This window comes from Rana temporaria, chromosome 4 (genome assembly GCF_905171775.1).
Source record: "Rana temporaria chromosome 4, aRanTem1.1, whole genome shotgun sequence".
NCBI lineage: Eukaryota > Metazoa > Chordata > Amphibia > Anura > Ranidae > Rana > Rana temporaria.
The window spans coordinates 22,873,212-23,017,390 of record NC_053492.1 but is presented as its reverse complement, the minus strand read 5'-3'; the positions used below and the strand labels follow the sequence as shown (position 1 = coordinate 23,017,390).

Sequence of the window (144,179 nt, the reverse complement as noted above, 5' to 3'; positions counted from 1 at the left end):
GCAAAAAAAAAAAATATTAAAATTCGACGCGGGAACGACGGCCATACTTTAACATGGCAAGTCTAAAGATAGGCCAAGAAATAGCAGCTTTAAAGCGGGGGTTCACCCTATAAACCCAAAAAAAATTTTTTTTTCTTATACCATAAAATCAGGCATTGTAGCGCGAGCTACAGTATGCCTGTCCCGATTTTTTTATCCCCGTACTCACTGTGTACTCGTACATCGAAGATACCGACTCCCCTCGGGGAATGGGCGTTCCTATGGAGACGGAGGATGATTGACGGCCGGCTCTGGCGCGTCACGCTTCTCCGGAAACAGCCGAAATAGGCTTGGCTCTTCACGGCGCCTGCGCATAGCCTGTGCGCAGGCGCCGTGAAGAGCCGAGACCTACTCCGGCTGTCTTCGGGGAGAGTGACGTGCCAGAGCCGGCCTTCAATCATCCTCCCTCTCCATAGGCACGCCCATTCCCCGCGGGAGCCGAAATCTATAATGTACGAGTACACAGTGAGTACGGGGGTAAAAAAATCGGGACAGGCATACTGTAGCTCGCGCTACTATGCCTGTCTCGATGGTAAAATCGTGTCACTGAGGGTGAACCACCGCTTTAACTATACGCCGGGAAAAGCCGACTAGCGATGACGTAAGAGAATGCGACGGCCGCGCGTACCTTCGTGAATCGCCGTTAACAGCTAATTAGCATACCCGACGCGGAAAACAACGCAAACTCCACCCAGCGGGCGCCGAAGTATGACACCTACGATCTGAAGGCGTACGAAGCCTGTCGGATCGAAGACAAAAGCCGTCGTATCTTGGTTTGAGGATTCAAACTAAAGATACAACGCGGCAAATTTGAAAATACGCCGGAGTATCAGTAGATACGCCGGCGTACTTGTACTGTGAATCTGGCCCAGATATGCCTAAGATCCGACAGGTGTAAGTGACTTACACCGTCGGATCTTAGGCTGCAATTCCAGGCCGGCCGCTAGGTGGCGCTTCTGTGTCTTTTACGTGTCTAATATGCTAATGAGCATTTACGCCGATTCAGAAACGAACGACCGCCTGGCGCTTTTTTCTACGTCGTTTGCGTTTGGCTTTTTCCGGTGGAAAGTTACCCCTGCTATAGCAGGGGTAAGTGCGGCATATCTTATGTTAAGTATGGCCGTCGTTCCTGCGCCGAGTTTTGAATTTTTACGTAGATTGCGTAAGTCCATTCAGAAAAGCGCTGGACGCAAGTTTCGCTCACGCCGAAACCAATGACGTCCTAGCGACGTCATTGGGAGCAATGCACGCCGGGAAAATTCTCGAACGGCGCATGCGCAGTTAAATCGGCGTGGGGACGCGCCTGATTTTAATACTACACTCCCCCTAGCCGCGGAATTTGAATTCCTCCAGGGGATTTACGATACGCCGCCGCAAGTTTTGAGGTAAGTGCTTTCTGAATTAAGCACTCGCCTCAAAAACTTGCGACGGCGGATCGTAAATCAGATAGATTACGCGGATCTAAAGATCCGCTAACCTATCTGAATCCGGCCCACTATGTATAATAATATTTCATATTTATATAGTGGAACCTCGGTTTAAGAGTAACGTGGTTTGAGAGCGTTTTGATTTGCAAGCAACTTTTATTTTTTTAAATCCTGACTCGGTTTGCGAGTGTTGACTGGCAACACAAGCAGAATTCAAGCAAAATAGGCCTGCAGTACCTCATTTGGCCTCAGGCGCGGGGGGCGCAGGCGCTGAGAAAAGCCGAACATCGGCCTGCAGTACCTCATTTGGCCTAAGGGAAGGGGCGCAGGTAACGAGCCGAAGTGTCCTCGGCCATTTTGGCCTTTTTGGCGCTCTCTGGCACCCCCCCACCTCTGGCCGCATGCGGTATTGCATCCCATTGAAGTCAATGCGGAACAAAATATTTTCGTTTCCATTGACTTCAATGGGAACACTTGCTTTGCTATGCGAGTATTTTGGATTACGAGCATATATATATATATATATATACAGTGGCGGTCCGTCTATAGAGGGCGCTGGAGCGCCCCCCCCCCCCTCTGGCTCCGCACCGCCACTGAAATAACATACATTCATGCATTGCATGAATGTATATTATTGTTGGCAGCTGCCGCTGGTCTATTCAGAGATGGCCGGAACTTGAGCGCCGACCACCTGAATAACGGCAGCTGGTTGGCTGTGCGGAAGTGCCTATCAGAGCCAGACAGCCCTCGTCTCCCGGATGCTTATCCTCGGAACGTACGGGGGGTGCGTTCCTTGGATAAGACTGACGGCCGTCTCAGCCAATCAGGTTCACCGATTCTGGTTATTGGTAACCTGATTGGCTGAAGCGTCATCAAGGTGGGAGAAGACATCGAGGGACGTGGAAGGAGAAAGATAAGTGCATTTTACGGGGCACAGCGGCGACAATGGGCACAGAGGCGACAAAGGGCACAGTGGCATCAATGGGCACAGTGGCGACAAAGGGCACAGTGGCGACAATGGGCAAAGTGGTGACAATGGGCACAGTGGTGACAAAGGGCAAAGTGGTGACAATGGGCACAGTGGCAACAATTAAAGGGCACAGTGACATGCACAGTGGAAACGATGGGCACAGTGGCGACAATTAAAGGGCACAGTGGTGACAATTGGCACAGTGGCGACAATTGAGGGGCACAGTGGCTGCGTTTGATGGCATGGCACAGTGGTGACAATTGATGGCACAGTGGCTGTGTTTGATGGCATGGCACAGTGACTGCGTTTGATGGCATGGCACAGTGGCTGCGTTTGATGGCATGGCACAGTGGCTGCATTTGATGGCATGGCACAGTGGTGCGAATTGATGGCATAGTGACTGCATTTGATGGCATGGCACAGTGGTGACAATTGATGGCACAGTGGCTGCGTTTGATGGCATGGCACAGTGGTGCGAATTGATGGCACAGTGGCTGCGTTTGATGGCATGGCACAGTGACTGCGTTTGACGGCATGGCAGAGTGGTGCGAATTGATGGCATAGTGACTGCATTTGATGACATGGAACAGTGGTGACAATTGATGTGCACAGTGGCTAAGTTTGATGGCATGGCACAGTGACTGCGTTTGATGGCATGGCACAGTGGTGATAATTGATGGCACAGTGGCTGCGTTTGATGGCATGGCACAGTGGTGACAATTGATGGCACAGTGGCTGCATTTGATGGGCACAGTGAGGCTGCAATTTTTTTTCTTTTTTTTTTTTTCGTTTGCGCCCCCCCCCAAAAAAAATTGAGCACCAGCCGCCACTGTATATATATATGTACCTGTGTATATAATTCATTAGGTTCTAATGTTGTAACCACGCCCCCTTCCTTGCCTCATTTTCTCACTGACATTGGGGTGGATTCAGTAAGCAATTGCGTCTGCGTAACCATAGTTACGCAGCGCAATTGCTTAGTTGCGCCGGCGTAACGACTTTTCTGTATTCAGAAAGCTTGTTACGCCGACTGCAACCTAAGATATGCGTGGCATAAGGCTCTTATGCCGTCGTATCGTAGGCTGCATTCTTACGATGGCCGCTAGGTGGCGTTCCCGTAGTGGTCAGCGTAGAGTATGCAAATTGCATACTAACGCCGATTCACAACCGTACGCGCGCCCTACGTACGCATTTTACGTCGTTTGCGTTCGTCGGGTTCCACGTAAGGCTGCTCCTGCTATTAGCAGGGGCAGCCAATGCTAAGTATACCCGTCGTTCCCGCGTCGCAATGTTTGAAAATTATGTCGTTTGCGTAAGTGAATCGTGAATGGCGCTGGACGCCATTTACGTTAAAGCAAATGACGTCCTTGCGACGTCATTTGCCGCAATACACGTCGGGAAAGTTTCCCGACGGAGCATGCGCACTGCGTTCCGTGCGGGAACGCGCCTAATTTAAATGATCCACGCCCCCTACGGGATCATTTAAATTACACGCGCTTACGCCGGCCATTTTTAAGGAGCGCCCGCGCAAATTACGTAGCTACTGCTTCATGAATGAAGCGTAGCGCAGGTAAATTACGGAGGCGCAGCATTAATACGGTACGCTGCGCCTCCGTAAGAGGGCGCAAATCGTACTTGAATCCACCCCAGTGTTTGACAGTAGCGGGAGCCAATGGAGCCCGCTGCTGTGTCTCAGCCAATCAGGAGGGACAGTCTTGGATCTCGTGCGACATCGTTGGCTCGAGATTGGGGCTCAGATATGTATTAGGGTGACGCGTCACTGATCGCTGCTCCCGATGAGAGGGAACGGACGATCAGTGACAGTGTCACTAGGCAGAACGGGGAGATACTGTGTTTACACTGGCCCGTTCTGCAGCTCTGTGACCCGATCGCGGGACACCGGCGGACATTGGTCCCGCGGGCACGGAGCTTGCAGAAATAGATGTTACTCTACCCAGCCATGCCATCCTGCCGACGTATATGTGCAAGACCGGTTAACATGTGCAGCTCCTTTAATAAATCAACCCTTGTGGTGTCAAAGGGCGTCCCTCTTTCCCGATACAATTGGGATATATGGAGCTGACCTCATTAGTGACGGGTCATTTCTGGGAATCCCCAACCTGAATGGAGCCTTAATGGGGAAAGGACAGGTGTTGGCCACACCAAACCCATTTGTGGTGGAAGAGCTATTTAGTGTGTAAACATTGCCTTCCCTGAGCCGTGTCGTCATCAGCAGAGCACATAGCTTTACAGCTGGAGGTCTAATTATAGGAGACCCATCTGTGGTGACAGCTGACCTACACAGTGTGAGTTTTATACATAGACGCACAGCCGGATGGGGCTTCTAGGGCACCATCAGAAATAACACGTTAGCACGCTCAGGTGCATGGAAGCTGAGTTGCAATTGGTTGCTTCTTGTTCCTTCAACGGATTTGCTATAAATGAAAACAACTAATAAACGAATTGCCCACAAAATTCTCTTAACCACTTAAGCACCGGACCATATTGCTGGTCAAAGACCAGAGCACTTTTTGTCGTGCGACGTGGCTCCCAAACAAAATTGGCGTCCTTTTTTCCCCACAAATAGAGATTTCTTTTGGTGGTATTTGATCACCTCTGCGGTTTTTAGTTTTTGCGCTATAAACAAAAATAGAGCGACAATTTTGAAAAAAAATAATATTTTTTACTTTTTGCTATAATAAATATCCCCCAAAAATATATAAAAAAAAAGTTTTTTCCCTCAGTTTAGGCCGATACGTATTCTTCTACATATTTTTCGTAAAAAAAAATCGCAATAAGCGTTTATTGATTGGTTTGTGCAAAAGTTATAGCTTTTACAAAATAGGGGGTATTTTTATGGCATTTTTATTAATATTTATTTTTTACTAGTAATGGGGGCGATCAGCGATTTTTTTTCGGTACTGCGACATTATGGCGGACACTTCGGACACTTTTGACACATTTTTGGGACCAGTGGCATTTTTATAGCGATCAGTGCTATAAAAATGCATTGGATTACTATAAAAATGCCACTGGTAGTGAAGGGGTTAACACTAGGGGGCGGGGTTAAGTATGTTCCCTGGGTGTGTTCTAACTGTAGGGGGGGTGGCCTCTCTAGGGGAAATTACTGATCTTCTTTTCATACATTGTATGAACAGAAGATAATCATTTCTTTCTCTGACAGGACCGGGTCACACACACAGCTCCCGGTCCCCGCTCTTTAACGAGCGATCGCGTGTGCCTGGCGGTGATCGCGCCCGCCAGGCATGCGCACGGGAGTCGGGCCTGCGAGAGAGCTGACGTAGAGCTACTGGCTCTCGCGCAGAGGAGCCGACCTGCCACCGTAAAGCGACGGCAGCTGGTCGACAACTAGTTAAGTAAGTAATTATACTAGAAAGACAAGAAACGAGGGTGCGTATGCCCATGCACCAGTGGGCGCAGGAGCGCCACCCCCTCGCTCCTGCACCTGTCTATCACCAATAGATAGATTCATGCATGGCATGAATCTATCTATTGTTGCCGCTGCCTCCCCCTATTCAGGTGTCTGGCCCCTTGTCGAGCGCTGTCCATCTGAATTACAGCTTTGGGTGTGTTTTGGAAGTGCCTGATTAGAGCCATAGGCTTTAATAGGCTTCCTGATTAGAGCCTGTGGGCTCGAATAGGCATCCAAATTGGTAAGGAGCGGGTGCACTGCTGTGCGTTCGCTGCTTACGTAGTGCTGTGTTAGGGAGTCACTTCCCTAACACTGACCTGCCTCTCAGCCAATCAGGTGCACCGGGTCTGGTTACCGGTCACCTGATTGGCTGAAGCGACAGGAGCTGTGATTTCACGCCTATCAGGCGTCCAATCATAACAGAGATGAGATGAAGAGGATTGGAGAAGACATTGAGGACTCAGAGGGAGCGTATAGAACGGCGCTTATCTGAGAAAGGTAGGTGCCGGGCGGGGGGCGGCAAACTGGCATCATTTGATGGGGCAAACTGGCATCATTTGATGGGGCAAACTGGCATCATTTGATGGGGCAATCTGGTGGCATTTGATGGGGCAATCTGGTGGCATTTGATGGGGCAAACTGGCATAATTTGATGGGGCAAACTGGCGGCATTTGATGGGGCAAACTGTCAGCACTTGATGGGGCAAACTGGCGGAATTTGAGGGGGGAAACTGGCATCATTTGATGGGGCAAACTGGCATCATTTGATGGGGCAAACTGGCATCATTTGATGGGGCAAACTGGCGGCATTTGATGGGGCAAACTGGCGGCATTTGATGGGGCAAACTAGCATCATTTGATGGGGCAAATTGGTGGTATTTGATGGTGCAAACTGGCGTTTGATGGCACAGTGGCAGCAATTGATGGGCACAGTAGCTGCGTTTGATGGCACAGTGGCAGCAATTGATGGGCACAGTAGCTGTGTTTGATGGCACAGAGGCAGCAATTGATGGGCACAGTAGCTGCGTTTGATGGCACAGTGGCAGCAATTGATGGGCACAGTGGCTGCGTTTGATGGCACAGTGGCAGCAATTGATGGGCACAGTGGCAGCAATTGATGGGCACAGTGGCAGCAATTGATGGTCACAGTGGCTGCAATTGATGTTTTTTTTTCAGTTTGTTTGTGCCCCCTCAAAAAATTTGAGCACCAGCTGCCACTGCCATGCCCCCATGGCCAATGAGAGAGATTGAACCTCTGTTGGTTATAAAGTACCGGTATATCATGAAAAGAAAGAAGAAGCAAATGAGTGTATTAACATACTTGTAGGATGCGAAGCATATTGATTATGTAGGAGAGCAGAAGATATCCCAGTAATGCTAATCTGCTATTCTTTTTAAGCCTGTCCCTATAATATAGAAGTATCAGATAAATAGTCACTATCTATAGCGAGGCCTCCTCGAACAATCTGACTGGCCAATTTCCATGGGATGGTGACTTGCATCCAAGCCGCTCGTTGGTCTCAGTCAAAAAGAGCTCTCATAACTACATAATAAAATATAGCATATTCACCATCCCAATAGACCATGTCACCCATGTGACACCCCAAAGTATGAAAAAATAGGTTTAAGAAATATCTTAGCTCTACATGTTTCGCTCACTAAATGAGCTTCGTCAGGAGTACCAAATAATACACCAAAATCAAAGTAATGGGACAAACAAACATATAAGGTCCATGGTGGTGAAAGGAAAATGGCATCCAATGGTTTGGTCACCTTGTATTTATAACATTATGGGAAAAATGGACGCCATGCATCCACATGTAGTGACGTCATGACGCTTGTGACATCACCGCACATTGGCGTTCGCACATGAGTGATTCAAAAATCTATGGACCTTATGTTTGTTTGTCCCATTATTTTGATTTGGGTTTATTATTTGGTGCTCTGACGAAGCTGATTTAGTGAACGAAACATGTAGAGCTAAGGTATTAGCATTAGCATTACTGGGGTTTTTTTTTTTGGGGTTAAACTAGTTGGATTTGTGTCTTTTTTCAACCTTACTACCTATGTATCTTCTGCTCCCCTTATGCTTCCCATCCTATAAGTATACACATACATTCATTTGCTTCTTCCTTCTTGGCTATTTGATTGAGGTTGATTCTCTCTTATTGACTATTGATAAAGGAAAACAAAGATAAGACTAAATTGGCAAGTTTACACTTCTGTGTTTAAAAATGCATGTGTAGCACCCTCCTGATGTAGAGTAGGCTGCTAAATACATCTAGTCTGGTTTCACTGTAATTAGATGATCTGGGGTTGATTAATTAGGGCTGCTGTCAGGTCACCTGTGGCCAGGTGACAAGTGCATCCCGTAGGAGTCAGGGGTGCACCACAAGGTAGTGAACCCAATAGCAGACTGCTGCGGATGGACCACAGAGTGGATATGGAGGTGAGGTTCACTGGGGCACAAACAGGAATCCTACAGGAAGCTTGAGCCCAAGATTCCCCAGGGCGCAGAGTCTAAGATCCGGTTGGTATTCACCAGAGTCTCTAGTGGTGAGGATGGCCTTCACTTCAACTGGATCCAGGTCGCGGCCCCCGGAGTCCCCTAGGTCACGCTCCGTAGGGAGAGAGGGGAAGCGGCCACTCAGGACACAAGAGATAATGAAGAGTAAGCCAAGGTCGAGGCAACAAGCAGACGAGAATAACCAAGGGACAGGCCAAGGGTCAGGGTCACAGGCAAACAGGAGAAGTCGGAGACAAGCCAAAGTCAGGACACAGAGATAACGTAGCACAGGGCGAGCAGGAACACAATACTAACAAACAGGGGTGGACTGACAACTCATGGGGCCCCCGGGCAATAGAAGATTATGGGGCCCCCCGGGCTTACAGATTGCCACCACGCCAGGAGGCAGTGCAGAGGCAGGGCAGCTAAAATCTCAAGATTTTCACATCAAAAGCATGTCGGTTTCGGACATATCAGGGACAGATGTAAAAAAAACACAGATTTTTACATACTGTCCCTGGTTTTATTGAGCCTGGCAACCCTGATGGGGCCCCCTAGTGGCATGGGGCCCTCGGGCAGTGCCCGAGAGCCTCAATGGTCAGTCCGCCCCTGCTAACAAACAACGTTGATCAGCAAAGCCGACCAGCAGTGCAGTGGTTAATATAGAGTTCCTGGGATGGCCTGGGGTGGAGCCATACAGGGAGGAGAGATGATAAAGGCAGCCAGATAAGAGAGTCTGGCCTCTAATGAACACATGGAGAGACAGGTAAGCTGCCAGACATTATTGCATATCCATGACAGCTGCTCATTGTCTTACAGGCTACTGCTCTGTTACTTCCCCCTGTCTTCTAGAGGAATCTAAAATCATAGTGGGAGGAAGAACAGGGCATGCAGCCAATCCCTGGGGAGGTGTGCCCAGTAGGTGGTGAACAAGCCCATGAATAGTCTGAGGCCTAGACAGCAGGTGCAGAGTTCCTGGGTCCAGGCTTGCTGGAGGAGAACTCTGTGCAGTGGGCTCTGCCCCTGGGGCAGTCTCTAGATGAAGCCAATCCATCAGGAAGACACCAAGGTCTTAGCTGGGGAGGCCTATTCACAAGCTTAAGTCCAGGGATCAAGTTGGGTCCAGAGTAGCTCGCTGGAGAGAGCCAGGAGGAAGTTGGTGGGAAATAATACAGCTGTCCTATGATGGTGGGAGTCTACATCTCCCTTACTAGGTAGAGCCTGGTGGATATCAGCAGGAGGCAACCGATGATGACCGATGATGTGAGTAAATTACCCCAATGTTGAAGAGTTAGTGACTGTGGGCCAGATTCTCGTAGATCGGCGTATTGTTGTGCGGGCGTAACGTATCCTATTTACGTTACGCCTCCGCAACTTAGACGGGCAAGTGCTGTATTCTCAAAGCACTTGCTCCGTAAGTTGCGGCGGCGTAGCGTAAATAGGCCGGCGTAAGCCCGCCTAATTCAAATTTGGAACAGTGGGGCGTGTTTTATGTAAATAACTTGTGACCCGACGTGATTGACGTTTTTCACGAACGGCGCATGCGCCGTCCGTGGAATATTCCAGTGTGCATTGCTCTAAAGTACGCCGCAAGGACGTATTGGTTTCGACGTGAACGTAAATGGCGTCCAGCCCCATTCACGGACGACTTACTCAAACGACGTAAAATATTCAAAATTCGACGCGGGAACGACGTCCATACTTAACATTGGTACGCCGCATGTACGCCACCATATAGCAGGGGTAACTTTACGCCGGGAAAAGCCTAACGTAAACGGCGTATCTGTACTGCGTCGGCCGGGCGTACGTTCGTGAATTTGCGTATCTAGCTGATTTACATATTTCTAGGCGTAAATCAGCGTACACGCCCCTAGCGGCCAGCGTAAATATGCAGTTAAGATCCGACGGCGTAACAGACTTACGCCGGTCGGATCTAATAGAAATCTATGCGTAACTGATTCTAAGAATCAGGCGCATAGATACGACCGCCCAGACTCAGAGATACGACGGCGTATCTGGAGATACGCCGTCGTATGAGAATCAGGCCCTGTGTGTAGCTTTTAAACTCGGGAAGGAATACTAGTCACCATTAGCATAGAGATCCTGTAGGACATTCCTTTCTGTACAGTACAACCAGAAAGTTAAGGAGTCCTCAAGTTATTCAGTTCTACATTTTATTGGAGTTATCCCATGCTCCCTCATTCTATCCAAGTTCAATGTTCCCAATTAAAAAAAAGAAAAAGAAACCCCTAGACTGCTCCTTGGAGCCAGTGGAAGAGTGAAAAAAAATGCTGTGTGCTTGGCTGCGTGTGCCTTAACCACTTGCCGACCGCCGCACGCCGATATACGTCGGCAGAATGGCACGGGCAGGCAAAAGGGCGTACCTATCTGTACGTCCCTTTAAATTTGCCTCCCAGCAGGTGCACGCGTGCGTGCGCACGCTGCGTGTCACGTGAGTGCGGCTTCGCGATTTGCGGTCGGCAAAGGCAGAACAGGGGGGTGCCTTTGTAAACAAGGCATTCCCCTGTTCTGCCTAGTGACATGTCAGGGATCTACTGTTCCCTGTGATCGGGAACAGTGATCGCTGATGTGTCACTGGTAGCTCCTCCCCCTAACAGGTAGAATCACTCCCTAGGACACACTTAACCCCTTCAGCGCCCCCTAGTGGTTAACCCCTTCACTGCCAGTGTCATTTTTACAGTAATCAGTGCATTTTTTATGGCACTGATCGCCGTAAAAATGACAATGGTCCCAAAAATGTGTCAAAAGGGTCCGATGTGTCCTCCATAAAGTCGCAGTCACGATAAAAATTGCATATCGCCGCCATTACTAGTAAAAAAATAATAATAATAAAAATGCCATAAAACTATCCCCTATTTTGTAGACGCTATAACGAATCAATATACGCTTATTGCAATTTTTTTTACTAAAAATATGTAGACGAATACGTATCGGCCTAAACTGAGAAAAAAAATAGCTTTTTTTTAAAAAAAATAGGGATATTTATTTTAGCAAAACGTACAAAATATTGCTTTTTTTCAAACTTGTTGCTCTATTTTTGTATATAGCGCAAAAAATAAAAACCGCAGAGGTGATCAAATAGCACCAAAAGAAAGCTCTATTTGTGGGGAAAAATAGGACATCAATTTTGCTTGGGTGCCACATCGCACGACCGCGCAATTGTCAGTTAAAACGACGCAGTGCCGAATTGCAAAAAATGGCCCAGTCATTTAGCAGCCAATTCTTCCAGGGCTGAAGTGGGTAAAGGCTCAGTGTCATTCAGTGGTTTGGCGCAATACTAAAAAACAGACAAATATGTATATATGAATCCGGCTCCAAATAGTCCACTTTGAACAATAAGTACTCAATTAAAAAAAAAATCTTTACTGCCACCTGGTGGTCATTACAGGTGTTGCATGCCCATGCTTCTACCATTGCACCACCATAATCTATAATAAATACACTTAAAGGGTAATTCCACTTTCGTGTGGAAAAAAATTAAGAAAAAATAATATAGCGCATATAATTGCGACACTATACATATTGTAATTGAATGTTATTAAAAATGACCTTTCCTTTTTAATCTGCAGCCACTGTAATTTTTTGAGAATGCATTGCAATATGACTACCTGGAGGTGTTCTGTACACAGAGGGCCAGATTCATGAAGAGATACGACGGCGGATCTCCTGATCCGCCGCCGTATCTCTGAGATCCGACGGTCGGATCTATGCGACTGATTCATAAGAATCAGTTCCGCATAGATCTCCCTTAGATCCGACTGGTGTAAGTGCCTTACACCAGTCGGATCTTAGGCTGCAATCTACCGCCGGCCGCTGGGTGTCGTCGCGTTTTTTTACGCGTCGGATATACAAATGAGGAAAACCGCCGATTCAAGTCCGAACGCCCGCCCGTCGCTTTTTTTTAACGTCGTTTGCGTTCGGCTTTTTCCGGCGGATAGTTACCCCTGCTATATGAGGGGTAGCTAATGTTAAGTATGGCCGTCGTTCCCACGCCGAGATTCAAATTTTTACGTCGTTTGCGTAAGTCGATCGGGAATACGGATGTCCGGAATTTACATTGCCGCCGAAAACAATGACGTCCTAGCGATGTCATTTGGAGCAATGCGCACTGGGAAATGTCGCCGGCGGTGCATGCGCAGTTAAATCGGCGCGGGAACGCGCCTGATTTAAATTGTACACTCCCCCTAGATGCGGAATTTGAATTCCGCCGGGGGAGTTACGATCCGATGGTGCAATTTTCGAGGTAACTGCTTTGTGAATACTGCACTGGCCTCGCTAAATTGCACCGGGGGATCGGAAATCACATAGATTACGCGGATCTAAAGATCCGCTAATCTATGTGAATCTAGCCCAGAGTGTGTACTGACCACTCCCCAGAAACATAATTTCCTGCTTGTGTGATTGGCTCACCCATTTTCCCAGAAGTCTGCCTAAGATACAAGTCAGAATTTAGGCATCCCCTGCAACAAAAATGTCATTTTTGGAGAGATACTTCCAATAGGAACACATCTAAAGGGGTGTAGGCCCAGCAGATTTCCTTATTAGTGCTCTGCAGCTGCACACCTGACAGTTAATTATGAAACCACTCCCATTAGACCCACTCAGGACACAGTTACAGAGAAACACACAGGGATTTCTTCAGAATAACAAAAGGTAGGAATCTGCGAATCTGCAGCAAAGGTTGTTATAATCCTTGTAATGTACATAGATCACCCAGAGGGGAATGTTTTTTCTCAACAAAAGTGGAGTTACGCTTTAAAGTGGGGTTACACTCAAAAGTGGAACACCTGCTTATCCCCCCCCCCCGGTGCCACATTTGGCACCTTTTAGGGGGGGGGGGGGTGAATGGGTACCTGTTTTTGACAGGTACCTTTTCCCACTTCCAGGAGACTGGGCCGTGGCCTGGTCTCTTGGAAGTTCGGCCCCCTCCTCCGCCAGACCAAGACCCACCACCGCCAGACCAATTAGAAAGAGCGCGCATGTACAGTAGGGAACAGGCTGTGAAGCCCTGCTGATTTAAGGGGGAACACTGAGTACTCTGATTCACGGTGAGGACTCTGAAGTAAGGGGGAACACTGTGGCCTCTGATGTAAAGGGGAACTCTGATGTAAAGGGGTGCTCTGAGAACCCTGATTTATCTTAGTGTACTCACTCAGAGGCAGGAGAGAGAAGGGGGGAGAATTCAGTGAATCTCGGACAGGTGGCAACCAATGTGCACCCCTGGAGCCATACCAGGCCATACTTTGCCAAGGGGGACCCAACTGGTAAAGCACCTTGTCCCCATGTTAAGGACAAGGACCTCTTTCCTACAACCCTGGCTAGTGGTTGTGGGGGTCTGTGAGGACTTATCAAAACTGAGACTGAGCAAATGCTTCCTTCTACTTGTAGCAGTATCACCCAAGAATGCCACACTAGGGCAACACATCTACGTTACAGCATTCCAAAACACACAGAAATGCATTGCGATGCATGACGTTGCCAAAAATGGTGCATGTCTGATTTTTGGGATATTAGAGTGTATTAAAATGAATGGGTTGCCATGAAGCAACTCACGTTAACAAGTGACCTAATGCACCTTAAAGCACTGCAAAAATGCAAATGGGCCCTTATAGCTAGATTCAGAAAGATTTACGCCGTAACTGTGAATCTGCGCCGTCGTAAGTTTAAGTGTATTCTCAAACTGAGACAGCCTGCGCCGTCGTATCTTAGGGTGCAATATGTAGGCTGGCCGCTAGGTGGCGCTTCCGTTGAGTTCGGCGTAGAATATGTAAATGCCCATATACGCCGATTCATGAACGTGCGTGCGCCCGTCGCAGTAAAGATACGCCGTTTCCGTAAGAGATACGCCGCGTAAAGTTAAAGCTGCCCCCTAGGTGGCGTACCCAATGTTAAGTATGGCCGTCGTTCCCGCGTCGAAATTTGAAAATTTTACGTTGTTTGCGCAAGTCGTTCGTGAATGGGGCTGGACGTAATTTACATTCACGTCGAAACCAATACGTCCTTGCGGCGTACTTTGGAGCAATGCACACTGGGATGGGATGTACACGGACGGCGCAATCACGTCGGGTCACCCCCCATTGATATAAAACACGCCCCCTCATCCTAATTTGAATTAGGCGCGCTTACGCCGGCCCCATTTACGCTACGCCGCCGTAAGTTAGGAGGCAAGTACTTTGTGAATACAGCACTTGCCTCTCTGACTTAAGGCGGCGTAGCGTAAATACGATACGCTACGCCGCCTTAAAGATGCGGCGCCCTACTTGAATCTGGCTACTAGAGTCAACATGCGTCAGCGGACAGGGGCCACAGACACAAAGGATTGCAAGCTCTTCCAGACAAGATGGCATGGGGTCACTGACAGAAACAAATCCAGAGTAATAATTCCAGAACAGAGAAGTATGAATGAGCTGAATCATCTCAGAGTGTTGATTTCCTGGCCTCTCACGTACAGTAAGCCAGTCTGCTTGTACATTACGGTTGAAGCCGCACGTGTGTTTTCCTCCCCTCCCCCGTATAACATGTTTGCTAAGATTAGATTAATGAAATGTTGTAATCGCGGTTGGCTGTAACAAGAGCAAGAGAGTTATGCAAGTCAGCACAAAGTTGGCAGGTTTGGTAAGCTTATATGGCAGCTCTTTGCCACTACATGAACAAGGCAGCGAGTTCTTACAAGCCACTGTCAATACGGCTTCTGGCAGGTACGCGCTTTAAGAGAAACTAGAATATTTTTATATATATATTTTTTTAATTTGTATACATTCTTGGCTAGTAACCCATTAATACAGGATCCTTCCAAAATTGAGTGCTTGTAGACCATGCTGGGCTATCTCATAGAAAGCCCAGCACTAACTTGACACCTGACTGCTGGGGTATTGACAGTATTATATGTGGAGACTGTAGTCCAATAATCATGCAAGAGATGGCACAGTGAGCAGAGACTGTAGTCCAATAACGAGGCCATAGGTAGGACAGTGAGCAGAGACTGTAGTCCAATAACGAGGCCATAGGTAGGACAGTGAGCAGAGACTGTAGTCCAATAATGGGGCAGGAGGTGGGACAGTGAGCAGAGACTGTAGTCCAATAATGGGGCAGGAGGTGGGACAGTGAGCAGAGACTGTAGTCTAATAATGAGGCATGAGGTGGGACAGTGAGCAGAACATGTCCAATAATGAGGTAGGAGGTGGGACAATAAGCAGAAATAGGAGTGTATTAATGAGGCAGCAGGTGGGGCAGTGAGCAGAGACTGTAGTCTAATAATCAGGCAGGAGGTGGGACAGTGAGCAGAGACTGTAGTCTAATAATGAGGCAGGAGGTGGGACAGTGAGCAGAGAATGTAGTCTAATAATGAGGCAGGAGGTGGGACTGTGAGCAGAGACTGTAGTCTAATAATGAGGCAGGATGTGGGACAGTGAGCAAAAAATGTAGTCCAATAATGAGGCAGGAGGTGGGACAGTGAGCAGAAAATGTAGTCTAATAATGAGGCAGGAGGTGGGACAGTGAGCAGAGAATGTAGTCTAATAATGAGGCAGGAGGTGGGACAGTGAGCAGAGACTGTAGTCCAATAATGAGGCAGGAGGTGGGACAGTGAGTAGAGACTGTAGTCTAATAATGAGGCAGGAGGTGTGACAGTGAGAAGAGACTGTAGTCTAATAATGAGGCAGGAGGTGGGACAGTGAGCAGAGACTGTAGTCTAATAATGAGGCAGGAGGTGGAACAGTGAGCAGAGAATGTAGTATAATAATGAGGCAGGAGGTGGGACAGTGAGCAGAGACTGTAGTCCAATAATGAGGCAGGAGGTGGGACAGTGAGCAGAGAATGTAGTCCAATAATTAGGCCGGAGGTGGGACATTTAGTAGCTTAGCTAAAAAGTCAAACACTTCATATTACTAGTATTCTAAGGGTGAGGGTATATTTCCATGTGGGTTAAACCTTGCCCAATTTTCAATAAAAAAAATTGTTCAGTTTTAATTGGAGGTGATCTTTCTGTTGCCAGAGACCTAATCGTCTATATAATCTGGTGACCTGGGAAACAGACACGCACAGTTCTGCCTTCTGGTTTATGCTGCAGTGTCAGGAAAAGAGCTAGTTAGTGGCTTCAATAAATAACCTTTGAATCCCTCCAATCATTTACTCATATCCTGGCCGGGTTCCAGGTGAAAGGAAGCGGCAGCCCAGACAAGAATGGGGAATGTTTAATCATTACCGCTCTCGGCAGGTACGCCCGACAAGTAAACAGCCAAGAGAATAAACTTCACAACTATAACAATCTGCTGACCTACATAGCTTAGCCATGGGGAAAAAAATCCGATACTGACTGCCCCCAGAGCCCGACCTGTGTTCTCCGTGCCGGGATCAGTACATCGTACCATACTACTTATTGACTGCACCCGGAGCCCGACCTGTGTTCTCCATGCCAGGGTCAGTACACCGTACCTAGACTGCACCTATACCGAATTATTCCGAACATTTACCGCTTCTGAACCATATCCATCTTGCACATTTGCCAAGACTATATTGTATCTTTGCTGCATGCAGGTTAACTGGGACTGTCGTTAGGTGCAAAGATGCTCTTAAAGGGCCCCAATGATAGCCGGCAAAAGAACATAATAATTATTCTGCAAGCCCCCTTTGTTCCCCTGCCCCTTCCCCTACCATCCAGTACACTGTACCATACTACTTATTGACTGCACCCAGAGCCCCACCTGTGAAATCATACCCAATAGTAGTGCTACTGCTATAGCAAAGAAAACAGGCACCAAACCAAGTAAAAAGACAAATATGGTTAGTAACTAGGCAAGCATTAAAAAAACAATGATAGTAACACAATTTAGAATCCAAAGGAATTAACAGTGGGGCATAAAATGACATTTGGCATCCAGATCAGCATGAACAGTAGCAAGGTCACCTCAATTGAAGCAGAGAGCATTAGTAAAATTCAATCTACTGAGTACTGGAACTATACTGCCAGAGCGCATTTATAGTGGCAATGCTAGTCCTAGGCAGTCTAGGTATGCATTGTCTAAAACCAAAGAAGGATGGTAGGGGAAGGGGCAGGGGAACAAAGGGGGCTTGCAGAATAATTGTTATGGGAGGAGCAGTCCTTGAGATGTTCTTTTGCCGGCCATCATTGGGGCCCTTTAAGAGCATCTTTGCACCTAACGACAGTCCCAGTTAACTTGCATGCAGCATAGATACAATATACCGTATATACAGTACTCGAATATAAGACGAGTTTTCAGCACATTTTTGCCCCCCTCGGCTTATACTCAAGTCTGTGTCCATCTGCAGCTTTGTGCGCCTGATCTCTCGGTGCTGTGACGTCAGTCTAGTCGACGCACCGTGGAGTGTAACAAAGCCCCGCCTCCTCCTCGTCCTTGTCTGTGATAGGCGGAACACTGAACACTGACTCACTGCTGGAAAAACCGAGTGTTCCGTCTATCACGTACAAGGACGAGGAGGGATAGGGGGCTTTGTTGAACTGGACGGCCGCCGACTGACTGCATGACAGGTATGCAGATCGGCACAGTGAGACATGCAATGGGCACAGTGAGACATGCAATGGGCACAGTGAAGCTGCAAATGGCACAGTGAGACATGCAAATGGCACAGTGAGGCTGCAGATGGCACAGTGAGACATGCAATGGGCACAGTGAGACATGCAATGGGCACATTGAGGCTGCAGATGGCACAGTGAGACATGCAATGGGCACATTGAGGCTACAGATGGCACAGTGAGACATGCAATGGGCACAGTGAGACATGCAATGGGCACAGTGAGACATGCAATGGGCGCAGTGAGGCTGCAGATGTCACAGTGAGACATGCAATGGGCACAGTGAGACATGCAATGGGCACAGTGAGGCTGCAAATGGTCATTGTTGACCCTCTTTTCCACTTACAGTAGCGCTGCATTTTTCTACCCTAGGCTTATACTTGAGTTAATACGTTTTCAATTTTTTTTGTGGTAAAATTAGGTGCCTCGGCTTGTAATCGGCTCGGCTTATACTCGAGTATATACGGTAGTCTCTGCAAAGGTGCAAGATGGATGTGGTTCAGATGCGGTAAATGTTCGGAATAATGCGGTATAGGTGCAGTCTAGGTTTTGAATAAGTGTGGTATAGGGTGCAGTATCAGTGTGGTATGGATTGGGTACACGTGGTGTCCTGCTGCTCAGTGGCTGAGTCCCTGCTAGCAGTATCAGCAATGGGCGCATAGCCCTCTCACCAGTCCTCGGGATGCTGCATTGACCTTTTGCTGTAGAAGTGGAGCCCCCTTGTCTCTCTACCTAAAAGCATCCGGTGAGAAGCAGAGGGTGAGTGGTCGCTCAAGTCTCCTTGCTGCAGCGGTGCAGGTGCTGCAATGTGGGTGGAGGTGCGCTACCCCTGGGTGTCCTCACACCTAGTCTCAGACTAGGATCTCCACTGGTATGGTCTCCCGCTGGCAGGAAAATATCTAGAAGAACGTTCCCGGGAATTTTTATTAAAAATCATCTCTCCACGCCTCCTACTGCACAGCACATATTGGGATCTGTAGTGTAACTATTATCGTGTAGCCATTATATGGCTGCTGTTTCAAACTACAACTCCCAGCTTTCTTAGCACTCTGCATAGAAGTCTGTGGGCTTCCTTGGCTTTAGCTCTCCCCCTGCTGGACAGAAAAGAATGGTGCAGCATAACATTAATATCATAGTGTATGAAGTAGTGCAAATAGTGCAAATAAAGAGCAATGGGCCAGATTCAGGTAGGGGCGCGCAAAACTGCGGCGGCGTAACGTATGACATTTACGTTACGCGGCCGCAAGTTTTACAGGCAAGTGCTTGATTCACAAAGCACTTGCCTGTAAAGTTACGGCGGCGTAGCGTAAAAGGGGCCGGCGTAAGCGCGCGTAATTCAAATGATCCTGTAGGGGGCGTGGATCATTTTAATTAGGCGCGCTCCCTCACCGAACGTACTGCGCATGCGCCGTCCCTAAAATTTAATCCATCCCCCAATACCATCCCAGCTTCATCTATTCCCCTGATCCCATCCCAAATCCATCCATTCCCCCAATTCCATTCTGGCTCCATCCATTGCCCCAATCCCATCCTGGCTCCATCCATCCCCTGATCCTATGCCGGCTTCATTCATTCCCCAAATCCCATCCTGGCTCCATTCCCCAATCCCATCCCAAATCCATCCATTCCCCCAATCCCATCCCAGGTCCATCCATCCCCCGATCCATCCATTCTCCCCAAATCCATCCATTCTCCCCAATTCCATCCTGGCTCCATCCATTTCCCCTGATCTTATCCCGGCTCCATCCATCCCCCTGATCCCATCCTGGCTCCATCCATTCCCTACCATCCTGGCTACTTCCACCCCCCTGATCCCATCCCAACTCCATCCATCCCCCGATCCCATCCCAGCTCCATCCTCCCACGACCCTCTTCCCCATGCCTCCCTCCTCTGCAAGTCTCATGTACACAGAAATCATCACAGACCCCAGATCAGCCACGTTCTGGCAGAGTGGTATGCACGAAAATAAAGGAGGAGGAGGGGAGGGTTCAGTGCACTCCGCTCTGTACTGTGCGTCAGAGGCAGCCAGGAAAAGGTGCCAGCTGCCATGCAAAGACAGTGGCCCAGATTCAGGTAGCCTTGCGCTTTTTTTACGTAGGCGCAAGGCACCATTTTTGCCCTGCGCCCCCGCAAATTTTCTGCACTACCCGCGATTCACGGAGTAGTAGCTCCGTAAATTGCGTGGGCGCTCCGGCAAAATGCCCGGCGTAAGCGCGCGCAATTTAAATGATCCCGTAGGGGGCGGGAATCATTTAAATTAGACGCGTTCCCGCGCCGAGCGTAGGGCGCATGCTCCGTCGGGAAACTTTCCCGAAGTGCATTGCGGTAAATGACGTTGCTTCAAAGTGAACGTGAATGGCGTCCAGCGCCATTCACGATTCACTTACGCAAACGATGTAAATTTCAAATTTCGCGATGCGGGAACGACGGGTATACTTTAGCATTGGCTGCCCCTGCTATTAGAAGGGGCAGCCTTATGCAAAAACCGACGCACGCAAACTACGTAAACTGCGTACGCAGGGCTCGCGTAGGGTAGTGAATCGGCGTTAGTATGGAATTTGCATACTATACGCTGACCACTACCGGAACGCCACCTAGCGGCCTGCGTAAGAATGCAGCCTAAGATATGAGGGCATAAGAGCCTTATGCCACGCATATCTTAGGCTGCAGTCGGCGTAACAAGCTCTCTGAATCAGGAGAAGTCTTTACGCCTGCGCAAGTAAGCAATTGCGCTGCGTAACTATGGTTACGCAGACGAAATTGCTCTCTGAATCTGGGCCAGTGTAGCTCGCCGTGCGCGGGAACCGAAATGCCCCGGACACGCCGTGGGCGTTCCGGGACTCAACCCTGGTTCACCAGGACTCCGGGACATGGATCAAATTCTCGGACAGTCCCGGCAAATCAGGGATGGTTGGGAAGTATGCTACAACTACTAATATTAATAATATCAACAATAACTCAGCATAGCCTAATAAAACATTTCAGAGAGGGTTTGATACTTTTTTTATTCTTAGATTACAGCCCCCTTGGTGGGGTATTAGTGCTTATTTTGCACATAGTAAATCGCTGTACAGAAATATATAACTCTAAAAAGTAACACAGATTACAGGTAGATACAAATATACAGTACATATTGCTTAAAGCAATTCTTTGCGTTTCCTAATTTCTCCTGTAGACACAAAACAGAGTTCAGAAAATATAATCTGTTGTACAAAAATCTTTACATTTAAAAGTTTACTTCATTAAAAATTATAATTCAAGATAACGTTGTATTTTGCCTAATCCAGAAACCATATAAATCCACTTTGTGAGCAGCGGATGTGTTCATGTATTTTGTGCTACAACTACATGAGCCAGTAGATGGCAGTGTTCATACGTTTGTAGCTGCTCTATGGTAAACTCTATGCACCTTTTCTGTATAATAAAGTTTCCTGTCTGCAGTTAAGCAGCAAAGACCATGTGGACTGTGTAGGGCTATATACAGAATTTTTAACAGGGTGACTTTGCAACCCAGGATAATATATTGTAAAAGTAGCAGTGACATCTCCACTGTACTGTACACAGACCAGTGATGACTGGTGCTACATTTTTTAGGGCAGGGGGGCAGCAAACAAACTACCAACCCCACTTGTCAGCCCCGCTCGCCAACCCTGCTCACAAGCCTGGCAGCCCCGCACTTACCCATCCAGGTTGTGAGTGGCTTAGACAGCTTCCCTGGCTTCTCCTCCTGACCAATCCAGTCACTTCTCCTCCCAGCCAATCCCGTCTCAGGACCAGGGGCGTAACTAGAAATCACAGGGCCCCATAGCAAAATGTTGTATGGGGCCCCCCTCCAAAAAAAAATGAACTAATGCCATTGAACAACAGCTCAGGTCAGGTAATCAACACTCACCCCAGTGCAGCGGGCTCCTCTGGTCATCCTCATCCCCCTCCTCTTCATTGGTGCAGTCAGTGGCAGATTTCAGACTTGCCCGATCGCTCCTCCGCTGCCCTGATCTGAACTCTCCTGAGTCCCGCTTCAGCGCCGAGCGGGGATCTCAGTGTTGTGATGTGGCGGCGGCTGCGGGATTGGAAACTCCCGCCTTCTGGACCCGGCGACGCGTATGATGGACATCATATGTTCTGCAGGCTCCAGAAGGCGGGACCTGTGACTCGGCAGATCAGATCGCTTCCTGCTCGCCGGCGTTCGGGGCTAAATAGTGTATGGTGCCCTTTTTGAGACTCGGGGCTTTTCGGGGGCACATTCGGGGCTCCAGCCCCCCTAGCCTCTGCTCGGGACACGGCCGGGCTCGCGGGGCTGGGAGCCGGATTACATTCTTCATCCTCACCAGTGTTGCCAACCCCCTGAAGTGAAATTTACTGGCAAGGATGCCAAAATTTACGAACAACACCAATTTTTTACTGGCACTGCAAAAAACTACCTAAAATTACTGTTTTCAGTGCTAAACAGTGCAAGTAAAATGTTTGAACTATAAACATGTAGCTAGTACTATTAGCAATGTGTTTAAGTTAAACAAAAGTCAAAAAACATATTTCTCCATTTACATGAAGGTCAGGTCACTATAACCCTACCAGCACTGGGTTCCCCCCTTACATCAGAGCCTGCAGGATTCCCCCTTACAGTAAAAGGGAACTCTTATGTAAAGGGGAACGCTGCAGATCATGATCTAAGGGGGAACTCTGATGTGGTGGGAGGGGCGCTGGTGACCAGAGACCACCTTATATCAGAGTCCACTGCATTCCCTTTACATCAAAGTTCCCACTTACATCAGGGTCTGCAGGAACATTCTTCTGGTGACCACCAATGCAAGGAACATTATTCGCACAGACCACCAATGTAAGGAGCATTCTTTCTGCTGACCACCTATGTAAGGAACATTATTCGCACTGATCACCAATGCAAGGAACATTATTTCTGCTGACAACCAATGCAAGGAATATTCTTTCTGGTGACCCCCAATGTAAGGAACATTCTTTCTGGTGACCACCAATGCAAGGAACATTCTTTCTGGTGACCACCAATGCAAGGAACATTCTTTCTGGTGACCACCAATGCAAGGAACATTCTTTCTGGTGACCACCAATGCAAGGAACATTCTTTCTGGTGACCACCAACGTAAGGAACATTATTCGCACAGACCACCAATGTAAGGAGCATTCTTTCTGCTGACCACCAATGTAAGGAACATTATTCGCACAGACCACCAATGTAAGGAGCATTCTTTCTGCTGACCACCAATGCAAAGAACATTCTTTCTGGTGACCACCAACGTAAGGAACATTATTCGCACAGACCACCAATGTAAGGAGCATTCTTTCTGCTGACCACCAATGTAAGGAACATTATTCGCACAGACCACCAATGTAAGGAGCATTCTTTCTGCTGACCACCTATGTAAGGAACATTATTCGCACAGACCACCAATGCAAGGGACAATTTTTTCTGGTGACCACCAATGTAAGGAACATTCTTTCTGGGGATCACCAATGTAAGGGACATTCTTCCCACTGACCACCAATGTAAGGAACATTCTTCCCACTGACCACCAATGTAAGGAACATTCTTTCTGGGGACCACCAATGTAGGGAACATTCTTTCTGCTGACCACTAATGTAAGGGACATTCTTCCCACTGATGGTTCTTTTTGTCGAAGTGTACAGATATATCAGTGTCAGGGAAAACACTCAGTGTATAGATGTCAGTTATACACCAAGTGCTATTCCTTATGTGTTACACTGACATCTATACACTGAGTGTTTTCCCTGACACTGATATCTGTATATTGAGAGCTATTCCTTGTATACAACACTGATATATCTGTACTCTTGGACACTCAGTGTACAGATATCCGTGTGTCAGGGAATAGCTCCTGGTAGATGGGCACTGGGGAAGAAGGAACACTTAGCCTGGCTGATGATCACAGACATGCTGTGATTACACACTGACCTGCTGCCGCACACAACAAGGCAGGTCAGGTGACTGTCTCTGACATGATGACTCCACTGTGTCTTCCCTCTCCAGCCTCCAGCTCTCTCACTGGCTTTCCCCCGCGGCATGGATGTATACTGTGGCCCCGCCCCTCTGCTGAATTCCCTAGGAGGATAGGTGGCCAGAGCGCCTGTCATTGCAATAATCCTCATGGCTCCATGATCGCTCTGTAATCCTGGCCAGCACCTAGTCCTCTCATACAGCCTCATCATCTGCAGGCAGGGTTGACATCACTCACTACCTCTGCGGTGCACAAACGTTCCTAATTTTGCATAATAAACTGTGGGCACATCCAGGGGCAGACTGAGCAGCTCATGGGGCCTCCCTGACTCTGGGGTCCTCGGTTTCTGCCCGACTGATCAGTCCGCCCCTGTACCGGACTGTTTGTAAAAAAAAAAAAAAAACGGACGGTTAGCAACAAAGATCCTCACCGGGCCCCTCTCGGCTGCGGGCCCCATAGCGCCCGCGTGGGTCGCTATGGCGGTAGTTCCGCCACTGCTCAGGACCCTCTTCCTGTCCTGAGACGGGATTGGCTGGGAGGACCACTCACAGACCAGCAGTGAGTGGTCTTTACTACAGGAATGTTTCACACTGGATTATTGCACAGATGCGGAAGAAATATTCTTGTATCTAGAGCAGGGGTCTCCAAACTTTCTATGAAAGCAGACAGTTTACTGTCCTTCAGACTTTGGACTGTGGCCAGTGGGAGTAAAAAAGATTTTTATGTCAGGGTAAAGAATACCCCGTCTTTGGTGTCAGTGGGAGGAATTGTGGCCATCCTTGGTGTCAGTGGGAGAAATTGTCTCTTATCATTGGTGTCATTGGGCTTCATTGTGGGAGGAATAGTGTCCCATCCTTGGTGTCTGAGGTAGGACGTGTGCCCTATCGGTGTCAGTGGGAGGAATAGTGTCCCATCCTTGGTGTCTGAGGTAGGAGGTGTGCCCTATCAGTGTCAGTGTGAGGAATAGTGTCCCATCCTTGGTGTCTGTGGTAGGACGTGTGCCCTATCGGTGTCAGTGGGAGGAATAGTGCCCCACCCACCATTGGAGCACAGGTGTGTGAGGAGGAAGGTGTGTCGGAAGCTGCTGTGTGAGAAGGGAGTTGCCTGGAAATCTCTCCCAGCTCTCCTGGCCCCTTTCTGGGGAAGCCATGGAGGGCAGCGGGGCCTCCCCTGCTGGAGGCTCTCAGCCATCTCCTGGGCCATCTGCTGACATGTCTGCCCCTCTACAAGTCTCAGCTGGTGATCTCTCTGCCCCTGGTGTGGATGAAGGCTCGGAGGCCATTCGGGAGCGAGTGGTGGCCGGCATAAAAGTCCTAAACCGGGAGAGGGATAAGCTGTACAAGCTACGTGCGGAGCTGAAACGCCTGAGAAGGCAACGTGAAGGCTTGCATAGTCTGAAACGCGGATCCATGGATCCAGAGATCCAACTGGCCAAGGTCCGTGTGGACCACCAGGAGACCATCGTGGCCATAATGGAAGGAAGGGATGGTCCTTTTCAAGGAAAAGTTCTCCAACGACAGAAGGTTTTCAAAAGTGACAAAGATGGAGGTGGAGGAGACCCCCAGTTCTGACCCCCTGCCCCCCCAGGGAGAGGTAAGCACCCCAATGCCTTCCCAGGACTCAGGAGGCATGCTGAGGGTGATCCAGGTAATGGAGTCTCCTGTGCGGGGGAATCAGATGGTATTTAATAAGGAGGACATAACAGATGATGTGCCTGATAAGGTAAAGCCAGCTAAACCCCAAGTTGTGGACAGAACTGTGTTTGTACCATCTAACACCATGACTGATAATGTGCCTAATAATCAGACTGTATGCAGTAATAATGTGCCTGCTGAGGCTGCAATGCAGCAAGAGACACGTTCAGAAAATGACATTCCTGTGAAGGAACTGCAAGTCCCAGCAGAACCCATTAACCCTCCTGTTGCTGAGACCAGAGCTGATTGCCCCACTGCTGCTCAGGACTCCACAGCGCAGCATCAGGACACAGCTGGTACTGCAGCAGCAACAGTGACTGTTCCTGATGGGAATGTGTGTGTGACTGATAAAAATCATCCCAGTTCAGGTGTTATGAACAATGGTCCCAGTTCGGATATGATGGACAATAATACAAACTCTGTTCATGTAGACAATGTACAGCATAAAGTAACTTCAGTGTGGGGCCTTGGCCCGGATAAACCTACTTTTGCTCAGGTGTTGCGCTCTGCTGCTGGCAGCTCCGCCCCCAAGCAGGGTTTTCCCCTGCGAGCTACCACCTTGAGCCCCCCGGGATCTGGTCTTGGGTCTCTGGCTTCGGCTGGGGGTCCAAGACGCAATGTAGTCATCCTCAAATGGGAAGGTGGTGCAGTCCCCCCTGCAAGGCGTGCAGTGGTGGATTTAATCCTGGAAATGGGTTTTGGGGTAAATGACTTGTATGCTTTTATTCATGTGTCAGGGACGCGGGAGTATACAGTCAGTTTCACCAAGCCAGAGGGTCTTGACCTGTTCTGGGAGCGATATGAGGCCCGGTGCAGGTCAAGACCGGAATGGGAAAGTCTGGCCCCAGTTGCGATTTCGCAGCGGTCAACAGTAAAAAAGATCACTATCATCCTCACCAATGAGAGCGTCCCTGCCAGGGATCTGGAGGTCTGGTTGAGGAACTACGGGGAAGTTTTGACCAAACCAAATAAAATATTAGATGAGCGTAACATCTGGACTGGGGGATGGTCGGTAACAGTCAGGCTGGCCAGGGATGGAAATGTTGTCCGTCACCTGCCCTCCTCGGCTTTCATAGGGAGGGATAGGATGACCGTGTTCTACCCTGGTCAGCCGAAGCTGTGCCACCGCTGTGGAGAGAGGGGGCACCTTAGCTCCTCCTGTTCAGCCTTGATATGCTCAGTGTGTCGGGGTCAGGGTCATATGGCCAAGGACTGCACCCAGAAGATCAGGTGCAACCTGTGCCTGCGACTTGGCCACCCTTATAGCAGATGCCCTGAGGCCTGGCACAATATGGAGAAGGAGGTTGTGGATGAGATGTCAAGGCTGGACAGGATGGAGGGGGAGGCCCCTGGTGTACCATCCTCCGCTGCGGTGACCGACCCCCCTGGTCCTGCTCAGGATCCCTCCCCAGTTCCCTCCCCAGTTCCTGTGACCACCCCTCCTGTGTCTGTAAGTACTCCTTCTGTATCTGTCTCTGTGTCCCCCCAGCCTACTGTTCCCGCTCCTCTTGTGTCAGAACCTTCCAAGTCTGTGCCCCCTGAGTCAGTTACCCCCCAGGAGTCTATCCCTCCTAAGTCGGATTTACCCCCCCCCCATCAGGAGTGGTAGCGGGTACTAAAAAGGTTGCTTCAAAGAAAAAAACAAGGGATGAGGGCATCTCTGAGGCTGACCTGCGGTACCTGGAGGAGAGAAGGAAGGTTGGGCGGCGGAAGAAGCAGGCGGTGAGGACAGAACGGGGACGGGAAGCTCCGGTGCCTGTCTCCACCCGTCGTAGGTCCGCTAGGTGGGACATTTCCTCATCTGGCGCTTCTTCAGAGCTGAGCTCCGATTCAGAGATGGAGTTTGAGGCGGCCTCAAGAAAGAGGGAGGCTTCTGGTGATGAGCAGCAGAGGGGAGCTAAGAAGCAATCCACCCAATAACCCAAATGGCGGTTCCCCCTCCGTTAAAAGTGGCGACAATAAATGTCGCCAGCATTAAGTCAGTGAGAGCTCGTTCTATGGCCTTCTTTTTGTTCAGCCAATTAGATGCTGAAATTTTATTTTTGCAAGAGACTAGGCTCACCTCCTTGGCAGATATTCATATGGCCAAGAGAGAGTGGAGGTATGGTCCATCTTACTGGTCTCTTGCGGCCGAGCCTTACGGCGGTGTGGCGGTGTTGTTTAAAACCGGCATGGTAACTGTCCGGCGGGTTATTGAGGTGGAGATTGGGAGATGTATGGTCTTAGACGTCCTTGTGGGAGGGCAGGACCTGCGCCTAATTAATATCTATGGGCCGCACACAAAGTGGGACAGGAAATGCCATTTTACAAGGATCAAGCCATTTCTTTTTACATCCCGGCAAGTGGTCTTTGCAGGTGACTTTAATACAGTAACTAGGCCCAAGGACAGGAAGGACTTCAAGGACAGGCTGGGATATGATAGCGTTTTTTTAAATAGTATGGTTAGGGATGCTGGTCTTGTGGATGTGCACATTGCGCACCTCCCGGATGACACCGGGTTCACCTTTCATCGTGGTAATAGTCAGAGTAGGATAGACAGGTTTTTTTTTAAGGAGGCCTCTGCTTTCTCACCCCCAGTGGTGCAGGCAGTAGAGTTCTCTGATCACTGTATGCTATCTGTGGCCCTGAATGCTTCAGACGCCCCTCAGAGGGGAAAGGGCATCTGGAGATTGAATTCGACTCTCTAGGAAGAACATGTTAGACAATCCTTTGAGGAATTCTTTCAGGCACAGGTGACCCTCCTGGACTTTTGTAGCAGCAAGGCTGAGTGGTGGGAGCTGACCAAAAAGAGGATCGCTGGATTCTTCAGGGGCCTAGCCAATAGAACACAGTTTAATAAATACATGACCTACCAACGTTTGCGGAGGAAGCTGGATATTCTTGTCTCGAGAGGAGGAGATCCTGGGGCAATCTCCGAAGTGAAACTCCTTCTCAGGAAGTGTCAATATGACCGGCATGCCTCTTTGGTTCTGGAGAGGGACTATGGGAAGTACCACTCGCCTGACCCTTACCATAACTGCAAACAAGGTGTAGCTGTTAAAGCGGTCGTTGGCCTTAAGGACAGTACAGGTTCCGTGACAAAGTCCAGGTCAGGGATTCTGGAGGTCGTGAGGTCCTTTTATGCCGACCTTCTTGGAAGGAAAGAGCTTGACCGTGGCAAGATGGAAAGCTTTTTGGACTCTACTCCAGGTCTAAATGGTGGAGATGTTCCATTGATGAATTTGACAGAGGAGATCACAGTTGAAGAGGTGATGAGGGCAATTGAACAGCTTGCCATCAAAAAGTCACCCGGACCGGATGGCTTGACGGCTGAGTTTTACAAAGCCTTTAAGTCTATTCTGGCCCCACATTTGGTAGAGGTTTTTAACAGTTGTCTTGCTGAGGGGGTGCTTTCCCCTTCCATGAGGCACTCGGCTGTGATTCTTCTGTCAAAGGGTAAAGATCCTTCGATGATTGAGAATTGGCGCCCCATCAGCCTTCTTAATGTCGATAGAAAGATACTGGCGAAGATATTTTTCTGGCGCCTGTCGTCAGTAGCAGAGTCTTTGCTTTCTCGCCATCAGCACTGTTCGGTCCAGGGTAGGAGCACCTTCACAGCGGTGTTAGCTGTCCGGGAGGCCTTGGAGCGGTGCAGGGCTGCAGGCTGGGGAAAGTACTTGCTGACATTGGATCAGGCAAAGGCTTTTGATCGTGTTAACCATGAGTACCTGTGGTTGCTCCTTAGTAAGTACGGTCTGCCGGGTGGTTTTGTTGATTGGCTGAAAGTCTTGTATAAGGGGGCAGAAAGCTTCCCTCTTGTTAATGGTTGGGTTGGGCAGTCCTTTGAGGTTGGCTCCGGGGTGCGCCAGGGTTGTCCCCTGAGTCCCCTGCTCTATGTGTTTGCAATCGACCCCTTCATCAGGAGGCTAGAGAGCGGCATGTTGTGTGGGGTACCGGTGGGTCTCCCGGGTGAGCCGCCATTGAGGGTTGTTGCTTATGCGGACGATGTATCGGTGATTGTCACTGGGACGGATGAAGCGGAGGAGGTGGTCTCTCTGACATCACGGTATTCTGAAGCATCAGGCTCCAAGATCAATCAGGAAAAGAGTGACGTTTTCTGGATGGGAAAGGAAGGTGAGGGGTTTGATCTCCCGGACACCTTTCCAGTGCCCCGGGAAAGAATTAAGATACTAGGCATTGAATTTGGACCCGGCGATTATGGCCTCAAAAACTGGGAAGGCAGACTGGAAATTGCCAATGCTAAGGTGGTCAACTGGAAGAGATGGAAGTTATCTATGAGGGAAAGGGTTGATCTGATTAAGACTTACCTGATACCGATCTTCTTGTATGTCAGCTTTGTCTGCATCTTGCCAGTGTCTCTCTATGCTAGGGTCAGTAGTGTGTTCTTCCAGATGCTGTGGGGGAACAGACTGAACCCCATCAAGAGGAATGTCACCTACCTATCCAGGAGGGTGGGTGGCTTAGGTATGGTCAACCCAGTTCTTTTCTTTTCACTGCTATTTCTCAAGTTTAACATTGGTAGTATGCTTGCAGTGGAACCTCCTGGATGGGCAGGCATATTTAGATCTTGGTTTAGGCCTTTTCTGCGACTTTGGGAAGAAGGTGGCCAAGTGAAGAATCGCAGGGGTCATCGTGGTCAGCTACCAGCCTATGTAGCTCCGTGCCTGAAGTTACTGCGGCAGTGGCGATTGTCGGCTGAAGATCTCAGATCGGTTCCGAGGAAAGACCTTATGAGTCGAGTCTTGAGCGAAGTCTTTCATGACCCACTGGCCTTAAGGGATTGCCCAGGCCCAGTTTTGAGGGTGGGGTTGAGACTAATTAATTTGGATAGAATACCTCCTAAATTTAGGGATCTGGCCTGGTTGTGCTTCCACGGGAGGCTCTATGTTCGGGGCAATTTGAAATTCCGCAGTGGGGTGGATCGTAGCTGTCCTCGGGAGGAGTGTGCAGGTGAGGAGGAGACTATGGACCATTTTCTGCTTCGTTGCCCTTTTAACATAGAAGTGTACAAACAGGTGGGGCGGGCGCTCGGTGTTCCTTTCCTCTCCAGGCTGGGTTATGCCGAGTGGGTGTACGGAGCATTCAGTACCGGTGGAGGTTTTTGTTTGGATACACTTTTTTTAGTTAGCCTAGTGGTCCGTTATTTCACTTGGAACGCACGGTGTCAGGTCAGCATTCGGCAAAAAATCCTTCCTGTTGAGGTGGTGGTGTATGACATTGTGCATGAGGTGGGGAAGATTCGGGGGCTTGAGAGAGACAAGCGGGGTCAGGGGGCTTGGCTGAAGGCGTGGAGGGGTTTCAAGCCTCCCTGACTGCCAGGAGTCTCTTTCACGGGTGTGGCTGTCTGTCTCTTATCACCCTAGATTATTATTTTTGATACATTTTTGATAAATGGCTGCGTACATAGGTGACGGGTTGTGCCTCTTAGGCCCTCTCTGCTGCTTTGTGTAAATAGTTTTGTAGTAATGTTTTGGTAGTGGTGTATAGTGTATATAGTGTATATATTGTATATATTCTGAACCTGGATGTGTATTCCTTGGATTTATGTTTGAAGTTTTGTACTATAGTTTTGTTTTTTACTTTTGTATAAAATTGGTTGCTTGATTCTTTTCAATAAAAGATCAATAGTGTCCCATCCTTGGTGTCTGTGGTAGGACGTGTGCCCTATCGGTGTCAGTGGGAGGAATAGTGTCCCATCCTTGGTGTCTGTGGTAGGACGTGTGCCCTATCGGTGTCAGTGGGAGGAATAGTGTCTGTGATACATTTGCCTATATGTCTCAGTTTAATTCTCCCTGCTTGCCATTGTGATTACCATCCGGTTATTGAAGTGCTAATGTCCCCTCACTATTTCTAAAGGTTAATTGATCTATTATGTTGTGTGAAGGAGATCTGTGTTTAAGTGGCTTGTGTTAATTATTCTGATTGCTTGATTGTGGTAATTATCTCTCTATATGCGGGGTCGAGCGGCCTAGTTAATGTATTCAGTACAACTAGTACTCAGTGTCATTGATGTCATTGTCTAAAGAAAATGTGTTTTCAGCCTCGGCTCCGTCGTGTCTGCCTATAATCTGTATGGAAGCCCCAGTGTGAGGGGGCGGAGATTTGTCATTGTAACAGTTTTGAAAATGACATATAAGCTGTGTGATATAACATTAAACTCTGTCTTGTTCTAGCAGTAAGCCTGGACTAATGTGTGGCTTAATGGGCGATCTCAGGAATATTCCTCCTCGTGGAATATTGGGGTGATGTTCTTATGGAAGAAGGGAATCTTTGACGGGGATATCATACCGATACCGTCACAATTGGTGGCAGCGGTGGGATTTTCCCTTCTATTCCCCTTCACACCCGGATTCCAAGCAGACACTGGAAGAACTACTGGAAGTTCGTGGAAGGATTGCTAGCAACAAAACCGAACGGGTCATCATAGCAGAATCAATGGAGATAGACCAGGAGAACGGGATTGCAGCAACGCCAGCGGTACAAGAGATGGAGACACCAGTGATTCAGGAGGAGGAATCGCCAGCCAACAAGCTAATGAGAGAGAAGCTACAATGGTTCGGCCCGAACCCAACGGCAGATGTGGTGCTGAGAGTGATGGAGCTACAGGAGGCTAAAGAAATAAGGGACGCAGAACTACAGTTAAAACTTACAGCAGTCCAACAAGCAGCCGCACCTTCTCCGAACAGTGAGTACAGCACAGCAGACGCAAGGAAGATTCCGTTTAGCGCTTTTAAAGCTTTTGATGAAAAGGACTGTGAGATTGATAACTACCTGGCGGATTTTGAGCGACAATGTAACCTGCACCGAATAGCTAGAAGAGAGTGGGTTGCAATATTGTCAGGCAAACTGTCAGGCAAAGCTTCTGATGCTTTCCGGACCGTGCCAGATCAGGATATCCATAGCTACGCCAGGGTTAAAGAAGTGCTCCTGGCTCGTTATGCAGTAACCCCAGAGTCCCACCGACAGAAGTTCAGGGACTCGCGCAAAACCACGAAAGACTCTTACGCGGAATGGGCATGCCAGTTGTCCCTGTCGGCCTCTAACTGGGTTAACAGCAGCCAGGCCACCACCGCAGAGGACATTTTGCAACTAATGCTCCTGGAGCAATTTTACAATCACATCCAGACGGACGTCAAGGATTGGGTGAGAGATCGCAGGCCCATGACTCTACCAGAGGCCGCGAAGTTGGCGGATGAATATGCGGATACTCGCAAGACAAACCAGGTCACACCACGGGTACAACCTCCACGACCAACGGCGCCCTCACACCCACCAGCCGCTAGATACCAACCGCCTAACAGACCGATGACATCTAGCCCTCGCTACCCACGCCAGGAGGACAACGAACAACGCTGCTTCCGGTGCAAACAGTTGGGTCACTTCAAGCAGAATTGCCCCATGAATGACAACACCAGGTCAAATTGGTCTCAACCTGGGTACCGCCCACCAGCAGCCCATTGTGTAGACTCGGCTTGGGATCCCCAGGAGCTGGGTCAGGAAGAACCATTGGGCACCCCTTACGAAGCCCTCATGGTACAATCTGTTATTACGGACAACAGGGAACACCATTGTCAGCTGGTCATGGGCGACAGCCATGAGCCGGAGGGGCCTTGGAGGGAGCTGGGCAGAAAGAGGCACCGCCAGCTACCCCCCAAGAAGAAGAGGTCCTGGAAGTCATATAACCAGCGGACCTGGGAGGAGAAGAAGCGACTGGAGGAGATGGAATCGCAGCGGGCGCCCCAGATGCGGGCCGAGATATTCGCCAAGGGCCCACCGGTGGCCCCTTACACCACCACCCAGTTCCTGATGATGAAGGACCACGTGGAAAGCCTGCAGGACATGAGCAAGCAGGATCTGATCCGTGAGTACATAGAGCTGGAGGAGTGCATAAGCCGCATGGAGGAGGAGAACAACCACCTGAGGTCACAGCGGGCTGACCCCCCCAGGCTCCATGAACTGGAGATGGAGCTGGAGAAGCTCAAAGAGGAGAACCGGCGGCTGCGGAGGGAGCAGGGGGTGGCTGACCTTATGGGGCTCTGAGTCCCCTCCCCCCCCCGGACTCTGAGCACCGGTGCTACAGCATTTCAACAAATATAACTTTTTCTTTTTATGAATCTCCTGTGATTGTCACTTCAGAGCCATAACCTGCCCCTCCCATAGCGGGACACCTAGATGGCGGCGCACAGACCCATTCTCCGTCTTCACACTGACTTCTGGTGACTTTGCAGATCGCACAAAGACTTGAGGACTGACCGGCGTGTGATCTGACGACCCGGTGGCATACCTGAGTCTGAAGCAGTTGCCAAGGGAGGTCAGTCATGCCAAACGGAGTTAACCTCGGACTAAAAGCTCTAAACCCGTCAACCCTACTGGACCAGGGAAGGTCCAACTGGGTTTTCCGGAGCAGGGAGAAAAAGGGGGGCCATTGTGATACATTTGCCTATATGTCTCAGTTTAATTCTCCCTGCTTGCCATTGTGATTACCATCCGGTTATTGAAGTGCTAATGTCCCCTCACTATTTCTAAAGGTTAATTGATCTATTATGTTGTGTGAAGGAGATCTGTGTTTAAGTGGCTTGTGTTAATTATTCTGATTGCTTCATTGTGGTAATTATCTCTCTATATGCGGGGTCGAGCGGTCTAGTTAATGTATTCAGTACAACTAGTACTCAGTGTCATTGATGTCATTGTCTAAAGAAAATGTGTTTTCAGCCTCGGCTCCGTCGTGTCTGCCTATAATCTGTATGGAAGCCCCAGTGTGAGGGGGCGGAATTTTGTCATTGTAACAGTTTTGGAAATGACATATAAGCTGTGTGATATAACATTAAACTCTGTCTTGTTCTAGCAGTAAGCCTGGACTAATGTGTGGCTTAATGGGCGATCTCAGGAATATTCCTCCTCGTGGAATATTGGGGTGATGTTCTTATGGAAGAAGGGAATCTTTGACGGGGATATCATACCGATACCGTCACAGTGTCCCATCCTTGGTGCCTGTGGTAGGACGTGTGCCCTATCGGTCTCAGTGAGAGGAATAGTGTCCCATCCTTGGTGTGTGGTAGAACGTGTGCCCTATCGGTGTCAGTGGAAGGAATAGTGTCCCATCCTTGGTGTCTAAGGTAGGACGTGTGCCCTATCAGTGTCAGTGGGAGGAATAGCGTCCCGTCCTTGATGTCTGTGGTAGGACGTGTGCCCTATCGGTGTCAGTGGGAGGAATAGTGTCCCATCCTTGGTGTCTGTGGTAGGACATGTGCCCTATCGGAGTCAGTGGGAGGAATAGTGTCCCATCCTTGGTGTCTGTGGTAGGACGTGTGCCCTATTGGTGTCAGTTGGAGGAATAGTGTCCCATCCTTGGTGTCTGTGGTAGGACGTGTGCCCTATCAGTGTCAGTGGGAGGAACAGTGTCCCATCCTTGATGTCTGTGGTAGGACATGTGCCCTATCGGAGTCAGTGGGAGGAATAGTGTCCCATCCTTGGTGTCTGTGGTAGGACGTGTGCCCTATCGGTGTCAGTGGGAGGAATAGTGTCCCATCCTTGGTGTCTGTGGTAGGACATGTGCTCTATCGGTGTCAGTGGAAGGAATAGTGTCCCATCATTGGTGTCAGTGGGCCCCATTATTGTTGTCAATAGAAGAAATTGTGCCACATAGTTGGTGTCATTGGGGGAAATTGTGTCTTCTCATTGGTTGCATTGGGCCCCAGTGCTGGTGTCATTGGTAGAATTTGCATTGGGCCCCTTTATTGGTGTCAGTGGGGGAATTATGCCTCATTATTGGTATCAGTGGATGAAATGGTGCCCCAAGGGCAGGATAAAGCAAGCAAGGGTCTGCATCTGGCCCTGGGCCACAGTTAAGGTCGCCACCTTTTTTCAAGCCAAACCCGAACACTTTAGCTGAGCACATTTTATTTTTAAGGGGGAACACTGTGGTGTAAAGGGAAACTCTGATGTAAGAGGGTTTCTGCTCACCAAACCTCCCACTTACATCAGAGTTTCCAGAATCCCCCCTTATATCAGAGTCCACAGGGCACCCCATACATCTGAGTCCCCCTAACCTTAGTGTACTCACTGGCTTGGAGGCAGGAGAGAGAAGGGAGGGAGCAGTAGATGGTGAGCTCACTCACATGAGGATGGAGGCTCAGGCATCGACACCTTTCATCCACAATGTGTCAGTTTCTGTGCTTCAAACTATCAGCCCACACATCTCTTTCTTGAGGCACAGAACTCCAGGGATTGGAGTGTGGGTGGGCAGACAGAGGGGTAGAGGTGGGAGGAGGAGGAGCAGATCAAGCCCTCTCTCCTCTCCTGTCCGTGTATAGGCCCCATGAGCACACCTATGCACACGCCGGTTGTGGTACTTGATTACTTGGGAAGCCACAGTCCATTCTGAATAGTGGGGTAGATTCAGAAAGCAATTGCATCTGCGTATCCATAGATACGCAGCGCAATTGCTAATTTGCGCCGGCGTATCGACTTTTCTGTATTCAGAAAGCTCGATACGCCGACTGCAGCCTAAGATATGACTGGCATAAGGCTCTTATGCCGTCGTATCGCAGGCTGCATTCTTACGATGGCCGCTAGGTGGCGTTCCCGTAGTGGTCAGAGTAGAGTATGCAAATTGCATGCTCACGCCGATTCACAACCGTACGCGCGCCCTGCGTTCGCATTTTACGTCGTTTGCGTTCGTTGGTTTCTGCGTAAGGCTGCTCATGCTATTAGCAGGGGCAGCCAATGCTAAGTATACCTGTCGTTCCCGCGTCGCGATTTTTAAAAATTACGTTGTTTGCGTAAGTGAATCGTGAATGGCGCTGGACGCCATTTACGTTCACGTTGAAGCAAATGACGTCCTTGCGACGTCATTTACCGCAATGCACGTCGGGAAAGTTTCCAGACGGGGCATGCGCACTACGTTCGGCGCGGGAACGCGCCTAATTTAAATAATCCACGCCCCCTACGGGATCATTTAAATTACGCGCGCTTACGCCGGACAGTTTTACGGAGCGCCCGCGCAAATTACGGAGCTACTGCTTCGTGAATGAAGCGTAGCGCACGTAGTTTACGGAGGCGTAGCGTAAAAACGGTACGCTGCGCCTCCGTAGTAGTGCGCGCCCCTACCTGAATCCACCCCATTGTGTCTGGGTTTCAGGTGGTCTGAAACCAAGACACACGATTCAAAACCCGGACTGTCCGAGTCAATCCCGGACGGGTGGCAACCCTAGCCACAGTTTGCAGACCACTGATCTAGACAATATGCTTTCAGTTGTGGCTGGGCTTTAGTAAATCACTTACTTAACCACTTCCCGACCTCCTCATGTACATATACGTCAGCAGAATGGCACGGACAGGCACATGTACGTACCTGTACGTCCTCTGCTAGACGTGGGTGGGGGGTCCGATCGGGACCCCCCCCCCCGGTACATGCGGAGGTCGGGTCCGCTCGGGGAGCGATCCGGGACGACGGCGTGGCTATTTGTTTATAGCCGCTCCGTCGCGATCGCTCCCCGGAGCTGAAGAACGGGGAGAGCCGTGTGTAAACACGGCTTCCCAGTGCTTCACTGTGTCGGCGCATCGATCGCGTCATTCCCTTTATAGGGAAGACACGATCGATGACGTCATTCCTACAGCCACACCCCCCTACACTAGTAAACACACACAAAGTAAACCCTAACTCCTACAGCGCCCCCTGTGGTTAACTCCCAAACTGCAACTGTCATTTTCACAATAAACAATGCAATTTAAATGCATTTTTTGCTGTGAAAATGACAATGGTCCCAAAAATGTGTCAAAATTGTCCGAAATGTCCGCCATAATGTCGCAGTCACGGAAAAAATCGCTGATCGCCGCCATTAGTAGTAAAAAAAATAAAAAAAATAAAAATGCAAAAAAACTATCCCCTATTTTGTAAACGCTATAAATTTTGCGCAAACCAACCGATAAACGATTATTGCGATTTTTTTACCAAAAATAGGTAGAAGAATACGTATCGGCCTAAACTGAGGAAAATTTTTTTTTTTATATATGTTTTTGGGGGATATTTATTACAGCAAAAAGTAAAAAATATTGCATTTTTTTCAAAATTGTCGCTCTATTTTTGTTTATAGCGCAAAAAATAAAAACCGCAGAGGTGATAAAATACCACCAAAAGAAAGCTCTATTTGTGGGGAAAAAAGGACGCCAATTTTGTTTGGGAGCCACGTCGCACGACCGCGCAATTGTCTGTTAAAGCGACGCAGTCCCGAACTGTAAAAGCCCCTTGGGTCTTTAGGCAGCAATATGGTCCGGGGCTTAAGGCTGCATTCACATCTAGACGGACGAAATCGCGGCGACAAATCGCGGTAAAAATAGCGGCGTTTTGTACCGCGATTTGCGGCGACAAAACGCCGGTATTGTCCGCCTAGATGTGCCCCAAGATGACCCCCTCTATGGAGATGATTGCCATCTCCTAGCCGAACGCTCGAAGACGCCTGAAAAAAAGGTCCGGGACCTTTTTTCACGCGGCAGGCGACAGGCGTCCGGCGTTCGGCGTGGAGATGTGAACCATCTCCATAGAGGGACATCTGTTTTCAGCCCTCTGGCGGCAGCGGCGTAGCGCTACAGGCGTAAAAACGCCTAGGTGTGAATGAGGTCTATGTGGTTAAAACATCAGGTTGAGAGGGCCACCATAGACCGTTTGCCGCATTATGTTTGGGCAAAGAGGTGTGAGCAGGGCAGATCGGGTATAACCATGGATATGTACAGTATGTTCATGGAAATATGACACACGATGGAGTACAAATTTACAACAAAAACCTCAAAATGAATACAAAAATACTTCCCTTTCATTATATATAGGTTTATATTATGTTACATTTTTTCCTTTATTTTATTCACATTATCTTCATGGATATGTACAGTCAGAGCACCGTTCCAAGTTGCCGTGGTGAGGCCATCCCATGGCAGTATGTGCCAAGATCATGCTTTTCAGCCCCAGGCAAAATGTCTTTGAAACCATGGCCGTCTTTCCCCCTAGTGCTATACAGCAATTAGCGCCAAGCAGGAAGTCGTTCCTTTGAATGCGGTCCAGGGGCGGACTGACAACTCATGGGGCCCCTGGCCAATAGGAGATTATGGATCCCCTGGGACAATAGGAGATTATGGATCCCCTGTGACAATAGGAGATTATGGGATCCCCCGGACAATAGATTATGGGGCGACACAGTATAAACACACATGCATACAGTATACATACACAGTATACACACAGACGCACAATATACACAAGGGCCCGGATTCAGATAGGAGATACGACGGCGTATCTCCTGATACGCCGTCGTATCTCTGAGCGCGGGCCGTCGTATCTATGCGCCTGATTCAGAGAATCAGTTACGCATAGATTTCCCTAAGATCCGACCGGCGTAAGTGCCTTACACCGTCGTATCTTAGGCTGCATATTTCCGCTGGCCGCTAGGTGGCGCTTCCGTATAGTTACGCAAGGAATATGCTAATTAGGTATTTACGCCGATTCAGAAACGTACGCCCCGCCGGCTCATTTTTTTACGTTGTTTACGTTAGGCTTTTTTCGGCGTATAGTTACCCCTGCTATATGAGGCGTAGCTAATGTTAAGTATGGACGTCGTTCCCGCACCAAGTTTTGAAAATTTTACGTCGTTTGCGTAAGCCGTTCGCGAATAGGGCTGGACGTCATTTACGTTCACCTCGAATCCAATACGTCCTTGCGGCGTACTTTGGAGCAATGCACACTGGGATATTACACGGACGGCGAATGCACCGTTCAAAAAAAAAACGTCAAAAACGCGGGGTCATCTTAAATTTGAAATAAAACACGCCCACAACATCTCCATTTGAATTAGGCGGGCTTACGCCGCCACACATACGTTACGCCGCCGTAACTAAGGGCGCAAGTTCTTTCTGCATACGGAACTTGCGCCCAAAGTTACAGCGGCGTAACGTATCTAAGATACGTTACGCCCGCAGATAGATAGAGCATTCTATCTGAATCCGGGCCCCGCAGTATACATACACACACTGAAAAGGTACTGGATAGGTGGGGCAGCTATAATCTTGGGATTTACTGAGCCTGGCAACCCTGATGGGGGGCCCCCTAGTGGCATGGGGCCCTCGGCAGTGCCCGAGAGCCCGAATTGGTCAGTCCGCCCCTGATGCTGTCCCTTTATGTAGTGACATTTCTCCTGAAATCACTCCTCCGTCTTGATATCTGTTTCCGTATTGTCCTGCAAGAAGTAAGAGTACGGGTTACTTGGATATAGGTGCAATAAATACTTAGAGGGTCTATTCATCAAGATCCACACAACTTTTCATGCAAGTTTTACATACATTTACAAACATTATAGCCCTGGACAATGCTAACTCCCTCCCCACATGGTCCACTTTCCCCCACCCAGTTTCTGGGTGGGTGTGCCCAAATAAGGCCCACTTTCCAGGTTGGTATAGCCCAAACCCCACCTCCTAATATGGGGGGAACGTTCCACTCCACCAACTGCTCCTAACCAGTACCCATCTTCTAATAAGCATAGAACTGTCCACCCTGACAACTTTTTGGGTTGGTCCTGCCCAGACTCCACCTCCTAATATGCGGGAATCTTCCCACCCCACCAGCTTTACAGGTTGTTCCTGACCCGACCCCGTCTCCTGAAAAGCATGGAACTGCCCACCCTGCCAACTTTTTGGGTTGGTCCTGCCCAGAACTGCCCAGAACCTACTGCTGACACTCATCGCTGTACATTTTAGGAGTGCGCCCAGTCAAGTTGTTTTTTCCCGCCGGGCTAGTTAGCCATTGCTAAACTTCAACTATACAGGTCCATTCCCACAGTCAATGGGGCAGATTCATCAAGAGATACGACGGCGGATCTCCTGATCCGCCGTCGTATCTCTGAGATCCGCCGTCGTATCTGTGAGAGCCGACGATCGGATCTATGAGGCTGATTCATAGAATCAGATTCCTCATAGATCTCTCTTAGATCCGACTGGTGTAAGTGACTTACACCAATTGAATCTTAGGCTGTAATCTCCCGCCGGCCGCTAGGTGTCGTCGCTTTTTTTTACGCGTCGGATATGCAAATGAGTAGAACCGCCGATTCAAGTCCGTACGCCCGTCGCTTTTTTTTAACGTCGTTTGCGTTCGGCTTTTTCCGGCGGATAGCTACCCCTGCTATATGAGGGGTAGCTAATGTTAAGTATGGCCGTCGTTCACGCGCCGAGATTCAAATTTTTATGTCGTTTGCGTAAGTCGATCCGGAATACGGATGGCCGCAATTGACGTACCCGCCGCTAACAATGACGTCCTAGCGACGTCATTTGGAGCATGCGCACTGGGAAATTTCGCCGGCGGCACATGCGCAGTTAAATCGGCGCGGGAACGCGCCTGATTTAAATTGTACACTCCCCCTAGCCGTGGAATTTGCATTCCGCCGGGGGAGTTACAATCCGGCGATGCAATTTTCGAGGTAAGTGCTTGATGAATACTGCACTAGCCTCGCTAAATTGCACCGGCGGATCGTAAAACACGTAGATCGAGCGGATCTAAAGATCCGCTGATCTACATGAATCTGGCCCAACATGTTTTGCTAGACACGTAGCTTCTTCAGGACCATAATAAATGGGGTATCAATTTCTAGTAAACAAAAAACACTTTAGTATAGTAGTAGTGTAGTATTGTATTTTTTATTTTGTTTACTAGAATTTGATATACAATTTTTTATGGTCCTGATGAAGCTACGTATCTAGAGATACGAGTTGACCATGGGATTGGAACCTGTACACCTTGACCTACATTATATAGGCTACATTGTATATAGGTGATACTGTTGTGGTCCAATTGGGGTATACTCATATTTTAGACCCAGATATGATGTCTTGTAGTGTTGCTCACGAATATTCGCATTTCGAATATTCGTTACGAATATGGCATATTCGAATATTCGCGAATAACTCGAATTTCGCGGCCAAAATTCGCTATTCCGAATATTCGTATTTTTTCAAATTTATTTTTAAAACAGATCACATCCTATCGACGTCTAAAAGCATTGCTGGTATGATTAGAGACCCTGGGCCGAGTAGCTGAAGCGATCATTTTATGTTGCCAAATATTCGCAATCGTGAATATTCGATTTCCGAATATTCGCGAATACTTTCTCCGCCCTTCTTTTGCATCAGAGCCAATCAGAGTTCTCCTACCACAGTTGTCAAAATTTCGCAATCAATTTCGCATTTTTTTTTTTTTTTTATAAAATATCACGAATATATTCGATTTTAGCGAATATTTCACGAATATTCGTCTATATATTCGTGATATATCGCGAAATCGAATATGGCGTATTCCGCTCAACACTAATGTCTTGAGGATTGTATGGTTGCCATTTTTTTTATGAGAAATTGTAAATCATTTTTTTTTAATATCTAAAGCTGGATACGCACTATACAATTTTCTGTAGATTTTTTCCTTCAGATTTACCAAAACCATACAATATGAGGTCAAACATTCATGCCGCGTACACACGATAGGAAATTCTGACAACAAATGTTCGATGCAAGTTTTCGTCGTAATTTCCGACCGTGTGTACGCTCCATCGGAAATCTGCTGTCGGAATTTCCGACAACAAAAATTTGAGAGCTGGCTCTCAAATTTTCCAACAAGAAAAGTTGCAATTCCGACGCACAAAAAAAACACGCATGCTCAGAATCAAGCAGAAGAGCCAAACTGCTTATTGAACTTCATTGATCTCAGCTCGCCGTACGTCTTGTACGCCACCGCGTTCTTGACGTTCGGAATTTCCGACACGATTTGTGTGACCGTGTGTTGGCAACACAAGTTTGAGCGAACATTCTGTCGGGAAAAAAATCCACGGTTTTGTTGTCGGAATTTCCGATCGTGTGTACGCGGCATCAATTTGTATGCAATCAGGCAGGTCCTTGCACTACATTGTTTTGGTAAATTCAAAGGAAATCAGACAACAAAAGTTGTATAGTGTGTATGGGGTCTAAGGGCCAAATCCTCAAAAGAGATACGACGGAGTAACTGCTGTTACTCCGTCGTATCCCTGGTCCTAACTATGGAACTCATCCACAGAATCAGTTTTCCATAGTTAGGACGAAGATCCGACCTGTGTAATTGAATTACACTGCCGGATCTTAGGATGCAGTACCGCATCCGCCGCTGGGGGCATTTTGCGTCGAAATGCCGCCTCGGGTATGCAAATTAGGACTTACGGAGATCCACGAAGCTCTTCAGCTTCGTTTTTTCTCCGTAAGTTTTATTTTGCTAACGCAAAATTAGGGCTGCTTTTACAAGGTCTAAACTGTTTACACCTTGTAAAAACAGACCTTTCTTGCTCGCGACGCGATTTTTTTTAAATTGAATTTTTTTTTTTTGGTGCCGTATCTTTTTTTTTACCCGACGCAACTTTATTGTCCCGTCGCAATCCACAAAGCCTGACGTAACGTAATTTCGCGCTATGCACGTTGGGAAAATGACGTCACGAGCATGCGCAGTACGGCCGGCGTGGGAGCGCGCCTCATTTAAATTGTAATCGCCCCCTGGAGAAGAGGAACGCCTTGCGCCGGCCCGATTTAAGTTACACCGCTCAAAATTTCTAGGTAAGTGCTTTGTGGATCGGGCACTTAGTTAGAGATTGTGCGGCGGTGTAACTTAAATGGAAAAAGTTACGTTGCGCCAGGTATTTGAGGATTTGGCCCTAAGTGTCTGTCTCATGTGGGTGCCAATATTGTGGTAGGATATGTTCCTGCAACCCTTCTTTTTTGTCTTTATATACACTATGGGCCAAATCCTCAGCCAGCGAGCGTAACGTAATTTTTCCTATTTAAGTTACACCGCCGCAAAATTTCTACCTAAGTGCCCGATCCACAAAGCACTTACCTAGAAATTTTGAGCGGTGTAACTTAAATCCGGCCAGCGCAAGGCGTTTTCTTTTCTCCAGGGGGCGATTCCCATTTAAATGAGGCGCGCTCCCGCGCCGGCCGTACTGCGCATGCTCGTGACGTCATTTTCCCGACGTGCATAGCGCGAAATTACGTTACGTCGGGCTTTGTGGATTGCGACGGGACAATAAAGTTGCGTCGGGTAAAAAAAAAGATACGGCGCCAAAAAAAAAAATTTAAATTAAAAAAAAATCGCGTCGCGAGCAAGAAAGGTCTGTTTTTACAAGGTGTAAACAGTTTACACCTTGTAAAAGCAGCCCTAATTTTGCGTTTGCAAACTAAAAACTTACGGAGAAAAAAAGAAGCTGAAAAGCTTTGTGGATCTCCGTAAGTCCTAATTTGCATACCCGAGGCGGCATTTCGACGCGAAATGCCCCCAGCGGCGGATGCGGTACTGCATCCTAAGATCCGACAGTGTAATTCAATTACACATGTCGGATCTTCGTCCTAACTATGGAAAACTGATTCTGTGGATCAGTTCCATAGTTAGGACCAGGGATACGACGGAGTAACAGCAGTTACTCCGTCGTATCTCTTTTGAGGATTTGGCCCTATATTACCATATTGAATCCCGGGACAGATATATGTGACGGGAGTCACTTTGAGCAGGGGGCTCGTGGAACCCAGGTTACCTTAGAGAGGTCGGGAAATTCAATTAGCCAGATTCAGAAAGACTTACGCCGGCGTATCTACAGATACACCGCGTAAGTGTAAATATGCGCCGTACCCACAGAACTAGATACGCCTGAAAATAGGCTTCTTACGACCGACCTAACTTTCCTACGCCGGCGTATATTTACGCTGGACGCATCTGGCGCTCCCATTGATTTCCTATTCAAATATGCAAATGAGGTAGATACGGCGATTCTCCTTTAAAGGGGGCGTGGCAAGGGGGTGTGTCCTATGCCTGCATACTTTTGCGGATAGGTGTCCCTCATTCCCATCTCAGAAAGTTGGGAGGTGTGCATGCGGAGGTCTTTGTCATTTCCTTAGTGACGCGTGTCATGTGTGCCTCATGCCCAGGAGGAATTATATTTTTTTATCGAAGGCCCTGAATGCAGCACCAGAGCCATTTCAGCGTCGTGCCACCACATGCCACATTCTGTCACCACAGATGTTTGCAGACAAATAGTTTCCAACGCCTCAGGGGATATTATTAAATGTACCCTACGTGTTCTAAAAGGTTAATGTCTTAAAATATGTCTTTCAAGGTTTTCCAAAATGCAAGTATTTAAAGAAAAATTGTTGAAACGAAAGAACCCAAAATCACCTCCATCTTCCTGTAAATCCTCCCACGCCAATATCACCTTTCTGCCAAGCTGGCTTGGCAGCCCTTCATTGAGAAATGAACCCAAATTATTTTGTTGCTCAACTTTTCCCTCTTAAATGATATCAAGCAACAAGGGATGTATGCCGCAATATATGACATCAAAATAAAAGCCAGCATACAGACACAAGTGATTCAAGCAGATTTAAACCCAGTGGCGGCTGGTGCTCAAAATTTTGCAACCACTGTGCCCATCAAATGCAACCACTGTGCCCATCAAACGCAGCCACTGTCCCCATCAAACGCAGCCACTGTGCCCATCAATCGCAGCCACTGTGCCCATCAAACGCATCGACTGTGCCCATCAAATGCGGCTACTGTGCCCATCAATTGCTGACACTGTGCCCATCAATTGCTGACGCTGTGCCCATCAATTGCTGCCAGTGTGCCCATCAATTGCCACTACTGTGCCCCATCAATTGCTGACACTGTGCCCCATCAATTGCTGACACTGTGCCCATCAATTGCTGATGCTGTGCCCATCAATTGCTGATGCTGTGCCCATCAATTGCCACTACTGTGCCCCATCAAATGCCACCACTGTGCCCATCAAACGCAGCTACTGTGCCCATCAAGCGCAGCCAATGTGCTCATCAAACGCAGCCACTGTGCCCATCAAACGCAGCCACTGTGCCCATCAAACGCAGCCACTGTGCTCATCAAGCGCATTCACTGTGCCCATCAAACGCATTCACTGTGCCCATCAAACGCATTCACTGTGCCCATCAAACGCAACCACCATGCTATCAATTGTTGCCAGTGTGCACATCAATTGCTGACGCTGTGCCCCATCAATTGCCACCACTGTGCCCCATCAAATGCCACCACTGTGCCCATCAAACGCAGCTACTGTGCCCATCAAACACAGCCACTGTGCTCATCAAACGCAGTCACTGTGCCCATCAAACACAACCACTGTGCCCATCAAACGCAGCCACTGTGCCCATCAAATGCATCCACTGTGCCCATCAAACGCAACCACCGTGCCATAAATTGCTGCCAGTGTGCCCATTAATTGCTGACACTGTGCCCATCAAATGCTGCCAATGTGCATCGCCCAGCACTTACCTGTCTTGCAGTGGGTCAGCGGCGGTGTCCTGCACTTCCTCCATGTCTTCTTCCGTCCTCTCTATCAGGCATCCAATCACAGCGCGGTGACCGGTAACAGACCCAAGCACCTGATTGGCTGAGAGGCGGTTCAGTGTTAGCAAATCTAATTCCTTCGCTTTGCTAACACAACGCTGAGTGAACAGCGAATGCACAGCATGGCGCCCGCTGTTCACCTTTTTGGGCGCCTATTAGAGCCAACGGCTCTTATCAGGTGCTTCCAAAAAACACCCCCGTCGCTGTAATTCAGGTGCCCGGTGCCCAAAAAGGGGCCGGACACCTGAATAGAGGGTGCCAGAGGCGACCATAGATAGATTCATGCAATGCATGAATCGATCCATTAGTGATATAGTGGTGCCAGGAGAGAGGGGGTGGCGCCCATGCACCCCTTATGGACGCACCGCCACTGTGTAAAGCACACACCTTACAAAGACTAGGGGCAGAATTGCTGTACATACCGGAAACTTGATAGTGTCCTGCTGGTGGGATAGGTTACCAACATTTACCGTATACCACTGAATGCTGCACAGGTCTAAACATCTGCTCAGAAACTCCCAAGGCTTGTCATCTCATTGGCCGAGCTAGAACACCTTTTTCACGGCTCGAGAGTGACCATTTCCACCCACACGCCAATAGGTTTCACATTCAGTCGCCCATCTGGAACCAATTTGGGTATCCATGGTGATGACCACTAGTGTTGAGCGGAATACGCCATATTCGATTTCGCGATATATCACGAATATATAGACGAATATTCGTGAAATATTCGTTAAAATAATATTCGTGATATTTTATCAAAAAAATAATTTTTGCAAAGTTTCGCTAATGCGAAATTGATTGCGAAATTCTCGTCCGCGCATGCGCGCTAAGAACACGCGAGAACGGAGATCATTTCCTGGATCTTTGCCAGTCGATTTTCGGATCGCTATTTTGTGCTGCCCAGCGAAGCGAAGATGGTGGGGAGTAACTTTTCATCCAGTGAGGAAAAACTGCTGATTAGTGTAAGTAATTTCACCACTGTTATTTCATTATCTTTAACTGCATTTTAGACTAGTTTAAAAGTTAGTATATATGATCAGATATTAGTATTTCCCAAACAGTGTGTCAAACAGTGTGTCTCCAGCTGTTGCAAAACTACAACTCCCAGCATGCCTGGACAGCTTGCTGATGTGGGGGGGGGGGGGTAAACTTTATTGGGGGGGGGGGCATGGGAGAAAGGAGTGTTTTTTGTTTTTTTAGCAAGACAGGCACGCAGACAAAGACGCAGACAGCTACTAAACTAGAATAAAACTACTACACCTAAAACTTTTTTTTTTTTTTACACGGACAAAGACGTAGACTACGACACGGACAGCTACTAAACAGGAACTAAAATACTACACCTAAAACTTTTTTTGTTTTTTTTTGTTTTTTTTTAGACTGAAGGACGCAGACAAGGACGAGGACTACAAATACTAAACTAATATGCACTAAACACTAACTCTACTTACACAAACTTATATGACTAAACTAAAGCTAAATTTTTTTTTTTTACACTGACTGACAAGGACAAAGACGAGGGGCCCGATTCACGTAGATCAGCGGATCTATAGATCCGCTCGATCTACGTGAATTAAGATCCGCTCCCGCAAGTTTAGGAGGCAAGTGGCTAATTCACAAACCACTAACCTCCATACTTGCGACGGCGGATCCTAAATCCCCTGGCGGAATTCAAATTCCGCGGCTAGGGGAGTGTACTATTTAAATCAGGCGCGTTCCCGCGCCGATTTAAATGCGCATGCGCCGTCCGGGGAATTTCCCGGCGTGCATTGCTCCCACTGACATCACTAGGATGCAAACGACGTTGGAAAATTCAAATTCGACGCGGGAACGCCAGCTATACTTAACATTGGCTGCGCCTGCTAAAAACAGGGGTAAGTATACGACGGGAAAACCGCTACGGAAACGACGTAAGAACACTGCGACGGGTCCGCGTACGTTCGTGAATTTGCGTATCTCGCTGATTTACATATTATTTATCGTAAATCAGCGGGAACGCCCCCGGCGCCATTTTTAAATTGAAAAAAAGATCCGACAGTGTAACACAGTGTAACACTGTCAGATCTTCGCCCTATCTATGCGTATCTGATTCTATGAATCAGGCGCATAGATAGGACCAGTGTAAGTCAGAGATACGATGGTGTATCAGGAGATAATACACCGTCGTATCTCTTTGTGAATCTGGCCCGAGGACTACAAATACTAAACTAATATGCACTAAACACTAACTCTACTTACACAAACTTATATGACTAAACTAAAGCTAATTATTTTTTTTATTTTTTTTATACACAAAACACAGAGACTAAACACACACTAAACTAAGCTACCTTAAAGAAATGTACACTTACACTAACTACACAGAAATCTATCTAACACTAAGCTACACTAACCTGGACAAAACAACACAAATCTGAGCTTCTAGAAAAGCTGTTGGGTCTTTTGCTTTGAAAAAAGCAGTTGGTTATAGAAGCAGGAAACTCAGAACTGAAAGCACTATAGGAAGCACAATGCTCTAAGCTCTAAGATCGCAATACACTGGAAAAACGCACAGAAACACTCCACTCTCTCTAGCCACCTTGTGAATCTGCACTGAAATACTGCTGGGAGTGATCTTATATACTGGTCGTGCAGGCAGGTTCCTATTGGTTGCTATGGAGGTTGCTAACCTCTGACAACTGTGGTAGGAGAACTCTGATTGGCTCTGATGCAAAAGAAGGGCGGAGAAAGTATTCGCGAATATTCGTCAACATAAAAGGATCGCCTCAGCTACTCGGCCCAGGGTCTCTAATCATACCAGCAATGCTTTTAGACGTCAATGGAGATCACTAGGATGTGATCTGTTTTAAAAATAAATTTGAAAAAATACGAATATTCGTAATAGCGAATTTTGACCGCGATATTCGAGTTATTCGCGAATACTCGAATATGCAATATTCGTAACGAATATTCGCAATACGAATATTCTTGAGCAACACTAATGGGACAAATATGGTTAAAGGATTGTCAAGGCAGAGAGCTATAGCCTGTGCTAGGAGAACGGTAATGGTTGGAGGTGACTTTCTGGCATAGAACGGTCTCGAGAGGCTCGAGGGCTCCTCACATTTTTGTTACTAGGACAAAGCTTTAGAGATGTGCCCAAAAAGCAAAATTAGTTTAATTTAGTTTAGGATTTTAATTATTAGTATTATAGGGGATTTATATAGCGCAAACAGTTTATGCAGCGCTACAATGTAGAGGGTGGGGACGGAAAAATTACAATATAGTTCAATACAGATGTAGAGCCCTGCTCGCATTCAGGGCCGTCTTAGTAGCATCATGGGCCCCTGGGCAATGTAATGCTCTGGGGCCCCTACAATGGAGACAGCGCAGGCAAACAGACCAGATACCCCCCAGCACTCTGACCCCTCTACACCCCAAATATCCCCCCAACACTCTGACCCCTCTACACCCCAGATATCCCCCCAGCACTCTGACCCCTCTACATCCCAGATATCCCCCCAGCACTCTGACCCCTCTACACCCCAGATATCCCCCCAACACTCTGACCCCTCTACATCCCAGATATCCCCCCAGCACTCTGACCCCCTCTACACCCCAGATATCCCCCAGCACTCTGACCCCTCTACACCCCAGATATCCCCCCAGCACTCTGACCCCTCTACACCCCAGATATCCCCCCAGGCACTCTGACCCCTCTACACCCCAGATATCCCCCCAGCACTCTGACCCCTCTACATCCCAGATATCCTCCCAGCACTCTGTCCTCTCTACATCCCAGATATCCCCCCAGCACTCTGTCCTCTCTACATCCCAGATATCCCCCCAGCACTCTGACCCCTCTACACCCCAGATATCCCCCCAGAACTCTGACCCCTCTACACCCCAGATATCCCCCCAGCACTCTGACCCCTCTACACCCCAGATATCCCCCCAGAACTCTGACCCCTCTACACCCCAGATATCCCCCAGCACTCTGACACACTTTTCACCCCAGATATCCCCCCAGAACTCTGGCCCCTCTACACCCCAGATATCCCCCCAGCACTCTGACCCCTCTACACCCTAGATATCCCCCCAGCACTCTGACCCCTCTACACCCCAGATATCCCCCCAGCACTCTGACCCCTCTACACCCTGCTTTGGGGATAGTGCAGAGGCCCCCCATGCAGCTGGGGCCCCTGGGCAGTGCCCAGGTGTGCCCTCTCATTAAGACAGCCCTGCTCCCATTGAGTGGGCGCTATGTGTTAAATTATAGTTGCCTAAGAATTAGTTTTGGCTCAGAATGATTATTCTAAATTGTTGGCTCTGTTCAGTTCAGCTAGGCTGCACAGGTTTCCCCCTGATGGTGGGTGTCGCTGTCACTGCAGGTCACAGATGGAAAGGCAACAGGCTGGATGTATTGGGTATCTCTCTCAGAAGAGGCTCAAGGGGTGTGGTCAACCCGCTGTGCATTCTGGGGAGGGGTACGTTTAGCGGGGTTTGTCTTCCGATCCCGAGCTGAGGGCCCTCCTGGCCTCAGGGATGTTGACCTGCTTTGTAGCCTCGGGGCCGGCTGGCCCGAGGCCTAGAAACTGAGAGTAGGCCCAGGAGTTTCTGGGGCCTACGGATCTAGGGATGGTCCTTCGCTACCTTATCTATGGAAGGAAGCTAAACCAGTGGGATTCAATTGATGGACGTATCCTGGCGGATTTACCTCACTGTGCTGCCGGTCCGGCTGAAAGATTCTTGGCACCGTGAGTCGTGTAACTTTTGTTGGAACTATATCGAGTGTGCAGTCGGTTACATGATCTTGTGGCAGAAGATCGTGGGACGGCCTGACGATACTCATCAAGTCTGTGGCAGAGACTTTGTTGAGCTTCGCATCAGCTGCTAGACCGGTGAGAGTAGGCCTATCTGGTGGACGCTAAAATCCAGTGTGGAGCTGAGTTAATCCTCTGGATCTAAGTGGTATCCGTGATCCGCAAAGCGAAAGTTCCCAAGTCTTTCCCTGTCCCTCTACCCCTCTGTTGGAGAACTTTGTTAATAAAACCCTTGAAAGAGACTTTGTGTTGGTGCAAACATTTCATATGGACAATGCTTGAAGGACAACCCCTGAAACGAGCGTATGGAGCAGTAAGGTAACGGCAGCCCCAAATCTAAACCAGCAGCTCCTTCAGGGGTAGTGCTACATAGAAGTAATAGGAGGGCCCTGCTCATGGAGTTTACAATCTAAAGGGATTGCATTGGAGTCTGCCAGAATGAAGATTAGGGCAGGGATGGACTGGCCATTGGAACTACAGGGAGTTTCCCGGTGGGCCGATGGCTTAGTGGGCCGGCTTCAGTGACAGCAGACCGCCGCCCCTCTCCGCTCCTCTGTCTCTCCCTTCCCGCAGCACTCACCTCCTCTCCCTCCCCGCAGCGCTCACCTGGGGGTAACAGAGAAGCAGGGGGAGGACCAGAGGAGCAGGGGGGATGGCAGAGGAGCATGGGGGAAGGGACAGACAGCTGACTCAACAGCTATGGCCTGGGAATTTCTCACTTCTGCCTAATCTTGTCCCATAAGGAGGGGCACCGAACTGATTTTTTGCCACGGGTAAAATAATGTCTAGCTTCCCCTCTGGTACTGCCGAGCCGTTCTACTCCAATGAAGTAGAATGGCTAGTGGCTAGTGAAGGGGGAGAGGGGGCTTGGGTGGCTAGGGGGGGGGGGGGGCGGGAGTTGTCCGACCGCCATGGGAGAGACCTGTCAAAGTGGGCCAGTCTGGAGTCCAGGGCCAACTTTTTGTCCCAGTCCAACCCTGGATTAAGGGTAAATATTACATCTTAGTCCTCTACCCATAGACTTGAGGACCATTTACCTCTTGGGACTGGTATGGGCACTGCATGAGTATTTTTGTAACAATCCAGGAGGCAATACAATCACAGAGGCCCTCGGCATGTGCTAAGAGGACAGCAGGGGTTGGAGAGTATGTTCAGGTATAGTAGGTGCTTAGGATTCCTCAGAATTTTGCAGAAGTTGGATAGGGACGGAGTTGCTAGAACAAACCTTTTTACCCGTCCAACTCTGTCCACAAAAACAACATAAAAAAGAATATTTGGCTGAAGTTCTGCGTTAACATAAAATAGTTGGCCTACCTCATTTGGGTGGCGTTCTTCACTTTCAGCTTCATTTCCAATATCGAATGCTTTATCGGGAATGGGAGGAGGGTCCTCCAAGTCAACGTTTATGGAGACGGTTGGTTGGGGTGGGGAGGTTTTTAAATTTCTGGTCCTCCAATTTTTTATCATCGTGTTCAGTTTAAAGGAGGAGGTGGGTGGAACCTCAGGATTCACGGGAGCTGAACTGTGGTTGGTCTTCTCCTGTAAAACCTCAATTTTTACACTTAAGTCTATAGAAAGATTTTCCATTGGTTTTGTAGGTGGGTTCTTTACGGAGAGCTTGTCCTTACGAACGACGGAATAGATAGGTTCATTTATATTTGGGTTTGAATGCATTGGTTCCTTCATTGGTTCATCTCCTTGGTTGGGTCCGGGACTGGGAAGGTCAATCTCCGATTCTTGGTTTTCTGGTGTTTTATTCCTCGATCCTTCCTCTACTGAGACGTACAAAGGGTTTATGTTTTCCAGGGCATCACCGCCGCCGACTGCCATTGTGCGAATGCTCCCGGAGGTATCGCCCAGGTGTTTCCCATTTGGACCAGAGTCTGCAGAATAAAGGCAACATATATTACATATGAGTGAGCTTTAAGAAGAAGGTTGTGTCAAAAAGTTCCCTTAACCACTTAAGCCCCGGACCATTTTGCAGCTAAATGCCCAGGCCAGGTTTTGCGATTCGGCACTGCGTCGCTTTAACAGACAATTGCGCGGTCGTGCGACGTGGCTCCCAAACAAAATTGGCGTCCTTTTTTCCCCACAAATAGAGCTTTCTTTTGGTGGTATTTGATCACCTCTGCGGTTTTTATTTTTTTATTTTTTGCGCTATAAACAAAAATAGAGCGACAATTTTGAAAAAAAATCAATATTTTTTACTTTTTGCTATAATAAATATCCCCCAAAAACATATATAAAACATTTTTTTTTCCTCAGTTTAGGCCGATACGTATTCTTCTACCTATTTTTGGTAAAAAAAATCGCAATAAGCGTTTATCGATTGGTTTGCGCAAAATTTATAGCGTTTACAAAATAGGGGATAGTTTTATTGCATTTTTATCAATTATTTATTTTTTACTACTATTGGCGGCGATCAGCGTTTTTTTTTCGTGACTGCGACATTATGGCGGACACTTCGGACAATTTTGACACATTTTTGGAACCATTGTAATTTTCACAGCAAAAAATGCATTTAAATTGCATTGTGTATTGTGAAAATGACAGTTGCAGTTTGGGAGTTAAACACAGGGGGCGCTGTAGGAGTTAGTGTTCACCTAGTGTGTGTTTACAACTGTAGGGGGGTGTGGCTGTAGGACTGATGTCATCGATCGAGTCTCCCTATAAAAAGGATCACTCGATCGATGCAGCCGCCACAGTGAAGCACGGGGAAGCCGTGTTTACATACGGCTCTCCCCGTTCTTCAGCTCCGGGGAGCGATCGCGACGGAGCGGCTAGAAACGAATAGCCGTGCCGTCGCCCCGGATCGCTCCCCGAGGGAATCCGCCCGCCGCACGCAGCGGAGGGGGTCCCGATCGGACCCCCCACCCGCTAGAAGGCAAGGACGTATATATACGCCCATCTGCCTGTCCGTGCCATTTTGCGGACGTAAATAGTCGTGCGGCGGGCGTTAAGGGGTTAAATCACTTGCTTACTCGGCACTTAAACCCCCCCTAATGCCCAGACCAATTTTCAGCTTTCAGCGCTGATGCACTTTGAATGACAATTGCGCGGTCATACAACACTGTAACCAAATGACATTTTTATAATTTTTTCCCCCTCAAATAGAGCTTTCTTTTAGTGGTATTTGATCACCGTTGCGGTTTTTATTTTTTGTTAAAAAAAATTAAAAGTCAGATTTAAAAAAAAAATTATATTTTGTTATACAATTTTGCAAACAAGCAGTTTTTCTCCTTCGTTGATGAGGCTGTGCTGATGGACACCTATATAGCCAGATTCACGTAGACGTGCCTAACGTTAGGCAGGCGTAGCGTATCTCATATACGCTATGCCGCCGTATTCACTGTATGCTGTATTCACAAAGCACTTGCGTCCTAAGTTACGGCGGCGTAGCGTAAATGTGCCGGCGTAAGCGCGCCTAATTCAAATTGGGAAGAGGTGGGCGTGTTTTACGTTAATAAGGCATGACCCCACGTAATTGACGTTTTGAATGTACGGCGCATGCGCTGTCCGTGGACATAACCCAGTGCGCATGCTCCAAATTACGCCGCAAAGACTCATTGGTTTCGACGTGAGAGTAAATTACGGCCAGCCCCATTCACGGACGACTTACGCAAACGACGTAAAAATTTTAAAATTCGACGCGGTTCCGACGTCCATACTTAACATTAGCTGCGCCATCTGTTTGGTGGATTATCTTTACGCCTGAAAACGCCTTACGTAAACGGCGTATCTTTACTGCGACGGACAAGCGTACGTTCGTGAATAGGCGTATCTCGCTGATTCACGCACTCTAGGCGTAAATCAGCGTACACGCCCCTAGCGGCCAGCGTAAATAGTCAGCTAAGATACGACGGCGCAGGCGGTCGTATCTTAGCAACATTTAAGCGTATCTCAATTTGAGAATACGCTTAAATATACGATGGCGCCGGCGTAACTCTACCTGAATCTGGCTAATAGCCTGCAATGATGGGCACCTATGGGCTGCACTGATGGGCACTGAGAGGTGGCACTGGTGGGCACTGAGGTGACACTGAGAAGTGGCACTGAAGGGTATTGATAGGTGGCACTGGTGGGCACTAAGAAGTGGCACTAATAGGTGGTACTGATAGGTGCCACTGATAGCTGGCAGTGATGGGCACTGATAGGTGGCAGTGATGGGCACTGATGGATGGCAATGATGGGCACTGATCAGCACTGGTAGGTGAGACTGATAGGCAGCACTGCTAGGTGGCACTGATGAGTCACTGATTGGCACCACTGGTGGACATTGATAGGTGGCACTCATAGACATTTATAGGTGGCACTCGTGGGCATTGATAGGTGGCTCTTGTGGGCATTGATAAGTGGCACTGGTGGACACTGGCAGGTGGCACTGGCAGGTGGTAATTGTGGGCACATCTGCCTCCTTCCCCTCGGGACTGATGTCCCTTGCACATAAGCCGATGATCGGCTTTTTTTCTCCTATGAAGAACAGAATGTAATATATTTCTGCTTACTAGTCCATGGATGTGGTGGCTGCATTAGTTTTCCTTCAGGCTAGGAAAGTTTTCAACAAGTACAGAAAATACTTGTTGATTTTTGCCAGAAATGCAATGTCCTTGACACTTCCAGTGAAATAAACTTGAAAGTACAATGATTCTTCCTTTTGTAAACTACTAATCCTCCTACCCCCATGTAATAGAGATGAACAAAGTCAGGCATGCGCAAAGCCCAGCCTTAGTGACCATTATGTCTGCCTACATAGAAACATTTGGATAGTGAGCATAGACACCCAGGGACTGGAAGTATGCTACTGGCAGGATGACCAGCTTGCGGACCAGCCTTGTCAGTAATACTGCGGCAGGTTGGCTCCGCAGGGCAACCGCCGTAGCTGTACGTCGGCCGCTTTAAATGGTATTAGCAGGCGCATGCGCACTGCCGGAGGGGAGTGCCGATGCTCGTGACCAGGGGTCGCGGTGGCCACGATCTCCGGGGCACAACAGACAGAAAAGGGACGTGTGTGTATGTGAGCTGAGGACTGGGCCGGCCTTTGGGGTGTGCGAGCTGTGCGGCCGCACAGGGCACCATGGGCACGATTGTATTACACCCGCGGTGGCAGCGCTGTGGGTCTAGGCAGCAGCACACTGGCACGGGCAGGGAGAGGCGAGCTAGCTACAGTGGCGAGGGGGAGAGGGTGTGCGGGGGGGAGGGGTGCAGGGTGACACCGCTGCACCTACCATGCCCTCCTCTTGCAGCCACGGGCTGCCTGTCTGGGCAATCCAGGATGTCACACAGGCACAGCCAAGTGAAGCCGCCTCCCCCTCCTCTGTGTAAGCAGGGGGAGGGAACCTACTGTGCAGGTCCCGCCACGCTGATCTGAGGTGCTGAAGGGGGAGCTACACTGAAGGGGGTGCTACACTGAACGGGGGGGGCTACACTGAATGAGGGGGCTACACTGAATGAGGGGGCTACACTGAAGGGGGGCTGCACTGAAGGGGGGCTGCACTGAAGGGGGGGGGGGTTCACTGAAGGGGGGGCTGCATTTATGGATGTACCAGTAACCACCCCCAAACTGCCCTGTATCGCCCTAACCTGCCTTGTGCCACCCCAACCTGCTCTGTACCACCCCAAACTGCCCTGTACCAGTCCAACCTGACAATATACCAATCCAACCTACCCTATACCACTCCAACCTGCCCTGTACCACCCCCAACCCTGACCTGTACCACCCCAACCCTGACCTGTGCCACCCCAACCTCCTCTGTACCACCCCAAACTGCCTTGTACCACCCAACCCAACCGCCCAACCTGACAATATACCAATCCAACCTACCCTATACCACTCCAACCTGCCCTGTACCACCCCCAACCCTGACCTGTACCACCCCAACCCTGACCTGTGCCACCCCAACCTCCTCTGTACCACCCCAAACTGCCTTGTACCACCCAACCCAACCGCCCAACCTGACAATATACCAATCCAACCTACCCTATACCACTCCAACCTGCCCTGTACCACCCCCAACCCTGACCTGTACCACCCCAACCCTGACCTGTGCCACCCCAACCTCCTCTGTACCACCCCAAACTACCCTGTACCAGCCCAACCTGACAATATACCAATCCAACCTACCCCATACCACTCCAACCTGCCCTGTACCACCCCAATCTGCCCTGTGCCACCCCAACCTCCTCTGTACCACCCCAAACTGCCCTATACCAGCCCAACCTGACAATATACCCAATCAAACCTACCCCAATACCACCCCAATCTGCCACTATACCACTCTATAATACCCTAACCTGCCCTGTGCCACCCGAGCCTGCCCTATACCACTCTATACTACCCTAACCTGCCCTATACCATCCCAACCTACCACTTTACCACCCCAATCTACCCTAACCTGTCACTATACCACCCTATACTATCATTTACGGGGGCTAGTTTGGGGTTCGCCCCGTGACCGTGCGCTGCCTGCAGGGTGCTGGGCAGCCTAGACAGGAGGGGGGTGACACCATGTTTTACCAGCCCAAGTGACACCAGCCCTAGTGACGCCACTGCAACTGAACACAGACTTAAAGCTGACGTTATATATGGCCTTTTCTGGTTCATCCCTTCCTTTTCCATCCCCATTGAAGAGAAATCCGCAGTTCAGATTTCATATTGTCGCTTCCCTAAAGATGCTTACGGAGTTGAAGAAGAGACGGTTGCGCTGTTGGTGGATTTGGCGGTTCATCTTCTAGCGGTATAGATTCGTATCCCAGCTCTTCGTATTCCGAGTCTTCATTGTCTGGTGGTGGAGGTAATGGGAGAACTCTGTTCTTCAAATTAACAAGCACTTGGTCATCGTCTTTCACTACTGACCCGTTCCTCTCCGGTTCTGCATCCTTTTTCTTATCTTTTTTACTTTTTCTGTTTTTTTCAGCTCCTGGAATAAAAAAGAAAACCAAAAAAAAAGTCAAACCTTTAACCACGTCCATACCGGGCCTATTTTGGCACTCCTCTCCTACATTCAAAAATCGTCATTTTTTTTTCTAGAGAATTACTCAGAACCCCCAAACACTATGGGGCAGATCCAGGTACATCTGCGCCAGGCGCAGCGTATCTAAGATACGCTACGCCGCCATAACTTATATTTTTTAAATGGAATCCACAACGATTCCGCGCCATAAGTTACGGCGCGTAGTGTATCTAGTGTATTACGGCGTAAGGGCACGGAATTCAAAGTGCTGTGATGGGGGCGTGTTTTATGTTAATATCTTTTTGTATTTTATGTTAATACGTCGTGACCCGACGTAAACAAAGTTTTTTTGGAACTGCGCATGCGCCGTCCCTGGGGTATCCCAGTGCGCATGCTCGAAATTAAACCGGAACCCGCCAATGCTTACGACGGTGAAGTCATTCTACGACTTACGCAAACAATGTAAAAAATTAAAAATTGTACGCGGGAAGGACGGCCATACTTAACATTGAGTACGCCACCATATAGCAGCTTTAACTATACGCCGAAAAAAGCAGAACGCAAACAAAGGGAAAAAAAATGCGCCGGCCGACGTACGTACGACCGACGTACGTTCGTGGTTCGACGTAAATAGCTAATTTGCATACTCGACGCGGATTTTCGACGGAAACGCCACCTAGCGGAAATATTGCACCTAGGATCCGACGGCGTACGAAGATGTACGCCTGTCGGATCCATCCGAAATGCCGTCGTATCTTGTTTTGAGGATTCAAAACAAAGATACAACGCAGGAATTTTGAAATTACGCCGGCGTATCAGTAAATACGCCGGCGTAATTTCTTTGTGGATCTGCCCCTATATATATATGTTTTTTTAGCAGACACCCTAGGGAATAAAATGGCGGTCATTGCAACTCTCCGCTCCCTTCCTGTTGCACACTGCCTCTCTCCCATCCAGTGCCGGCCCAAGACATTGTGCTGCCTGGTACCAAGAATAAAATGCTGCCCCCCCCCGCCTAACAGTTGGAATCACTCCCTAGGACACACTTAACCCCTTCAGCGCCCTCTACAGGTTAACCCCTTCACTGCCAATGTCATTTTTACAGTAAACAGTGAATTTTTATAGCACTGATCGCTGTAAAAATGACAATGGTCGCAAAATGGTGTGAAAAGTATCCGATGTGTTCGCCATAATGTCGCAGTCATGATAAAAATTGCTGATCGCCACCATTACTAGTAAAAAATAATTATTAATAAAAATGCCATTAAACGATCCCCTATTTTGTAGGCGCAAACCAATCAATAAACGCTTATTAGAAGATTAGTAGAATACATATACATACATATAAACTGAGGGGAAAAAAACTATATATTTTTTAGGGATATTTATTATAGCAAAAAGTAAAAAATATATATATAAAAAAAAAAAATTGTCGCTCTATTTTTGTTTATAGTGCAAAAAATAAAAACCGCAGAAGTGATCAAATACCACCAAAAGAAAGCTCTATTTGTGGGAAAAAAAGGACGCCGATTTTGTTTGGGATCCACGTCGCGTGACCGCGCAATTGTCAGTTAAAGCGACCCAGTGCCGAATCGCAAAAAGTGGCGCCGGTCTTTGGCCAGCCAAATGGTCCGGGGCTGAAGTGGTTAAAGAGATAGCATGGCATATGTTTCCTTTTGCGGTCTCGGAGCGCAGCCTATAAACTCTTGCGTATTTACCGTAATTATTTGAGTTTACATAGTACTTGTATATACAGATCAATTTCCCTTTCAGCTCATCCTGCCTCTGCTTGTTCAGCCACAGGCGGCCAAATACAAAAAGAGAGTCTTTTGTCTCGGCAAAGTTTTCCAGGTTCTCATCACACCCACTGGAAAAATTGTTTTTTTCCCCAAGATTAATGATCGCCGGCGAGACGCGCGGTGAGTGCCAGCCTAATGAGCCTGTAATAAGATCACCTCGTCACTAGAGGGCACAGTGTCAGGTGATGTAAGGTTCCATTACATAGGTGGGCGGAATACATCAGAGCGATTTGATTCGTCACCTGCGCTCTCTCTATTCTCCCCGCTGACAGTGACAAATGAAGACGTCTGAGCCGCTATTCTTTTCTGCTGAATGGGATGACTTGCTGCCGCAATGAGCGCGGATATTGATTGGCATCCAAGGCTTGACTTCAATGCATGGTAAAGAGATGATAGATTAAATAGAGATACATTCCGGGGCGGTGAGTCAATTACTGTCATTGGCCCAGATTCAAGTAGAAATGCGCGATATTTGCGGGGGAGCAGGGCAACCATTTTGCCCTGCGCCCCCGCAAATATTTTGCGCTGCCCTCGATTCACGGAGCAGTAGCTCCGTGAATTGCGAGGGCGCGCCGGCAAATTTGCCCCGGCGTAAGCGCGCGCAAGTTAAATGATCCCGCCGGGGGCGGGAATCATTTAAATTAGGCGCGCTCCCGCGCCGAGCGTACAGCGCATGCTCCGTCGGGAAACTTTCCCGACGCGCATTGCGGCAAATGACGTCGCAAGGACGCCATTTGCTTCTAAGTGAATGTGAATGGCGTCCAGCGCCATTCACGTTTCACTTACGCAAACGCCGTGAAATTCAAATTTCACGGCGCGGGAAGGCCGGCTATACTTTAGCATTGGCTGCCCCTACTATTAGAAGGGGCAGCCTTGCGCTAAAACTCCGTACCTGGCTTGCGCGGTGCCCGCGCAAGTTTGTGAATCGGTGGTAGTATGCAATTTGCATACTACACGCTGATACACAATGGGAGCGCCCTCTAGCGGTCATCGCAAGAATGCAGCCTAAAGAGCCTTATGCCGCGCAGATTTTAGCCTGCAGTCGGTGTAACGAGGTTCCTGAATCAGGAGCACTCGTTACACCGGAGCAAGTAAGCACTTGCGCTGCGTAACCTATGGTTGCGCGGGCGCAAGTGCTTCTTGAATCTGGGCCATTTAAAACACATGCACCTGACATTTGGTGAATGTCAGATTCACTGCTTTATATACAGGGGGGTAGATTCAGCTAGGTGCGTGCACTGAAACGGCGGCGCAGCGTACCGTTTTTACGCTACGCCTCCGTAAATTACTGGAGCTACGCTTCATTCACGAAGCATTTGCTCCGTTTCGTAAAAGGGGCCGGCGTAAGCGCGCGTAATTTAAATCATCCCGTAGGGGCGTGGCTCATTTAAATTAGGCGCGTTCCTGCGCCGAACGTACTGCGCATGCTCCGTCGGGAAAATTTCCCGACGTGCATTGTGGTAAATGACGTCGCAAGGACGTCATTGGCTTCGACGTGAACGTAAATGGCGTCCAGCGCTATTCATGAACAAGTTACGCAAACGACGCAAATTTTGAAAATCGTGACGCGGGAACGACGTCCATACTTAACATTGGCTGCGCCTCCTAATAGCAGGAGCAGCCTTACGGCGAAAACGACGTACGCAAACGACGGGGTCACATAACATCATCAACACAACATATATCTGCCCTACCTGAAGGGATGACTCCATTATTTGTCACCTTGGCGTCTTGCGTCTCGGATTCCGTGAGGATTGTCTAGAATGAAAAAGAAAGAATCTCAAATCAGAGAATTTAGCAAAATCACAGCAAGTATAAGGACTTTGCTCAGGAATGTTGGACTTGCTTTGCCTGCATCATAACCAAATCCAGTGGCGGCTGGCGCTCAAATTTTTTTTGGGGGGGCGCAAACAAACTGAATAAAAAAAAACATCAATTGCTGCCACTGTGCCCATCAATTGCTGCCACTGTGCCCATCACACACAGCCACTGTGCCCATCAAACGTAGCCACTGTGCCTATCAATTGCTGCCACTGTGCCCATCACACGCAGCCACTGTGCCCATCAAACGTAGCCACTGTGCCCATCAATTGCTGCCACTGTGCCCATCACACGCAGCCACTGTGCCCATCAAACGTAGCCACTGTGCCTATCAATTGCTGCCACTGTGCCCATCACACACAGCCACTGTGCCCATCAAACGTAGCCACTGTGCCTATCAATTGCTGCCACTGTGCCCATCACACGCAGCCACTGTGCCCATCAAACGTAGCCACTGTGCCCATCAATTGCTGCCACTGTGCCCATCAAACGCAGCCACTGTGCCCATCAATTGCTGCCACTGTGCCCATCAAACGCAGCCACTGTGCCCATCAAACGCAGCCACTGTGCCCATCAAACGTAGCCACTGTGCCCATCACACGCAGCCACTGTGCCCATCACACGCAGCCACTGTGCCCATTAAACGTAGCCACTGTGTCCATCAATTGCTGCCACTGTGCCCACAAAACGCAGCCACTGTGCCCATCAATTGCTGCCACTGTGCCCATCAATAGCTGCCACTGTGCCCATCAGTAGCTGCCACTGTGCCCATCAGTAACTGTATTGCTTTGCCCGGCTGTTACTGACCTCGGCCTGCCCTCTGGACTTGTCTCTGCCTGCTGATTGTGTATTGCTTTGCCCGGCTGTTACTGACCTCGGCCTGCCCTCTGGACTTGTCTCTGCCTGCTGATTGTGTATTGCTTTGCCCGGCTGTTACTGACCTCGGCCTGCCCTCTGGACTTGTCTCTGCCTGCTGATTGTGTATTGCTTTGCCCGGCTGTTACTGACCTCGGCCTGCCCTCTGGACTTGTCTCTGCCTGCTGATTGTGTATTGCTTTGCCCGGCTGTTACTGACCTCGGCCTGCCGCCTGGATATACTTTGCTTGCTGATACCCGGTTGTTGATGACTACTGCCCCTCTCCTAGTCCTGCTTCCATCTCCTGCTCTGGTGCCAAGCTGCTCCTGCATCCTGTTTTGAGGACTGCGACTACCAGCTCTACCCACCTACGGGGTGGACATCACCAACCAGCTACTACGGCACTCGTGCCACTCCTTGCCCTCTGTCTCCACCATCAGGAGTGTTGGGCAGGAAGTGCAAGAGAGGTCTCCATAACGTTCCAGTCTTCACCAGGTATGTCATAGTAGCAGGAGATGCCACCTCTTTTGTCTAGTTCAGGGGTCTCCAAACTGTGGCCTGGGGGCCAGATGTGGCCCTTTGCTTGCTTTTATGCGGCCCTCAGGGGCACTGTTTCATCCACTGATACCAACAATGGGACATAACCCCCCCCCCCCCCACTCACACCAATGAAGGGACACAATTCCTCCCAATTACACCAATGATGGGGAACAATTCCTTCCAATTACATCAATGACGGGGCACAATTCCCCCCGATGATACCAATGATGGGCCACAATTTCTCCCAATGACACCAATAATGAGGCCCAATGACACCAATGACGGGGTACTATTCTCCCAATGACACCAATGATGGGGAACAATTTCATCCAATAACACCAATGATGGGGCACAATTCCTCCAATGACACCAATGATGGGGACCATTACTCCAATGACACCAACGATGGGAAACAATTTCTTCCAATGACACCAATAATGGGGACCAATGACACCAATGATGGGGCACAATTCCTCCTAATGACACCAATGATGGGGACCATTACTCCAATGACACCAACGATGGGAAACAATTTCTTCCAATGACACCAATAATGGGGACCAATGACACCAATGATAGGGGACAATTCCTCCCATTACACCAATGATGGGGCACAATTCCTCCTAATGACACCAACTATGGGGAACAATTTCTTCCAATGACACCAACGATGGGGAACAACTTTTTCCAATGACACCAATAATGGGGTCCAATGACACTAATGATAGGGGACAATTCCACCAATGATGGGGCACAATTTCTTCCAATGATACCAATAATGGGGACCAATGAAACCAATGATAGGGGACAATTCCTCCAATGACACCAACGATGGGAAACAATTTCTTCCAATGACACCAATAATGGGGTCCAATGACACCAATGATGGGGCACAATTCCCTCAATGATGGGGCACAATTCCTTCTAATGGCACCAACTATGGGGAACAATTTCTTCCAATGACACCAATAATGGGGTCCAATGACACGAATGATAGGGCACAATTCCTCCAATGACACCAATGATGGGGCACAATTCCTCCAATGATGGGGCACAATTCCTCCAATGATGGGGCACAATTCCTCCTAATGACACCAACTATGGGGAACAATTTCTTCCAATAACACCAATAATGGGGTCCAATGACACGAATGATAGGGCACAATTTCTCTCAATGAAACCAATGATGAGACACAATTCCCCCGATGACACCAACAATGGGCCACAATTTCTCCCAATGACACCAATAATGAGGCCCAATAACACCAGTGATGGGGCACAATTCCTCCAATGACACCAACGATGGTGCACAATTTCTTCCAATGATACCAATAATGGGGTCCAATGACACCAATGATAGGGGACAATTCCTCCAATTACACCAATGATGGGGCACAATTCCTCCAATGACACCAACAATGGTGCACAATTTCTTCCAATGACACCAATAATGGGGTCCAATGACACCAATGATGGGGCACAATTCCTCCAATGATGGGGCACAATTCCTCCTAATGACACCAACTATGGGGAACAATTTTTTCCAATGACACCAATAATGGGGTCCAATGACACCAATGATAGGGGACAATTCCTCCAATGACACCAATGATGTGGCACAACTTCTCTCAATGACACCAATGATGGGGTCCAATGACACCAATGATAGGGGACAATTCCTCCAATGACACCAATGATAGGGCACAATTCCCCCCGATGACACCAACAATGGGCTACAATTTCTTCCAATGACACCAATAACGAGGCCCAATGACAACAATGATGGGGTACTATTCCCTCAATGACACCAACGATGGGGAACAATTTCATCCAATGATAGGGGACAATTTCTCCAATGACACCAATGATGGGGCACCATTCCTGCAATGACACCAACGATGGGGAACCATGTTTTCCAATGACACCAATAATGGGGTCCAATGACACCAATGATAGGGGACAATTCCACCAATGATGGGGCACAATTTCTCTCAATGACACTAATAATGGGGCCCAGTGACACCAATGATGGGGCACAACTTCTCTCAATGACACCAATGATGGTGCACAATTTCTTCCAATGATACAAATAATGGGGTCCAATGACACCAATGATAGGGGACAATTCCTCCAATGACACCAATGATGGGGCACAATTTCTCCCAATGACACCAACGATGGGGAACAATTTCTTCCAACGATATCAATAATGGGGGTCCAATGAATAGGGGACAATTCCTAAAAGTGATTCCAACAATGGGGCACAATTTCTCCCACTGACACCAACGATGGGGCACAATTACCCCCACTGAGACAAACAATGGGGCATTATTTATCTCTCAATGTTATCGCAACGTTTTCTACTCCCAGTGGCCACAAGTCCCGCCCCCCTAAAATCTGAAGGACAGTAAACTGGCCCTTTGTTTGGAACGTTTGGAGACCCCTGGTCTAGTTGAAGCATGTATGGCCTACTATTTGCAAGGCGGGCCAATTTAAAGGGGCGTGTGCCATTTAAATTAGGCGCGCTCCCGCGCCGGACCTACTGCGCATGCTCCGTTTCTTAACTCCCGCCGTGCTTTGCGCGCCGTGACGTCATTTTTTCGAACGGCGACGCGCGTAGCGTAATTCCGTATTCCCGGACGGCTTACGCAAACTACGTTATTTTTTACATTTCGACGCGGGAACGACGGCCATACTTTATACAGCAATACGATTGTTGAAAGTTAAGGAACCAAAAAAACCGACTAACTTTGCGACGGGAAACTAGACTAGCGGCGACGTAGCGAACGCGAAAATCCGTCGGGAATCGCCGTAACTCCTAATTTGCATACCCGACGCTGGTTTACGACGCAAACTCCCCCCAGCGGCGGCCGCGGTACTGCATCCTAAGATCCGACAGTGTAAAACAATTACACCTGTCGGATCTTCTGGCTATCTATGCGTAACTGATTCTATGAATCAGTCGCATAGATAGAAACAGGGGCCCGGATTCAGGTAGATTTGCGCATTTTTTACGGAGGCGCAGGCAACGTTTTTGCCCTGCGCCCCCGCAAATTTACTGCGCTGCCCTTGATTCCGTAAATTGCGTGGGCGCGCCAGCAAAATGCCCGGCGTCAGCGCGGGCAATTTAAATGATCCCGTAGGGGGCGGGAATCATTTAAATTAGGCGCGTTCCCGCTCCGATCGTAGAGCGCATGCTCCGTCGGGAAACTTTCCCGACGTGCATTGCGGCAGATGACGTCGCAAGGACGTCATTTGCTTCAAAGTGAACGTGAATGGCGTCCAGCGCCATTCACGAATCACTTACGCAAACTACGTAAATTTGAAATTTTGCGACGCGGGAACGACGGGTATACGGAACATTGGCTGCCCCTGCTCATAGCAGGGGCAGCCTTACGCGAAAAACGTCGTACGCAAACGACGTAAACTGCGTACGCAGGGCTCGCGTAACGTTGTGAATCGGCGTTAGTATGCAATTTGCATACTATACGCTGAGCACAACGGGAACGCCACCTAGCGGCCATCGCAAGAATGCAGCCTAAGATATGCGGGCATAAGAGCCTTATGCCGCGCATATCTTAGGCTGCAGTCGGCGTAACGAGGTTCCTGAATCAGGAGCATTCGTTACGCCGGGGCAAGTAAGCAATTGCGCTGCGTAACCTATGGTTACACAGGCGCAATTGCTTCTTGAATCCGGGCCAGGGATACGACGGCGTATCTCTTTGGTGAATCTCACCCTTTATTTTTAGATCCTAAAGCACGGAGCCATGCTCGGCATATAGAGTTAAACTGCTTCTGGGACGCACAACACTCCACATGATAAATTCCTAGCGCATTTCGCTGCCACGATAATAAGGTGCTATTAGATTAGGGTTTAGCAGCCCAGGGCAGTAATGGATGCCTGTCTATGTGGCTTTCATTGTTTTCGCACAGTACATATGCATTAACTTATGGCAATTCAAACTGATGGATGACTGTGCTAAAACTCAGGCAGGGGAGTTCTTTTCTTCTCTTTTACTTCTTCAGAGGTTGGGCCTCCTCCCGGGAACATTTCGGCAATAAGAGGACGAGGTTTTGTGCCAGGCTGAGCGTTCTGGTTACACGCAATCAGCGCGGTTGGGGGGGGGGGGGGTTAGGTTAGCGGTCTTGGAATGGCAGCTTGTTTACCGGTGGGCCGCGAAGTCTGTGTTATCTGAGGTGCGGTGGCAGCGGGCGAGCAGAGACCGCCGCCATCACCGCACTTCCGCCCACACAGCCCCGCCGCTACATTGTTAGGGGTGAAGCAGGCAAGCAGAAAGATGACATCATCTTCCACTGCCCGCCCCACATCACCACTGTTCTCTCTCACGCGGAACTCACTGTGCTTAGTGACAATTTGCATCTAGTAGGCAGTGGCATGTGCAATCTGCATCTGGTGGCATGTGGCAAGTGACTGTGGTAATCTACATCTGGTGGCATGTGTCAAGTGACTGTGGCAATCTACATCTGGTGGCATGTGGCAAGGGACTGTGGCAAGTGACTGTGGCAATTGACTGTGGCAATCTACATCTGGTGGCATGTGGCAATCTGCATCTGGTGGCATGTGGCAAGTGATTTTGGCAATCTACATCTGGTGGCAAGTAACTGTGGCAATCTGCATCTGGTGGCATGTGGCAAGTGACTGTGGCAATCTACATCTGGTGGCATGTGTCAAGTGACTGTGGCAATCTACATCTGGTGGCATGTGGCAAGTGACTGTGACAATCTGCATCTGGTGGCATGTGGCAAGTGATTTTGGCAATCTACATCTGGTGGCATGTGGCAAGTAACTGTGGCAATTTGCATCTGGTGGCATGTGACAAGTAACTGTGACAATCTGCATCTGGTGGCATGTGGCAAGTGATTTTGGCAATCTACATCTGGTGGCATGTGGCAAGTAACTGTGGCAATTTGCATCTGGTGGCATGTGGCAAGTAACTGTGACAATCTGCATCTGGTGGCATGTGGCAAGTGACTGTGGCAATCTACATCTGGTGGCATGTGGCAAATGACTGTGGCAATCTACATCTGGTGGCAATCTGCATCTGGTGGCATGTGGCAAGTGATTTTGGCAATCTACATCTGGTGGAATGCGGCAAGTAACTGTGGCAATTTGCATCTGGTGGCATGTGGCAAGTAACTGTGACAATCTGCATCTGGTGGCATGTGGCAAGTGACTGTGGCAATCTACATCTGGTGGCAATCTGCATCTGGTGGCATGTGGCAAGTGACTGTGGCAATCTGCATCTAGTGGCATGTGGCAAGTGACTGTGGCAAGTGACTTTGGCAATCTACATCTGGTGGCAATCTGCATCTGGTGGCATGTGGCAATCTGCATCTGGTGGCATGTGGAATGTGACTGTGGCAATCTGCATCTGGTGGCATGTGGCAAGTGACTGTGGCAATCTGCATCTGGTGGCAATCTGCATCTGGTGGCATGTGGCAATCTGGATCTGGTGGCATGTGGAATGTGACTGTGGCAATCTGCATCTGGTGGCATGTGGCAATCTGCATCTGGTGGCATGTGGCAAGTGACTGTGGCAATCTACATCTGGTGGCATGTGGCAAGTGACTGTGGCAATCTGGATCTGGTGGCATGTGGCAAGTGACTGTGGCAATCTGGATCTGGTGGCATGTGGCTATCTGCATCTGGTGGCATGTGGCTATCTGCATCTGGTGGCATGTGGCTGTGGCAATCTTCATCTGGTGACAGACACTGTGGCAAGCTGCATCTGGTGGCAGATTCTGCATTATGGTGAGTTTAACTGTTTAATATATTACAATATAATAATAAAAATAATGCGCTTCAATCATCCTGACACCATATTAACCATGGTGTTGTGATGATTGAAGTGCTAACACCAGCCATTTCCTGACAAATTGGCCACAAAAAAACGCATCGTCACCCAGACACCCTGAACTTTACACTCTACATAGCACACCCCTAACCCCTGTAAACCACGCACCCCTAAACCCTGCACTCTGTACACAACGCACTGCTGAACGCTACACGCTGTACATAAAGCACTACTGACCACTGCACTCTGTACATGTAGCACTAACCCCTGGAGGAGCTGCTGGATTTTTGGGTGGCACATTTACCTCTTGGATCCTCCGAACTCCTAGTGGTGAATGATGCGTATTGCATATAGTAGAAGTAAAGGAATGTCCAGACAGGTGCTCTTTGTTGTGCTCTTTATTACCAAGTCGGGTAAAAACAGTAAACTTGTGGTGAGGAAAGTAAAGTTGAAGAAGAAAGGACCTCAGACCTCCCTCAGCGAGCCTCAGAAAGACACCTCTGCCACAGCCCCTCTCTGGATAAGTTACGCCTGGATCTTCTTCAACTTGCCGCCCAGGTACCGACTGACAGGGGATCAATCCCTCAGTGTGCGGCTACCTTGGTCCCCGGTGGTTTGTCCAGGCCCCCTTTTGGATTACCAGCCTCTTAATGGCGCTCCTCAGACCGACTCCCCACCGAACAGCAGTACAGCTTGGGATCTTCAGAAGTGGAAACCCATTCGCTCACTGGGTCCCCGCCACTGTTCAGATGCTCCTGGTCAGCATGGTCTCGGAACCAGGAACACCGCATGGCACGCACGTCCCGGACAGGTAGACCATAACGCCGGGGCGCCGTGATGATGCCACCCTAAAGGTGGGTGCCACACTGGACGAAGAAGACCCAGAACCAATGGCGTCTGCCTCATAAATACCCCTCCCCAGCATGCTCAGCGAGGACAAACCCTCCTGATTGGCTGCTGGGAAAGAGCACCCAAACCTTGACTCCACTGCTGCCACCTGCAGCACCGGGGTTGGAAGAACACCCCAGTACAACAGAATAAGCCCACAGCACAGCCAAGCTGAGACAGAGACCCTGTTTTACACATAACAATCTGGATCAGAGTTTAACTACACTCTGATCTACCCTTAAATTTAACTAGCACCAGTACTATAAAGTACACAGGCGCTACATACATAACACACTCCCTAACTCTGCACATTGTGCATAGCACAACTCTAAACCCTGCACTCTGTACTTAGCACATTCCTAAGCACTGCGCTCAGCACAGGGATGGTGAGGGGGGGGGGCAGACCTAGGAACTCAGCACAGGGATGGTGGGAACCCCTCACAATGGACTCAGCAGGTGTACATACCTAGGAACTCAGCACAGGGTTGGTGGGAATCCTTCAAAATGGGCACAGAGAGGGGGGCAGACCCAGGAACTCAGCACAGGGATGGTGGGGAGGGGGCAGACCTAGGAACTCAGCACAGGGAGGGGGGGGGCAGACCTAGGAACTCAGCACAGGGATGGTGGGAAACTGCCATTCCACTCCTTGTCAGTGAGGGTGTGGTTGCTAGCTCCTTTGCTCCAGAGACCAGGGGCTAGAGTAGCTTCTCTGCCCCAGGAGGGATGCTGGATCCTGGGGAGGAGCCGGGCGGGGCCCCCCTGGATAGGCCTGTGGAAGAATCTGGGCCTAGCCAAAGACGAGATGAGTCCCTGTCGGCCTTTAGACAGAGGACTGTCAGCAAGCTGAAGCGGATTGAGAAGGAGGAGGAGAAGTTGATGGGCATGGTGGCCGAGTTCAGAAAGAAAAAGCAGATTTGTGCGAAAATGTACAGCAAGAAAAGACCGGCTCTGAGACCTGAGCTGAAGGACCTGGAGCAAGCTGTGAGGAGGCAGAAGGATTTGCTGTATTCTCTGAAGGAGAATAGCGGAATTTTTAAAGAGAAATATAAAAATGAGGAGCGATTTAATCGCATGAGAAGAGGAGCCGCTTCATGCATGGAGGATGGGGAGACCAGCGAGGAGATGCAGGTACAGGCGGAGTCAGCAGTGAGTGAGACGGTGGGCCCGGAGTATGAGCCCATCAGTTCCACACCTCGGGAATCTGCTGAGCCCTCAATGGCGGAGGCCTCTGTCCCCTTCCCACCCCAGCAATGTGGAACATCTCAGGAGGGTGAAGGTTCTGCCATGATGGAGTTTATCACCAAGCTGGAATCCCCTCCTGATGCGACTTCCCCGGATGATGATAAGATGGACACCGTTCCTGGCCCTGTGGAAGACAAACCTGTGCCTAGAGTAAGATCCACCATAAAGTCTGCAACAACTGGGGAGAAATCTGACCCCACCATCAGCCATGACATCGCTGCGGTGACAACACAGCAAGCAGGTGCAGGTACAGTGTGTGTGCAAGATGGTATGAACTTTAATGACAATGCATCTGCTAATAACTGTCAGCATCAGTCTGCAGAGAGGTCCATGGACAATACAGGGACTTTGCCTGGACCAGGCACAGTGGCTGTAACTGTGAATGATGAAGGAGATGCTGGGTGCAGTAGTGCCACAACTCCCCAGGAGTGTGCAGTGGACAGGACTGGAGCTGTGTGTACAGAGCGGGGGGAGGGGGTGGGTCCTGACTCTGCTAATACAATCCCAGCTGAATCAGACTCTTTGCCAGCAAGTGTGACTGTGTCTAAGGACAAGACTGTGAATACTGGGGGTGGAAGGAAATCCTATGCTGGTGTTGCTGCTGCAGGATCTGGGAAGGGGGAACAAGCAGGGAAGGAGCATGGGAATGTTTTGTCTTCCTCCATGTTTAAAAGGAGGAATGTTGTGCAGCTGAGGTGGGAAGGCGGTGGAATCCCCCCACATAGGAGGGCGGTGGTGGATAAGATTCTACAGATGGGGTTCACGCCCGCAGATATCTTCGCCCTGATCAGTCCGGCAGGTTCCTATGAGTACGATTTGTCCTTTCTCCGTCCGGAGTCTTTGGACATATTTTGGGAGAAATATGAACGTGTGTGTAGGGGCCTGCCGGACTGGAAGGGGCTCATGCCCAAGCTTGTCTCCCGCCAGCCCCTCATTAAAGTGGTCACGATTTTGGTCCGCAATGAGTCCATACCACAGGGGGATTTATGTATATGGCTGAGGAGGTATGGAGACGTCCTGGGCCCCCTAAAAAAGATTCTGGATGACCGGGGAATATGGACGGGGGGGTGGTCTGCTCAGTTAAAACTAAAGATCATTGATAATGTCGTCCAGCATCTGCCATCCTCAGCTTTCCTGGGGAGGGACAGGCTGACCAAAAGCTCTGCAATAAGTGTGTAGACAAGAGTCACCTTGCATCCTCCTGTCCAGTGATGAAGTGCTCTCTGTGCCAGGGTATAGGACATCTGGCGAAGGATTGTAACCTCATAAGGTGCAATCTGTGCAATGCGGTGGGACATCCTTACAGCCAGTGTCCTGAGGCAATGCACAATAAGCCTGAGCTCATGAGAGAGTTCTTCCGCCTGGACATGGAGGATGCCCAGAGCTCAACAGCTGGAGGGCCTGTGAGTCCATCTGAGTCTGTGCCAATTCCCAATGTGTCAGTATCTCCCCAGTCTGTGGTGCCCCAGTCTGTGCCAATTCCCAATGTGTCAGTGTCTTCCCAGTCTGTAGGTAAGGTGTCAGTTGCAGAGAATGTGTCCAATCCTTCTGTGTCTTCTAAAATTGCAGAGGCAGCAAGAGGTGCTGAGACAGGTGCATCAAGTGCGGTGCCAGTCCCCCTCCCTCGACGCTGCAGGGTTCCTGTTAAGGATCGTGGGGTGCAGAGGAGTGGGGAGGATGGTGAAGAGGCTGGCCTGGTAGTGGACAAGGGAAGGGAGAGTGGAGGGGAGGGAGGTGAAGGGGAGGATAGGTGTGGGGAGGCTGCTGACTCCGGGTTGTCCAAGGATGATATGGAGTGGTTGGAGGATAAAAGGAGGAGAGGCAAAAGGAAGGGGAAAAAAGGAGGTACAGTTACCTTAAGTCCTGAGGTTTTGCCTTTGGCGAATAAATTTAAGGTACTGTCTGATGATGTTGATGTTGATGATGATGAATGGGGCTCGTTTAGTTCAGCATCCTCTATTGATGAAGAGTGCCAGGGTGCAACGAAGCGCGCTGGTTCTCCAGGGAGGGGGAGTAGTCAGGTTAGGAAACGGCCCCAACTACTTTAATGGCAGTTCCCACTCACTTTATATAAAAGGCTATATGCACGGTGATGCTCTTTAGTCTGACTCTCCCGTAGGGATTATGTTGTGCGCAATTTTGGTTTGCACCGTTTATTATGTTCTTGTGTGTTTTTTATTATTTGTTTTGTTCTGTATAGTCATATTCAATTATTTTGTAAATATGTTTTATTTATTATGGTTTTATTGTATATAAGTTGTTGTTTGTAAGATTTTTCAATAAACAAAATTAACCCCTCATAATGGGCACAGCAGGTGTATAGACCCCGGAACTCAGCACAGGGATGGTGGGAACCCCTTATAATGGGCACAGCAGGTGTACAGACCCAGGAACTCAGCACAGGGATGGTGGGAACCCCTTATAATGGGCACAGCAGGTGTACAGACCCAGGAACTCGGCACAGGGATGGTGGGAGCCCCTAATAATGGGCACAGGAGGTGTACAGACCTAAGAACTCAGTACAGAGATGGTAGGAACCCCTCATAATGGGCACAGCAGGTGTGCAAAGCCAGGAACTCCGTTCAGAGATCTCAGAGATAGATAAGACTGCTAGGTGGTCTAGCGCTCCATTATCGACTAAACATGGAAATATCAGTTGTGGGTTAAAACTTTCCTTTTGCCAAATAGCCTTCTTAAGACTTAGCTGCGAACACCCTACAGGAACATCATGCATGTACTCAACCTAAGACACTTACCACCTTTTTTAGCTCAGAATGTGACCTTTCTCTTTTTTCTCTGCTGTTGGTGATATCTGAAGATCTCCTGAAAAACAGAGAATGAAAGAAGTCACATCTCCGAGACACCATTGCAGATCACACACATGTATTAGGGTATCGGTGGCCTCTGCTGTCATGGACTTACCTTACTTACCTTCATTATTTAGTTCTGCAGGGTGGGCCATTTATATGGATACACCAAAAACAAAAGTTGGATTTAAAATGGCCGACTTCAAAATGGCCGCCATGGTCACTACCCATCTTGAAAAGTTTCCCCCCTTACATATACTAATGTGCCACAAACAAGAAGTTAATATCACCAACCATTCCCATTTTATTAAGGTGTATCCATATAAATGGCCCATTCCCAAACGGAATCACAGGCAGCTAAATACACGGATTAAGTACATTTTTGGGAGCTCTTTTACCTGCCACGTTTGTATTTCTGTCCATCCAGTCCTGAGATTTACACAGGATTTTTATTTGGGAGGTGAGGTCCTCTTTGACGCCCATACCGGACCCCCATCAAAGATAAGGATCTGGTATTAGACATGTGCAATTTGTTTAGTTACAAATTCGTTTTTTTTAAACGAATTTAGACAAATCCGTTAATTCGTAAATATCAGAATTTTCACATTTCCAAATTGTTACGAATATTAGAAAATTCGGAAATTAGAAAATTCAAATTTTCAGAAATTCAAAAATTCTAAAATTTCAGAAATTGGAAATCAGAAATTTCGGAAATTCGTAACCCGAAAATTCGGAAATCCAAAAATAAGCATTAAAATCCAAAAATTCGAAAGAACGAAAATGAGAAAATAAGAACAAAAATAAAAAAAAAGTTCAAAAACCCGAAAACTCGAAAATCTGAAATAATAACTAACTGATAATAACTTCAATATTACTAACTATTAAAGTATAAATTCGAAATTCGTAAAATCGTAAAGTTGAAAATTCGGAATTTCGTAAATCAGAAAATTTGGAAATAAGAAAGGAAAATCCCGAAATGAGAAAGAACGAAAATCCAAAAATTCTAAATGATAACTAACTAATAATAATTAACTAAATTCTAGGTATTGGATTTTTCTTTCAAATTTGGCTGTTAGTGAACGTAACAAATAAGAATTTATCCGAAGTTACGAATTATTGGTAATAACGAATACATAGCCAAACGAATGGAACGTAACAAATTAATAATAATAAACAACAATAATAATAACTTATTATTATTTTTTTTTTTTTCCATTTGTTTAGATACAGCATTGTTTATTTCGGATAATTCGTAACTTCAGATAAATTTGTATTCGTTAGAATTTGTATTCCAATACCTATAATTTAATAGTTAATTATTATTAGTTAGTTATTATTTTGAATTTTTGGATTTTTATTCTTTCTAATTTTCGGATTTTCCTTTCTTATTTTTGGATTTCCGAATTTCTGACTTTGGAATTATTGAATTATCGAATTTTCAAATTTCCGAATTTTCGAATTTGCGACTTTCAGAATTTTAGAATTTCCGAAAAAAAAAAAAAAAATGAAACGAAAACGATTTTTTTTTTCGGCAGTGCACATGTGTATCAGTGCACATGTGCACACTAAAGCTGTGCGGTAGCAGGACCGCTCCAAAAGTCCTGCTAGCCGCATCTTTGGAGCAGTATAGGAGCACCTATATACCGCGCCTTCCCATTGAAATCAATGGGAAACCGCGGTAATACTGCCCGCAATGCGGGCCGTATTAACCCTTTTTCGGCCGCTAGCGGGGGTTAAAACCTCACTGCTAGCGCCCGAATATCGCGGTAAATACGACGGTATAGCAGCGCTAAAAATAGCGCGGCTATACCGTCACCGCACCTCCGCTGCCCAATGAGAAAGCAGCCTTAAGGGCTTGTTTATACCGCAATCTCCATGTTCGGTGTGCAGTTCTGCATGCATAAGGGCGCAAGTTGTTTCTGAATACGGAACTTGCGCCCTAAATTACGGCGGCGTAACGTATCTGAGATACGTTACGCCGGGCGGATAGATACACCATTGTATCTGAATCCAGCCCTCAGTCTGTCCGGACAGTATGGTCACCTGCTGACTTGGCAACATCCACAGGCAGCTTAACTCTTAAAAAAAAACAAAAAACGCAGAAGTTGAATCCAACACAATTTTACTTCAGCTAATTGGCGTACAGCAGATGTTTTTCCAGTCTTCTGAAGTGTAAGAAGACAATAACTTTGCTGAGTCTTGTCTCTGCAAAGTACTAACGCCGCCGTATCTCTGAGTTGCGCCGTCGTATCTATGTGCCTGATTCTTAGAATCAGTTACGCATAGATATCCATTAGATCCGCATTTTATTTTTGGACCGCTAGGTGGCGCTTCCGTCAAATTCCGCGTTGAGTATGCAAATTAGCTAGATATGCGAATTCCCGAACGTACGCGCGTCCGACGCAGTAAAGTTACGACGTTTACGTTAGGCTTTTCCCGGCGTAAAGTTGCCCCTGCTATATGAGGCGCAGCCAATGTTAAGTATGGCCGTCGTTCCCGCGTCAAAATTTGAAAAAGTTACGTCGTTTGTGTTAGGCCCCATACTCACGACCAAACATGTCTGCTGAAACTGGCCCGCAGGCCAGTTTCAGCAGACATGTTTGGTCGTGTGTGGGCGCGAGCGGGCCGAATTCCAGCAAACATTTGCCCGCCGGGCCTTTTCCCAGCAGACAAATATTCCTGGACTTGTTTTAAAACAGCCCGCTGGAATTCAGCCCGCTCGGACATGTACAGACCTACCGTACATGTCCAGGCGCCCGCCGTCCCTCGCATGCGTCGAATGACTTCGACGCATGCGTGGAAGCATTTTAAAGGCGGGCCGCCCACGTCGCCGCGTCATTGTCGCGGCGACACCGCGTCATCGACGCGGCGACACCGCGGACACGCCCCGCGTATTGTTTACGCGCGGACTTCTGTACGATGGTGTGTACAACCATCGTACAGAAGCCCTCTGGCAGACATGTATGGTGAAAACGGTCCGACGGACCGCTTTCACCATACATGTTTGTCCGTGTGTACCCGGCCTAAGTCGTCTGTGAATGGGGCTGGACGTCTTTTACGTTCACGTCGAAACAATGCACGTGGAGCAATGCACACTGGGAAATTCCACGGACGGCGCATTCGCCGCTCCGAAAAAATTGTCAATCACGGCGGGTCACAGTAGTTTTGCATAAAACACGCCCCCCTGATCCAAATTTGAATTAGGCGGGCTTACGCCGGCCGATTTACGCTACGCCGTCGCAACTTACGGAGCAAGTGCTTTGAGAATACAGCACTTGCCCGTGTAAGTTGCGGAGGCGTAACGTAAATCAGATACATTACGCCCGCACAATTTTACGCGGCTCTACGTGAATCTGCCCCCTAATGTACAGAATATCGGCACCTGATATCGGCTATCGGCCCGAAAGGCAGGCGAAAAATCGCTATCGGTTCTGAAAAAAAACGATATTGATCGATCCCTACTCCAAACCACCACCAGATGTCAGCATACCATAGAATAATAATAAAAACCTGATGTACTTCAATACAGCACAGGGAAAACTACAAAAAAAAGTTGGGCAGACCAGACAGAATATAAAATAAACCTACCTGCCTGTTTGCAATCCTTACATTTCCGGCACAATGCCAGTGCGCTGGGATGAATGAACGCCATGGGCATGCGGGAGTGATGTCATCCCATGCCAGCCAATCAAGGCAGCCGAGGACTGTCATTCAGAAGAAGATATAAAGAAACCTGCGCTAGGATATCAAAGGTCTGAGGCTGCTGCCTTCCTAAAATGACTATCCCCTCGGGGACAGGATAAATAGGTATGAATGAGTAGGAATGGTGGCGCTGCCTAAGTATATGCCTGTATCTGTGTGGGCCTATTGTTGGTCCACCCAGAGCAGAGTCAACTGTGGAGTAGCCCAATATTCTCCGTTGGACTAAATGGATAATGCGCTGATAATAGTTCCAAGACTACACAGTAACTAAAGAGCAACCACTCTGAGGCTGTCAGTTACACTTAGAGTGCTCTATGGGTAAGTCCTGACGTTAGACGCCTACAGAGGTGTTAAGGTGGTAAGTTACTAGACAGTAAGATGCCTAAAGTGCCAGGGAACACCTGAGTTTGATCAAGAGGTGCTGTCTCTATGTAATAACAATACCAGGTATGGAGTTCCTAAATGTAAGCGTGTGCTTGCATGGGGAACATAAATATGGGACGGATATCATGTATATATATCGCTGGAAGATGTGTCAGGTTGTAAGTGGATATATGCCAAAAACCAACAATAATATGTACATCACATTAAGTATCAGCAAGATGTGTGAAAATTGTACAAATCCCAGTGTCATCAATCCAACCTGTGATCAGGTCGGGCAATTATACTCAATATTGTCCGTGACCCTAGAATGTAGGGGAAAACATTGATGGTGTATAGCAGCCTATAGGTGTCACATATATAGTCCATACATGTCCATAAATCATTAAGCATAGAAATACAGAAATCCTGGTGGTGCAATTGGAGTCCGATAGCAGAGTATAGATGTGGTAAAGGGGTGCTCCTACGACACACTGCGCCGTGATCCCGGTGCTCCCCTCAGGATTCCCCACTCACCAGATATATGCACGCCACCCCAAGAGGGGACTTCTATCTGGTGAGTGGGGAATCCTGAGGGGAGCACCGGGATCACGGCGCAGTGTGTCGTAGGAGCACCCCTTTACCACATCTATACTCTGCTATCGGACTCCAATTGCACCACCAGGATTTCTGTATTTCTATGCTTAATGATTTATGGACATGTATGGACTATATATGTGACACCTATAGGCTGCTATACACCATCAATGTTTTCCCCTACATTCTAGGGTCACGGACAATATTGAGTATAATTGCCCGACCTGATCACAGGTTGGATTGATGACACTGGGATTTGTACAATTTTCACACATCTTGCTGATACTTAATGTGATGTACATATTATTGTTGGTTTTTGGCATATATCCACTTACAACCTGACACATCTTCCAGCGATATATATACATGATATCCGTCCCATATTTATGTTCCCCATGCAAGCACACGCTTACATTTAGGAACTCCATACCTGGTATTGTTATTACATAGAGACAGCACCTCTTGATCAAACTCAGGTGTTCCCTGGCACTTTAGGCATCTTACTGTCTAGTAACTTACCACCTTAACACCTCTGTAGGCGTCTAACGTCAGGACTTACCCATAGAGCACTCTAAGTGTAACTGACAGCCTCAGAGTGGTTGCTCTTTAGTTACTGTGTAGTCTTGGAACTATTATCAGCGCATTATCCATTTAGTCCAACGGAGAATATTGGGCTACTCCACAGTTGACTCTGCTCTGGGTGGACCAACAATAGGCCCACACAGATACAGGCATATACTTAGGCAGCGCCACCATTCCTACTCATTCATACCTGTCATTCAGAAGAAGCCAGGGAAAAGATGGCAGTAAAAGCATCAGACAGTTGGGGTTCTGCTCCATCTAAGTCACAGATGCCAACTGTCCTGGATTTGTCCCACCAATGCCATGTCCCCAACTAAAAAGGCTTTATTGGCTGGCATAAAGGCTGTGCTTGAACATGTATATGTTGAGAGGGGGGACTGGGTGGGACCAACCCATAAAGTGGGTGTGATCAGTGGCGTTGCGTCCATAGAGGGCGCCGGAGCGCAGCCCCCTCTGGCTCTCGCACCGCCACTGTATACAATACATAGATTCATGCATTGCATGAATCTATGTATTGCCGCTGCCGTCGACTATTCAGATGGCTGGCCCCCTGGCGAGCGCCGGCCATCTGAATAACGGCAGCTGGTTGGCTGTGGAAGTGCCTATCGGAGCCAGCGGCTCTGATAGGCTTTTCGATTACAGCCCATCGGCTTCCAGATGCTTATCCAAGGTTTGGTGGGCACAGTGGTGACAATTGATGGGCACAGTGGTGACAATTTGGCACAGTGGCGACAATGGACACAGTGGCGACAATTGATGGCACAGTGGCTGCGTATGATGGCATGGCACAGTGGTGACAATTGATGGCACAGTGGCTGCATTTGATGGGCACAGTGGCTGCCTTTGATGGGCACAGTGGTTGCAATTGATGGGCACAGTAGCTGCGTTTGATGGGCACAGTGAGACTGCAATTGTTTTTTTTCCCGCTTGTTTGCGCCCCCCAAAAAATGTTGAGCACCAGCCGCCACTGGGTGTGATTAGCAGTCTTGGCAGGATTGCCCTATGAAGTGGGCTTGATTTGGGTGTGCCCACCTGGAAAAAGGGCGGATGAAATGTGGACCATGGTCAGGAAAAATATTGTCCTGTGGTTTTGGAATGCAGGTAAATATGCTAAGACTACCTTATCCAGTGGGTGACAACACTGCTGTGCGATTTCACTGCATAATGAACTGCGTTGTCACCCCGAAGTGTCTTTAGAAGTGTAGCAAGTTCAAAATAAATCAGTTGATTTCCCAGAAATCCAGTGAGTTCCAAACTAGACATGTGCACTGCCAAAAAATGTGTTCGTTTTCGTTTCATTTTTCCCCGGGTCATTCATAACGAATTTCCGCGTTTCCGAAATTTAAAACTTCCGAATTTCTGATATTTCGAATTTAAAATTTTTCGAATTTACATATTTCGATCATAACGATCGAAATATGTAAATTCGAAAAATTTTAAATTCGAAATATCAGAAATTCGGAAGTTTTACATTTCGGAAACGCGGAAATTCAGAAATAAGAAAATCCAAAGGTAAGAAAGAAAATCCGAAAATTCGAAAGAACGAAAATCCGAAAAATGAACTAACTATCTAACTAATAATAACTAACTAATAAATTATAGGTATTGGAATTTCCTTTCAAATGTGGCTGTTAGTCAGTGTAACGAATACAAATTTATCTGAAGTTACGAATTATCTGAAATAACGAATGTCGTATCTATACAAATAGAACGGAAAAAATTAATAATAAAAAATAATAATAAAAAGTTTTTACTATTATTGTTATTTATTATTATTAATTTGTTACGTTCCATTCGTTTAGATACGGCATTCTTTATTTCGGATAATTTGTAACTTTGGATACATTCGTTACGTTCACTAACAGCCAAATTTGAAAGGAAATTCCAATACTTTAAAGTGGTTGTAAACTCAACCACAAAACTTTCACCTACAGTTAAGCCTAGATTAAGGCTTACCTGTAGGTGCAAGAAATATCTCCTAAACCTACACGGGTTAAGAGATATTTACATTAATTACAGGCACCAATGTCTACAGCGCTTGCGCGCCGTATACAATGCCGCAGGCGCACTGAAAGTGACGTTTTTCACAATGGCATAACCTGGGTTAATGCCGTGTTTTCACGCATGCGCGGGGATCTGCTTGTCCCGCGCGCATGTGCGGGAGCTCCGGCCAATCACAGCGCCGGAGCGGCGAAACAAGGCAGTATCTGCGAGGGGACATGGCAGCGGCGAACGAGGAGGACTGGGAGGAAGTTGGTTGGTTGGTGGGCTCTTCATTTTTACCTTATCTTTGGCTGGGATTGGGGGCATGTCCTGGACAACCTGGGCTCAGAATAAGGTTAAATGATGTTGACAGACAGAAAAATTAGCTCATCTCTGTGCTGCTTCTCTTTTCACTATCCATTCACAGGTTGTGGGCTGATCCGGGACAATTGGGGCTGGTAGGAAGTTGGTTGAATGATGCCAGCAGAAAGAAAGTACTACAGGGGGAATCTCTGGATTGACGTAAATATTGCAGCAATAGTTGATATAAGGCGGGAGCAGTATAGCAGAGCAATGATCTCATCTCTGTGCTTCTTCTCCTTTCACTGTCCAGTCACAGGTTGGTGGTTGATCTGGGACAACTTGGACTGGGAGGAAGTTGGTTGAATGATGCTGGCAGAAAGAAAGTACTGCAGGGGGAAATCTCTGGATTGGCGTAAATATTGCAGCAATAGTTAATAGAAAGAGAGAGCAGTGTGGCAGAGCAATGATCTCATCTCTGTGCTGCTTCTCCTTTCACTGCCCAGTCACAGGTTGGGGGCTGATCTGGGATAACTGGGGATGGGAGGAAGTTGGTTGAATGATACTGACAGAAAGAAAGTACTGCAGGGGGAAATCTCTGGATTGGCGTAAATATTGCAGCAATAGGTAATAGAAAGAGAGAGCAGTGTGGCAGAGCAATGATCTCATCTCTGTGCTGCTTCTCCTTTCACTGCCCAGTCACAGGTTGGGGGCTGATCTGGGATAACTGGGGATGGGAGGAAGTTGGTTGAATGATACTGACAGAAAGAAAGTACTGCAGGGGGAAATCTCTGGATTGGCGTAAATATTGCAGCAATAGTTAATAGAAAGAGAGAGCAGTGTGGCAGAGCAATGATCTCATCTCTGTGCTGCTTCTCCTTTTACTGTCCAGTCACAGGTTGGGGGCTGATCTGGGACAACTTGGACTGGGAGGAAGTTGGTTGAATGATGCTGGCAGAAAGAAAGTACTGCAGGGGGAAATCTCTGGATTGACATAAATATTGCAGCAATAGTTGATATAAGGCAGGGAGCAGTGTGGCAGAGCAATGATCTAATCTCTGTGCTTCTTCTCCTTTCACTGTCCAGTCACAGGTTGGGGGCTGGTCCGGGACAACTTGGACTGGGAGGAAGATGGTTGAATGATGCTGGCAGAAAGAAAGTACTGCAGGGGGAAATCTCTGGATTGATGTAAATATTGCAGCAATAGTTAATAGAAAGAGAGAGCAGAGTGGCAGATCAATGATCTCATCCCTGTGCTGCTTCTCCTTACACTGTCCAGTCACAGGTTGGGGGCTGATCTGGGATAACTGGGGCTGGGAGGAAGTTGGTTAAATGATGCTGGCAGAAAGAAAGTACTGCAGGGGGAATCTCTGGATTGACGTAAATATTGCAGCAATAGTTGATAGAAAGAAAGAGCAGTGTGGCAGATCAATGATCTCATCTCTGTGCTGCTTCTCCTTTCACTGTCCAGTCACAGGTTGGGGGCTGATCTGGGATAACTGGGGCTGGGAGGAAGTTGGTTGAATGATGCCGGCAGAAAGAAAGTACTGCAGGGGGAAATCTCTAGATTGACGTAAATATTGCCGCAAAAGCTGGTTTCGTTATTTTATCTTTAAATGCGCTCTTCATTTTCACCGTGTTATCTTTGGCTGCTTTAACTTGGAAACAAACTTTAATAAGGTTGTAAAAAAACTTTTACAGACACTATGGACATGTCAAGGCCAGGTGGTACAAACACAAAAAAGGCGAATTGTTTTCCACACAAACAGGCAATAAACTTGGCCGTTGCTCGCTCACTAATCCCCTATGGCACATTGAACGAGGTCATGCGGGCCAATAGGAGATCTCCGAGTTTGGGGGGTTCAATGCAGAGAAGTCATCTTGCTTTCATCACGTAGTGCACAGAAGCCTTGCAGAGCAATGTATCAAACCTGGCAGATCTTCAGCACTAATACGCACCAGATGGATCCCATTTCCTGACCCCGAAAATGTTTTCTCGGAGAATTCAGCATATAGACAGGCTGGACAACAGAAGAGCCGGGGGGGACCGGCCCCTAGAGATCACATATTATTCACAATTTTAACCAGTTCAGCTCTCCCCACTGTACGCCCCCCCATGGAGCAGAACCAGTTTGTTTATTCAGCAATAAATTTGTCATTACTTAAAGGAGACGTATGGAAAAAGCACTTTTCTAACACACCGCATCTCCAATCATGGTAAAGAACCTCTGACAGAGGCTCTTTACCATGTGATCAGCTGCGACCAATCACAGCTGATCACATCGTGAACCAGGAAGTGCCGGTGTTTGGCTTTCCTCAGTTCACACTGACAGGGAGAGCCAATCGGTGGCTCTCCTGTCAGAAGGAAGGGGTATGTGCACTAATAATCAGCACATTGATTATCAGTGCAGCCCCCATCAGAGGTGCCCACCACAATGCCAATCAGTGCCCATCATCTGCCAGTCAGTGCCCACACAAAGTGTCAATTAGTGCCCAAAGTGCCAATCAGTGCCCAACAGTAACACCTTTCCAGTGCCCTTCACAGATGCCCATCAGCAATGCCTGTCAGTACCTCCTCATCAGTGCCGCCTATCAGTGCCACCTATCAGTGCCCATCAGTGCCACCTATTAGTGCAGCATATCAGTGTAGCCTATTGGTGTCCATCAGTGCTGCATATCAATGCCACCTATAAGTACCCATCAATACTACATATTAGTGCCTCCTCATTAGTGCCCATCAGTGCCACCTCATCAGTGCCACCTTATCATAGCCACCTTATCAGTACAGCTTATCAGTGACCATTAGTGCTGCATTTCAGTGTCACCTATCAGTGCCCATCAGTGCTGCATATCAGTGCCCATCAATTCTACATATTAGTGCCTCCTCATCAGTGCCCATCAGTGCTTGAACAAATTATGTGAGCAGACTGCAGTTCCTCTTGAACAATGTCCATATGACACTAGATCATGGCTTGCAGAAGGGGCTTATATACCTTATTTGGTACTCAGTGATGTCATCAGTGGGTCGCTGGGATTCTCTATCTATGCAATGCAGGCAGATCATAGCTGATATGAGGGGCCAGTGGCGTCCATAGGGGGCGCCCGGGCGCTGCCCCCCCCCTCCTGTAGTCATTAAAAAAAACGGGCCCTTAAAGGCTTTTAAAAATTCGTTTTGCAGCGCCGCGCAAATAACATACACTCATGCATTGCATGAGTGTATGTTATTGTGGCCAGCCTATTCAGATAACCGGACATTGGGCGGCGATTATCTGAATAAGGACAGCTGGTTGGCTGTGTGGAAGTGCCTATCAGAGCCAGCGGCTTTCCCAGTACAGCCCTTCAGCTCTCGGATGTCTTATCCTCGGAACGTAGTGGGCTACGTCCCTTGGATAAGACTGACGGCCGTCTCAGCCAATCAGGTTCACTGATTCTGGTTATCAGTGACCTGATTGGCTGAAGCGTCATCGAGGGACCGTGGAAAGAGAATGGCGAACCCCAGAAAGGTAAGTGGCGGGCGGGGGGGGCAATCCGAATGGCAGCATTTTACAGGGCACAGTGGGGACAATTGATGTGGGCACAGAGGGGGACAATTGATGTGGGCAAAGTGGGGACAATTGATGTGGGCACAGTGGGGGAAAATTGATGTGGGCACAGTGGCGACAATTGATGTGGGCACAGTGGGGACAATTGATGTGGGCACAGTGGGGACAATTGATGTGGGCACAGTGGGGACAATTGATGTGGGCACAGTGGCGACAATTGATGTGGGCACAGTGGGGACAATTGATGTGGGCACAGTGGGGACAATTGATGTGGGGACAGTGGGGACAATTGATGTGGGCACAGTGGCGACAATTGATGTGGGCACAGTGGGGACAATTGATGTGGGCACAGTGGGGACAATTGATGTGGGCACAGTGGGGACAATTGATGTGGGCACAGTGGCGACAATTGATGTGGGCACAGTGGGGACAATTGATGTGGGCACAGTGGGGACAATTGATGTGGGGACAATTGATGTGGGCACAGAAAATCAATGGGAGCGCCAAATGCGTCCAGCATAAATATGCGCCCACTCTACGCCGGCGTAGGCAAGTTACGTCGGTGGGATGAAGCCTGTTTTTAAGCGTATCTTAGTTTGTGGGCCCGGCGCACAGATACGACGGCGCATATTTGCACTTACGCGGCGTATCTGGAGATACGTCGGGGTAAGTGCTTTGTGAATCCGGGGCCTATAACTTTTACGCAAACCAATCAATAAACGCTTATTTTTTTATTTTTTTTTTTACCAAAAATATGTAGAAGAAGAATACGTATCGGCCTAAACTGAGGAAAACATTGGGGTAGATTCAGGTAGCAATTACACCTGCGTATCCATAGATACGCAGCGTAATTGCTAAGTAGCGCCGGAGTATCGACTTTCTGAATTCAGAAAGCTCGATACGCCGACTGTAGCCTAAGATATGACTGGCATAAGGCTCTTATGCCGTCGTATCTTAGGCTGCATTCTGACGCTGGCCGCTAGGTGGCGTTCCCGTAGTGGTCAGCGTAGATTTGCATACTCACGCCGATTCACAAACATACGTGCGCCCGGCGTTCGAGTTTTACGTAGTTTGCGTACGGCGCATCCGTCGTAAGGCTGCTCCTGCTATTAGGAGGCGCAGCCAATGCTAAGTATGGACGTCGTTCCCGCGTCGCGTTTTTTTAAATTTGCGTCGTTTGTGTAAGTGGATCGTGAATGGCGCTGAACGCCATTTACGTTCTCGTCGAAGCAAATGACGTCCTTGTGACGTCATTTACCGCAATGCACGTCGGGAAATTTTCCCGACGGAGCATGCGCACTACTTTCGGCGCGGGAACCCGCCTAATTTAAATGATCCACGCCCCCTACGGGATCATTTAAATTACGCGCGCTTATGCCGGCCACTTTTACGAAACGCCGCCGCAAATTACGGAGCAAATGCTTCGTGAATGAATCGTAGCTCAAGTAATTTACGGAGGCGTAGCGTAAAAACGGTACGCTGCGCCGCCGTAGTAGTGCGCTCCCCTACTTGAATCTACCCCAGTATTTTTGGGGGGATATTTATTATAGCGAAAATTAAAAAATATTGAATTTTTTTCAAAATTGTCGCTCTTTTTTTGTTTATGGCGCAAAAAAATAAAAGCCGCAGAGGTGATCAAATACCACCAAAAGAAAGCTCTGTTTGTGGGGAAAAAAGGACGTCAATTTTGTTTGGGATCCACGTCGCACGACCACGCAATTGTCAGTTAAAGCGACGCAGTGCCGAATCGCAAAAAGCGGGCAGCCAAATGGTCCGGGGATGAAGTGGTTAAACCGTGAGAAGAAGAGCCGGCACGGGAGGTTGGAGTTACACTCTTGGGTTCAGATACGGTGGATTGAATTAGCGTCGAGCCGCCGCGTCGACCATGAACTGCTGAACACACGCACGCAATCCAGAATCTCTGGCGGCTGGCCAAACTCTAACACACGACACCGCCGGTTCCCAACCTTTGATCCGAGGCCTCGGTGTGTTTTGGTGAATGTGGAAGGAAATTCGAAGACTTCCTCTCCGCGCCGCGTTGCCTTCCTGCCCCCTGTCATTGTAGCTCCAGTATATCGAATCGTCTTGCGGAGTGAATTCTGGCCGCTTCGTCCTGACAGATGTTAACAGCTGTACGCGTTCCGCCCGCCAGGCCGTCCAACTGGTGTAACTGATTACCCCGCGGCGCGTCCTGCAATCACAAAAGGTTTACTTTCCGAGAGGAATCATTTCCTAAAAACGTCGGAAAGGAAACACCGGCAACAAGGCAATATCTCAGAGTCAAACTGTAAAACGATATTCATTAATAAGACATCTGATCCACGCTTGGGGGGTGGGGCAGATCCAGGCTGACAACGTTACTCTGCGCGATTTATCTGCTCACCAGAGATAAATTGGAACCAGAAGAAAAGATAGGAATTTCTAGTAACTGCTACCAAGAAATTGAAAAAATTCTCCCCAAGTATCAATGGGGTAGATTCAGGTAGGGGCGAGCACTGATACGGCGACGCAGCGTATCGTCTTTACGCTACGCCGCCGTAAATTACAGGAGCAAGCGCTGTATTCACGAAGCACTTGCTCCGTAATTTGCGGCGGCGTAGCGTAAAAGGGGCCGGCGTAAGCGCGCGTAATTCAAATGATCCGGGTAGGGGGCGTGGATCATTTAAATTAGGCGCGCTCCCGCGCCGAACGTACTGCGCATGCGCCGTCCCTAAAATTTCCCGACGTGCATTGCGGTAAATGACGTCATTGGCTTAGACGTGAACGTAAATGGCGTCCAGCGCCATTCACGGACGACTTTCGCAAACGACGTAACATTTTCAAATCGCGACGCGGGAACGACGTCCATACTTAACATTGGCTGCGCCTCCTAATAGCAGGAGCAGCCTTACGCCGGAAAAAGCCTTAACGCAAACGACGTAAAAAACGAACGCCGGGCGCACGTACGTTTGTGAATCGGCGTAAGTATGTAATTTGCATACTCTACGCTGACAACTACGGAAGCGCCACCTAGAAGCCAGCGGGAGAATGCACCCTAAGATACGACGGCGTAAGAGACTTACGCCAGTCGTATTTTAGGCTAATGTCGGCGTATCGAGCTTTCTGAACACACTGGCCCGGATTCAAAGACATTTGCGCATTATTTACGGAGGCGCAGGGCAACGATTTTGCCCTGCGCCCCCGCAAATTTGCTCTGCTGCCCTTGATTCACGGAGCAGAAGCTCCGTGAATTGCGCGGGCGCGCCGGCAAAATTGCCCGGCGCTAGAGCACGCAATTTAAATGATCCCGTAGGGGGCGGGAATCATTTAAATTAGGCGCGCTCCCGCGCCGAGCGTAGAGCGCATGCTCCGTCGGGAAACTTTCCCGACGTGCATTGCGGCAAATGACGTCGCAAGGACGTCATTTGCTTCCAAGTGAACGTGAATGGCGTCCAGCGCCATTCACGAATCACTTACACAAACGACGTGAAATTCAAATTTTGCGACGCGGGAACGGCGGGTATACTTTAGCATTGGCTGCTCCTACTATTAGAAGGGGCAGCCTTACGCTAAACACGCCGTACGGAAACGACGTAACTTGCGTACGCAGGGCTCGCGCAACATTGTGAATCGGTGTTAGTATGCAATTTGCATACTATACGCTGACCACAATGGGAACGCCCCCTAGCGGTCATCGCAAGAATGCAGCCTAAAATCTGCGTGGCATAAGAGCCTTATGCCACGCAGATTTTAGGCTGCAGTCGGCGTTACGATGTTCCTGAATCAGGAGCATTTGCTACGCCGGAGCAAGTAAGCAATTGCGCTGTGTAACCTATGGTTACACAGGCGCAATTGCTTCTTGAATCTGGGCCACAGAAAATAGATACGCCGGCGCAGCTTTGGAATTACGCGGCGTATCTATGGATACGCCGGCGTAATTCTTTCCTGAATCTACCCCAATGTTATCATCCTGACTCTTCTTATGTACCTTGCCAGGGAATATGTGTTATCAGGGCTGAGATAAGGGGGGGGGGGCAGTAGGGTCGGCTGCCCAGGGCGCTGGTATCATGTATGGTGGTGGGGCACCACGAGGAGAGTTCCTTCTACATACAGAAAGTTTGAGGAGGGATGTGCTGGGAGGGGCGATTTGGGGCTGATTTATTGTGCTAAGAGGAGGAATTAGGGGGACATCGGGGGAGGGGGGATTTGTTCTAGGAGGGGGAGATGTGCTAGGAGGAGTGATATTTGAGTGAGATTTGTGCAGGGAAAGGGAGATGGGGGGAAAGGATTTGTGCTAGATAGGGGGGTTGGGGGTTATTTGTGCTTAAAGGGGTGATTTGTGGTCAGGGGGATTCAAGGGGGAGGGGATTTGTGTTAGGAGGAGGAAATTTGGATGGCATTGGGAATACGATGTGTTCTAGGAGGAGAATTTGCAGGAAATTTGATAGAAGGGGCGATTTAGTGGGGGGGGGGGGTGAGGGATTTGTGCAGAGAGGGGGATTGGGGGGTTTGGTGCTGGAAGAGGGGAAGGAGGGATTTGTGCTGGGGGGGGAGTGAGGGAGGAACTTGTACTAGGAGGGGGGAAGGGGGGATAAGATTTGTTCTAGGAGGGGAAATTTGAGGGAGGATGTGCTAGGAGGGTTGGGGGGGGGGGGGTGTTGTTCTGGGATGGGGGAACAGAATGTATGCTAGAGAGGGATTTGTGCTGGAAAAGGGGAAGAGGGGTTTTGTGCTCAGAGAGATTGGGGGGGGGGACTTTATCTCAGGGAGATTAGGGGGACTAGTGCTAGGAGAGGGAATTTGGGAGGGGGGGGGTGCTAGGAGGGGTGGTTTACGGGGTATTTGGCCAGGGAGGGGAGATTTGTGCTGGAAAAGGAGTAAAAAGGAGGATTTGCGCTGTGGAGGGGGGGGGGGGTGGACTTGGCTAGGAGGGGGAATTGGGGGGGGCAGTGGGAATACGATTCATTCTAGGAGGGGAAATTTGGGGGGGGGGTGCTAGGCGGGGTGGTGTAGGGGGAATATTTGGGCCGGGAGGGGAGATTTGTGCTGGAAAAGGAGTAAAGGGAGGATTTGCGCTGTGGAGGGGGGGTGGACTTGGTTCGGAGGGGGAATTTGGGGGGCAGTGGGAATACGATTCATTCTAGGAGGGGAAATTTGGGGGGGGGGGTGGTTTAGGGGGTATTTGGGCAGGGAGGGGAGATTTGTGCTGGAAAAGGAGTAAAGGGGGGATTTGCGCTTGGGGGGGGGTTAATTTGGGGGGAGGGGACTTGTGCTTGGAGGGGGAATTTGGGAGGCAGTGGGGTGTGATTTGTCCTTAAGGAGAAATTTTTATGGGGGGGGGGGGGTGTGTTTGGGAGAGGAGGGTGAAGGCTTTTTGCTAGGCGGGGGGGGGGGGGATTTGAGAGGGAGGAGTTATGCTAGGAGGGGACATTGTGAGGGGGGGGCAGGGGTCCCAATACTTTTGACAACATAGTTTATATGTGTATTCAATGTGTGTATGTAACAGTGTGCATGAAAATTCAGCGTTAAGAATTTAGTTGATTAAAGTTTTATTTTTTTGAACCTACCTTTTACAGATGGAGCAGTACAGGAGAATCGCGGCCGACACCAGAACCACGTTGACCAGCACCAGCGCCAAGGAGAGCGTTGCGTCTTTTCCAGTGGTGTAATGCAGGAAACGGTCTCTGGAGGGAGCCATGGGACCGCGGTCTGCGCTCTTCCTGCAAAGCCGGAGATGTTGGCGGAATTAGTGGAGAAGATTTACACCAGACCCACAACAACAACAGGAGAAAGCGTGTCACTTGTTTCCCCGGCCAAGCGTTTGGAATCGCCGGATCAGACGCACGCCGTGTGCGCACACCACTGATATTCGTTTTATTATTGCGGACGTTTCGATTTACAGTATCTCACGAAAGTAAGTACACCCCCCACATTTCTGTAAATATTTTCTTCTATCTTTTCATGTGACGACACTGAAGAAATTACACTTTGTATCTACAATGGGGTGGATTCAGGTAGGGGCGCGCAAAACTGCGGCGGCGTAACGTATGACATTTACGTTACTCGGCCGCAAGTTTTACAGGCAAGTGGTTGATTCACAAAGCACTTGCCTGTAAAGTTGCAGCGGCGTAGCGTAAAAAGGGGTCGGCGTAAGCGCGCGTAATTCAAATGATCCCGTAGGGGGGCGTGGATCATTTAAATTAGGCGCGTTCCCGCGCCGAACGTACTTGCGCATGCGCCGTCCCTAAAATTTCCCGGCGTGCATTGCGGTAATTGACGTCGCAAGGACGTCATTGGTATCGACGTGAACGTAAATGGCGTCCAGCGCCATTCACGGACGACTTACGCAAACGACGTAAAATGTTCAAATCGCGACGCAGGAACGACGGCCATACTTAACATTGGCTGCGCCTCCTAATAGCAGGAGTAACGTTCCGACGAACCCGACTTACGCAAAACGGCGTAAAAAACGAACGCAGGGCGCACGTAAGTTTGTGAATCGGCGTTAGTATGCAATTTGCATACTCAGCGCTGAAAACTACCGGAGCGCCACCTAGCGGCCACCGTAAGAATGCAGCCTAAGATACGACGGCGTAAGAGACTTATGCCAGTCGTATCTTAGGCTACAGTCGGCGTATCTAGCTTTCTGAATACAGAAAGTAGATACGCCGGCGCAACTTAGCAATTACGCTGCGTATCTATGGATACGCCGACGTAATTGCTACCTGAATCTACCCCAATGTTGTGTAGTGAGTGTACAGCTTGTATAACAGTGTACATTTACTGTCCCCTCAAAATATCTCAACACACAGCCATTAATGTCAACAAAAGTGAGTACACCCCTAAGTGAAAATGTCCAAATTGGGCCCACAGTGTCAATACTTTGTGTGGCCGCCATTATTATCCGGCACTGCCTTAACCCTCTTGGGCATGGAGGTCACCAAAGCTTCACAGGTTGCCACTGGAGTCCTCTTCCCCTCCCCCATGATGACATCACAGAGCTGGTGGATGTTAGAGACCTTGCGCTCCTCCACCTTCCGTTTGAGGATCCCCCCACAGATGCTCAGTAGGGTTTAGGTCTGGAGACATGCTTGGCCAGTCCATCACCTTTACCCTCAGCTTCTTTAGCAAGGCAGTGGTCATCTTGGAGGTGTGTTTGGGGTCGTTATCATGTTGGAATACTACCCTGCGGCCCAGTCTCTGAAGGGAGAGGATCATGCTCTGCTTCAGTATGTCACAGTACATGTTGGCATTCATGGTTCCCTCAATGACCTGTAGCTCCCCAGTGCCGGCAGCACTCATGCAGCCCCAGACCATGACACTCCCACCACCATGCCTGACTGTAGGGAAGACACACTTGTCTTTGTTCTCCTCACCGGGTTGCCGCCACACACGCCTGACACCATCTGACACCAAATACGTTTATCTTGGTCTCATCAGACCACAGGACATGGTTCCAGTAATCCATGTTCTTAGTCTGCATGTCTTCAGAAAACTGTTTGCGGGAATCCTTGTGCATCATCTTTAGAAGAGGCTTCCTTCTGGGACCAATTTGATGCAGTGTGCGGCGTATGGTCTGAGCACTAACAGGCTGACCCCCCCCCCCCCTTCAACCTCTGCAGTAAGGCTGGCAGCACTCATACGTCTATTTCCCAAAGACAACCTCTGGATATGACGCTGAGCACGTGACCTCAACTTTCTTCGGTTAAACATGGACAAGGCCCATTCTGAGTGGATCCCGTCCTGTTATACCGCTGTGTGGTCTTGCCCAGCTCAGTTTCAGGGTCTTGGCAATCTTCTTATAGTCTCCAGATACGCCGTCGTAAGTCCGAATGGGCGCCGTCGTATCTATGCGCCTGATTCATAGAATCAGTTACGCATAAATTCTGCCAAGATACGAGCGGCGTAAGTCTCCTACGCCGTCATATCTTGGGTGCATATTTACGCTGGTCGCTAGGTGGCGCTTCCGTGGATTTCTGCGTCGAATATGTAAATGAGTAAGATACGCCGATTCACGAACGTACGTACGCCCGTCGCAATTAGTTACGCCGTTTACGTAAGACATACGCCGGCGTAAAGATAAAGCTGGTCTCTAGGTGGCACAGCCCATGCAAGGTATGGACGTCGGAACAAGCGTATCTTTTTACGTTGTTTACGTAAGTCGTACGTGAATGGGGCTGTGTGTAGGTTACGTTCACGTCGCAGGCATCGAGCCGGCGTATCTTTGGGCGTAAATACGACGTGATACTGAGCATGCGCCGTTCGTTCGGCTATGCATCTACATGGAGTCACGCTTAATTTAAATACAACACGCCCATGACCTGCCTACTTTGAAATACGCGCGCTTACGCCGGCCCATTTACGCTACGCCGCCGTAACTTAGGATGCAAGTGCTTTGTGAATACAGCACTTGCCTCTCTAAGTTGCGGCGGCGTAGCGTAAATAAGATACGCTACGCCGGCACATAGTTACGCCGCCCTACGTGAATCTAGGCCAATATTTTTTACTTTTTGCTATAATAAATATCACAATTTTTGTTTATTTTTTCAAACAATTTTTTTCCTCAGTTTAGGCCGATACGTATTCTTCTACATATTTTTGGTAAAAAAATAAATAAATAAAAAACGCAATAAGCATATAGTGATTGGTTTGCGCAAAAGTTATAGGGCCAGATTCTCAAAGGCGTTACGACGCTGTCGTAAGTCCTAATCTGGCCCGGCCTATCTATGCGACTGATTCTTAGAATCAGTTACGCATAGATATCCCTTAGATCTGACAAGCGTAAGGCTCTTACGCTGTCAGATCTTAAATGCATTTTTTTCCCGCCGCTAGGTGTCGCCGACGTCGTTTTCCCCGTCGCTTATGTAAATTAGCAATTTACGACGATTCCCAAACGTACGCGCGAACGACGCAGAGAATTTACGACATTTACGTAAGCATAAACTTGCCCCTGCTAATATGAGGGGCAAGTTTACGTAGGTCCATCGTATGCCATGTTAAGTATGGCGTCGGGTCAGCGTCGGCTTGTCGGTTACGTTGTTTTTCATAAGTCGTCCGCGAATACGACTTTACGTCAATGACGCCCACGTCGGCGTCATTGACGTTTTCCGTCGAGAACTGGAGCATGCGCACTGGGCTATTTTAAGCCCGGCGCATGCGCAGTTCGATCGGAGCGGGGGCGCACTTAATTTAAATACAAGCCGCCCCCTTTGAATTACGCGGCCTTACGCCGGGCCAATTACACTACGCCGACGCAAATTACGGAGCAAGTGCTTGGAGAATACGGCACTTGCTCCAGTAAGTTGCGGCGGCGTAGTGTAAATGGCTTACGCTACGCCGCCGCAGATTCTACGAGAATCTGGCCCATAGCGCCTACAAAATAGGGGACAGAATTATGATTTTTTTTTACTAGTAATGGCGGCGATCTGCGATTTTTATTGGGACTGCGACATTATGGCGGACACATCGGACACTTTTGACACATTTTTGGGACCATTCACATTTATACAGCGATCAGTGCTATAAATATGCACTAATTACTGTATAAATGTGACTGGCAGGGAAGGGGTTAACACTAGGGGGGCGAGGAAGGGGTTAAATGTGTTCCCTACTAGTGATTCTAACTGTGAGGGAAGGGGACTGACTGTGGGAGGTGACCGATCTGTGTCCCTATGTACAAGGACACAGCATCGGTCTCCTCTCCCTGACAGGGCGTGGATCTGTGTGTTTACACACAGAGATCTACGTCCTTGTCTGTGTAACGGCTGATCGCGGGTACTTGGCGGACATCGCGGCCGCCAGGCACGCGCATCGGCACCTCAGTGACGCGGCGGGCTCGCGCGTGCCGCTGGCGGTACTCGCGCGCCCCCCCAGTGGCCGGAGGAGCCAAGGACATCAATAGACGTCCTCCCGGCATTTGAGAGCCACCTTGTGGCCGTCTTTTGTCTACGGCCGGGGCTCCAAGTGGTTAAACAGTCTGAGTGGCTCAGAGGTATGACCTTTCAGGTCTTTTAGCTCAGAAGACACAACACACATTATCATAAACATAAACACAGGACACCTTCACATAATAGCAGGAGCCCCTAGTAGCAGACGGACCGTCTCCCCCAGTGTACAGAGGCCAATGTGATCAGCTCTTTCCATTAACACATATAATTCAGAATCAAATAAATAGTCTTTGTATATTTCCGGGGAGATATGGTTTATAAATATTACTATTTCATTTTAAGTAATCCAAGCCACATCTTCTTGGTCACCCTGTGCCCCTAATAGACACAGGGTCACTTAGACAGGGCCGTCTTAATAGCATCATGGGCCCCTGGGCAAAGTAATGCTCTGGGGCGCCTACAATGGAGACAGTACAGGTAAACAGAACTCAAGTAGGTAGGGGATATCTGGGGTGTAGAGGGGTCAGAGTGCTGGGGTGATATCTGGGGTGTAGAGGGGTCAGAGTGCTGGGGGGATATCTGGGGTGTAGAGGGGTCAGAGTGCTGGGGGGATATCTGGGGAGTAGAGGAGTCAGAGCGTTGGGGGGATATCTGGGGTGTAGAGGGGTCAGAGTGCTGGGGGGATATCTGGGGTGTAGAGGGGTCAGAGTGCTGGGGGATATCTGGGGTGTAGAGGGGTCAGAGTGCTGGGGGGATATCTGGGGTGTAGAGGGGTCAGAGTGCTGGGGGGATATCTAGGGTGTAGAGGGGTCAGAGTGCTGGGGAGATATCTGGGGTGTAGAGGGGTCAGAGTGCTGGGGGGGTATCTGGGGTGTAGAGGGGTCAGAGTGCTGGGGGATATCTGGATTGTAGAGGGGTCAGAGTGCTGGGGGGATATCTGGGGTGTAGAGGGGTCAGAGTGCTGGGAGGATATCTGGGGTGTAGAGGGGTCAGAGTGCTGGGGGGATATCTGGGATGTAGAGGGGTCAGAGTGCTGGGGGGATATCTGGGGTGTAGAGGGGTCAGAGTGCTGGGAGGATATCTGGGGTGTAGAGGGGTCAGAGTGCTGGGGGGATATCTAGGGTGTAGAGGGGTCAGAGTGCTGGGAGGATATCTGGGGTGTAGAGGGGTCAGAGTGCTGGGGGGGTATCTGGGGTGTAGAGGGGTCAGAGTGCTGGGGGATATCTGGGGTGTAGAGGGGTCAGAGTGCTGGGGGGATATCTGGGGTGTAGAGGGGTCAGAGTGCTGGGGGGATATCTAGGGTGTAGAGGGGTCAGAGTGCTGGGGGGATATCTGGGGTGTAGAGGGGTCAGAGTGCTGGGGGGGATACTGTATCTGGGGTGTAGAGGGGTCAGAGTGCTGGGGGGATATCTGGGGTGTAGAGGGGTCAGAGTGCTGGGGGGATATCTGGTGTGTAGAGGGGTCAGAGTGTTGGGGGGATATCTGGGGTGTAGAGGGGTCAGAGTGATGGGGGGATATCTGGGGTGTAGAGGGGTCAGAGTGCTGGGAGGATATCTGGGGTGTAGAGGGGTCAGAGTGCTGGGGGATATCTGGGGTGTAGAGGGGTCAGAGTGCTGGGGGGATATCTGGGGTGTAGAGGGGTCAGAGTGCTGGGGGGATATCTGGGGTGTAGAGGGGTCAGAGTGCTGGGGGGATATCTGGGGTGTAGAGGGGTCAGAGTGCTGGGGGGATATCTGGGGTGTAGAGGGGTCAGAGTGCTGGGGGGGGTATCTGGGGTGTAGAGGGGTCAGAGTGCTGGGGGGATATCTGGGGTGTAGAGGGGTCAGAGTGCTGGGGGGATATCTGGGGTGTAAAGGGGTCAGAGTGCTGGGGGATATCTGGGGTGTAGAGGGAAGGCCCCAATTTCGGGGCAGCCCGGGCTCAAGGACCAGCTGCTTTGGGGAAAGGGCAGTGCCCTCTCATTAAGACAGCCCTGCACTTAGACATAAGAGGTGCATGGGGAGCTGAAGCAAGGGTTTCCCAACCTCTTCAAGGTATTCTGGGTTCCACCAGCCCCCCGCCCAAAGTGACTTCCGTCACATCTCTCCCCTTTGGGCAGCAGACTAACACAGGAGGAGACCCCCGTCACAAGCTATAACACCAAATTTGACACACCCGCTCACCATTCACACCTGAGACCTTGTAACACTAACGAGTCACACACACCTCCCGACTTGTGAAGTTCAGAATGCGGGACACTTGGGGTTAAAGTTGTGGAGTGGGGGGGGGGGGGGTTGGGTATGCTGTCGCGAGCATGACTTCGGACATTACAGTTAATAAGGGGGCGGGGGCTATCGTTATGGTAGATGGGTGCTCGTCTCCTTCACTGTTTAGCGACTTCTTCAACGCAAGATGGTGGCGGGTGATTCTTACCTCTTCCTCCTTCCTCCACCCATGCTGCATTATGCAGGAAAATTGCCTGTATTGAGGGAGCACGGGAAAAATGTATCAATGCGGGAAAGTCCCGCACAATCCGTGACGGTTGGGAGGTATGGTCACATGACACCGGGGAGGGAAAATAGCTAATTGGGCCCTATTTGGACATTTTCACTTAGAGGTGTACTCACTTTTGTGTTGAGTTATTTTGAGGGGACAGAAAATGTACACTGTTATACAAGCTGTACACTCACTACTTTACATTGTAGCCAAGTGTCATTTCTTCAGTGTTGTCACATGAAAAGATAGGAGAAAATATTTACACAAATGTGGTGAGGGGTGTACTCACTTTTGTGAGATACTGTATATAACACCAATTTTAGCTGTAGCCTTTATTGAGGGGTATGCCATTACACTGTATATTATAAATTTAGGGGTAAGTGAATGCGAGACATGTACCAGTTGATTAAGAAACAGTTCAGGAACTTGAGACTATATACAACTCCAGTATATACATCTAGGGCCAGATTCACAAAGGACTTACGACGGGGTATCTCCACGTACGCCGTCGTAAATCCGAATGTGCGCCGTCGTATCTTTGCGACTGATTCATAGAATCAGATACGCCTCACTGTTGCCAAGATACGGGCGGCGTAAGTCTCCTACGCCGTCGTATCTTGGGGTGCATATTTACGCTGGCCGCTAGGGGCGCTTCCGTATATTTCCGCGTTGAATATGCAAATGAGCTAGATACGCCGATTTACGAACGTACTTGCGCCCGGCGTATTAAAATACGCTGTTTACGTAAGGCGTACGACCGGCGTAACTTTACCCCTCATAAAGCAGGGGCAAGTCATGTTAAGGTATGGACATCGGAAACGTCGGAACAGCGTCGTATTTTACGTTGTTTGCGTAAGTCGTACGTGAATGGGGATGGGCGTAGGTTAGGTTCACGTCGACTAAGCATTGAGCCGGCGTAATTTACGGAGGAAATTCGACGTGATACTGAGCATGCGCGCGCATGCGCCGTTCGTTAGGCGCGTCATTTACGTGGGGTCACGATTCATTTCCATACAACACGCCCCCTACCAGCCTACTTTGAATTACGCGGGCTTACGCCGGCCCATTTACGCTACGCCGCCGCAACTTATGGAGCAACTGCTTTGTGAATACTGCACTTGCCGGTCTAAGTTGCCGCGGCGTAGCGTAAATAGAATACGCTACGCCCAACTAAAGATACGCCCAGATACGTGAATCTGGCCCCTACTCTCTTCTGTCCAGCACATCGCTTGCTTGCAGACTATCTCTCCTCAATACCCCCAGCACATCGCTTGCACATCCCGAACCATCTAGCACTGATGTGCAGGCCTGACAATGACTCAGCCAGACCCAAAGTGAATGCCCTTTGCAGGCAGGGACCACAGGCCCCTTTGGTGTAGCAAAAATTGTAGAAAGCCCCAGTGTTAGCTGTCCCTGTGGCAACAACTCCTAGTACCACCTCTTCAGGCACTGCCAGCCCCCCTGGCTGCAGCTGCCCCTCTCCACTGCCCATGTCACCACAGTCCACTCCACTGGCTCTGCACCCATCCCAGGCTGCAATCTCTCAGTCCTCTCGGGTGTGCCTCCCCAGTCATCTCCTGGCAAGTGTCACACTCACCAGCCCTCTTGGCTGCAACCTGTTGTTCCTGTCCTGGAGACTTTGCCTGGCAGTGCTCTCCTGCTGTCCTCTCTTGCTCCCGTACCACCTATCCCAGGATACCTCTGTGTGCAACAACACGGAAAGCTGGAAATTGGCTTGGGCTGGAAGGGGGTGAAAGTGCCTGGTATTGAATTGGTTAAGAGGTTGAACTGGCGAGAATGCACAGTAATCTATGCCAGATCAAGAACTGTTTCTAGCAGCAGTCCAGATGATCTCACTCCAATGTTAGGTTGGGATCCTGCTTGATATAGATATCCTGTATTATAAGGCTAGGGCAACGATGGGTGTCACCAGCCAACGATAGGTGTAAATTATGCCAGATCAAGAACTGTTAGCTCAGCCAACAATAGGTGAAAACTATGCCAGAACAAGAACTGGTTCTAGCAACAGCCTGGATGATTATAATATTAGGCTGGAATCTTACGCGATATTGATATCCCTCATAATAAGGCTAAGCAGGGACGATCCTAGGCAGGGTGCACAGGGTGCATTGCACCCAGGCGCCTGCAGAGGTGGGGGCGCAGAACATCTAACAGACTCTCTAACAGAAGCCCTCTCTGTGTCCATCACCCTTCAGGTCCCAATAAAGTACTCTGCTTCTCGTCCTGTATTTTGTTTATTGTTAAGAGATCATGCAAGGATCCCAGATTAATGAAGACTTTGTGGGGGAGCATCTCTGTGGTTGAGTCATTGCCATAGAAACATTTGTAAAGGGGAGGAGTTAGAAAAATAACGACACCCATGTGGGGGCGCCAGAAATATTTCTGCACCCAGGCGCCTGTGACCCTAGGATCGGCCCTGAGGCTAAGACAAGGTTCAACCAATGATGGGTGTCACCAGCTATGGAACTTCAGCATTCGAGTCTACCAGAGAGGCTGAGAAGCTCTAGATATCCCCCCATCCAGGGGCCATCTATTGAAAGGAAGATAATATGACCGCGGATCATGACCAAACGCACAAAATTCAAAGTCTGCAAACTGATATCGTTCCGCATTTATCCAAAAGCGAGATCCAAAGAGGCCACCCTGCCTGACAACTGAGAGGTTTTAACATTTTTTCCGTTCTTCTCTAATGGACAGCTGACCTCGAAATAACATCTCAGGAGGAATGTTTTCCCTCTAATTCTATTAGCCATGATTTACACGTTCCTGGTGGGGTCTGAGATTTAAGGCCAGAGCCAGTTAAGTCTCTGATCTAATAAAAGGCATTGGGTTACCTACTAGATGTGTCTTTCCACATGAGTCTAGAGATCTCCGGGAACAAATGACCCAGTGGTTTGCAAGTTTGGAAATATTAATCTGAATACGATGTGTTCTATCAGCCAACAGCAGCTTCTCCATTGTTTTATAATGACTTGGTTTTATTTCATATAAAATTGTGATGGTAGAAATAGGAATTTGAGAAAAAAGCCACACAGACATTGGACACTCCCGGAACGTTTTGAATGCCAGGGAATGGAGGGGAGGTAGGAGACCCAGGTCATTGGAGAATAGATGAGGTATAATACTTCTATTACATAGAATGGAAGGGTGTCAGGAGCCATAAAAACTCTACTATTACACATACCTATAATACCTCTTCTATTATAGGTAACAGAGGAGAGGTAGGAGACACGGGACACCAGAGAGGTGAGTATAATTATTATTATTATTATTATTATTATTAGGTGTAAAACACCTCTTCAATTACAGGGAATGGAGGGGAGGTAGGAGACCCAGGTCATTGGAGAATAGATGAGGTATAATACTTCTATTAATGAGAATGGAAGGGTGGTAAGAGCCATAATAACTCTTCTATCATGCATACTTATAATACCTCTTCTACTATAGGTAACAGAGGAGAGGTAGGAGACACGGGACACCAGAGAGGTGAGTATAATTATTATTATTAGGTGTAAAACACCTCTTCTATTACAGGGAATGGAGGGGAGGTAGAAGACCCAGGTCACTAGAGAGGGGTATCTTACTTCTTCTATTACAGAGAATGTAGGTGAGGTAGGAGACACGGGACATCGGAGAGGGGACTATAAAACCTCTTCTATTACAGGGAATAGAGGGGATGTAGGAGACTCAGGACACCAGAGAGGGGACTAAATTACTGCTTCCCAGAGAGGGAAGTATAAAATCTTTCATGTAACAGAGAATGGAGGGGAGATAGGAGGTGGGTACTGTATAATATTTCTTCAGTTACAGAGTATAGAGGGAAGGTAGGAGACATGGAACACCGGAGAGGTGAGCATGATATCTCTTCTATTTCAGGGAATAGAGGGGAGGTAGAAGACCAAGGTCACTAGAGGGGAGAGGTGGTTATAATACTTCTTCTATTACAGTAAACATAGGTGAGGTAGGAGACACAGGATACCGTAAAGGTGAGAGAGTAAAACATCTCTTCTATTACAGGGAATGTAGGGGAGGTAGAAGACCCAGTCACTTGAGAGGGGTATCTCACTTCTTCTGTTACAGGGAATAAAGGGGAGGTAGGAGACATGGGATACCGGAAAGGTGAGTAAAACACCTCTTCTATTACAGGGAATAGAGGGGAGGTAGGAGACACGGGATGCCGGAAAAGTGAGTAAGTAAAACACCTTTTCTATTACAGGGAATGGGGAGGTAGAAGACCCAGGTCACTACAGAGGGGTATCTTACTTCTTCTATTACAGAGAATGTAGGTGAGGTAGGAGACACGGGATACCGAGTAAAATACCTCCTCTATTACAGGGAATGGAGGGAAGGTAGGAGACACAGGTTACCCAAGAGGGGAATATAATACCTCTTCTATTACAGAGAATGGAGGGGAGGTATGAAATTTAAGAGACCAGAGAGGGAAGTTAAATATCTTTCCTGTAACAGAGAATTTAAAGGGGAGGTGGGAGACAAGGGACACCAGAGAGGTGGGTATAATATTTCTTCAGTTACAGAGTATAGAGGGAAGGTAGGAGACATTGAACACTGGAGAGATGAGCATGATATTGCTTCTATTTCAGGGAATAGAGGGAAGGTAGAAGACCAAGGTCACTAGAGGGGAGCCGGGGTATAATACTTCTATTACAGAGAACGTAGGTGAGGTAGGAGACTTGGGATACTGGAAAAGTGAGTGAGTAAAACATCTCTTTTATTACAGGCAATGGAGGGGAGGTAGAAGACCCAGGTCACTTCTTCTATTACAGAGAACGTAGGTGAGGTAGGAGACACGGGATACCGTAAAGGTGAGTAAAATACCTCCTCTATTACAGGGAATGGAGGGGAGGTAAGAGACACAGGTTACCCGAGAAGGGAATATAATACTTCTTCTATTACAGGGAATGGAGGGGAGGTAGGAGACACAGGTTACCCGAGAAGGGAATATAATACTTCTTCTATTACAGGGAATAGAGGGGAGGTAGGAGACACAGGACACCGGATAGGTGAGTATAATACCTCTTCTATTACAGGGAATAGAGGGGAGGTAGAAGACACAGGACACCGGATAGGTGAGTATAATACATCTTCTATTACACGGAATGGAGGGGAGGTAGGAGACACAGGACACCAGAGAGGAGAGTATAATACCTCTTCTATTACAGGGAACGGAAGGGAGGTTGAAGACACAGGACACCAGAGAGGGGAGTATAATACCTCTTCTATTACAGGGAATGGAGGGGAGGTAGGAGACACAGGACACCAGAGAGGAGAGTATAATACCTCTTCTATTACAGGGAATGGAGGGGAGGTAGAAGACACATGACACCAGAGAGGGGAGAGTAATACCTCTTCTATTACAGGGAATGGAGGGGAGGTAGGAGACACAGGACACCGGATAGGTGAGTATGATACCTCTTCTTCTACAAGGAATAAAAGTAAGTGCCAGTTTTATTTTATAGACCTGACAAGGTCTCCTTAACCCCTTACCACCGACAGTACACAGATATGTGGCCTCATGGAAGTGGGCCTTTACCCGTACTTGTCTTTGTGCTGGGAGTGCCCCGCACAGCGAGCTCCTAGCACAAAAATCAAACAGCCACCGTGAACCGCCAGGTCTCCTACTAATGATCGGGACCTTGTACTCCCGCTTCCTAGTCACCTGATCACTGTAAGAGCCTCTGATTGGCTGACACAGTAATTAGTCACTGTTTAGCCCAGCCATGTGTTTTTTTTTTCTCTTCTGAATGAAGAGAAAGATACATTGTACAACTTCCATCAGCTCATTCCCCACAATTACAACCTTTTGTACCACCAGGCCCGTCGCAACAGGACAGGCAAACCAAGCAATTGCTTGGGGCCCCGAGCTAGAAAGGGGCCCCCAAGCTGGCTTGTCTGTCTGCCTGCTGCTATGTTCACACCGCACCCCCTCCGCGATTATGTCAAGGCACAGGCACGCAGGGAGAGGCAAGCTATAGTGGCGATGGGGGTGGGGGGGCTGTGCTGGGTGCATGGTGACACACCGCTGCACGAACCATCCCCTCCTCTCACGGCGCGGCTGTGTCTGAGCGATCCCGATTCCCGCCCGGCGCCTGATATCAGGCAGACGGTAGACTGCAGGGGCGAGGCGAATCGATGAAAGGGGTGGGAATGCCGTGTGCAAGTTGACACACCGCTGCACCAACCATCCTCCCCCTCGCCGCCGCCGCTGTGTGCCTGAGCGATCCCATCCTGGATATCACACATGAAGCCGCCTTCCCCTCCTCTGTTATGTGTACACAGGGGAGGGGGACCTCACCTGCTGTGCATGTGCCGCCGTGGCCGCCGCGCTGATCTGAGGTACTGAATGGGGGGGGGGATCCTGCACTGATCGGGGTAAACTGAAGGTGGGTGTCTGCACTGAAGGGGGGTACCCTAAAGGGGGATCTGCACTGAAGGAGGCTAAACTGAAGGTGGGTGTCTGCACTGAAGGGGGGCTAAACTGAAGGTGGGGGTCTACACTGACAGGGGGCTAAACTGAAGGTGGGGGTCTACACTGAAGGGGGTACCCTAAAGGGGGTTCTGCACTGAAGGGGGGTACCCTAAAGGGGGATCTGCACTGAAGGGGGTACCCTAAAGGGGGCTAAACTTAAGGTGGGTGTCTGCACTGAAGGGGGGCTAAACTGAAGGTGGGGGTCTACACTGAAGGGGGTACCCTAAAGGGGGGATCTGCACTGAAGGGGGTACCCTAAAGGGGGGATCTGCACTGAAGGGGGGTATCCAGAAGCAGGGATCTGCACTGAACGGGGTGAAAATGAAGGTGGGGTCTGCACTTAATGGGGGCTAAACTGAAGGTGGGGGTATGCACTAAATGGGGTCTAAACTGAAGGGGGGGCAGTCTGTGATGGGGGGTCAGTCTGTGATGTGGGGTCAGTCTATGATGGGGGCACCAGTGTGATGGGGGGTCAGTCTGTGATGGAGCACCAGTTTGTGATGGGGGCCAGTCTGTGATGGGGGCTCAGTCTGTGATGGAGGCACCAGTCTGTGATGGGGGGCAGTCTGTGATAGGGGGCAGTTTGTGATGGGGCACCAGTCTGTGATGGAGGCACCAGTCTGTGATGGGGGCACCAGTCTGTGATGGGGGCACCAGTCCGTGATGGGGGCACCAGTCTTTGAGTGTGGGTGAACTTAAACTATCGCTATGCTGGGGTTCCTGTAGGCTTTGTGTGCGTTCAGGGGGGTCGGGGGGTTGGGGGGCCTCTATGTCCATTTTGCTTGGGGCCCCCAAATTCCTATTAGATTGTAAGCTCTTCTGAGCAGGGCCCTCTTAATCCTCTTGTATTTTATTGTATTGTAACTGTATTGTCTCCCTTTTATATTGTAAAGTGCTGCGTAAACTGTTGGCGCTATATAAATCCTGTATAATAATAATAACCTTTCTCTCCATGCAGGGGAGAAAGATGTAAACAAAAATAAGTGTGTACAAATAAAAAATATTTAAAAAATAAAGAATAAAATAGATCAAAAAAAAAAAAAACAGGAGATATCCATTACGTGTGATAGTCACACCATCCTTTATTGAGCCCTTTGTCCCTTCTCTATGCAGTAATAAACACACGGAATTCACAACACAATGAAAAGTTTACAAGGGTAAATATAATACAGAAAGCCAATGTCTATCTGTGTATAATAATATTCAGACCGGGGAGCTGCCCTACCTACATCTAAAACCTGGAGCTTATATAGTGCAGAGAATCATATGTGTCAATGCATGTGGAAAGGTCAGGAAAGATAAACATTTCCAGTAAAGAAGATTATAATGTTTTTTTTTTTTAGAAGAGTATTTCCTGTACCAATTAAAGGAAACCTGTCACAAGATTGGGCAACTCAACTTCAATAAAGTAAAAGTGAAAAACAACTTTGAAACTTATTAGTGGATGCATAGATATAGGCAGATAAAGTTACGTAATACAAAAAAATTACAGACACTACCACTCAACATGTTTCGCTTTGAACAAAGCTTCCTCAGGAGATTCCGGTGTGACGTGCTATATGCTATAGACCGCAAAAAGATTGGAATGAGTACTCATGTTGGTTTTTTTTGATGCACAAAACATATTTATCAACTAAATAAAGAAAACATTGCGCCAAATAAAGGTAAATCAATCCTCAAGGAGAGATATGGTAAAAGTAGCTGATGAGATAAGGCAATCCCAAAGGTGAATAATGGTGCCGATAAACATAAGAGTCACAGAGGACCATAGATAATACAAGTCCAAGGAAGTCCAATCAAGTAACACCACAGTGCTTGCAAACCGGAGTGCCCACCGGAGATTGGCCGCTTACCAAAAATAAGCCAAAACGCACAGTCGGCTATGACCTTGCCGCGGCCTTTAGCTTGTGTGCTGTATGGAATGGACCTCAGACCCAATGCGGACACCCTGGACACTCCTCCGGTACCCATATACTCGTAGCTATATTATAGGCTCCGTAGCAATATGGATCGGAAGAAGGAAGAGGACCATAGGGTGATATCGTTTAACAAAACATTCATTTATAAAAAAGTATCGTACTTGCATTACAAATAAGTATAAAAGCATAGAAAAAATGCCGGCCGGCAATTGCAGAAGCCCTACCTCGAACAAGCTGCGTGGTGATGTCACTGCGTGCTTTCAGACGCGTTTCGTCTCATCTGGCGTTCTCAATGCGGGTGCAATTTTGAAGCGTGACATGTTGGGTATCATTTTACTCGGCGTAACATTATCTTTCACAATGTAAAAAAAAATTGGGCTAACTTTACTGTTTTATTTTTTAATTCAAAAAAGTGAATTTATTCCAAAAAAGTGCGCTTGTAAGACCTCTGCGCAAATACAACGCAAACACTACGCTTCTAAGACCGCCATTTTATTCTCTAGGGTGTTAGGAAAACAATATATAATGTTTGGGGGCTCCAAGTAATTTTCTAGCAAAAAAACCTGTTTTAATCTTGTAAACACCGAGTCTGAAAAACAGGCAAGGTCCTTAAAGCGGATCTCCGCCGAAAAAAAAAAATATTAAAAGCCAGCAGCTCCAAATACTGCAGCTGCTGACTTTTAATATCGGTACTTACCTGTCCTGGAGTCCAGCGCCGTCGGCAGCAGAGGACGAGCAATCGCTCGTCACTCTGCTGCTCCCACCACCATCCTCGTGAGGGAACCAGGAAGTGAAGCATTGCGGGCTTCACTGCCCGATTCCCTACGGCGCATGCGCGAGTCGTGTGCGCCGTGCTCACGGGTCCCCGCTGTGTTCTGGGAGCCGTGTGTTTCCCAGAACACAACGGGGGGGGAGGGTTAGGGGCGGGATCTGACATCCTGTCCGCAGTCTACCCGCAGACTGTGTGGCCGGAAGTGGGTGCAAATACCCTTTAGACAGGTATCTGCACCCCCTCCCCCCTGAAAGGTGTCAAATGTGACACCAAAGGGGGGGAGGGTTCCTATGAGCGGAAGTTCCACTTTAGGGTGGAGCTCCGCTTTAAGTGATTAATCAGGATCAACAGCACTGTGCAATGTAGTAAAGCCTTGGGGCCAGATTCTCAAAAGAGATACGCCGGTGTATCGCCTGATACGCCGTTGTATATCTGAGTCCGCCCGTCGTATCTATGCGCCTGATTAATAGAATCAGTTACGCATAGATAACCATTAGATCCGTCAGGCGTAAGGCTCTTACGCTGTCGGATCTTAAATGCAATTTTTTTTCCGCCGCTAGGTGTCGCCGACGTCCTTTTCCCCGTCCAGTATGCAAATGAGCGAGATACGCAAATTCCCGAACGTACGCCCGGCCGACGCGGTGAACTTACGACGTTTACGTTAGATTTGCGACGCGTAAAGTTGCCCCTGGGTATATAAGGCGCAGTCAATGTTAAGTATGGCCATCGTTCCCGCGTCGAAATTTGAAAATTTACGTTGTTTGCGTAAGTCGTCCGTGAATGGCGCTGGACGCCATTTACGTTCACGTCGAAACCAATGACGTCCTTGTGACGTCATTTAGCGCAATGCACGTCGGGAAATTTTAGGGACGGCGCATGCGCAGTACGTTCGGCGCGGGAACGCGCCTAATTTAAATGATCCACGCCCCCTACCCGGATCATTTGAATTACGCGGGCTTGCGCCGGGGGATTTACGTTACGCCGCCGCAACTTTACAGGCAAGTGCTTTGTGAATCAAGCACTTGCCCGTAAAACTTGCGGCGGCGTAACGTAAATGAGATACGTTACGCCGCCGCAACTTTAGGCCAGTCTACGAGAATCTGGCCCTTGGTGATTAACCATAGACCTGACAGGTATTACTTTAAAGTAAAACATAGAAAATAATATTCATCAGTGGACCCGATTAACCACTTAAGCCCCGGATCATTTGGCTGGCCAAAGACCGGCTACTTTTTGCGATTCGGCACTGCATTGCTTTAACTGACAATTGCGCGATCGTTCGACGTGGCTCCCAAACAAAATTGGCGTCCTTTTTTTCCCACAAATAGAGCTTTCTTTTGGTGGTATTTGATCACCTCTGCGGTTTTTATTTTTTGCGCTATAAACAAAAATAGAGCGACAATTTTGAAAAAAAAAACAATATTTTGTATATTTTTTGCTATATTAAATATCCCCCATTTTTTTAAAAAAAAGCAATTATTTTTCTCAGTTTTCCTCTACATATTTTTGGTAAAAAAAAAAAAAAAATCGCAATAAGCGTTTATTGATTGGTTTGCACAAAAGTTATAGGCCCAGATTCACAAAGCACTTACGCCGACGTATAACAAGTTACGCCGACGTAAGTGCAAATGTGCACCGTCGTATCTGTGCGCCAGACCCACAAACAGATATGCGCCTAAAACCAGGCTACACCCCGCCAACGTAGCTTGCTAGGGTGGGCGCACATTTAGGCTGGGTGCATGGTGCCGCTCCCATTGATTAGCCATTCAAACATGCAAATGAGGGAAATACAGCGATTCACGAACCTGCGTGAGCCCGACGCAGGCTACGCGAGGTGCGCGTAAGTTGCAAGTCCGGCGTAAAGTTATTCCCCATAAAGGAGGTGCAACCCGGCAACAGACATGCAAAGGTCTGCACCAGGGAACACAAGCCGGCTTATTTTACGTTGGACGTGTGTCTGGCTGGGCGTAGGTTACATTCACGCCATACAAAGTGATCCGGCGTAGTTTAGGCAGTTGTACCAACATGGTTGTGAACAGGCGCAGGGGGATGCGTCTACGTCATGGCGCATGCGCAGTTCATGATACGTATCTGTCTGGCGCTCGGCCCATCATTTGCATGGGGTCACGCCTCATTTGCATGGGTCACGCCCACTTCCACCTACGCCGGTGTACGCCTTCGAATCACACGCCACGCTGGCGCAGCGTTGGCAGCACTGGCTTGCTGAATGCATTGCTTGCCTCTCTGCGCTGCGTTGGCGTAGCGTACATTGGTTACTCTACGGCGGCGTAATGTGCACCCACACTCTGTGAATCTGGGCCATAGCGTCTACAAAATAGGGGATAGATTTATGGCATTTTTTTTTCTAGTAATGGCGACGATCAGCGATTTTTTTCGTGACTGCGACATTATGGAGGACACTTTTGACACATTTTTGGGACCATAGTAATTTTTACAGCGACCAGTGCTATAAAATGCACTGATTGCTGTGTAAATGACACTGGCAGGGAAGAGGTCAACCTGTAGGTGGCGCTGAAGGGGTTAAGTGTGTCCTAGGGAGTGATTCTAAATGTCAGGGGGCGTGGCTTGCCATGACACGTCACTGATCGCTACTCCTGATGAGAGGGAGCAGACGATCAGTGACATGTCACACTGACATCTCCCCGTTCTTCAGCTCCGGGACCCACGGACTCGATGTCCGCCGGTGTCCCTCGGGCACGGAGCTTGTGATGCGGTGCCACCACACAGCGCCAAATTAAAGGGGACATATATATATATATATGCCCATTTGCCCAGCCGTGCAATTCTGTTGACGTATAAGTTAGTGCGGCGGTCGGCAAGCGAGTATGGAATATTTACTGATATAGTTGGCCATGAGCTTTGAACACGGCGATCACATTTTTCCTTCCTTGTGTTTGGCTGTCACACAGAACGTTATCGGACAGGTTTTAAGTGACTTCTTTTGTACAAAGACTGGCGGCGCGCTCTGCGGAGAGTACAGACTGCTGCAGAAAAGATAACATCGGGTTTCTATTACCGGGAACATATCAATTCCGTTCATTTTTGTGTGGGGAGAAAATCCTCTCTGACTAGTTGCAGACATGCTCTGTCCTCCTTATCGGGTTCACCATCATCTGTTTATCTACATGTTCCGAAATCCCGCTAATGTTGTTTTGCCTTAATTTGGTCAATGTAGTCATTGGAGGGGAACAAACTTTATAAACGGAAGGGGGTTTTGTTGGGTTTGGTGTGTGAAATGCTTCTGAAGGACATTACGTACTTTTGGTTCGCCAACATAAATATTATATTATGTAATTTGCACTAATGTATTTATCGCAATAATTATTTAGAAAAACTTGAAAAAAAGAATTTTAGGATACTTGAAAAACTAGTGCTAAATAAATTACATGCCTTACCCCCTTAAACAAAATCTGTATTTTACATCTAAACCTCAATGGAATCCCAACACTAAACCTAATGCGACACCCAAGCCTAACCACTAACCGTAAAAACCTAATCCTAAATGAAACCAAAGCCTAAATTCGAATGCTAATCCTCAAACTAATCTCCAACTGTAAACCTCAACCTAAACCCCAATGTCAACCTAACCCCTTAAATTAAAACAAACTCCTAACACTAAATCTAACCCTAAATCCTAATGATAATGCTCAACCTAATCTCTCAGGCCGGGTACACACGAACAAACATGTACGGTGAAAGCGGTCCGTCGGACCGTTTTCACCGTACATGTCTGCCAGAGGGCTTCTGTACGATGGTTGTACACACCATCGTACAGAAGTCCGCGCGTAAACAATACGCGGGGCGTGTCCGCGTCGTCGACGCGACGATGACGCGGCGATGACGCGGAGACGTGGGCGGGCCTGCCATTTAAAGGCTTCCACGCATGCGTCGAAGTCATTCGACGCATGCGAGGGACGGCGGGCGCTCGGACATGTACGGTAGGTCTGTACTGACGACCGTACATGTCCGAGCGGGCAGGATTCCAGCGGACGGTTTTAAAACACGTCCAGGAATATTTGCCCGCTGGGAAAAGGCCCGGCGGGCAAATGTTTGCTGGAATTCGGCCCGCTCGCGCCCACACACGACCGAACATGTATGCTGAAACTGGCCCGCGGACCAGTTTCAGCATACATGTTTGGTCGTGTGTACGGGGCCTAACTCTAACCCTCAACCTAAACCCTAAGGTTAAACATCAACCCAAACCTTAACAGTAATCCTCAACCTAACCCCCAACACTAACCTCAATGGCAAACATCAGCCTAACCCCTTACACTAAACCTAACTCTCAATCCTAACACTAAATCTAAGCCTAAATCCTAATGATAATGCTCAACCTAATCTCTAACTCTAACCCCCAACCTAAACCCTAAGGTTAAAACATCAACCCAAATAATCCTCAACCTAACCCCCAACACTAACCTCAATGGCAAACATCAGCTTAACCCCTTACACTAAACCTAACTCTCAATCCTAACACTAAATCTAAGCCTAAATCCTAATGATAATGCGCAACCTAATCTCTAACTCTAAGGCCCTGTACACACGATCAGACATGTCCGATGAAAACTGTCCGCGGACCGTTTCCATCGGACATGTCTTCTGGGAGATTTTGGTCTGATGTGTGTACACACCATCAGACCAAAATCCCCGCGGACAGAGAACGCGGTGACGTAGAAGACACAGACGTTCTCTAACACGGAAGTTCAATGCTTCCACGCATGCGTCGAATCAATTTGACGCATGCGCGGGATTTCGGGCCGCTGGTTATACGTCATAACCAGCGGACATGTCCGATGAGTCGTACTAACCATCGGACATGTCCGACAGACATGTTTCTAGCAGACAAGTTTCTTAGCTTGCTAAGAAACTTTTGTCCGCTTGAAAAATGTCCGCTGGAAAACGGTCCGATAGGCCGTACACACGACCGAACATGTCCGATGAAACTGGTCCGCGGACCAGTTTCAGCGGACATGTTCGGTCGTGTGTACGCGGCCTAACCCTCAACCTAAACCCTAAGGTTAAACATCAACCGAAACTCAAGCTGTCTTGCATACTCATGGACACACCAAATTCCGACAGTCAAAAACGCCGTGACGTACAACACTACGATGAGCCTAGAAAAATGAAGTTCAATGCTTCTGAGCATGCGTCGAATTGTTTCTGAGCATGCGTGGGTTTTTTTCAGTCGGAGTTCCACACAGACGAACGTAATTTCCGATAGAATTTTTTTCCGTCAGAAAAAAAGAAAACATGTTCTCTTTCTAACTCCGTTGGAATTTCCCGAAGGAAAAAGTTCGATGAGGCATACACACGGTCGGAATATCCGATGAAAAAATTCCGTCTGACTTTTTCCATCGGAAATTCCGACCGTGTGTACACGGCATTACTCTAAACCTCAACCTAAACCCTAAGGTTAAACATCAACCCAAACCTTAACAATTATTCTCAACCTAACCCCAATGGCAAACCTCAGCCTAACTCCTTACACTAAACCTAATTCTCGATCCTAACACTAAATCTAAGACTAAATCCTAATGATAATGCTCAACCTACTCTCTAACTCTAAACCTCAACCTTAACCTCTTTTGTTAAACATCAATCCAAACCTTAACAGTAATCCTCAACCTAACCCCCACACAGACGAACGGAATTTCCGATAGAATTTTTTTCCGTCGGCCCAGATTCACGTAGCTCGGCGCATCTTTGTGCCGGCGTAGCACATCTCATATGCGCTACGCCGACGTAACATTGAGAGGCAAGCTGCGTATTCACAAAGCACTCGCTCCCATATTTGCGCCAGCATAACGTAACTTGGCCGGCGTAAGCCTGCCTAATTCAAAGTAGGAAGGTAGTGGGCGTGATCCATGTAAATTAACCGTGACCCCATGTAAATGAATTGCTGAACGAATGGCGCATGAGCGTGCATGCTCAGAATCACGTCACATATACTCCCTAAGATACGCTGGCTCAATGCCTACGACGTGAACGTAACCTAAAGGTTGAATGAAGGATGGATGGCCGCACTCCAAAAACCGTACAGGTTGTCTTTTATTAAATGAACAGCAAAAGCATTACCAGATCACAGCAACAGAAACAGGGGACAGCCGACGTTTCGCACAAAATCAGTGCTTATTCGTAACCTACGCCCAGCCCCATTCACGTACGACTTACGTAAACGACGTAAAATACGACGGCTGTTCCGACGTCCATACCTCAACATGACTTACCCCTGCTTTATGAGTGGTAAACTTACGCACGTACGCCTTACGTAAACGGCGTAGATTACTGCGACGGGCGCAAGTACGTTCGTGAATCAGCCGTTTCTTGGTCATTTGCATATACAACGCGTAAATCAATGGAAGCGCCCCTTGCGGCCAGCGTAAATATGCACCCCAAGATACGACGGCGTAGGAGACTTATGCCGCTCGTATCTTGGCAGAATTTATGCGTAAGTCGTACGTGAATCTGGGCCAGCATGTTCTCTTTCTAAGTCCATCAGAATTTCCGATGGAAAAAATCTGATGGGGCACACACATGGTCGGAATATCCGATGAAAAAATTCCGTCTGACTTTTTCCATCAGAAATTCCGACCGTGTATAAGTGGCATAACTCTAAACCTCAACCTAAACCCTAAGGTTAAACATCAACCCAAACCTTAACAGTAATCCTCAACCTAACTAATCCTAACACTAAATCTAAGCCTAAATCCTAATGATAATGCTCAACCTAATCTCTAACTCTAAACCTCAACCTTAACCTCTTATGTTAAACATCAACCCAAACCTTGACAGTAATCCTCAACCTAACCCCCAACACTAACCTCAATGATAAACCTCAGCCTAACTCCTTACACTAAACCTTATGCCGCACACACACAGTCAGAATTTCTGCCAGCAAAAGTCCGATGTGAGCTTTTGGTCAGAAATTCCGACCGTGTGTATGCTCCATCGGACTTTTGCTGTCGGAATTTCCACCAACAAAAGATTGAGAGCAGGTTCTCAATTTTTCCGACGTAAAAAATTCCGATCGAAAGTTCCGATCGTCTGTAGCAATTCCGACGCGCAAAATTCCGACGCATGCTCGGAAACAATTTGACGCGTGCTTGGAAGCATTAAACTTCATTTTCCTGGCTCGTCGTAGTGTTTTACATCACCTCGTTCTTGACAGTCGAAAATTCACAGAGCTTTTGTGTGACCGTGTGTATGCAAGTCAAGCTTGAGCGAAATTCCGTCGGAAAAACCATCCAAGGTTTTCCCCGATGGAAAATCCGATCGTGTGTACGGGGCATAACCCTAAACCCTAACACTAAATCTAAAACTAAATCCTAATGATAATCCCCCACCTAATATATAACAATAAAACCTCAACATGAACCCTAATGTTAAACATCAAGCTGAACCCTAATGCTAACCCTGAACCTAACCCCTTACTCTAAATTTCTACCTAAATCCTAAAGTTAAACCTCAACCTAAACTTTAACATTAAACTTCAACCTAACCCCAACACTAACCCTCCATTTAATTCCTAACACTAAACCTCAACTTAAACCCAAGTGGTAAAATGTAACCTAAAACCATGGTTGGAAGCTGTAGAATATCTACAAGAAACAAGATAGAGTATATGATTAAACCTAATATTGAAAGAGGTACAATAGGACGAGACAATATCGTCATCCCTGAGTGCTTAGATAGTGACGGTGTGTGTGGGACCAAGGCCAGAAAAGTGGTCCGTTCCCGGGAGCTGAGGTGGTCATAAAGCCCCATAGCCAGAGGGCGCACACAAAGCACCCCCAAGCACAGATTGCCAGTCTCCATAGTATGTCCAGAAAATCTCTCTCAAAAAGAGCTTCAGAAGTTGTCACTGGAATCCTCTTCCCCTCCTCCATGATGACATCACAGAGCTGGTGGATATTAGAGACCTTGAGTTCCTCCACCTTCCGTCTGAGGATGTCCCACAGATGATCAATAGGGTTTAGGTCTGGAGAAATGCTTGGCCAGTCCATCACCTTTACCCTCAGCTTCTGTAGGAAGGCAGTGGTCATCTTGGAGGTGTGTTTGGGGTCATTATCATGTTGGAATACTACCCTGCGGCCCAGTCTCTGAAGGGAGGGGCTCATGCTCTGCTTCAGTATGTCACAGTATATGTTGACATTCATGGTTCTCTCAATGACCTGTAGCTCCCCACTGCAGGCAGCACTCATGCAGCCCCAGACCATGACACTCCCACCACCATGCTTGACTGTAGGCAAGACACACTTGTCTTTGTTCTCCTCACCTGGTTGCCGCCACACACGCCTGACACCATCTGACACCAAATAAGTTTATCTTGGTCTCCTCAGACCACAGGACATGGTTCCAGTAATCCATGTCCTTAGTCTGCTTGTCTTCAGCAAACTGTTTGCGGCTTTCTTGTGCATCATCTTTAGAAGAGGCTTCCTTCTGGGATGACAACAAAGCAGACCAATTTGATGCAGTGTGCGGCGTATGGTCTGAGCTCTGACAGGCTGACCCCCCACCCCTTCAACCTCTGCAGCAACACTGGCAGCACTCATACGTCTATTTCCCAAAGACAACCTCTGGATATGACGCTGACCACGTGACCTCAACTTCTTAGGTGGACCATGGCGAGGCCTGTTCTGAGTGGAACCCGTCCTGTTATACCACTGTATGGTCTTGGCCACCGTGCTGCAGCTCAGTTTCAGGGTCTTGGCAATCTTCTTATAGCCTAGGCCATCTTTATGTAGAGCAACAATTCATTTTTTCAGATGCCCAGAGAGTTCTTTGCTATGAGGTGCAATGTTGAACTTCCAGTGACCAGCATGAGAGAGTGAGAGCGATAACCCCAAATTTAACACACCTGCTCCCCATTCACACCTGAGACCTTGTAACACTAACGAGTCACATGACACCGGGGAGGGAAAATGGCTAATTGGGCAAAATGTTGACATTTTCCCTTAGGGGTGTACTCACTTTTGTTGCCAGCAGTTTAGACATTAATGGCTGTGTATTGGGTTATTTTGAGGGGACAGTAAATTTACACTGTTATACAAGCTGTACACTCACTACACAACATTGTAGCAAAGTGTCATTTCTTCAGTGTTGTCACATGAAAAGATAGAATAAAATATTTACAAAAATGTGAGGAGTGTACTTACTTTTGTGAGATATGGTATATATTATTACAGACATTTAGTAAAGAGACAAATTAGTTCAAGGCTGGTTCAGTGACCTTTAGGGTTGTCCCGATACCACTTTTTTAGGACTGAGTACGAGTACCGATACTTTTTTTCAAGTACTCGCCGATACCAAATACCAAAACTTTTTTAAATTTGTCCCCAAATGCAGCCATGTCCCCCCACAAATGCAGCCATGTCCCCCTCATATCCAGCCATGTCCCCCCCATATCCAGCCATGTCCCCCCCATATCCAGCCATGTCCCCCCCCATATCCAGCCATGTCTCCCCATATCCAGCCATGTCCCCCCCATATCCAGCCATGTCCCCCCCCCATATCCAGTCATGTCCCCCCCATATCCAGCCATGTCCCCCCCCCCATATCCAGCCATGTCCCCCCCCATATCCAGCCATGTCCCCCCATATGCAGCCATGTCCCCCCATATGCAGCCATGTCCTCCCCATATCCAGCCATGTCTCCCCCCATATCCAGCCATGTCTCCCCCCATATCCAGCCATGTCCCCCCCCCCCATATCCAGCCATGTCCCCCATATGCAGCCATGTTTACCCCCATATCCAGCCGTGTCTCCCCCCCATATCCAGCCATGTCCCCCCCATGCAGCCATGTCCCCCCATATGCAGCCATGTCTCCCCCCATATCCAGCCATGTCCCCCATTTGCAGCCATGTCTCCCCCCCATATCTAGCCATGTCTCCCCCCATATCCAGCCATGTCCCCCCCCATGCAGCCATGTCCCCCCATATGCAGCCATGTCTCCCCCCATATCCAGCCATGTCCCCCATTTGCAGCCATGTCCCCCCCCATATCCAGCCATATCTCCCATATGCAGCCATGTCCCCCTTACCTTCATCCCGCCGCATCCCCGCTGCCGCCGACAGCTTAATACGCGCGGGGAACATCACAGCTGTCATTTGAATAGCTGTAATGATTTGCGCCGCGCTGCGTATAGACACTCCCCCTTGCTCGGCATTGGACAGTTCACCCGAGCAAGGGGGAGTGTTTATACACGGCGCGAATCATTACAGCTATTCAAATGTATGCTGTAATGTTCCCCGCCCGTATTAACCAAGTGGCAGCGGGGATGCGGCGGGATGCGGCGTAGTGGCGGGATGCGGCGGCGGCGGGGGGGGGAGTATTCTATTTCGGTATCGGGGGTGTTTGCGGGAGTAGTACTCCCGCAAATACTCGGAATCGGTCCCGAAACCGATACTAGTATCGGTATCGGGACAACCCTAGTGACCTTATCTGATGCGCCCATGTTGAATCCCTATCCCATTGAAATAAATAGGAGCCAAATCACTTATTATATATATTAGTCACAGACTGGAGGCATTATTATCAAAATTAGCCTTCCACCTACAGGCTGTGGTGGGATCTGCTGCAGTGCTATCTATTTTATAATGTAATTGTTATATGCAATTACATTATTAAAAAATAAATAAAAAAAAACTGAGTACCAAATTAAAAGCCTCATCTGTCCTTTAAAACCTTAAAATCTATAGTGCCTTGAAAAAGTATTAATTCCCCTTGAAATTTTTTCCAAATTTTGTCATGTTACAACCAAAAACATAAATGTATTTTATTGGGATTTTATGTGATAGGCCAACACAAAGTGGCACATAATTGTGAAGTGGAAGGAAAATAATAAATGGTTTTCAATTTCTTTTACAAATAAATATGTTCAGTTTTAGGTAGGTCCCCTGTTTGAGGAGTTTCATTGAGGCAATTGCTATGTTGACTGGCAGTATTGTGTAGCCGGGAATTCTTTTAGAATTTCCCCCTCTTCTCCTTTGTATCCACCAGACAGCGGAAATTTTACACCGATACATTCCCTGGCTAAAAGATGAAAACATTGTATTTCCTGGAGATGTAGAATTTTTACAGGACCCTTCAGGTGAGTCTGGTCTGTCTGGTTGTACCTGTCCCAGAAAACACATGGGGGATGAGTCCCGTCTATAAAAATGTTGGACATTTCATTTCACATACCTGGGATTCTTCACATTTCTCACATTGCTTTGTCACAAACAGTTGACTTCCCCTACTTTGCAAAGTGATTTGGTAACTATCATCTTAGTACACTATATTGCAGTTTCCCCTGGTGAGGTACCCCCTTCATGCTGAGGGCATGTGGTCTGGTATGGTTCAGGTCAGCCAAGCTGCATGCTTGGAATAAAGGTCTGGTATGATTTTTTTAGGGGACCTCATGTTTTTTTCAAGATTTTCATATTCCAATAAGCCCCCTACCTGCAGACCACCACAACCACCAGCCAGGGTTGTGGGGAAGAGGCCCTTGTCCTCATCAACATGAAGACAAGATGCTTTGCCAGGAGGTTTCCCTTGGAAAAGTTCCCATGTTGAGGGCGTGTAGCCTGGTATGGTTCAGGTTAGCCAAGCTGCATGCTTGGAATAAGGGTCTGGCATGTATTTTGGGGGGACTCTAGGCATTTTTTTATGCATTTTGGGGGGATTCTAGGCAATTTTTTAATGCATTTTGGGGGGATTCTAGGCATTTTTTTAATGCATTTGGGGGGGGGGGGTGCTACAAAATTTGTATGCGTTTTGGGGTGACTCTACATAGTTTTTCTGATATAATTTGGGGTGACTCTACAATTTTTTATGCATTTTTGGGAGACGCTATGCAATTTTTTAAATGCCTTTTAGAGGGATGCCACTACACTTGCCTACTACTACACATTTAAAAAAAAAAATAATTACTTTTTTTTTCTTTCTTGCTACATGTGCCGGCAAAAGTGACAAAAAAAAACAAACAGTTTAACTGCTTCCGGACCACCTACCACGTATATACTGTGGCAGGGTGGCCCGGCTGCACGAAATCATGTACCTGTACATGAATTCATGCAAAGGGTCTGGGGCACAGGCGACCCACTGTCGATGTGAATGGAACAGCAGATCGTTCTCTGGAGAGGCAGAAAGACGGTCTGCCTATGTAACCAAGGCAGACCGCTGTTCAGTGAGAGGGGAAGATGGAGATCTTGTGTTTCTAAGCAGAAACAAGGAACTCTGGGCCAGATCCACAAAAGAGATACTCCGACTTAAGTGCTGTTCAGTCTGTGTGTAACTTTGGAAACGATCCTCAAAAGGCTTTTTCCAAAGTTAGGCAGAAGATCCGGCATGTGTAATTGAATTACACTGCCGAATCTTAGGATGCAGTAGTACCGCATCCGCCGCTGGGGGCATTTCAAGTCGAAATGCCGTTTCTAGTATGCAAATTAGCACTTAAGGCGATCCACAAAGCTTTCCAGCTTCCTTTTTGCGCCGTAAGTGTTATTTTGCAAGTGTAAAATTAGGGCTCGTTCTACAAAGTGTAAACTAGTCACACCTTGTAAAAGCCCATTCCAGCGACGGCATTTGGTATGCTTTCCCGAGGGAGAACTCCACGGCAATTTGTAAAAACAAAACCGGCATGGGTTCCCCCCCAGGAGCATACCAGGCCCTTAGGTCTGGTATGGGTTGTAAGGGGACCCCCCCTACGCCGAAAAATCGACGTAGGGGGTCCCCCTACAATCCATACCAGACCCGTATCCAAAGCACGCTACCCGGCCGGTCAGGAATGGGAGTGGGGACGAGCGAGCGCCCCCCCCCCCCTCCTGAGCCGTGCCAGGCCGCATGCCCTCAACATGGGGGGGTTGGGTGCTCTGGGGCAGGGGGGCGCACTACGGGCCCCCCCACCCCAGAGCACCCTGTCCCCATGTTGATGAGGACAGGACCTCTTCCCGACAACCCTTGCCATTGGTTGTCGGGGTCTGCGGGCGGAGGCTTATCGGAATCTGGGAGTCCCCTTTAATAAGGGGGCCCCCAGATACCGGCCCCCCACCCTAAGTGAATGGATATGGGGTACATCGTACCCCTATCCATTCACCTGTAGGCAAAAAGTAAAAGTTAATAAACACACAACACAAGGCTTTTTAAAATATTTTATTATTCTGCTCCGGATGCCCCCCCTGTCTTCGTTATTAGCTCAATTAGCAGGGGGGGCTTCTTCTTCCGCTCTCCGGGGGTCTTCTCCGCTCTCCGGGGGTCTTCTCCGCTCTCCGGGGGGGCTTCTCCGGACTCCGGGGGGCTTCTTCCATCTTCTCCCCTCTTCCGCTCTTGACTCGGCGAACACCGGTTCTTCTGCAGATGTCCGGTGCCTTCTTCTTCAGCGCTGGCTGCCTGCTATGTTTGTGTGTTAGCTCAATTTCTAACAGGCAGCCGGCGCGGTCTTCTGTGACGTCAGGGTCTTCTGGTCTTCTGTTCTTCCGATGTTGTCTCGTCGCCTGTTGTCGCTGTAATGATGGAAGCGCGCCTTGCATCACATTTATATAGGCATCACCGTCCCATCATGCTCCGGTAGGTACCCACGTGGTGGGTGCCTACCCACGTGCACCCACCACGTGGGTACCTACCGGAGCATGATGGGACGGTGATGCCTATATAAATGGGATGCAAGGCGCGCTTCCATCATTACAGCGACAACAGGCGACGAGGCAACATCGGAAGAAAGGAAGAGAAGACCCTGACGCCACAGAAGACCGCGCTGGCTGCCTGTTTGAAATCGAGCTAACACACAAACATAGCAGGCAGCCAGCGCTGAAGAAGAAGGCACCGGAGAGCTGCAGAAGAACCGGGGTTCGCCGAGTCAAGAGCGGAAGAGGGGAGAAGATGGAAGAAGCCCCCCGGAGTCCGGAGAAGCCCCCCCCGGAGAGCGGAGAAGACCCCCGGAGAGCGGAAGACCCCCGGAGAGTGGAAGACCCCCGGAGAGCGGAAGAAGAAGCCCCCCCTGCTAATTGAGCTAATAACGAAGACAGGGGGGGCATCCGGAGCAGAATAATAAAATATTTTAAAAAGCCTTGTGTTGTGTGTTTACTAAGTAACTTTTTGCCTACAGGTGAATGGATAGGGGTACGATGTACCCCATATCCATTCACTTAGGGTGGGGGGCCGGTATCTGGGGGCCCCCTTATTTGAGGGGACTCCCAGATTCCGATAAGCCCCCGCCCGCAGACCCCGACAACCAATGGCAAGGGTTGTCGGGAAGAGGTCCTGTCCTCATCAACATGGGGACAGGGTGCTCTGGGGTGGGGGGGCCCGCAGTGCGCCCCCCTGCCCCAGAGCACCCAACCCCCCCATGTTGAGGGCATGCGGCCTGGCACGGCTCAGGAGGGGGGGGGCGCTTGCTCGTCCCCACTCCCATTCCTGACCGGCCGGGTAGCGTGCTTTGGATACGGGTCTGGTATGGATTGTAGGGGGACCCCCTACGTCAATTTTTCGGCGTGGGGGGGTCTCCTTACAACCCATGCCAGACCTAAGGGCCTGGTATGCTCCTGGGGGGGGAACCCATGCCGGTTTTTTCTTTGAAAATTGGCATGGAGTTCTCCCTCAGGAATGCATGCCGCTGTCATTTTTTTTTTTTCCCGACGCAACTTTTTTAAGCCGTCGCGATCCTCAAAACTCGGCGTAACGTAACTTCGCGCATGCGCAGTACGGCCGGCGCGGGAGCGCGCCTCATTTAAATGGGACTCGCCCCATTTGAATAGGAACGCCTTGCGCCGGCGGAATTTTAGTTACACAGCCTGAAATTTCTAGATAAGTGCTTTGTGGATCGGGCACTTAGGTAGAAACTTTAAGGCAGTGTAACTTAAATGGGATTTTTTAAGTTACGCCAGGTTTTTGTGGATCTGGCCCTCTGTTTTCCTCCAGGTATAGAAAAGAGAAACAAGTGCGGGACTTTAAATCTATGGTTACGCAGACGCAATTGCTCTCTGAATCTGGGCCTATGTATTTGGAATTGCGGCGATTTACGCCCACTAAACGCAAATACTATCAGCCTTGCCAGCTGTCTTCCGTAAACTACAAAACACCTCCCCAGTTGTAATAGAGATCAAAATAAGATTCAGAATACTTTCATAATCCCAAAGGCAAAATATTAACCACTCCCCCTGGGTTGACAGGGTGGTCTACGGCCATCCATTTGACCCTCGTTGGAGTCATGATGTCACTTATGGCGCTGGCACTGACATTTTTATTCTGGAAAGCCTAAGATTGATTTATTTATTTTTTATCTCAGGCCTTCCAGCATAGAGGAGAGATGTGGGGACTTATAGGCCCAGGATATCTCCATAAAGAGGACATGTCATGCATATTCCTAATTACAAGGGATGTTTACATTACTTGTAACAGGAATAAAAGTGATCAAAAAATGAAAAAATAAATAAAGGGAAAGTGTAAAAATAAAAAAATAAACAAAACAATTAAAAAAATATATTTTTTTAAAGCAACTTTGCCCCCTCGTGCTTGCAGAAATAAACGCATATGTAAGTTGCGACCGCATATGTGAGGTATTGCTGGGATTGTTAGAGCGAGAGCAATAATTCTAGCACCAGACCTCCTCTGTAACTCTAAACTGGTAAAAACTATAAAAAAAATTAAAGCGTCGCCTAAGTAGTTTGGCGCCATTCCACAAGTGCGCAATTTTAAAGTGTGACATGTTAGGTATTTGTTTACTCGGCATAACATCATCTTTTATATTTTACCAAATTGGCTTATCTGCATTAAAATTAATTAAAGTGGGTTTTTTTCCAAAATATTTGCTGTGCAATGACCGCCATTTTATTCCTTAGGGTGTCCGCTAAAACAATTTATACATTTCAATGGGCAGGGCATTTTGGGAGCGGTGTATTAAGCGTTCCCAAACCGCCCCAAAGATGCTGCTTGCAGGACTTTTTCTAACGTCCCGCAAACGCACCGCCCCCGTGTGAAAGCATGTGGGCCTTCATATTCGGGCAGTGGCGGCCCGTCCATTAGTGCGCCGCCCCCTCTATCCTCACCACCCCCTATATGAATAATGAATAGATTCATGCATAGCATGAATCTATCCACGGCCTCCGTGGCCACCACTAGGGATGAGCTTCGTGTTTGAGTCAAACTCACGTTCGACTCGAACATCGTATGTTTGACATTTCGTCGAAATACGAACGTTACGGGCCGTTCGCGACAAATTTGAGTGCCGCGTCACGGCCCATAATTCACTGCATTGCTGGCTGATGATTGGCCCGCATGCTTGGCCAATCAATGCTTGCTGTGTATTTCGACACATGTTTTTACCGCGATTTGCGTTTTTTCTTTTTTTTTTTTATAATTCTTTTTTTTTTTTAGCTGGCAATTTTTTTTTTTTTTTACACTTTCTTTAACAACTAGCTATAAACAGGTTAAAAGAAAAACACAAACCGCGAATCGTGGCAAAATCACGGTAACAACGCAGTACTTGCGTTTTGGATGCGGGTCCATTGAATTCTATTACATGCAAAACGCTGCTTTTTTGCGGGAAAAAAAGTCCCCAACCCTTCCAAAAAACGCAGAGGCACAAAAAAGCCTTGATGTGAAGATGTTCCATAGGAAACCATGTTAAAAAATGTCCCTGCATTTCTGCAAAATGCATCAAAAAATGCATTAGTGTGAATGGAGCCTAAGGCCCCGTACACACGAGAGGATTTATCCGCGAATACGGTCCAGCGGATCGTTTCCGCGGATAAATCCTCTCGAGGATTTCAGCGGATTTCTCTGCGATGGAGTGTACTCACCATCGCATTGAAATCCGCGCCGAAATCTTCTGGCGATGACGTGTCGCGCCGTCGCCGCGATTATGACACGGCGACGTGCGCGACGCTGTCATATAAGGAATTCCACGCATGCGTCGAATCATTACGACGCATGCGGGGGATCCCTTCGGACGGATGGATCCGGTGAGTCTATACAGACCAGCGGATCCATCCGTTGGGATGGATTCCAGCGGATAGATTTGTTTAGCATGTCAGCGAATATTCGATCTGCTGGAATCCATCCCACCATAGGATCTATCCGCTGAAACCCATTCGCTGGGATTTTTCAGCGGATGGATTCTATCGTGTGTATGGGGCCTTAGGCTCCATTCACATTGTAACGCCGCGTACGCGGCGTATTTTGCCGCAATTAGTTAACTTTTTTTTTCACAAAGAATTTACATTGATGTCTATGGCCGAACGCCAATGCCGCCTGAAAAAAAGTGTCCGGGACTTGTTTTCAGGCGGCAGGCGTACGGCGTCTATGAGATGTGAACCATCTCATAGACATCAATGGAAATTCTCCCCTCCAGCAGCACGGGCGTCGCGCTTCAGGCGTTTTGTCGCCTAGGTGTGAATGAGGGCTAAAGGTGTATAGAAGGTGGTGTGTAGTCCTGTGATTGGGTGACAACGCTGCCTCTCCATAGATACAGTAGAGTGAGTGTTGTCACCCTGGGACAGGAAGTGGGTTACTGGCAGGATCCTGAGGTGATAATAAAGAAAAAAGCGAAACCTGAAGCAGAAGAAAATGAATGCAGCCACCATATCTAAAGACTGGATTACGCAGTGGCGGAATTATCATGGTCGCGGCAGTCGCAATTTGCGACTGGGCCCCGCAGTTCCGCTACTTTAGGGGGGCCCCCCTTCACCTGTCTGCCAGTGTGAGGTGCCGCGGAACCCCGCCCGTCCATCTGCCAGTGTGAACGCCCCACCAGTTAGCTCCGCCGCGGGAGGAGGGGGGTTCGTCCGTTGATACTGTTGAGGATGAGGGGAGAGAAGGCAGAGCTGAGAAAGTGGACCGCCCTGCCCCTATCCAGAGAGAATGTGGGGAGGCGAGGGAGGTCACTGAAAAAGAAAGTCAGCTGACCACCGCTGCCACCCCCTTCAACACCACCACCACTGATGCCCCCCCCTACACCCCTCAAAAAAAGTATAACAATTATGCTTTTTCGGGGGGGGGGGGGGCCTTCATGATTTCTTGCACCGGGGCCCTGAAGTTTCTAGTTACGAACAAAGGCCCAGATTCTGAAAGGGCTTACGACAGCGCAACGCAATGTACGCCGTCGTAAGTCCTAATCTGGGCCGTCGTATCTATGCAACTGATTCTTAGAATCAGTTACGCATAGATATCCATTAGATCCGACAGGCATAAGGCTCTCACACCGTCGGATCTTAAATGGAATTTTTTTTTTTGCCGCTAGGTTTCGCCTCCGTCGTTTTCCCCGTCGAGTAAGCAAATCAGCTAAATACGCGCATTCCCAAACGTACGCGCGGTCGGCGCAGTGAAGTTACGACGTTTACGTTAGGTTTGCGCGGCGTCAAGTTGCCCCTGCTATATGAGGGGCAACCAATGTTAAGTATGGCCGTCGTTCCCGCGTCGAAATCTGTAAATTTACGCCGTTTGCGTAAGTCGTCCGTGAATGGGGCGTCACGTCGAAACCAATGACGTCCTTGCGACGTCATTTGGAGCAATGCACCCTGGGATATTTTTCAGACGGCGCATGCGCTGTACGTTCGGAGCGGGAACGCGCTTAATTTAAATGCTCCACGCCCCCTTACGCCGTTTGCGTAAGTCGTCCGTGAATGGGGCGCCACGTCGAAACCAATGACGTTCTTTGCGACGTCATTTGGAGCAATGCACCCTGGGATATTTTTCAGACAGCGCATGCGCAGTACGTTCGGAGCGGGAACGCGCTTAATTTAAATGCTACACGCCCCCTACCCGGCTAATTTGAATTAGGCGGGCTTGCACCGGGTGATTTACGCTACGTCGCCGCAACTTTACAGGCAAGTTCTTTGTGAATAAAGCACTTGCCTGCAAAACTTGCGGCGGCGTAACGTAAATGAGATACGTTACGCCCGCGGAGTTTTACGCCCATCTACGAGAATCTGGGCCAAATATTTTAGATTTTGAGTTTTGTAAAGCACTTTCAGAAGCCTATCAGATCCGTGTGACTTAGCGGCACCTATCATTTTTAAAGCAGCAATCTCAAACTGGCGGCCCTTAAGCTGTTGTAAAACTACAAGTCCCATCATGCCTTTGCCTTTGCTTGTAACTGTCAGCCTTGCAATGCTCCATGGGACTTGTAGTTTTGCAACAGCTGGAGGGCCACCAGTTTGAGAGCCCCCTGATTTAAAGGACAATAACTAAATCAGCAGTTGTTCAGCCAAGATGCAGATTTCCTCTGTCATAACTGATAGCAGAACTTAAAGGGGTTAAGATGTCAGAACTCACTTGGGAAGGGGTGTCGTCTGTTCCGCGGCCTGCCTGGGTCCCCGCCGATGTCACGCAGCCCTGTCCCCGGAGCAGTCCGGACATCTCACTCCTTGCACGCCGGAGCTCACCTGTGAAAAGCTCTAACCTTTGCTCGCTATTTTCTTGTCTCTTCCTCATTCCGTGTCAAGGATAAAAGAGCCAACTACATGCAGGCGGTGCGGAGCCGTCGGAGCCAAGAGGAAATGCAGGTCAATAGCTGTAATATAGAGACACAACACACAATGTAAAGGCAGCAATGAATACTAAACAAAAGCAATAAAAGTGGACAATATCACAAGCAGGTAGGAACTTGTATGTATTAGTATTCAATGTCATTATAATTCAGGTGCTACAACAATACAAGGTGGACCTACCTGAGGATAATGAAAGGCAGGTGAGTCCGAATCGCTTTAAACACTTCAGCCCCCGGAAGAATTTACCCCCTTCCTGGACCAAAGCATTTTTTGCGATTCGGCACTGCGTCGCTTTAACTGACAATTGCGCGGTCGTGCGACGTGGCTCCCAAACAAAATTGGCGTCCTTTTTTTCCCCACAAATAGAGCTTTCTTTTGGTGGTATTTGATCACCTCTGCGGCTTTTATTTTTTGCGCTATAAACAAAAAAAGAGCGACAATTAAAAAAAAAAAGCATTGGGCCAGATTCAGCATTGAATTACGCCGGCGTATCTATAGATACGCAGCGTAAATTCAAAGCTGCGCCGGCGTATCTTTTTTCTGTATTCAGAAAGCAAGATACGTCGACATTAGCCTAAGATCCGACTGGCGTAAGTCTCTTACGCCGTCGTATCTTAGGGTGCATATTTTAGGTGGCGCTTCCGTCGTTTTCAGGGTAGAATATGCAAATGACCTAGATAAGCCGATTCACAAATTTACGTACGCCTGGCGCTATTTTTTTACGCCGTTTACGTTAGGTTTTTTCGGCGTAAGGTTACTCCTGCTATTAGGAGGCGCAAGCAATGTTAAGTATGGCCATCGTTCCCGCGTCGAAATTTGAAAAATGTACGTTGTTTGCGTAACTCGTCTGTGAATGGGGCTGGACGTAATTTACGTTCACGTCAAAACCAATGACGTCCTTGCGGCGTACTTTGGAGCAATGCACACTGGGAAATTCCACGGACGTTCGGGAAAAACGTCAATCACGTCGGGTCACCAAGAATTAACATAAAACACGCCCCCTCATCCTCATTTGAATTACGCGTGCTTACGCCGGCCCCATTTACCCTACGCCGCCGTAACTTAGGAGGCAAGTTCTTTGCGAATACAGCACTTGCCTCTCTAACTTACGGCGGTGTAGCGTAAATACGATGCGCTGCGCCGCCGTAACAATGCGCGCCCCTACCTGAATCTAGCCCATTATTTTTTACTTTTTGCTATAATAAATATCCCCCAAAAAATATATAAAAAATAATTTTTTCCTCAGTTTAGGCCGATACGTATTCTTCTACATATTTTTGGTAAAAAAAACGCAATAAGTGTATATTGATTGGTTTGCGCAAAAAGTTATAGCGTCTACAAAATAGGGGATAGTTTTATGGCATTTTTATTATAATTTGTTTTACTAGTAATGGCGGTGATCAGCGATTTTTAGCTGGATTGCGACATTATGGCGGACACATCGGACACTTATATTTTGAGACCATTGTCATTTATATAGAGATCAGAGCTATAAATAGCCCCTAATTACTGTATAAATGACACTGGCAGGGAAGATGTTAACCACTGGGGGGGCGATCAAGGGTTTAAGTGTGTCCTAGGGAGTGATTCTAACTGTGGGGGGGGGGGTTGGTCTCTCTACAACACGACAGTTATCACTGCTCCCGTTCTGTTCGAGGGGCACACTCCCACAGCATAGGGCGCACGCACACGCCCGCTAAGTGCCAAATTTAAAGGGACGTACAGGTACACCGATTTACTTGCCCCTGACATTCTGCCGACGTAAATCGGCATGCGGCAGTCGGCAAGGGGTCGAAAGTCAGCAGCTGCAGTATTTGTAGCTGCTGGCTTTTAAAAACAAAAATTTTGGCGGACCTCCACTTTAACCACTTGAAGACCACGCCTTTTTTCTGACATTTGTTGCTTACAAGTTAAAATCATTTTTTTTTTTTTTGCTAGAAAATTACGTAGAACCCCCCAAATAGTATATATAATTTTTTTAGGCAGAGATCCTAGAGAAATAAATGGCGCTTGTTGCAATATGTTATGGGCCAAATCCACAAAGACCCGGCGTAACGGCGAAATTCTAATTTAAGTTACACTGCCTTAAAATTTCTACCTAAGTGCCCGATCCACAAAGCACTTACCTAGAAATTTCTGGCCGTGTAACTTAAATTCCGCCGGCGCAAGGCGTTCCTCATTTCATGGGGGCGATTCCCATTTAAATGAGGCGCGCTCCCGCGCCGGCCATACTGCGCATGCTCGTGACGTCATTTTCCCGACGTGCATAGCGCGAAATTACGTTACGCCAGGCTTTGTGGATTGCGACGGGTCAATAAAGTTGCGTCGGGAAAAAAAAAAGATACGGCGCGAAAAAAAAAATTCAAATTCGAAAAAAAAACGCGTCGCTAGACAGAAGGGTCTGCTTTTACATGGTGTACTAACTTTACACCTTGTAAAAGCAGCCCTAATTTTGCGTATGCAAACTAAAACTTACGGAGAAAAAACGAAGCTGAAAAGCTTTGTGGATCTCCGTAAGTCCTAATTTGCATACCCGAGGCGGCATTTCGACACGAAATGCCCCCAGCGGCGGATGCGTTACTGTATCCTAAGATCCGACAGTGTAAGTCCCTTACACATGCCGGATCTTCTCCCTAACTATGGAAAACTGATTCTGTGGATCAGTTCCATAGTTAGGAACAGGGATACGACGGAGTAACAGCAGTTACTCCGTCGTATCCCTTTTGAGGATTTGGCCCTATGTCACGCTGGATTTGCACAGCGGTCTTTCACTTTAACCATTTGCCACCCAGGCCAATTCTGACATTTCTCCTCTTCATGTAAAAATCATAATTTTTGTTGCTAGAAAATTAAATAGAACCCCCAAACATGATATATTTTTTTTGCAGAGACCCTAGAGAATAAAATGGCAGTTGTTGCAACTTTTTATCTCGCACGGTATTTGGCAGGCAATTTGGCAGGAAGAGGGAAGACTATGGGCTTCCCCAGTGACGTAGCAGAGGGTACGTCAGAGGGTGCGGGGTCACGTGACGGGTGGCCCTGCCTCCTTTATATAAGTAATGTCACAGCTCCAGCGCGTCATTCGCTGGGCTGTGTCCAGCGATGAGAGGAGGTCGGGGATGCTGCGCTCCGGATGGATCTTCTCATCGCTGGAGCGGAGATCACCCGGCCGTCGCAGGATCTTCTCATCGCTGGAGATCACCCGCAGCCGTCGCAGGATCTTCTCATCGCTGGAGATCACCCGCAGCCGTCGCAGGATCTTCTCATCGCTGGAGATCACCCGCAGCCGTCGCAGGATCTTCTCATCGCTGGAGATCACCCGGCCGTCGCAGGATCTTCTCATCGCTGGAGATCACCCGCAGCCGTCGCAGGATCTTCTCATCGCTGGAGATCACCCGGCCGTCGCAGGATCTTCTCATCGCTGGAGATCACCCGCAGCCGTCGCAGGATCTTCTCATAGCTGGAGAACACCCGGCCGTCGCAGGATCTTCTCATCGCTGGAGATCACCCGCAGCTGTCGCAGGATCTTCTCATAGCTGGAGAACACCCGGCCGTCGCAGGATCTTCTCATCGCTGGAGATCACCCGCAGCCGTCGCAGGATCTTCTCATAGCTGGAGAACACCCGGCCGTCGCAGGATCTTCTCATCGCTGGAGATCACCCGCAGCCGTCGCAGGATCTTCTCATCGCTGGAGATCACCCGCAGCCATCGCAGGATCTTCTCATCGCTGGAGATCACCCGCAGCCATCGCAGGATCTTCTCATCGCTGGAGCGGAGATCACCCGCCGTCGCAGGATCTTCTCATCGCTGGAGATCACCCGCAGCCGTCGCAGGATCTTCTCATCGCTGGAGATCACCCGCAGCCATCGCAGGATCTTCTCATCGCTGGAGATCACCCGCAGCCATCGCAGGATCTTCTCATCGCTGGAGATCACCCGCAGCCGTCGCAGGATCTTCTCATCGCTGGAGATCACCCGGCCGTCGCAGGATCTTCTCATCGCTGGAGATCACCCGCAGCCGTCGCAGGATCTTCTCATCGCTGGAGAACACCCGCAGCCGTCGCAGGATCAGGACAACGTTGAAGCAGGAATTTGGGAACGAGTGGATTATCACCGCTGGAGTTTTTTTCTTTCTTTTTTTTATTAATAAAGGACTTTATTCTACGGTGTGTGTCCCCCCCTCTTTTCTGCGGCCGGCCAGGTCAACGTGCTCGGATAACGGGTCTGGTTATGGATATTTAGGGGGAACCGCACGTCATTTTTTTTTTTTAATTGACGGCGAGGTTCCCCTTAATATCCATACCAGACCTAAAGGGTCTGGTTCTAAAAGTCCGTGTCCCGTTGACTACAATGAGTTTCGGAGTTCGGGTTCCCGAACCCGAACTTTTTTTTTTAGGTTCGGACCCGAACCCGAACATCCAGGTGTCCGCTCAACTCTACTCCTGAGGTTACCTGTGGGGTTTTCTTTGTATCCTGAGCAGTTCTTCCGCTAGTTGTGGCTGCAATCTTTCTTGGTCTACCTGGCCTTAACTTGGTATCAAAAGAGCCCGAATTTTCAACTTCTTAATAAGTGATTGAACAGTACTGACTGACATAGTCAAGGCTTTGGATATCTTTTTATATCCTTTTGCATTTTTGTAAAGTTTCATTACTTTGTTACGCAGGTCTTTTGACTGTTCTTTTCTACCTCCTCATGGCTCAGTCTCTAGCCTGCTTAAGGCATCCAAGTGAGAGCTAACAAACTCATTTAGCCCCAGATTCAGAGAGAGTTACGCCGGCGTATCAGTAGATACGCCGTCGTAACTCTGAATCTGCGCCGTCGTAAATTTAAGTGTATTCTCAAATTGAGATACACTTAAATCTAGCTAAGATACGACCGTGGGCGCCGTCGTATCTTAGCTGTCTATTTAGGTCGGCCGCTAGGGGCGCGTACGCTGATTTACGCCTAGAATGCGTAAATCAGCGAGATACGCCTATTCACGAACGTACGCTTGCCCGTCGCAGATACGCCATTTATGTAAGGCGATTTCAGGCCTAAAGATATTCCACCAAAAAGATGGCGCAGCCAATGTTAAGTATGGACGTCGGAACCGCGTCGAATTTTAAAAATGTTACGTCGTTTGCGTAAGTCGTCCGTGAATGGGGCTGGGCGTAATTTACGTTCACGTCAAAACCAATAAGTCTTTGCGGCGTAATTTGGAGCATGCGCACTGGGATATGTCCACGGATGGCGCATGCGCCGTTCGTTAAAAACGTCAATCACGTCGGGTCACGATTCATTAGCATAAAACACGCCCACCTCTTCACAATTTGAATTAGGCGCGCTTAGGCCAGCACATTTACACTACGCCGCCGTAACTTAGGACGCAAGTGCTTTGTGAATACAGCACTTGCCTCTCTAACTTACGGCGGCGTGGCGTATATGAGATACGCTACGCCTGCCTAGCGTTAGGCAGGTCTACCTGAATCCAGCTAAGGGTCTTAGTGATGTAGAAGTGCTGAACCTTAAGGAGATACAGTCAGTGCTGTATCATGGCCTAGGCCGACAAGGCCTAGGCCTAGGGCGGCACTTTGCAGGGGGGGGGCCCCAAAAAAAACCAGTTCCTCCCTCCAGTTACTGGAGGGAAGGAGGGGGGCATGCAGATAAGAGGTGAACTAATGAAGTGAGGGAAGAGGAGAGGGTGGTATGGGGGATATGTGCTGGGGAGTGATTTGAGAGGGAAGAAGATATGTGCTAGTGGGGGGGGTCTGATCCCCCCCCACTAGCACATATCTTCTTCCCTCTCAAATCACTCCCCAGCACATATCCCCATACCACCCTCTCCCCCCAAATTAAAAAGATGCTCTGTCCCCCTGTCCTTATCCCATCCTGTCCCCCTGTCCTCATCCCATCCTGTCCCCCTGTCCTCATCCCATCCTGTCCCCCTGTCCTCATTCCATCCTGTCCCCCTGTCCTCATTTCATCCTGTCCCCCTGTCCTCATCCCATCCTGTCCTTCTGTCCTCACCCCATCCTGTCCTCATCCCATCCTGTCCTCATCCCATCCTGTCCCCCTGTCCTCATCCCATCCTGTCCCCCTGTCCTCATTCCATCCTGTCCCCCTGTCCTCATTTCATCCTGTCCCCCTGTCCTCATCCCATCCTGTCCTTCTGTCCTCACCCCATCCTGTCCTCATCCCATCCTGTCCTCATCCCATCCTGTCCCCCTGTCCTCATCCCATCCTGTCCCCCTGTCCTTATCCTATCCTGTCCCTCTGTCCTCATCCCATCCTGTCCCCCTGTCCTCATCCCACCCCATCCCTCTGTCCCCATCCCACCCTGTCCCTCTGTCCTCATCCCACCCTGTCCCTCTGTCCTCATCCCACTGCGTCCCTCTGTCCTCATCCCACTGCGTCCCTCTGTCCTCATCCCACTGCGTCCCTCTGTCCTCCTCCCATGAAAATGACAGGGCAGGTCTTAAAAAGGAAGGGGTGTAGTCTTGACAGGAAGGGGTGCATCATATATTTCGTCAGGCCTAGGGCAGCACAAAACCTAATTGCACCACTGGATACAGTATAATGTAATGAGTAGTTTGCGGTACTTGGGGCTGCTCATCAGCAACAACTGTGGGGTCTTTCTGGACCCCCAGAGGAGTTTACGGAAGTTTTGAAAGGATGGGAGTCCCACACTAGCTTGTATGGTCCTTTGACATATTTTATTTTTAACACCCAATGTGTTTCAGAGTGCCTCCTTCATCAGGGCTAAAAACTAGGTAATTAAAAAAAAAAAACATTTACACTACGCCGCCGTAACTTAGGACGCAAGTGCTTTGTGAATACAGCACTTGCCTCTCTAACTTACGGCGGCGTGGCGTATATGAGATACGCTACGCCTGCCTAGCGTTAGGCAGGTCTACCTGAATCCAGCTAAGGGTCTTAGTGATGTAGAAGTGCTGAACCTTAAGGAGATACAGTCAGTGCTGTATCATGGCCTAGGCCGACAAGGCCTAGGCCTAGGGCGGCACTTTGCAGGGGGGGGCCCCAAAAAAAACCAGTTCCTCCCTCCAGTTACTGGAGGGAAGGAGGGGGGCATGCAGATAAGAGGTGAACTAATGAAGTGAGGGAAGAGGAGAGGGTGGTATGGGGGATATGTGCTGGGGAGTGATTTGAGAGGGAAGAAGATATGTGCTAGTGGGGGGGGTCTGATCCCCCCCCCACTAGCACATATCTTCTTCCCTCTCAAATCACTCCCCAGCACATATCCCCATACCACCCTCTCCCCCCAAATTAAAAAGATGCTCTGTCCCCCTGTCCTTATCCCATCCTGTCCCCCTGTCCTCATCCCATCCTGTCCCCCTGTCCTCATCCCATCCTGTCCCCCTGTCCTCATTCCATCCTGTCCCCCTGTCCTCATTTCATCCTGTCCCCCTGTCCTCATCCCATCCTGTCCTTCTGTCCTCACCCCATCCTGTCCTCATCCCATCCTGTCCTCATCCCATCCTGTCCCCCTGTCCTCATCCCATCCTGTCCCCCTGTCCTCATTCCATCCTGTCCCCCTGTCCTCATTTCATCCTGTCCCCCTGTCCTCATCCCATCCTGTCCTTCTGTCCTCACCCCATCCTGTCCTCATCCCATCCTGTCCTCATCCCATCCTGTCCCCCTGTCCTCATCCCATCCTGTCCCCCTGTCCTTATCCTATCCTGTCCCTCTGTCCTCATCCCATCCTGTCCCCCTGTCCTCATCCCACCCCATCCCTCTGTCCCCATCCCACCCTGTCCCTCTGTCCTCATCCCACCCTGTCCCTCTGTCCTCATCCCACTGCGTCCCTCTGTCCTCATCCCACTGCGTCCCTCTGTCCTCATCCCACTGCGTCCCTCTGTCCTCCTCCCATGAAAATGACAGGGCAGGTCTTAAAAAGGAAGGGGTGTAGTCTTGACAGGAAGGGGTGCATCATATATTTCGTCAGGCCTAGGGCAGCACAAAACCTAATTGCACCACTGGATACAGTATAATGTAATGAGTAGTTTGCGGTACTTGGGGCTGCTCATCAGCAACAACTGTGGGGTCTTTCTGGACCCCCAGAGGAGTTTACGGAAGTTTTGAAAGGATGGGAGTCCCACACTAGCTTGTATGGTCCTTTGACATATTTTATTTTTAACACCCAATGTGTTTCAGAGTGCCTCCTTCATCAGGGCTAAAAACTAGGTAATTAAAAAAAAAAAAAAAAAATCCTTAGAATGTGTTGAACGCTATATTGTATATACATTATATTTTCAAAAATAGTGGGACACCTGCCGTTACACATGAACTTTAATGGCATCCCAGTCTTAGTTCGTTGGGTTCAATATTGAGTTGGCCCACCCTTTGCATCTATAACAGCTTCAACTCTTTTGGGAAGGCCGTCCACAAGGTTTAGGAGTGTGTCTATGGGAATGTTTGACCATTCTTCCAGAAGAGCATTTGTGGGGTCAGGCACTGACATGGACGAGAAGGCCTGGCTCACAGTCTTTGCACTAATTCATCCCAAAGGTGTTCTTTAGAGTCGAGGTCTGGACTCTGTACAGGCCAATCAAGTTCCTCCACCCCAAACTCGCTTATCCATGTCTTTATTGACCTGGCTTTGTGCACTGGTCCAAATCATTTGCTGGAGGGGGGATTATGGTGTGGGGTTGTTTTTCAGCGGTTGGGCTTGGCCCCTTAGTTGCAGTGAAGGGAACTCTTAAAACATCGGCATACCAAGATATTTTGGACTTTGTGGGAACGGTTTGGGGACGGCCCCTTCCAGTTCCAACATGACGGTGCACCAGTGTACAAAGCAAGTGTACCAACAGTGCAGCTGTCTGCTGCTTACAGGAAACACTGGAATAGGTGAGAACCAAATGCACTGTTAGTGTCAAAGTCATGGTCTCATCTCTACTGTAATTTCCCATTGGGCCACATACAGAGGCGTATCTAGTGAAAATGGCGCCTATGGCTAGCACTGAAACTGCGCCCCTGTCAAAACATTTGAAACCTTTCAGATAACCAGGGACAGGGAGGGATGCAGTGCGACGAGGACATAGGGGGACACTGGGGACCACTGGCGGCTGGTGCTGAATGACTGGTGCCAGTCATAGGCCGTCATGGGGGCACCTGTCACGCCCCTTCCCTGACCAAGTAGCAATATTAGCAATTGCTGTGCCGGCGCCATGCTTCAGCAGGCCGGCCGCGATGCCGGGAGCTACATTAGTGCGGAAGGCGGCCACAGGAGGACAGGTGGGGGTTTTTCCGTGCAGAGGGTAGCTTTTTGCGGCCCCCCTCGCCATGGCACTTGCCATGGCTGCCATACCCTAGATACGCCACTGGCCACATATTGCCTTACTTTATCTAGCTGGCACACCTGCTCTGTTGTGTCAATGAGCAACTGTCTTCACTCTTTTACTCTCCCCTATGAAGTCTGGCCATTGGTGGAGCCAACATCGATTTGGTTAGGATCACCGGGTCAGCAAGCCTGTTCATACTACTGTGGAGGAAGGAGAGGTGAACATACAGGAGATCCTCCTGGACTCACCCCAGACTGTGCTCATGGTGAGTAAGCCGTGTACACCCTATTCAAACACACAGCGAGGGAAGGGCAGAGTACAGTGCTGCACAAATCCTTGGCACAGTGAAAGTAAATAAAGAAAGGTTAGTGGTTGTGTACAGTGCCTTTCAAAAGTATTCACCCCCCTTGGCATTTTTCGTGTTTTTGTTGCCTCACAACCTGGAATTAACATGGATTGTTTGAGGATTTGCATCATTTCATTTACAGAACATGCCCACAACTTTGAAGATGTTTTTTATTGTGAACAAAACAACAAATAGGACAAAATAACAGAAAAAGTCAATGTGCATAACTATTCACCCCCCTAAAATCAATACTTTGTAGAGCCACCTTTTGCGGCTATCACAGCTCCAAGTGGCTTTGGATAAGTCTCTATGAGCTTTCCACATCTTACCACTGGGATTTTTGCCCATTCCTCCTTGCAAAACTGCTCCAGCTCCTTCAAGTTGGGTGGTTTGCGCTTGTGAACAGCAATCTTTACTTCTGACCACAGATTTTCTATTGGATTGAGGTCTGGGCTTTGACTAGGCCATTCCAACACATTTACATGTTTCCACCCTTAAACCACTGAAGTGTTGATTTAGCAGTGTGTTTGTGGTCATTGTCCTGCTGGAAGGTGAACCTCCGTCCTCGCCTCAAATCACACAGAGAGTGGTACAGGTTTTGCTCGAAAATATCCCTGTATTTAGCACCATTCATCTTTCCTTAAACTCTGACCAGTTTCCTGACTGCTGAATAACATCCCCAAAGCATGATGCTGCCACCACCATGTTTTACAGTGGGGATGGTGTTCTTTGGATGATGTGATGTGTTGGGTTTGCGCCAGACATAGCGTTTTCTTTGAGGGCCAAAAAGTTAAATTTTAGTCTCATCAGACCAGAGAACCTTCCTCCATACATTTTGGGAGTCTCCCACATGCCTTTTCCAAACTCAAAACGTGCCATTTTGTTTTTTGCTGAAAGTAATGTCTTTCTTCTGGCCACTCTGCCATAAAGCCCAACTCTATGGAGCGTTTAGCTTATTGTCGTCCTATGTACAGATACTCCAGTCTCTGCTGTGGAACTCTGCGGCTCCTCCAGGGTTACCTTAGGTCTCTGTGCTCCTCTCTGATTAATGCCCTCCTTGCCCGGTCCGTGAGTTTTGGTGTGCGGCCGTCTCTTGGCAGGTTTGCTCTTGTGCCATGTTCTTTCCATTTGGTTATGATAGATTTGATGGAGCTCTTAGGGATCATCAAAGATTTGGATATTTTTTTATAACCCAACCCTGACTTGTACTTCTCAACAACATTGTCCCTTACTTGTTTGGAGAGTTCCTTGGTCTTCATGGCAGTGTTTGGTTAGTGGTGCCTCTTGCTTAGGTGTTGCAGCCTCTGGGGCCTTTCAGAAAGGTGTGTCTATGTAATGACAGATCATGTGACACTTAGATTGCACACAGGTGGACATCGTTTCACTAATTATGTGACTTCTGAAGGTAATTGGTGGCACCAGAGCTTTTTATGGGCTTCATAACAAAGGGGGTGAATACATACGCACATGCCAATTACCATTTTTTTATTTCAGAAAAATAGTTTTATGTATATATTTTTCAAACTTTACTTTACCAACTTAGACTATTGTGTTCTGATCCATCACATAGAATTCAGATTAAAAAAAAAACATTGAACTAAAGGCAGTAATGTAATAAAATAGATAAAAAGCCAAGGGGGGTGAATACTTTTGCAAGGCACTGTATGTCTCTGCCTTTGTCTCCCTCCTTATTCCTGTCTATGTTACAGTCTTTTGGGTAGATTCAGGTAGGGGCGCGCTAATTTGCGGCGGCGTAGCCTAGCGTGTTTACACTACGCCGCCTTAAGTAAGAGAGGCAAGTACATGATTCTCAAGGCACTTACCTCCTTACTTAGGGCGGCGTAGTGTAAACGCGGCGGGCGTAAGGGCGCCTAATTCAAATGGGTTGGAGGGGGGCGTGTTGTATGGTAATGAGGCTTGACCTCACGTTTTTGACATTTTTTGTTACTGCGCATGCGCCGGGCGTCTACATTTCCCAGTGTGCATTGCGGCTAAGTACGCCGTACGGGCCTATTGATTTCGACGTGGACGTAAACGACGTAAATCCCGATTCGCGGACGACTTACGCAAACGATGTAAAAATTTCGATTTTCGCGGCGGGAACGGCGGCCATACTTGACATTACTATTCCACTAGAGCCTAGCTCTAACTTTACGCGGCCTATCTCGGCCTATCTCTTACGTAAACGGCGTAAAAGTACTGCGTCGGCCTGGCGTACGTTCGTGAATCGGCGTATCCCCTCATTTACATATTCTACGCCGACCGCAATGGAAGCGCCACCTAGCGGCCATCCAAAATATTGCAATCTAAGATAGGACGGCGCAAGCCGTCGTATCTTAGATATGTTTAAGCGTATCTCTGTTTGAGCATACGCTTAAACATCCGTCGGCGTAGATTCTGAGTTAGGCCGGCTTATCTACTGATAAGCCGGCCTAACTCTTTGTGAATCTACCTATTTGTTCCCATTGACCATCCTGCTGTCTGTCTGTCTGTCACTGCCTATACTAGCTCCTACTAGTGTGTGTTTATGTCCATAACTGTGTGTCTGTTGCCACTTGTGCTACTCTTACTAGGTCTACCTGTATGTATTCCTGTCCCTAGTTGTATATCTGAACCCAGTGGCCTACATATCACCTGGCAATGTCCAACTCTGTCCTTATTGGCCCAGATTCTCATACATTAACGTTGCTCCTGGGCAGCGTAATATATGAGCTCTACGTTACACCGCCGCAGGTTTACAGGTTTACAGCCTGATTCTCAGAACACTTACCTGTAAACTTGCGGCGGTGTATCGTTAAATCGCTCGGCGCAAGCCCGCCCAATTCAAATGGGGCGGGCACCATTTAAATTAGGCACGCTCACGCGCCGAGCGTACTGCGCATGCTCCGTCGGGTAAATTACCCGACGTGCAATGCGCTAAATGACGTCGCCCGACGTCATTTGCTTAGACGTTTACGTAAATGGCGTCCAGCGCCATTCACGGACGTCTTACGCAAACAACGTAATTTTTTTTAAATTCGACGCGGGAACGACGGCCATACTTAACATTGGTTGCCCCTCCTAATAGCAGGGGCAACCTGACGCGTCGCGTACGCTACGGAAACAACGTAAATTCTCAGCGTCGACCGGGAATCTCGCGTAATTACCTCATTTGCATAGACAACGGGGAAAACGACGATGCGACACCTAGCGGCGGAAAAAAAAAAATTGCTTTTAAGATCTGACAGCGTAACAGCCTTACGCCTGTCAGATCTAATGGGTATCTATGCGTAACTGATTCTAAGAATCAGTCGCATAGATACCCGGGGCCAGATGAGGAGTTACGACGGCGCAAATGGTGTTGCGCCGTCGTAACGCCTTTGAGAATCTGGGCCTGTGTTTTTAAAAGCGTGACCTAAACGTCTAAAAATGCAGCAAGTTTGACAGTGCAGGAACTGCAGATAAGTCACAGCAGAATGGACAGACAGTGCTGTATTTCAGTGCTTGATGGGCATAGGTGTGGCGTGTGCGCAGCCTATTACATCAGGCAATGCGCTTTTCTTTGCAGGAAACGCAGGCATGGCGGCCCATTCAAATGAATGGGCTGCTGTACCTGCGCAAATGTGGGCCGCCAAAACACATACATGTGAAACAGCCAGGCCCAAAATAAGCCCATCAAGCAGTTAAATACAGACAGTAATGCCATGTGCTCTGAAGCTGATACGCCGTCGTAAGTCCGAATGGCCACCGTCGTATCTATGCGCCTGATTCATAGAATCAGTTACGCATAGATTTGGCCAAGATACAAACGGCGTAAGTCTCCTACGCCGTCGTATCTTGCGACGGGCGATTCACGAACGTACGTACATACGCCCGTCGCAATTAGTTACGCTGTTTACGTAAGACATACGCCGGCATAAAGATAAAGCAGGTCTCTAGGTGGCGCAGCCCATGCAAAGTATGGACGTCGGAACAATCGTATCTTTTTACGTCGTTTGCGTAAGTCGTACGCGAATAGGGCTGTGCGTAAGTTACGTTCATGTCGTAGGCAGTGTTCGACGTATCTTAGGCATTCTATCCGACGCATGCTCACTGGGATACGTCCACGGACGGCGCATGCGCCGTTCGTTCAAAACGTCATTTACGTGAGGGTCATGCTTTATTTACATAAAACACGCCCACCACTTCACAATTTGAATTAGGCGTGCTTAAGCCGGCTCATTTACGCAATGCCGCCGTAACTTAGGACGCAAGTGCTTTGTGAATACAGCACTTGCCTCTCTAAGTTGCGGAGGCGTAGCGTAAATACGATACGCTACGCCCGCCCACATTTACGCCGCCCTACGTGAATCTAGGCCATAGTTTTATTTATTTTTTGTCGCTCTATTTTTGTTTATAGCGCAAAAAATAAAAACCGCAGAGGTGATCAAATACCACCAAAAGAAAGCTCTATTTGTGGAAAAAAAAGGACGCCAAAAAGGACGAGCAATTGTCAGTTAAAATGACGCAGTGCCGAATCGCAAAAAGTGGCCAGGCCCTTTACCTGCATATTGGTCTGGGTTTTAAGTGGTTAAATATCCTCTAAAAATATATATATATATAAAAAATATGTTTTTCCACAGTTTAGGACGATACGTATTCTTCTACATATTTTTGGTAAAAAAGCGTTTATTGATTTGGTTTGCACAAAAGTTATAGCGTCTACAAAATAGGGGATCGTTTTATGGCAATTTTTTTATATTATTTTTTTATTAGTAACGGCGATCTGTAATTTTTATTGTGACTGAGACATTATAGTGGACACATCAGACACTTTTGACACTATTTTAGGACCATTGTCATTTATACAGCGATCAGTGCTATAAAAATGCACTGATTACTGTGTAAATGACACTGGCAGGGAAGGGGTTAACCACTAGGGGGCGATGAAGGGGTTAAATGTGTCCTAGGGAGTGATTCTAACTGTGTGGGGGCTGGGCTACAAGTGACACGACACTGATCACCACTCCCGATGACAGGGAGCAGTAGATCTCTGTCCTGTCACTAGGCAGAACAGGGAAATGCCTTGTTTACACAGGCATCTCCCCATTCTGCCTCTCCGTGACACAATCGTGGGCCGCCGGCGGAGATCGAGTCCGCAGGACCCATGGTCACACGCACGCGCATCCACAATGCCACGATTTAAAGGGGGCATACAGCTACATCCCTTTGCGCAGCCGTGCCATTGTGCCGAAGTAAATAGTCGTGCAGCGGTCGGCAAGCGGTTAAAGTATATCTACGATTATATCTATAAAATTGTATTTAAATTATATATATTTAGATATATTTTAATTATATCATTTAATTATTATAATTATATTTTAAAAATAAATTAAACATTTATAATTATTACAATGTGATAATAATACTTTATTACTAATATTTTTTTTATATTAATCCTGTATAGTGAAATAACTGTGACTGATATTCATGTTATCTTTTCATGTATGATTTGTTTGTTCTTTTGTTGTTATAACATACTTAGAATGATACTTTATCACTTTCTTATACATACAAATGTATTAATAAAATCCCTTCCTGCTACATACAGTACTGTGGATATTTTATTTTAATTTTAGAATGATACTTTATCTATCACTTTATATTAGGGCTGTGGGGCTTGCCGTGTCCATCTGAAGGGCTCCTTTGCTGTGCCTTCATATCTGCATGCCGGCGGGACCTTACTATCTGCCACACGCAAGGGCTGTTACACTTCCCTCTATCAACCTGGGATTCTACAACCATCCACTGGGAGTTGTGGATGCAGGCCGCCCACTAATTGTCCGCCACGGGGGAATTAGTGGGCGGCTTGCATCCACATGTGCTTTTATTACCCATCGGGTAAGCCACTAATATTTATGTTTATTGTTTATTTATTTTCTGCTGAACTGTATTGTTTATGTTTTTATGTTATTATGTATTTTATAGATTGGCTCTCCTGAAGAAGCGGCAAGCCCGCAAAACTAGTAGAGACCTCGCCAATTTCTGATTTGTATGATTGTTCTGCATATCTCCTATTTTGTAATAAATCTTTTTTTATTTAACGACCTTTGCTGCATTCACACCTAAGCGACAGCCGCGTTCGCGTGTAGCGGCAGATTTGCCGCGATTACAAATGTTTCAATTTTTTCCTAAAGTATTCCCATTGCTGTCTATGGGAAAACGCGCCTGTCGCGTGAAAAAAAGGGTCCGGGACTTTTTTTCAGGCGACAGGCGTTGCGCGTCTATGAGATGTGAACCATCTATATAGACGGCAATGGGAATTCTCCCCTCTAGCGGCAGAAGCGTCCCGCGTCGGGCGTTTTGTCGCTTAGGTGTGAATGGGGTCTTACTGTTTTTTAGATGTACCGAGATAGTCCACAAACTCTAGGGTGGGCATGTTCCCAAGTCTAGCCTCAGCAACTATTCTTTTTGCCCTTACCCTTCCCCCCTTTTCTATATCAATTTGGATGATGGTACGTTTTTATTAATATTACCTTTAATGCCAGAGGCTATCCCCCTTTTTGTTTCATACTTAGCTACATGTTTTTATGATTGCTTTTGCTACCATATGGTATTACTCGCACCATTTTTACAGTTTATGTAGCTACATCGATTTTATCTCCAGTGCAATATTTATTTTGTTACCTACTTGAAGACTATAAAAGTTTTAATGTTATTCCCATCGAGCGCTGCCTTTGTGTGTTTTTTGTATCCTGCTATCCATTTTTCCAGTGGTTGGTAGCTGCACTGGGAATCGTTGTGCAAGGAGATCAGCTAAAAGTAGTTGGATCTGTATGTGCGTTATAATTAATCGAAATTAGTCGATTAATCTATTAAAAAAAAAATTGATTAATCGAACAGAAAAATTTTGATCAGTAACAGCCTTACTTTATATGAATTAAAATGTATTAAAAAAAACCCATTCCTGTTACATACAGTACTGTGGACTTTTACAAGAATTTGCGTATCTCCTGATACGCCGTCGTATCTCTGTGATCCGCCCGTCCTAACTATGCGGCTGATTCATAGAATCAGTTACGCATAGATAGCCCTAAGATCCGACAGGTGTAATTGACTTACACCGTCGGATCTTAGGATGCAATTCTAGGCCGGCCGCTAGGTGGCGCTTCCATTGCGGTCGGCGTAGAATATGCAAATGACTACTTACGGCGATCCACGAAGATACGCGCGTTCGTCGCAATCTCTTACGTCGTCGCTAGTCGTTTTTTCCTGTCACAAAGTTAGGCCTGCTTTAACATGTCTTATCTTTAGAACAGCCATGTTAAAGTGGAGTTCCACCCATAAATATAGCATTACATCAGTAGTTTTAAAAAATTTCATTAGTCCTTTAAGAATTTTTTTTTTTTTTAGATGCCTTCAAAGTGTTGTTGCTAGGCAGAATAGTTAATCTTCCCTCTTCCTGCACCTAGGTGCTTAAGCTTCCTAATCTACACCGCACAGACTCCTGGGAATGTAGTGGGTGTAACTTTCCAGGAGTCTGTGCACTCCCCAGTCTCGAAGAATCATGTGACTTGGACAGTGCAGGTGCTGAAACCTGATCTGACACTGCTTGTGCAGCACTGAGCATGTGCGAGATCTGCAAGGCTGAAATCCAGGAAGTCATACAGTCTGGCTTCATGATGCCCACACTTAAGATGGCCCCAGTCAATTTCTATTTTATAAAGTGTCTAAATGCTGTAACAACCTAACAAAACGGACCTTAGTTTACAGACTTACTTTACTAGAATACATTAAGCTTGTGTATTACAGGGATATTTATATTTAAAAAGTGAAATTGTGGCCGAAACTCCGCTTTAAAGTATGGCCGTCGTTCCCGCGTCAAATTTAAATTTTTTTTTTTGCGTAAGACGTCCGGGAATACGAAACACCGTAACACACGCCGCCGTTCAAAAAAAGCGTCGGGGCACCGTAATTTCGCGCAAAGCACGTCGGGAAATTTCCTAACGGAGCATGCGCAGAACGTTCGGCACGGGAATGCGCCTAATTTAAATGGTGCCCGCCCCATTTGAATTAGGCGGGCTTGCGCCGAGCGGATTTACGTTACACCGCCGCAAGTTTACAGGTAAGAGCTTTGTGAATCAGGCACTTACGCTGTAAACCTGCGGTGGTGTAACGTAAATGGGATACATTACGCCGCCGCAGCGTAACGTAATTCTCTCTGAATCTGGCCCTTAGGGTTTACATTTAATTAAAATGTATTAATAAAACCCTTTCCTGCTACATATAGTACTGTGGATGAGGCGTAAACTGTTGGGACTATATAAATCCTGCATAATAATAATAATAATAATAATAATAATATTAATAATAATAATAATAATATTTTACAAGAATTTTGAAAACTGCTAATTATTTGAATAAAAAAACAAAAGGAGGGCTTAGATTTTTAGGGTTTACATTTAATTAAAAACTATTAATACAACCCTTTCCTGCTACATATAGTACTGTGGATATTTTACAAGAATTTAAAAAAAAATCGAAATATTTGAATAAAAAAACAAATAAACAAAATGAGGAGGTTACATTTGTAGGGTTTATATTTTATTAAAATGTATTAATAAAACCCTTTCCTGCTACATACAGTACTTTGGATATTTTACAAGAATTTTGAAAACTGCTAAATATTTGAATAAAAAACAAAAAAAAACAAAAGGAGGGGGTTAGATTTTAGGGTTTACATTTAGAGGTTTATGGTTGGCTTTGTCAGCAAAAAAAAAAAAGGCAATCGCACAGCTTTGTTAGAAAACATAGGAGGCAGGCCACATGGTAAAATTTTAGGCTAATCATTTAATTTTAACCTTGCACTCAGTAATAATAATAAAAAAAAGGCAACCTGCTTTAATTTCTAAGCCACATTTATACTTTGG

General features: G+C 48.2%; 1 protein-coding gene and 1 long non-coding RNA gene across 2 annotated transcripts; both read right to left on the bottom strand.

The window, feature by feature from the left end:
- Positions 1-16,570: 16,570 nt before the first annotated feature.
- Positions 16,571-16,996, bottom strand: LOC120935273. The gene is made up of 2 exons (XR_005748391.1): positions 16,796-16,996; positions 16,571-16,728 (listed from the first exon to the last, which is right to left on the bottom strand). It is a non-coding gene; the product is annotated as an uncharacterized LOC120935273 (long non-coding RNA).
- Positions 16,997-39,710: 22,714 nt separating this feature from the next.
- On the bottom strand, positions 39,711-125,548 carry LOC120936032 (altered inheritance of mitochondria protein 3-like). Its single transcript, XM_040348121.1, has 7 exons — positions 125,453-125,548; positions 90,190-90,342; positions 73,527-73,593; positions 61,302-61,365; positions 57,536-57,775; positions 52,173-52,741; positions 39,711-39,859 (listed from the first exon to the last, which is right to left on the bottom strand). Exons 2-7 carry the CDS (start codon positions 90,318-90,320, stop codon positions 39,824-39,826), a joined length of 1,107 nt encoding a protein of 368 aa, XP_040204055.1. The 5' UTR covers positions 90,321-90,342; positions 125,453-125,548; the 3' UTR covers positions 39,711-39,823.
- Between the last annotated feature and the right edge of the window lie 18,631 nt (positions 125,549-144,179).

What these genes read in the sequence shown, in the direction of transcription:
- LOC120936032 (XM_040348121.1), bottom strand. Translation starts at nt 90,320, where the DNA reads ATGGCTCCCTCCAGAGACCGTTTCCTGCATTACACCACTGGAAAAGAC. An exon ending in ATTCTGAGCTAAAAAAGGTG is followed by an intron (nt 61,366 to 73,526) that starts GTAAGTGTCTTA and finishes TTTTCATTCTAG; the next exon opens with ACAATCCTCACGGAATCCGA. An exon ending in ACCGTCTCTTCTTCAACTCC is followed by an intron (nt 52,742 to 57,535) that starts GTAAGCATCTTT and finishes TTTATTCTGCAG; the next exon opens with ACTCTGGTCCAAATGGGAAA.